General features: G+C 30.6%; 8 protein-coding genes across 10 annotated transcripts in view; 4 read left to right on the forward strand and 4 right to left on the reverse strand.

Moving 5' to 3' along the window:
• Positions 1 to 10,118: 10,118 nt before the first annotated feature.
• On the reverse strand, positions 10,119 to 18,918 carry LOC136988426 (MFS-type transporter SLC18B1-like). 2 transcript variants are annotated; one of them, XM_067286270.1, is made up of 14 exons: positions 18,859 to 18,918; positions 16,856 to 17,050; positions 16,685 to 16,780; positions 15,859 to 15,932; positions 15,637 to 15,784; positions 15,501 to 15,569; positions 15,346 to 15,433; positions 12,884 to 13,023; positions 12,712 to 12,810; positions 12,540 to 12,637; positions 12,246 to 12,341; positions 10,909 to 10,983; positions 10,727 to 10,820; positions 10,119 to 10,343 (listed from the first exon to the last, which is right to left on the reverse strand). In XM_067286270.1, exons 2-14 carry the CDS (start codon positions 17,045 to 17,047, stop codon positions 10,266 to 10,268), a joined length of 1,347 nt encoding a protein of 448 aa, XP_067142371.1. In that variant the 5' UTR covers positions 17,048 to 17,050; positions 18,859 to 18,918; the 3' UTR covers positions 10,119 to 10,265. The 2 variants fall into 2 exon arrangements, with proteins under 2 accessions (XP_067142371.1, XP_067142370.1); XM_067286269.1 differs by lacking the exon at positions 18,859 to 18,918 and adding an exon at positions 17,121 to 17,226.
• Positions 18,919 to 23,171: 4,253 nt separating this feature from the next.
• On the forward strand, positions 23,172 to 23,540 carry LOC136988531 (tigger transposable element-derived protein 1-like). Its single transcript, XM_067286401.1, has one exon. The coding sequence runs from the start codon at positions 23,172 to 23,174 to the stop codon at positions 23,538 to 23,540; it is 369 nt and encodes a 122-aa protein (XP_067142502.1).
• Positions 23,541 to 31,901: 8,361 nt separating this feature from the next.
• lt (vacuolar protein sorting-associated protein light) lies at positions 31,902 to 40,796 on the reverse strand. The gene is made up of 2 exons (XM_067286486.1): positions 40,701 to 40,796; positions 31,902 to 34,601 (listed from the first exon to the last, which is right to left on the reverse strand). The coding sequence occupies exon 2, from the start codon at positions 34,579 to 34,581 to the stop codon at positions 32,032 to 32,034; it is 2,550 nt and encodes an 849-aa protein (XP_067142587.1). The 5' UTR covers positions 34,582 to 34,601; positions 40,701 to 40,796; the 3' UTR covers positions 31,902 to 32,031.
• A 2,898-nt stretch (positions 40,797 to 43,694) lies between these two features.
• Positions 43,695 to 78,293, forward strand: LOC136988532 (TBC1 domain family member 19). The gene is made up of 18 exons (XM_067286402.1): positions 43,695 to 43,814; positions 44,498 to 44,589; positions 44,665 to 44,737; positions 52,868 to 52,980; positions 56,933 to 57,007; positions 57,979 to 58,042; positions 66,159 to 66,258; positions 69,577 to 69,631; positions 69,862 to 69,982; positions 70,164 to 70,276; positions 70,369 to 70,443; positions 70,527 to 70,589; positions 71,971 to 72,133; positions 77,086 to 77,195; positions 77,269 to 77,360; positions 77,443 to 77,558; positions 77,632 to 77,702; positions 77,789 to 78,293. Exons 2-18 carry the CDS (start codon positions 44,500 to 44,502, stop codon positions 77,864 to 77,866), a joined length of 1,572 nt encoding a protein of 523 aa, XP_067142503.1. The 5' UTR covers positions 43,695 to 43,814; positions 44,498 to 44,499; the 3' UTR covers positions 77,867 to 78,293.
• Positions 78,294 to 79,823: 1,530 nt separating this feature from the next.
• Positions 79,824 to 101,578, forward strand: LOC136988495 (uncharacterized). 2 transcript variants are annotated; one of them, XM_067286366.1, is made up of 4 exons: positions 79,824 to 80,010; positions 95,314 to 95,558; positions 97,225 to 97,284; positions 98,826 to 101,578. In XM_067286366.1, the coding sequence occupies exon 4, from the start codon at positions 98,880 to 98,882 to the stop codon at positions 100,824 to 100,826; it is 1,947 nt and encodes a 648-aa protein (XP_067142467.1). In that variant the 5' UTR covers positions 79,824 to 80,010; positions 95,314 to 95,558; positions 97,225 to 97,284; positions 98,826 to 98,879; the 3' UTR covers positions 100,827 to 101,578. The 2 variants fall into 2 exon arrangements, with proteins under 2 accessions (XP_067142467.1, XP_067142468.1); XM_067286367.1 differs by lacking the exon at positions 79,824 to 80,010 and adding an exon at positions 92,435 to 92,456.
• Positions 101,579 to 106,387: 4,809 nt separating this feature from the next.
• On the forward strand, positions 106,388 to 113,396 carry LOC136988494 (tripartite motif-containing protein 3-like). Its single transcript, XM_067286365.1, has 5 exons — positions 106,388 to 106,668; positions 110,513 to 110,668; positions 110,741 to 112,660; positions 112,734 to 112,890; positions 112,967 to 113,396. Exons 1-4 carry the CDS (start codon positions 106,645 to 106,647, stop codon positions 112,884 to 112,886), a joined length of 2,253 nt encoding a protein of 750 aa, XP_067142466.1. The 5' UTR covers positions 106,388 to 106,644; the 3' UTR covers positions 112,887 to 112,890; positions 112,967 to 113,396.
• A 10,438-nt stretch (positions 113,397 to 123,834) lies between these two features.
• The window catches only part of LOC136988533 (uncharacterized), a 20,428-nt gene continuing 83 nt past the window's right edge, over positions 123,835 to 144,179 (reverse strand). The window contains exons 1-22 of the mRNA XM_067286403.1: positions 144,138 to 144,179; positions 143,999 to 144,074; positions 143,784 to 143,920; positions 143,243 to 143,342; positions 142,793 to 142,894; positions 134,132 to 134,236; positions 133,920 to 134,033; positions 133,747 to 133,840; positions 133,468 to 133,670; positions 133,305 to 133,389; positions 132,619 to 132,796; positions 127,998 to 128,126; positions 127,835 to 127,907; positions 127,621 to 127,757; positions 127,399 to 127,501; positions 127,220 to 127,322; positions 127,035 to 127,138; positions 124,740 to 124,853; positions 124,550 to 124,643; positions 124,259 to 124,461; positions 124,104 to 124,188; positions 123,835 to 124,034 (exon numbers count right to left, since the gene is read on the reverse strand). The exon at positions 144,138 to 144,179 is cut by the window's right edge and continues 83 nt beyond it. Coding sequence (XP_067142504.1) covers positions 123,850 to 124,034; positions 124,104 to 124,188; positions 124,259 to 124,461; positions 124,550 to 124,643; positions 124,740 to 124,853; positions 127,035 to 127,138; positions 127,220 to 127,322; positions 127,399 to 127,501; positions 127,621 to 127,757; positions 127,835 to 127,907; positions 127,998 to 128,126; positions 132,619 to 132,796; positions 133,305 to 133,389; positions 133,468 to 133,670; positions 133,747 to 133,840; positions 133,920 to 134,033; positions 134,132 to 134,236; positions 142,793 to 142,894; positions 143,243 to 143,342; positions 143,784 to 143,920; positions 143,999 to 144,074; positions 144,138 to 144,179 — 2,566 coding nt within the window. The 3' untranslated portion in view covers positions 123,835 to 123,849. The remainder of the gene's footprint in view (positions 124,035 to 124,103; positions 124,189 to 124,258; positions 124,462 to 124,549; positions 124,644 to 124,739; positions 124,854 to 127,034; positions 127,139 to 127,219; positions 127,323 to 127,398; positions 127,502 to 127,620; positions 127,758 to 127,834; positions 127,908 to 127,997; positions 128,127 to 132,618; positions 132,797 to 133,304; positions 133,390 to 133,467; positions 133,671 to 133,746; positions 133,841 to 133,919; positions 134,034 to 134,131; positions 134,237 to 142,792; positions 142,895 to 143,242; positions 143,343 to 143,783; positions 143,921 to 143,998; positions 144,075 to 144,137) is intronic.
• LOC136988431 (carboxypeptidase A2-like) lies at positions 141,447 to 142,165 on the reverse strand. Its single transcript, XM_067286275.1, has 3 exons — positions 141,946 to 142,165; positions 141,776 to 141,860; positions 141,447 to 141,691 (listed from the first exon to the last, which is right to left on the reverse strand). The coding sequence occupies exons 1-3, from the start codon at positions 142,135 to 142,137 to the stop codon at positions 141,510 to 141,512; spliced, it is 459 nt and encodes a 152-aa protein (XP_067142376.1). The 5' UTR covers positions 142,138 to 142,165; the 3' UTR covers positions 141,447 to 141,509.

Genomic DNA, 144,179 nt, shown 5'->3' on the forward strand with positions numbered 1-144,179 from the left:
TAAAGGCTGAGTGGGTCCCAGAGCAGCAATTATATATTTTGTTGCTTATTCTGGCAAATTGAACCCGACTATCTGATTCAGAAGTCAGTGCATCGGTCAGTACTTCAGTTACACTCATACCAGTATGATGCCTTATAATTTTTTATTTAAAATAATGTTATGATAAAATATCAAAAATGAACAGAGATAAATTTTTATGAAATTTTATTAACAATTTGTTTTTAATATTTATACATTGTTTAAATCATGTGTAAATATGAATTTTTACGTTTAATCTTACAAATAAAATATATGTCGACACTATTTTTAGTAGTACAATAGAAAATTATACATTACTGCCATCTGTTATCAGATTTCAAATCCATTTCAGTTAAAATTTATTAAACGCTCTGTTTACATACATTATTCATTATTCAATTTTTATAGTCACTTGCTTCAACGTCATTCTGACGTAACCACAAGATCGTAATAAATAGAAAAACTGATTGGTTGAAATTTATAGAATTAAGAAAATGAATTCTAATTTTATTAATTTATTCGTTTTCGAATATAAACAAAAAATATTTAAATTTGAAACCAATGTTTAAACAAAAGAAAATTTTTTATAAATGATTTAGAAAAATACAGCCTACACATAATAATAAGAACAATAAACTTTTATATATTTGCAATTAGAATATTTAGGCTTTTATTCTTTAGATGATAAAATTTCGCAATTCAAATCGGCTTGAATGGAGTGACGAATTTATTTGATCTTCTGGTTAATTAATGTAAGGGGTCAGAATATTTAGGCATATTATATTCATTACAAATGGGTTTGTCCTGAATAGGATTAGCATTTGCAATTTGTTTTATGATACTCATCCCTACCCTCAAAATTAAGCTTTTGCCATTTTATAATAATTAATAATATAAAAAGTTTTTATAACAAAATCTCATAATAGATGGCACTACACGCAATTTTCTTTATTATAATTAAAAATGTAAAAGTTATTTTTTAAATAAAATCTCATACAGCTAGAATGTTACACAACTCCTTACTGAATTTTTTTTTATTTGGTGGGTCAAGTCAACTAAGAAACTGGCCCTTATTTCGGTATTAAACTGGGTACTGAGTACCCACTTGAGTGATTTTACCGCGCCAAACTAGCATATAATCAGGTGATTTCACGCCATACGCACCGCTGATATCCAGCAATCTTCAATTATATTCGTATTCTAGTGGAAGAGCAGAAAAATCAAATGAGTAACATTGAATTAATTGTCTTAGCGAACAATGTCGTGTAGTCAGTAAAATTCTTCAAACTCCGTCGACTCCGACGTCGAATTTTGCTATTGGTAAAACGTGAAGTACAAAAACTACTTTTTGATTAGTATTGAAAGATATTTCTTAGAAAACGGACTCTTCGATAAATTTAGATATCAAAATAACATTCATCTATAAAGGCCATTTCACACCAAAATTTTATGCGTATCGCACGCAACTTGCTCTATACGTTCAGAAAATAGCTCTTATTAATTTGACGTATAAATATTCCTATAAAATAGCCGTTAAATTATTCTCGCGATAAAATATCGTCAAACGTGCGAAATAAAGATTTTTTTTTTTTCTTTTTGGATTATACTGTTGAAATTAGATGATAAAAGTAGCGTGTAACAAACCATATAAATTGGGTTCAACGATGGATAATTTAACATATAATTGAACGTTAGCGTTGAAAAATCTGTTAGATCGACACGGTTGCTCATTTCCACAGTTGTTTGATCGAAAGTTATCAAACATTAATTCTAAAAGTGTGTTGTGAACACAGAGCACAAAAAGATTGTGGTCCTTGTTGAAAAAAAACAAGTGTTTACAATTATATCGTATTTTTAAAACGACTTTTGTGTGTGAAGATTACTTCTTTATGGGCATAAATTATCATATAAAACAATTTATTCTGCAACCGAGATGTGGTCAAAATTATATTTAGATGAATAATAGTAGGCTAATAATAGACCCCGAGTGAATTTGCAGTAACTGTAGTATGCAAGCGTATGAAAATTGGGCATATGTATTCTTATATTGTATCTAATCCGAAGCAAGTAGGAAAAAGTATTCGACAAGATTAAAATCCTAAAAAATATAATTAATATATTGCGATTTTTAAAAAATGATTATTATTATATATTTTATTTTGTGTTATCCTACGTGAATTGATTGTAGTAGCTCGTGTCTGTGAGGACGAGTAAAAAGCTCGTGCAATGATCTGTCGCAATTCCACTCTTTACAGACAGAGATGACGAAATTCACCCCAAAATCAATGTTTTAACATTAAATTGAGTCGCTAAGCAACAGTCTTTTCATTTATTTTGGGGGAGCCGATTCAGTTAATTTTCCAATGGAATTGTTAAAGCGAACTGAAAATTAATAAATAGCCAACTTTAAATCTCTTATTTCCCGCTACAGTTTATATATTCCATACGAACATACGTATGGAATATATAAATATATATTAATATTCCGTCTGAATCTTAATTAATTAAAATAATTCGAGTTCATTCGTCGTCTATTTTCACAAATATTTTGTGTTACTGCAATCAACAGAAGAGTACAACTTTTTAATAAACTAATTTCTCTATCGAACATTGAAAATCGTCGAAAAGATTAAAATTATTATATATAAGAAATAGAAAATTCATTATAACATTCTTTTCTAAAAGGAATGGAAATAATCACTTTAGTATTAGAAATTTACAGTTCAGCTTAGAATAGGAATATCTCTTAATTAATGCAAGTTTCGTTTTCACAACATTCGCTCATTTTTTTTTTTTTTGCAGAATGGATAATTTCAAAGAATTGAAGAAGTGGCACAACCAGGGCTATGCCGAGCCCGAGGATGGCGCCTCGTCTTCTCCACGTATGATACGGGTGCTTCCGAAAGATGTGAAGGAGGAGTCGCATACACTCGACGTCAAACGGTTAGTGATCATAACTCCGGACGACAGCGCCTCGTCTCTCGTCCATTATCTAGAGCGGTGATACCCCGAATTTCCGGAATGGACGGTGGAGACACGGTCACGTGAGACGGGACTCGACAGAAAGGAGTCCGAAGAAATGGTGGAAAAATCCGTCGAGCGTAAAAGGCCTTGGTGGAAAAGGTTGTTTTTCTGCTTGAAAACATAACCCTTTTTCTGCCGAGGCCTTCTTGCACGGATTTCGACTTTCCACCTAATGTGACACAGCTACCCGAAAGTGACCTTTTACCCGAATATGACACTTTCACCCGGCTACGACTTGATCAACTTGACTTCCCCATTCCAATTTACGGAGGTTACTCCGACAGCATTCGAGACTGGTTCTTCCATTTCTATTAAAGTGTATAGAACAACGACTGGGACGTCTACTGTGGCAAAGTGACAACGAAACATTAAGCAGTGTTCTCGTGTTTAATTAAGAACTGTGTTTAAACGACTATAACTGGTCGACGCAACTTATAATAGGCCTATACAGACTGTATTTCAACCGATGTTCTGTTAGATGTTCTATTAGTACCGATGTTCACTACAAAATAGCATATACTGGTCACTAGAATGCACTAAACGTTGAACGTTGAATTTTAACCAAAAAAACACATTGCAGTCGATATAATATGTGCAAAGCAGAATTATAATTACTTCAACAATTTAATTTGTACTTGGAATTTTCACGATTGTACATAAATTTTCGCATTTAATTTTAAAGATTCGATATTTATCGAAAGTTGAGCATTTTTAGATAAATTTTTAATTGTGTCTAGGCACATTACTCGTAATGTGCTTAAAAATGTGAAACTCCCGAAAGGCATTGCCTTATTCCGTCAGTTCAGTCTTGATTAATAATGAATTAAATTATCTTTACAGTTTTGTCTCGAGAACTGTAACATTTATTTATTAGATAAACCAGCAACGAGTTGCTCAACTTTCCCAGTAACATTTACAATTTTGGTGATGCCATCTGTTATCATATTTTATTTTTAAAATTTTATATTTTTTATTATTATAAAGTGGCAAAAAGTTTAATTTTGAGGGTATGGATGTGTTTCATAAAAAATTGTAAATGCTAATAACGAGTAAAATCTTCATTATGTCCGACCCTACTGGAGACACACACAATCCTCATTATCTCCTCATCCCTTCGACCTTAATTCAACAAAATTTAATAGCATCGATCCCCCCTAATAAACAAACCTCCCTGTAAAATTTCAGAAATATTCGACAAAAACACGGGGGTTATTAAGCATCAAAAAAAGGATGAACAAAATTGTGCCCCTCCCCCACACACATACAAATTACACATTAACATCCATACATACAAAAAAAATACAAGGAACTTTTTTGCATTTCCCCACGTTTCAAGGTCCACCGAATCCAAAAATGTAAGAATCTGGGAGTCCTTTTATAGCCCATCACCATACTTTCTCTCTGTTATATATAACAGCTAGGAATTTTTATTTATTTATTTTCTTACTTTTTCTGCCTGTAGGCACTAAAAAGGCCATTAAAAGTTCGTTCAGTCCCACAGTGAGACGGCCAATATGCGAGGACGGGGAACGACATATCCAGAATGACCACACCCGAAAATTTCCTGATGTTTGTCCACAATCCGGATTCGATTTCGGGGCAACCTGAGCGGCGAGCATCCATGTTAACAGCTCTGCCATTCGGCCATCAGTTTTACAACTGTTGTAACGAGCTTGTGAGGTTGCCCATTTGCGCTAAAATGTCAGAATAATGGAATAGTTCCGGATCGTATGTGAGAACAAATTATTCAGAGACAAAGTCCACAGTTACATAATAATGATCTCGATATATTGTTACAAAAGAATGCTACAACACAACGACAAAGGTAAATATTTCGTTGTTGGGTGAAATTAAATTTCCTGGATCTTCTCCTTTCTATGGAAAATGCTAGTCCCGCAGGTGATAACCTCCTGAAGTCTGTTGGGAGGTAGATTGCCCGGGGCGTAGTTGAGAGTTAAATACGAGAACTACTCTATTTTTTTCTCGTTAGATCAAACATTTCTTTATATGGACACGAAATGTAAACGTCTTTACGACGTATACCAACGATACGTAATCATTTTATAAAATTCCTTTATAACTTCGTTGTTCCGAGTGTTTTCGGGTCCTCACAAGGATATGCATGTAAACTTTAAAAACAGCTTATAATTGAGAGTAGATTTATGCCATACGTCTTGTATTAGGCCTGGCCCAGGATTTCTATATGTTTTACGCAAAAAATTGAGACTAATGGAAATAAAAATTCAGATACATTTCAGATTACTCAAAGACAGAGAACGATAAATTTTTTATTCCATCAAAAATATATCCGATATTTTTTATTCATCTAAAACAACAATTAAATTGTTGTATTTTCAATGTTTTAATGTCCAATTTATCAGTTTAATATATCGCCTTGACGACAATACGTCTGACACAAACCCGATACCGATTAACAATAAATACTAATCGCTATTAATTTATCCGTGTCATCTAAACTTATACTGTATAAATAAAATAAAATATTTTATTTTTAAAATATCTAAATTTTGTAGTAATTATATTATTGTGTCCACCTTGTTCAACTTAGCAAACCCGTTGAAACAAGCAAACAGTATTGTAGCTTCTGGTGAAAGAAGCTTCAGTAAACTAAAATTATAGAAGACATGTTTAAGATCATCAGTTGCTCAGGAAAAATTGTCAAATGTGGTAATTGATAAAATAATTGATATGTTTGCTTTACTAGAAGCAGGAAAAACAACACTTTAAGATTTTATATTGGGCATTGAGTATTATTAGTGTGGAGAGCGGAATTCCATGAAGCGCCATCTGCCGGCGTGTTCAAGACAAGAGATGGGAAAAAGAACGAGACGAGACAAGACGCGACTTTGGGGTACTAGCCAGACGATGATTCCAAGAAAAGGCGGGAAAAAAGACTAAAGACAGGTCCAGATGGGACCTTTCCAAGACGAAGCGTTTCGGAACGATTCAGGTTTAATGTTTAGTGTTTATGTCGTTAATTGTAACGTATATTGTCATAATTAAATGTTAGTATAGTAAGCAATTGAGTGTCTTCATTGGACTAAGCACGAGTGAAGTTACAAAAGTACGAGACAAGAGAAAATAAATCCTACATTAGTATATTATTTTGTCTTTATTACTCGTATTAAGTTAAATTACTGAAAAATTGCTAATATTCTCATTCATCTCATGTGAAATACTTATTTTGCTTTTCTTTTGTTAAGTTAAGGTTGTGATTTTATTTGTAATATGTGTAACTTTATGTTCCTTCTACTATTGTACTATTACTGTATTCTGTGACTTACTTTTCCAGAGTTATGTGTACGTAAGATGAGTGCGGGAATTGTGTCAAATTTGACCCTTCGAGTTTTTTGCAAATCTCCACGTTTTGAGAACTTATGAATCCAAAAAAGTCAAAATTTCTCTCTCTCTCTCTCGTGTGTGTGTGTGTGTGTGTGTGTGTTGACGTCTACTTCGATTCATATTTCAGGACGGGGTAAAGATTAATAAACGAAATTTGACATGGTAGCTTGTATATAAGGGGATTGATGCTATTAAATTTTGGTTGTGAAAGGTCAAAGGGGTGGCGAGATAGAGGGTGGTCGCGTGTTTTATCTCGCGAGGGGTCAGATTTAATAGTGATTTTATTTGTTGTTAGCATTTACAGTGTTCGATAAAAATCCATCTCTACCCTCAAAATTAAATCCTTCGCTATTTTGTTATAAATAAAAAATATATAAAATTTTTATAATAAAATCTCATAACGGATGACGCCACATACAATTTTAGTTATTTATTTTGATTAACAATAGAAATGTTATTTTTAAAATAAAATTTCATAAAAGTCGGGAAAGTTACGCACTCGTTGCTAGATTTTTTTTATATAATACTTAATAAGTTTGTTTTTTTCCAAAAATCATTTATTTATTTATTTTTATTTAATATTCATTATTACGATTTTTGGATTACAGAGACTAAAATCGTAATAATATCAACATATACAGCAAAACATTTATATATTAATATTTATTACTAAATAAAAAAAACTATATACACAGGAGAGAAAATTTATCTACCTGCCTCAAGTGAAAATACCTCTCAGCTCGGCTTTGCCGTCACATCCACAAGCGAATCTCCACCCCAGTTCCGTCCTGACTTGGGGTTTACAATGCAGCAACCTCACATCACTTACCTTTATTCGGACTTTTAACAGTATAGGCAGGGTCTTTTTATTCTAGATAAAAAGACCCTGCCTATACAGGAAAGACCCTGGTATAGGTCTTTCCTATTATTCTAAAGAGTAACTGGAGCGCTATTAGGAACTAATTTTTTTGTGTTCTATGTTTCAAGTAATATTCTTCTTGATAAACATACTTATTAAAGATAGTACCTTGAGAATTTCCTGTTGAAAAACTGCTCTGTCCACACAAGAATCTAATTGCATTTCATATGTATGCTATATACGTTTCGTTTACTTATCGCACGTGATCATCGTTCCGATTACCACGTGCGTTAAGTAAACTTTTCTCATCATCACTCTCTACCTGCCGTTAGGACCGTAACGAAAGTAAAAAAGAACACGGAAACTTTAGGTGTAAAGCTAATATCACTTTGCGATCAATTAAAAAAAGAAAATATTTGCACCGACATCGCAAATTTCAATTTTTTCTTTGAGATAATGTTTTTTACCTAAATGATACCCGTTTTGTATAATTATATCGTTCTTAAAAAACGACTAAAGGCTAGTAGATACTGATAAACCGCATCTTTATTCCGTCTTCTCGACCGATTGGTTCCTGAAGGTGACTTCCTGTGTTCAATAGGATAGCGTTAAAGTTCATACTGTGACTTCCACTTAGGGCCAGAGCGCCGAATATTGCCGCCATTTTTGCTGTTGCTGGGATGATATAGGCAAAGAAAAGTCAATAACAGTTTTTTATAAATACGTGGCAATAGAAATAAATTAAAGTTTTGCGTAATATTTTATGTGCGATTATTTATTATAGACGGAAAATGGAAACTATTCTGACATAAATACAAATACGAATTAAATGCAATTTTAAAGAGCGAAAAATTACGTAAATCGACTTCTAATATCGTCGAACTTTTCTATTCAGCCATAATACAGCTAGTTATGTCGACCTTTCCTGTGCCATTGTTGACCGTAAATAATTTTTAATGTATTTTAATTTTGAGAAAGATCGTTCTCTACACGGGGAGGATTAAAAGAATTTTCAATAATATAAAAACATCTGGGAAATTTTTAATTAAATTATTTTTGTCAATATAATTTAAAACTTTTGTTGATGACATTGACTTTTAAAAATATTTTAAACAATTGAATGAATAAATTGAATGGCTCTATATCAGAATTGTTATCAACTGTCAATCTCGTATGTAAGTCTTGACAATTTTTAAAAAATAACTTCTAAATTTTTTTTTTTTTTTTTTTTTTGAAAATTTAAATTTAGATATTTTAAATGCTGCGATTTACTTTTGGTTTTAGTATTTCTATCTCTCTGTTCATCAAAATAAATTTCTATTAGTGCCATCATATTCTAAATAATATTCTTTATATCTCAATAGTTTTAATGCATCGATGAAACTTTCCCATTTCGTATCACTTACTCATTTTCAAGCTATTTTTTTAAAAATGCATTATCTATTAGTGAAACTGGAAAAAAAAATATAAACAATTCTTGCACCGGTGAAACAATATTAATGATTTTTCCATAAGCTGTTGCTGCAGCACTGACAACAAAGATGAAAGAATGGCACGAGCGGGGAACAAAAAAAGCTCCGGGATTTTGATTTAAAATTCGCCTTTGGAAATCGGAATGCCATGTTTACTTCACATTTATTATATAATAAGTCTCAAAGGCAGTTTTTATTTAAAAACAATAAATAAAAATAAATTTTTCCTTTTCATTACCCCATTCTAGAGACATTGCTGCTTCTAGAAGCATCTATTTAGAAATCTTCGAAATATAATACCAAATTCGTGCTTCAAGTATAAAAAAATAATAATAATAAATGAAGATATTCGAACTTTTTTATATAAAAATCTAATGATTAAAATGTTTTAAAAAAGACATTAACTCGCAGAAACAATAACTAAGGTTTTGTATAAATAAATAATTATAAAAAATCGAGGTTTAACCGCCTTTATTTAATATTATTTTAGTTACATAACGCACAACCCGTGGTGGACACGAAAGTTCCATCCGATTATTTTCATATTTATGTTAACTGAGAAATCTAAAATTATAAGAAGAAAGGAATCAAAATATAGAAAAAGAAAATTCTAAATTAATCAAATGGCTACCATTATGAAAAATGGAGGAAGAGTCGTTTGTAAGAACAAATACATTGTAAAATGGTAATATTTATTTTCTTATTCTCTTCCCCTGAAAACATTAAGATGATCTTTATTCTTGGTTACATCATGGATGCGGTCAAGTCCAAGGAATGAGGAACGGTTTGTAAACATATGAAAATTTATGAGAATTCCACTAAACTCGAACCCTGGATCCCTTGGAGTGAAGTTTTACTGCCTAAGTCATTCTGAAGGCAGTAAAACTCATTATAATAATCTCTAGTTAGAAATAAATTTAGAAATTTTTACGCTTAATTCTGTTCTTGTTTACAGTTTAAATGAAACGAAAAGAGAAAGAGAGAATCGAAAAGGGAAATCAAAGACTATTACTTCGAATATCTCATCATTTGTCGTATAACAAAGTTTTTCAACAACTTCAGAAAGTATAATAATTTACTCCTTTTTTAAAATAATAAATTAAAATGATTTAAACTTTTATTATTAAAAAATCAAAATGATTTTCTTATACTTTACAGACACTTATAAAAAGTAATTCGAGCGATATCAAGTCTCAAAAATCTCAGGAGGAAAATTAAAGAATGTACTACTTACATTCAGTATTTCTCTACTTGAACTTTTTAGTTGCACTTATAGTGCATTAAATTATACTGCTTAGGTCATTCGAAAATTTTCTCTATGGTAATCTATTGTTTTTTTTTTAAAATTTGGAGCTAATTTACTCAGATTTTGATAATAAGTCATTTCTCTTCGAAGTTTATACATTATAGTATACGTATACATATATATACAGGGTGATCGTAAAGTTCAGGTTTAGCACTAGATCGTCAATGGCGTTAAGATGAAGTATGTGAAACACTCCATACTAATATGTGGTATATTACATTCATTAATTTATTAGAAGAGCCTCTTCATCCGTTCTTCGCCGAAATTTAAACCATATCGCGAAAGTTCCAACAATTATTCCCTAAAAATTAATTATATTTATCATTTGAAAAAAACAATCGATGTAACTCCTAAATTTGTAGCCAAACTTCGATTTAGCGGTAGCACTTGTTCGTTAATGGCGTTAAGATGAAGTGTGTCAAACTAAATAATCAGAGCAGTGTTAACACACTTTTGAGGTTCATTAATTTCTTTAGAGACATTTTACAGATACAAAAGAAATTATTAGTAGTGATCAGTGCGGTGAAGTTTCTAAGAAGGTGAGACTTTCCGCCATAGCCGGATATACCCATGCATTCATAAGGCCGTGAAAGTAACGAAGTCTATACACAAGTTTGAGATTGAGGGAGAGCGCTATATCGAAGTTTGCATTTAATTTTTTTATATAAATAATAGTAAACTTACAGTTATAAATTCTGCACTCGCCACATATAATGTACCTTGTTTATAACCAACGTGATCTAATAAGAACCCACCTAAAGATGGGCCGATGAAAGAACTATAATAATAACAACAATAAAGAATTAATTAGTAAGTGAGAATGTCACAATAAATTTGTTTATCTTAACAAATTTAAAATAGTTTACCCGAGTGAACAAGCGGATATGATTGTTCCAAAAACTATGCCATAAGTAGATGCATCATCTGGCAATCCTATACGGCTGCATAAATAATATTGCAAAAATTAAAATGCAATTGTTAATTATTTGTAACATTTACATTTTATTGTCATTTTATAGTCAATAAATTCAATTGCGAATAAACGAAATCAATTAAAATAGAATGGCTAAACAAGAGATGGCATTCCACCCCTTTACGTTGCACCACCATGGATCTAGCCGAGAATCTAATATGGCGGTATAACGAGGATATTTCAAACATACTCACACTGGTGTAACGTATATTATTAATAAAATGTATCTGTTTCAAACCGGTTTTAACTGTTTTTAAAGTAATACAAATATATTTCAGTTTACCAACTTTCGAGTCACCTTACGTATTGTTCCTTTGATAATAGGAACAATATAATAGCAAAACATCGATATTCTAATATAATATAGATTGGTATATAGGTACACGAAAAATTCTAAAAATAATACAGAAAACATTACAGAATTAGCTGAGGAGAGAGAATGTGTGAAAAATAAATAGAAAATTTACTAAATTTAGAATATTTTCTGCTTATTTTTTACATAAACATGTTAAAATATGTTAGACTGTATTTTTTAAATTTCAAGCTAGCAACGCAATACGCAGTAGATCCCGTTTCTACGACATAACTGATTCCACAAAAAATGTCGTAAATCGGGTTATAGAGTTTACTCATTCTGCGTATTAAAATATTTAAGTAAACGTTTAAGATTAAACGAAATTATTGTTTCGTCGTTTTGCATTGATGATCAAAAAACGCCCACAGATTTCAAACTTTTTTGCAAATACCAGGCAATTTTAGTAAATAAGGTTTGTAGCGCTGTTAACGAAAAATAATGTAACGTACAAGGTTGACAGTAAAAATACTGAAAGACTATACAGTAATGCAGCCGTGTGCCAACAATCGTCTTTGCCAGGTAACATTTGAGTTCACTACGTAAACAGCGTGGTAGACTCAAAATGACGTCGCCCATATCCAACTGTACCAGAGTCGAACAGCATGCTGCTATTTTATTTTTTACACCTGAAGGTACTATTGAGATCCATCGCAGGATGTATGTACAATATGGAAAATCATGCAAGTCATTATAAAAAGCTTGTTTTCAAAAGTCTACGGGCTCACGTCAAAAGTTAAAATATTTCATAGAAGTAAAATATTAAAAATCGTCCGTAAATAAAATAAAAATTGCAATTCTTAATAAAGCGAGCATAGATAAGAAGTATAATTTTCTTTAAAAAATATAATTTATATTTAATAATTGTAATAACTTACATTGCTTCTGCCATAGCATCAATAAAAGAACAGATTAATTTTCCTCCCATTCCTAGTCCCACAAACGCTTGAGCAACGATGACGAGCCATAATGTCCTATAAATAATTGAATTTTACACCATATTTGATATGGGTGGCCCAAAAATCAGTTAATTATTACAAAATCCTGCAATTCGTAAAAGACACGCTTTGACAAATTGCAGAATTTCATGCAAAAACACTGCTAAATGACTTTTGGGTCACGCTTAAACAATTATTTTCTCCATTAAATAACGTTTTAAAATTAAAACTTACGTCGGTATTGGTATGAATGGAACCGGTCCGACGAACAAGAATCCTATCAGGGAGAAAAATATACCAACTGTGCATAAAATCTGCGTGTATCTACCATGCTGAAATTATTTTATTTTTATGTTATATATCTTCATGTATATTTTAAGTAAAATAAATTATAAGTGCAATTTACCAATTTATCGCATAAGAAACCCCAAATTGGCGATCCAAGAGCGTAGATCGCTCCTATAACAATAAAAATCGTTCCTAATAATACCGGCGATAAACCAAACTGAAATACATTATTTATTTAAATATTACACTTAAAAAAAAACTAAATTTATGTGAATTTATTTAAAACACACTTCTCTTAGATGAGGTTCTAACGTTGCATCGTTAAATCCGAGAGCAAAAAAACAGCTGACACAACACGCTAAATCAATTATATATGCTGGACTTTTTAGAAGTTTCTTGATATTTCCTGGATTTTCGGGTGGCAATGCATCTTATTTAAAATAAATTCAATTTATAATTAAATTAATAAGGTACTTTTATTTTAGAAACTTATGGTTGAATAACCATTACTTTTTAAAATAAAACAAAAAATAAAATAAAATAAAAAGTTTCTAAAATAAAATAAATTAATATTCATATTATACTAAACAAATTCAGATAGAAGAGATCACGCTACGCAAAATTTTACCATAAAAATTAATTCTGAAAGAAGCCATTTTGAAAATTGCGGATGTCGGATAGAAAAAAGCTCTTTTCTAACTCTTTTTATCTTGGCTTTTAGATGCCAATTAAAGTAGGAGTCTGGCATCTAAAAGCCAAGATAAAATGAGTTAGAAAATTCTCAAAAACGATCGTCAAACTTGGCAATGTTCTTCGTAAGTAACTCTTAACAGGAATAAAACATAATATATGAAATTTCGTTTTCTTATCCATGGGCCATATTGTTGTGAAACATTTAATAGCTACTTGTATGATTTCCTTTATGAGATGTTTGATAGGACAAAGCAGCACAATATGATCTTCCAAGATCTGCCAAGGAGTGTCTCCTAGAACTTTCTGTGGGAATCTTACTTCTACTTAAGTTGTTAGACACGTAAAGTAAAAAACCCCAGAAAACCACACCGCCCGTTCATTGGTCAAAAGCGAATCCAAGATCAAATATCAATGATCAGAGGGCACTGGTGAGTTTTGCAATTTTATCTTAGGTAGAGATTTTTAAAGAGAAATTTAAAAGCCAAAAACAGAATATTATGGAAATAAGAAAACGACAAAATTTAACGTAAGAGAATTAGAAATAGAAATAGCAAACAAAAAGTATTTATTGAATGGATACCCAAGAAAATTGTTAAAAGAGTGGTACGATGATTTTATTTTGAATGAATTTGAAGTTAAGAAAAAACAGGAAGTTAAAAAGTACGTATCATTTCCGTATATCAAAGGAATATATGAAAAATATCAAAAAGTTTTTTTTATAAAAAAAACAATAAATTTGGCCTCCGCCCAAAAAAATAGATTGTCAGAACTAACCAAAATAAACAATATTAATAAAAAAAGATCAGTTAGAAGAAGAGGGAATGGTGTACAAACTGCAATGCACGTGTATAAATCCAAGTTTCAACGTGGGAGAAACAAAACGAAAGTTGAAAGTTCAACTATCTGAACATCTGGCTGCAATAAAACTCAAGGTTAACACTTCACCGGTATTTTTACATTGTAACGCTAATAATTGTAATATTGATACTAATAATGTTAAAATAGTATATAAAGAAAAAAAAAAATGTGTAAAAAGAAAATTTAAAGAACATTTTACAATCGTCACGCAAAATAATACTGTCAATTTGCTAGCGGAATGCTGGGTAAATCTTGTAGTGTACAAAGACTGTAAACAACCAGTAGAAGATGGAAACTGAACTTGATGATTGTGCATCCTTTGTGTGGTTTTGTACTTAAGAAAGCCCTACTGAAGAGGCTGATGAGAAGGCGAAATGCATTTAGGGAAACATTGAGTAATTAAAAAACATTTTCTCTCTATATACTTGTTTGGTTTTTTGATCTTTTTGAGAGAAGTCTACTTCATTTTTTACAAATGTTTTAGAGTTGTTTTAATTTTTAGTTCTCTTAAAAGTCAGAAAAGGAAGAAAATTCTCGAAATTTTCGTTCACTTTTTTAAAGTACAATACACAAGATTTAGAGATTTCCAATTTTGATAATTGGAATCTTTTAAATGAATAAGTCACAAGACATAAAATACTTTATAAATTTAGGAGGGATTTGCTAGGACATACTTGAGATGCATAAACGCATACAAAGTTATAATGAATAAATTGTGGCCCGTGGAAAATGAAATTGAAAAATAAAATTATACATGAAAGAATTTTCTTGGAAAGAAATTTTTGAAGTCAAACACAAGCTCCTGAAATGGTCCAGCTTATAAGCAATTCGAATTTTTCTGATTTTATTGAAAAAATATTAATAATCAAATGGTCGAGCCAGATTAATTATTGGGCTAAAACCTGGCTCATTAATTAATTTGGACTAAAGAGATGCCATTAATCTGCCATCTTGTAATAAATTTAATAATTAGAAATAAATTAACTAATTTAGACTATTCTGAAAGAGCAGATAGATCTTGAGAGGCACTCGAGCTGCAACGCATCTGCACAGTAAACAGAAGTTTAAAACTATACAAAAAAAAAAAAATGCCAAGAATGAACTTTTATAAAAGCTATTTATAGATTTTAAATTAAAATTTTTAAATAAAAAGTTTTTAATTAAAAAATTAAATTTACAATTTAACTTTGTTTTAACTTACCGCTCGAAGGGATGATTAAAAAAGACACGAAAGAGCCTATTAAAAGTAAACATCCTGAAGTCATAAAGGGCGTAGCGTATCCGCCAATCTAGAATTAAAGAAATTTTTAAAACAACCGGTTTTTTTGTCATTATGCAAATTTATTAATGATTTACCTGGTACAAAGCACCTCCAATAGTGGGACCAACGATCATACCAAAACCAAATATTGTTTCTAGAAGAGACTAAAAATCGAAACAAATCTTACTTTTAAAGATGGCGTTTAAGACGAATAATAGATTAAATATTTACCAAAATGGTGGCTCTTTTATCTGAGAAATTCATAGCAACAATTGTATAACTGGCAGTAAAATATAAACTCCATCCCAGGGCATCAAACATTCGGATGAGGAATGCTAAGGTTATAAATGTTTTACCGGGAGGCGACCACTCCAGAACTCTATGTAAAATATGCATCATTTGATTATTTTACACAGTAGAAATTACATTACAGTAAAATTATTAAATACGTACCCAAACAAAACATTAGCATAACCAGATAAGAATATCCCTCCATAAGCTAATAAATTAGGTGTTATGTGTGAAGTCTGAAATAAAATATATTGTAATTCGTAAATATATTTTTGATATATTCCATCTTATATGACTCTCTTATTGATTCTATTTGTGTATTATATTCCTTATATCCAATAATACATAGAAATAAATCTTTAAATCAAGATCGAGTTTCTTATCACGATACGAATAAAGTCAACACTTTGTTACTTTAGAAAAAAGAATATACTAGTTTTTAAAAGAAACCAAATGAATAAAACAATAATTTTAGACAATTTTAAAATATGATTAATATTTTAATTTTTATTAAACAATTTGTATTTTTTTCTCTCGATGTGATTATACTGTATGAGGCCACTGGGGATCCTTCGCCAGTATTGGTTTTTGCAGTATTGGACAACCAAGTATTCCCAATACTGGATCAAGATAAAGTATTTAAAAGTATATAAATATAAGTTTTGTTGAGTTCAAACCTATTTATTTATGTCTGAACTCTAACAGAACAATGCCGTATATAAAAACTTAAAATTCCAATATGTAAAACTGTCCCTGCAGTTTAATAATAATATTTTTATTAATATAATAAAAATAATATGAGGTTGATCATGTAGACTAGTAGAGATTTCCAAGTGATTTACTGAAATAATAGGATAAAAAAATTAATAATATCCTTTTAATGGGACTGATAATCAAATTAATTTTACTTAATTTTTATAGGTTAAGAGAATTTTTAAAATTTTCTATATTATCATTAACTGTATTACATTAAAAAAAATATTTTTACCATTTTTCCACAAATCGGCGAAACGATAAATACAATAACTTGATAAAAACCCATGATCAGCCCGTAAATAGTAGGGGATGCGCCTTTATTCTCAGCCTGAAAATAGTACAGTTGTAATTTCTGTTATGTAGAACAATTCGTCAGAATGATGAAAATTAAATAAATACTTACTTCTTTGGGAAAGAAAGGAGCTAGTAAAGCGTAACAAGCCCCCATGATAAAATTGCAATATCCAAATGCAATTAACAAAAACAATTGTTTGCGTGAGGTCTCCTTAATTATATCACATATACCTTTCTTCGGTGGCTGTTCGTACAGTGGATTTTCATCACTTGTGATACTTACGCTCGCTTGCTCACTCATTTTCTTAAAGGCAAACAGTAAAATTTTATTATTTACAGACAGTTTTTTTTCAGTAAAAAACACAATAAAATACGTTCGAATAAACTATGATTTAACTCACAAGGAAAGGCTCAGAAAAGTGTTTTATGGATTTCGATGAGAAGTTGTGTTCGCGCTCACCGAAAGATTTTGTTTTATTTCGTTTGTAATTCTATTGTTTTCCATTTCTCATTATAAACTATGATGATTTTCGAATTAATATGTGATTAGAAAGATATCGAATTATTATATACAGTTCTCATTTTCCGAAATTTTCTCTGGCAAAAATTTTACACTGATATATTGATGGATGGTAGTTTTCATAAAAGGATGCAAAACACATTGTTTTCTTACAGCATGTGCACTGAATAAATATAGGAATTATGCTGCAACCGCACTTGTGGCGTTAAATTTCAAAATTCGACAAATCCATCTTCAGACATCTTCAAACAAGTGGGGAAAATTGGAGTATCGTACACTGCTGTATGTCGATGCTACGCGTAGTCAGCCTTGATTTGTAATATCCAACAAATACACGCCTAACGCTCGATTTCGGAATTCCAAATCCGATATTTTTTGTTAGTAATATTTATTTTTTATTTATTATAGATATCCTAAACCAGATTTTGTATTGTTTCGCATGAAACTAGACGAGAGCCTTAAAAGGGCAATGCCTTTTATTCATAAATGAAAGAAGATTTTATATATGTTAATACAAATTATTCTTCCTTTTATCATAGAAAATGTTATATTCAAGTTATTCTGCCTTTGCTAATAATACAGAACACACAAAGAATCTATGTTTAATTTTATTAACTAAATTTATTTATTAACTAAACCATATTTAAAAAACTATGGAAAATTATACAGTGATTTGCCTGATTGTCACAAATTGAGATTTAAACCAACAAGTAGAAAATTTTTAAAAATAAATTAATTTAATCCCAATAAGTAAATTGGTAATATGTATACGTATGGCAAAAGACGTTTCAATACATCAGTTTACAGTTGTGATCTACAGCAGCTATTTTACTATATTTTTTTATGTCTAGGCGCTACACTTGTGTGTATTATATTACGACTATGTGACAATAAAGTTTATTATTATTATTTCCAGTAAACAGAAGCATTGTTTTAATAATAATAAAATTTATTAAATATCTGTATGTTTTCAAATAACTGTTTAATTAATTTTCATTTTGTTTAGATAATGTTGATCTTTACTGCTTGTGGAGTATTTAAAATAAGTTCTATTTGTTTACCGTTTTAAATAAAGATTAACAAAATGTCTTTTCTTCTTAATTTATATCAGTAATTATCTAAGAATAAAAAAGCTAAATTTACAAAAATAATTTTTTTTTCCAATACATAGAACATTTTTAAGCCATAAGCCAAACATGTAATCACAAATACAGTATAAGAATAAACAATTTCAAATAGAAACCGTTTTAAAATGAATTATATTCGTATGGAGATGTATTATATTCGTAGAATAAATAGAAATAAAATATGTTAAATGGCCATGTTAAATTTATTTTTAATTTTACTTAAAATGTATTATTGTGATTGTGGCTAGGACACCAGATGACGCTTTTATCATACTTTACATATTTTACTACGGAGGCAGTAGCCTACAAGGAAAGGTCGTCTCCGTGAGTTTTGTGATTTTATGAACTGCGGATGGTGCAAACAACGGAATGAAGGACTGAAGCAAAGTTTAATCTTTGTTAAAAGTTGTAATTATATTTATTATATTATTAAACAGAAATAAAATATTTAAATAAGTTTCGTACCTCTGTTGGAGAAAATCCGAAACTGAACGCAAGCACTGTAGACGATAAACGCCAAGGCAGATGCACAGGCCTGTTGTATAACGCAGGCCATGCTAAAGTAGAGTTAATATGTCAAGTTGCCGATAGCTAGCGCTAGAGTCGCTTTGCGGCGAGAAGTTTGTTTATCTATTTGGTTAGTAGATAGTTTTACCATTTTCAAGCAATTTTGTAACTTTTTTATACTGTTCTGTCAAAAAAATCTTATTCATAATTACATTTTTAAATTTTATATCATGCATAAAGAAAGAAAAAGTATATTTGGTTTATAAAAAATTAAATAAGATGATAATTTGAAATTACAGATAAGGATGTAAATAAACAGGTTAATTTATCCAGGTTTTAAATAAATATTTGTTTAAAACTGTCATATTGCTACATATTGTAAATGAAAGTTTTGTACATAATGTTTTATGTACAATATATCTGTTTAATAAACAGGTAACGGTAAAATAAGTAAATAAATTTGCTTTTTGCTGTTTTATTTTATTACGTATGTATGACAATATAATTAGGAAAACCATATGATCCATTGATACATTTAAATAGCCATAGAAATTTAATCCGGATAAAGAGAAACTATTTTTTAAAAATAATTTATTAACTTTAACACAACATAAAGTGTGCTATACAATTTTACTTGATTCGGTATATTGAGAAATAGTATTTGGGATTAAATAGTTTTGTATTTTTGACATGCGAAATTACATTCCTTCTGACACTCACATTGGCTCTACATATTTTGGTAATTTATATAATATTCTGCACTACCAAAAGTAAAATATGAATGAATGCCTACTACACCTGTTCTTTGTTTGTACAGGCCTAAAACATCAGTAACATGTCTTTCTTTTAGACTCAATGTCATGACTAATTATTATCATTGTCAATCTTATAATATAATCGAGATGGGCTGATAATAATAATAATAAGATGAAGAATAAGCGCAGAGCCCTAACGGTTAGGAGTTAAAAGTTGAAATTTGGTACACTAAGAAAGGATTATTCGAAATCCCTTCATGTGGAAGAGGGAAAGGATTAAGGCTTATCCTAATGAACTCAGCTTCTGCTTTACTATTTTAGATGCAACTTTTTTTATTTTTAACTGTGTTTTTTTATTCCTATACAAGGAGATGGTAACTATGTGGATGTGGGGATGAAAAAAGTGTATTCCTTAACAATGGAAGTGTTAAGAGATAGCGACGTGCAAGATTTACAGGCGCTGGACAAAAAAAGAAAATAAGAGAATCATGGGAATGCACACTAAGAAGAGATTTTTGGATAGTTCCTCCAGCGGACGACCCCCTGGAGAACCCTCCAGGGGGTCCTCCGCTGGCGAAAGGTAGAGGGTTAATCTTCGCTATCGTTACTTTTTGCCTGAGCAACGCCGGGCTTATCTGCTAGTATCTAATAATACTGTCTAAACTCTTGCCATCCTTCGTCTATCTATTTTATTTTTCAACTTCTAGCTCATCATCCTCTACTTACCTCTAAGTCATTATGTGCCTGTAAATATGTTGAATATGTTGTCTAAATAGTTAAAATTTCCACTTTTATAACTCATCCTGAAGTCTAATTCCCTCTTTTTTCTCTAACAGTCCATATCTGAAATACAAGAACTAAATCTACTGACTTTTAATTTCCATCTCTAACGTGTTCCTAACTTTTTTTGGCTGAACTTTAATCTCTCTCTATCTCATTTATAAACATAATATTAATTGTGAATAGAATATATCATAGCTCTTTCCTCACTGCAAACTACAATAATTTACCTAATATTAATAAATAAATAAAAAGATATTGGCTTAACCTTGATAAACTCCAAAGCCACCCTAAATCCTAAATCTCCTTTTCTGAAACACTTTAAATCTATCCTATCTTAACACATAATTTAACATTTCTTCCCGTATTAATAAAGTTTATACATGCTTAACTATAAATTTTTACTACCTTTTCTTATCCTTAACGAAAACTCCACAAAATATTTAAAATTGACCACAAACTGTAAGCAAAAAACAAATAGTTTAACGTCTGAAATCGTGAAAGTGACAGTTAATAGAAATATAAATATTAACGACATTTACGCTCAAAACCGAATTAAAATAGTATTTATAAGCAGTCTTTTAAAAAAGACAAAAGCAATATCTGAGTTAAAAACGAAAAAATTTTACATATTAAAAGAATTTTAAATGTTTATAGCTGACTTTTTTCTGCTCCGGCCAAATTTGCGCCGCAAAGCGATTGCAGCGCTTGCAGTAACAGAAATATTTATTACGCCACTTTCTCAGACCAGTATATTTTTAGACTCTGGCCTACATGTTGTTATTTCAATATCTATCGATTTCCGGGTCCAAAAGTGATCCGTCATCCTTTCTTAAAATCGTGATTTTCTTGGGAAAAAACGCAAAAGTGGAACCTACGGCTTTTAAGGGATACCTTTCAGTGTCCCAGAATAACCATGCGAAAGTTCATCGAACTCCGTGAAATACAATTCTAAGCCTCTCGTCATTCCTTTGGAGGTTCACTATATAAAAAGTCCATTGTATTGTATAAACGGGGTGCCTTACTTTCCATAAGAGAAAGTGGAACCTCACATTTTCCAATTTTAAATAATTGTGTTCAATTATAGAAGACAAATAAGAATGATTTTTCAGTCAACGTAATAGAATAAAATCATATACAATGAACTCGATATAGTGAATGATTTAATTCAGCCTTATCAAAGTTCATTATATCGAGACACACAACTCTAGCTTCGGACCATTTATATAGGATCAATGACCGATGAACTTATTATACAGTGGATTATTGATATAGTAAACGATTTAGCTCAGTCCTTTGAACGTTCACTATATCGAGAGTCCACTGTATTAAATAAATGTGGACCTTACCTTCCATCGGAGAAGGCAGGGCCCTACATTTATTCAAGATTTCATCTTACCTCTCTCAGGCTCCACTAGCGAAGAAAAAAATTTATTTAAATAGTATAAAATATAATAATAAAATGATTCCATTAATACTCCTATAACAATAAATTAGTAAAAGGATATAAAGCATCGTTCAAAAACTAATTAAATTAATTAACTTAAATTTAAAAATATATATATTTTTATATTAAAAATTGATAGTAGTTAGTTTTTTTATAGGCTTTACAGATATACTATATAATTATGTAATTGAATTAATTAAAACTAATTTAAAAATACCCCAAACTATAAGGCAATTTACCTTTAAACATACATCTAAAACCTAATAATTTATCCATAAGAGATATGTTACATACCTATTTATTATTCCAGAACAAACATTAGCATCTTCTCTATTAATATAAATTAGTTAGTTCAAACGTCACGGTGATGATGAAGATGATAAGAGATATAATTACGTTATCTTGATTATTGCGCCGTTAAGATTAAATTGTTAATACTTTATATCAGTAAATCTATTTATCAGTTGATGTAACTGATACAAATAAAACTACATATTATTATATAAAAACAATGCTATATTTTCTATTATTTTTTTTTAAACTTTCCGCCCTGTGGGCACTAAGAGGGCCTCTTTTTGCAAGCCCATTACGGGTGCGGCCAGGCCCACAATGGGGCGGGTGGTGAGGGACGATGCCCGACATATTCGGACGAACCACCATCTGAAAAATTCCTGGGGATTTTTCGACCCGTCGGGATTTAAACCCGGATCCCCCAGAGCGGTGGGCTGCCACCTTGGCCGCTCGGCCATCCGGCCTCATTTTCTATTATTATTGACATATTTAAGTGCTGCACTCTCAATTACAGCCAAATTTCGGTGTACAGTAAGACCCCGCTTAACGCTGCCCCGCTTAACGCTGTTTCGGTATTACGCGGTAGTATTGGAATTCCCCGAGATCGCACGCAGCGTTAGGATTCCCCGAACGCATATTTGCTGCATCACAGTTGATTTATGATCGGTCATCAACTTTATTGTGTGTATAAAGATATAAACATATTATTTTATTTTATTGTGATAAATACGGCAGTTTTTAGTTTTTACAATCGGTGATTGCAAAGGAAAAGAAAGTAAAGCGACAAGAAAAAGCATTTCTCTGGAAACTAAAATGCAGGTGCTCAGACGATTAGATGCAGGTGAACGGCAATCTGATATCGGCACTGCATTAAATTTGTCAACTTCAACAATACGGACAATTTTAAGAAATAAAGAAAAGATCGTATCATCAGCAACTACAACCATAACAACTTCGGCAACAAAAATTACCCGTACCAGAAGCAATGTGTTTAAGAAATGGAAAAACGACTTTCCATCTGGATTGACGATGAAGTTGAACGCAATATGCCATTAAGTCAAGCAATTATAATGGAAAAAGCGAGAAAAATTTTTAACCATATTCAGAATGAAAAAAGCGACACGAGTGAAAATTTCGTAGCTAGTCGTGGGTGGGTTAATCGATTTAAAAATAGAAACAATCTTCATAACATACAAGTTACCGGAGAAGCGGCAAGTGGAGATAGAAAAGCAGCTGCATCATTTCCAACAACATTAAAAGCAATCATTGAACGGGGGAATTATCCTCCTGAATTAGTTTTCAATGTTGATAAAACGGGCTTTTTCTGGAAGAGAATGCCAAAACAAACATACATTTTTATCCCGTGAAGAAAAGCGAACATCAGGATTTAAAGCTACAAAAGATCGTTTAACACTTCTACTGAGTGGTAACGCTAATGGAGACTTTAAATTAAAACCACTGCTTGTTTATCATTCCAAAACCCCAAGAGTAGACGGCCGGATGGCCGAGCGGTAAAGGTGGCAGCCTACCGCTCTGGGGGACCTGGGATCGAATCCGAACGGGTCGAATAATCCCCAGGAATTTTTCGGGGGGGTGGTCCGTTCGGATATGTCGGGCCTCGTCCCTCACCACCCGGTCGCCCCATTGTGGGCCTGGCCGAACCCATAATGGGCCCTTTTAGTGCCCACAGGGCGGAAAGAGTTAAAAAAAAAGTACTTGTATAAGTACTTCACACTTTTTACTGATGAACAAATCTCCACAATTATGTAACAATTATATGTTAGTAATAGTGTGGATTGTAAGGAACAACCCAGCTATTATCTATCAACTTCCGATTCACCTCAACAGATCCTTGATTCCGTCGTCTATAATATGGATATCCATCCACATTTCAAAGGGACTTTGGGATGTACTGTACATATATCACAGGACTTTGGAACTTCTTCGTGCAATCATTGTCAACCATGCAGGGACTTGAAGGGTCTCTCTTCCCACATGGTCCATGGATCGTATGTTTTGCGACTATTTCAAAGAGTCATGGTGAAGCCTCCTTTATCTGGAATCTCTGCCTTCACGATTTAATCAATATCTTTAGGAGTGGTAATTTTTTCGTCCTTGTCTAAGATGATTAGAATGTGTGCATGTGGAAGACCTCTCTTCTGGAGCTCAATCACATGCACATGCGCAACAACCTTCCTAATGACTTACGCTTATTCGTAATGTCATCAAGAAGTTGTGTAAGTTTCAAGTTAAATACTCGGACGACGAAGTCAGGTCTGAATTCAGCTTTTCCCCAAGGTTTGAGGTTTTCAGTTATTTTTTTCCATTTTGGGTTGAAAGTCATTGTTACAAATAAATCAGGTTTTCCATACTTTGTGACAATGGCCATAGCATCTTGGTAATACTGATGCATGTTTCGCGGTCCACCCTGAAAACTTGAAGGCAGTATAACTGCTTTTCCAATCAGGTTAGTACTCCCATCAACTACCTCATCCTGTTCTATCACATCCATTAAACCATTATATTTCTCTGATCTCAATGTTAACTGATTATTTTTCACCCAGTTCAAGTCATTCGCCTCAGCTCTCACATAAATATCCACCATGTATTGTTGTGTCAATTTTCCCGCACTCAATATCGGATTAAATTCATCATGTCCAGGAGACAATCTGCAAGAGAAATATTCCTTCATACTTAATAAATGAAAGTTTAATACGCTTAATTTTTAAAAGTTTGATGCACCTAATATATATATATATATATATATATATATAACGTGTACGTCGGACGTTCAGCGCCGCTTTCCTGTAAGCCTAGAAGTTTGACAATGGCGTTTTGAATGTCGAGCACGATTCCACTGACTTTCCAAACGCCATTGCCAAACTTCTAGGCTTACAGGAAAGCGGCGCTGAACGTCCGAATTACACGTTTTCGCGTTTAAAACTTCGGCCTCAACCTCGCTAGTATACTTCAAAAATCTAGTTTCCTTACGTCTTTTTCTGCCCCTCCCCCTTTGCCACGTGGTAAGTCCGACTCGGTGGAGAGGAGGTGTGTATCAGGTTAGGGACGTTAGTGGATACCGTTACAGACACGACATGACACGACACGACACGACAATGGCTTATATATATAGAACTTCTGGTGATGTTCAGCCGGTTCGCACAGGTTCGCTGTTAAAATTTTCAGTTTTCCGAACCTTGTTAAACACACGGAACATTTCTTGGTGGTTTTGTTGTTTTTTTTTTAAATATATTAAAATATACGTATTATACTCTGTGATACTACTATAACAAATCAGTTATATAAGACAAAGAATAAAAGAATTCAGCAAAGCTGAATTGTCGCGTGACCAAGGGCGCAAAGCCTGCTAAAAGGTGAACAATAAATTGAAATAAACGCTCTTTACAAGGGCTCAAAGCCTGCTAGCAAACGCGTACATTATATACATAAGGGAGACGCGACCAAGGGTACAAGCCAGCCAAGTAGATATTTACAATTGAAATTAATTGCGTGTTTCTGGGATTTGGTTTTCACGCTGTTGACGTCTCGGGTTGTAGTTGTTAGGTTGTCTGCGTTGCCAGTTGTTACCTTCTTGATTTCCGTTGAGATGTTGGATGTATATTTCACGACTCGCTCTGATTGTGTCGCTCACCATTAACCTTTTCATAGTCGTCGCATACCGTCTTGAAATGGCCAGTCTTCTAAGGATCGACTCGTTGGCAGGGTCCCACCCTCCTAGGGCTCCCACAATGAAGGCATCTACGTAGGTGTTGTATCCTTTACCTCAGAGGAAGTTGGCGAGAGATCTATACTTCGTTATTTTTGCTTCTCTTGCAATCTGAAAGGCGTCAGACCCGTTTTCAAATGGAATGGTCACATCAATAATAATTGCCTCCATGTAAGTTCGCCGAAATGGGGGGAGTTTTTATTCCCAACCGTCGGGATGGCTAAGGGCTATTCGCATGTGGGTGGCGGTTTTGAGGAGGCAGAAAAACGAGCGTTTCACATAGAAACCGTTTATTTTAGTCGAAAATGCTTACATAAATTTAGCAATGGTCCTTGAGTTCAGAGCTTTAGGTTGTTTTCGGTTTCGGTCTGATCCTACGCTGGAGGGGCCCCGTAGCAACGTCGAGTTAAAAGTTCGAAATTCTGAAGAGACGGTGCACAAAAGATGAACGGAAACACCACTATTGGAGGTGAACGAACACGACAGGTAGTCTAGAGGAAGCTCCTCTGTCCTTGACATCGGAGGCTTTATAATTTTCTCGGGATCGAATCATTGCTAATTGGTTAACTCTTCTCCTCCTCGCTTCCCAATTGGTTTCCCACTTGTCTCCAGGTGTAAATGGAGCTTCGTTAGGTCGCAGGAAAGGTCGACAAGAGAAGGTTTATCCGACACCGTCTTTTAGACTATGATCGCGTTTAATTGTTGACTACGACACCAACGCTCATTTTGATATATATATATATTTTTTTCTTTCAGGTTTCGTTTTGCTTTCTAAACTGCGTCTTAATTTTTGAGATTTTTCTTTCTAAATTTTCTTTACCTAAAATTTTGTTTTTCCCGTTACTCGTTATGAGCGTCGACATCAAAGTCCGGTGTCGCCGACTCGCCACTTATAAAAGTTATCATTTCGCGGTTTGACTTAACAAACTTGTACATATCCCTTTTGGGGGTTTATTTCCAGGCCTCACACTCCATTTTTGTATCGTTTATAAAGGTTAAGTCAGGACGGCAGTTTTCCGAAAAATCAGGAATCCTTTGGTTGACATAAAGATTTCCACCAACTAAACTAGAGCCTTATACCCCGTTCGCACCGAGCATTTCAATCTAGATTGCGAGCGAGGTCGGGGACTATGTCTCGGCGCGATCTCTCTCGACCGTTTCAATCTCGACCGAAACGAGGTTTAATCGCGATCGATTCGAGAGAGTTCTCGAAACTAGATCCAGTCATAAGACAGAGATCCCACAATCTCACTCGCGCGAGATAATACAAGATGGCCGTGGAACACGTGTCGGGCTTTTTTTTTTTTTTTTTTTTTAACTCTTTCCGCCCTGTGGGCACTAAGAGGGCCTCTTTTAGTAGGCCCATTATGGGTTCGGCCAGGTCCACAATGGGGCGACCGGGTGGTGAGGGACGGGGCCCGACATATCCGAACGGACCACCCCCCGAAAAATTCCTGGGGATTATTCGACCCGTTCGGATTCGATCCCGGGTCCCCCAGAGCGGTAGGCTGCCACCTTTACCGCTCGGGCTATGGACAGCGAAATAAAGAGGATATTGTATTTCGAGAGACGATGAAATCTGTCTATTCGGGGTGAAAAATTTCTCTGCCTAAAAAAAAAAAAAAAAAAAAAAAAAAAGAAGGACGACAACACTAATATACTATTGTTACCCGGTCTTCGCCCAGGGCTCGTTACGTTCCAAAGACGCCACTGATTATTAGATATATCGCAAGGTATTGTATTCATTTCTAGTCAAAACTTCCATTTCGTTTGTCGGTGATTGTCAGAGAAAAATTTTCTGCTAGCGAACCCTTTGTTAACTATTTCGAATATCACCACTGTATAGAAGTATTATTTTATGCAATCAACATACACTTGAAATGTGTCAGACATGCCAGTAATATTAATGAAAATTTGTTACATAGAATTATTTAACGCTCCGGGAGATGACCGTAGTCCGACGTCACGGTTTGCAGACTTTACCGCAAGATGGCAATACTAGCAACTATGGTGCCGTCTGCATGAGAGCATTAAAAAAGTATGGTAACTTAAAAAGTGTGATAACTTTTTTATTTTTCGTCTCCGGTCCAAAAATAGGGTACCGTTGAACTCGTCTCGATCCCGAGTTCAAATATATAATCAATGTTCTGAAATTCCATAGGGAGTAATCTATAGTACACCCTTTTTGTATTTATTAGCTCATTTTGTTCTTATTGTTACAATTAATATATTTATTGATAACATAAATAACATAATTCAATCTTTTATATACAAAACTAAATATATTTATAATAAAATTTATGGGTGTACTATAGATTACTCCCTATGGAATTTCAGGACTCTGATTATATATTTGAACTCAGGGGACCGAGACGAGTTCAACGATACCCTACTTTTGGACCGGAGACGAAAAATAAAAAAGTTATCATACTTTTTTCGGCGATCGCGCGATGACAGGGAGTCGCGTCGCTCTCCGCTAAGTCGGCCTCGCTATCGCGATCGGGAGTCCCGTCGCTTGCCGTTAAAATTGCCTTTAGTAGACGTTTTCCCCCTTTTTTTACTTCGTTCAAGAACTACTGTGAATCGATCACTAGTTTAGCACATGGCGGCGTGTGGTGGCGCCCATACGAGAGGTCAGTCGGGCCGCCATGTTCGCTGCCATAACCGAAATGGCGATCGCGCGATGATCGGAAGTCGCGTCACTCTCTCCGCTCTCGTATCGCGTGTTTAACCCTCCGGGAGATGACCGTAGTCCGACGTCACGGTTTGCAGACTTTACCACAAGATGGCAGTACTAGCAACTATGGTGCCGTCTTCATGAGTGTATTAAAAAAGTTTGGTAAGTGAAAAAGTATGATAACTTTTTTATTTTTCGTCTCCGGTCCAAAAGTAGGGTATCGTTGAACTCGTCTCGATCCCCTGAGTTCAAATATATAATCAAAGTTCTGAAATTCCATAGGGAGTAATCTATAGTACACCCAAATTTATAATACTAATGTAACTATTCAAAAAAATTTAAAAACCAATGGGATCGGTAAAATTTCAATTCTAAAAAACCTTTAAATTAAAATCCAAGTAAAAAGCTACTCTTTAAAATCCGACTTCGATGAGTTAAGAAGACAAAAAAAAAAAAAAAAAGGACGAAAAGATGCTATACTTTCATAATTTTATTAGTTCTATTTCCCAAATGCATTTCGCAACGCCTCATCAGTGGGATGACCCATTGATGAGGCGTTTTGAAAATAACAAATTTTGTTAATTTATTATGCTATCTTTTTAAAATCATTTAATGTTTAAGTATAGCATAGGTTATCTGATTTTCAATATTTTTGTCTTGATAAAAAAAAAAAAGAAAAATAGAATTTGTAGTAGATATACAATTGTTACTTGAAAATTATTTAGGTTTCTTTGACTTTATTCTGGTTTTTAAGAAATAGATTTGGAAGTTACATTGCAAAAAGAGAAGAAAAATATAACTGTATCAAATATGTTCTTATTTTCAATTCAAATCAATATTGCTGCTTTCAGAATTTATATATTTGAATGATCCTGAAAGTCATCAATTTACTTTATTTTAAATAATTTACAAAAATGTCACAGTGTGTTCATTTTCTAAAACTTGTCTAGTTCTATTTTCTAAACACAAAAAAGAAAATGGAACTGCAATTTACAGTATTTAAGATGTAGCATAGGAGAAGAGCACAGAAGATCAATAACTGCATGTCTCGGGTAAGTCAAATGTCTTCCATAGAAAGGATTTGTTTGATGGTGATCACATATTTGTTTTCTGGATATAAATGATTACTGAATATTTATTATTATTTTTTTTTAATATAAATCATTCTTTCAAAATCTATGACAAAAATATAACATTTTATTTTTGAAATTAATTAATGAAAAAAAAAAGATTGTTTGTAATCATAGGTATAAGCAGAAATAAGTAAAATGAAAATATTAAAATTACACATTTTTTTCCTTCTTAAAATGATCATACTTATTCATCAGTAGAACTTGTTTTCCTACATTAATTTTCTTAATAGGGTCAATATTTAATTTCTATTTTGTTCACTAATCAAAATTACACACAAAATTATCTTATGTTACATATATACATCAAGTGTTTCTCTCCAACAGCATATGAATAGCTGAGCTAACCATTCTGACATGTAGTTATTGATCTTCCAGACATTGTAGGAATACTATAGTGTTCTTACAGTGTATTCCTATAGAACAGTGGTAGCAAACTTATGACCCACAGGTCAGACACCGACCCACACAGGCTTTTTAAATGACTCGCGCATTTATTTTTATAAACTTATATTTTATATCATAAAAGAGAGAACAGACAATCAAAATATTTTAAAAAGGCTGTTGTATAAATTACTCTCTATGGAATTTTGGAATGAGTTCAATGATAACTTTCTTTTCATCTCTGGTCCAAAAGTAGGGTATCATATTTACGATTTCTTTCCTTTCACAATACATTCTATGTCATTTTAGAGTTTTCCACTAGGTGGCATTCGAATGTTCGTGCTCCCAACAGACTCCTCCCGGAGGGGAGCCACTGGCAGGCTTTTACTTGTTCCTGCAAACGTTCAATACTTTTTTTTTTTGAAGCAAAACACCATGTCTAAAGGTAATGATAGTAATTATTAGGGATGAAACAACAAAAAACGCTGGGATAGTCTAGCAACATTGACCTTCAGAAATTAATAGTTTTCTTATTTAATTAATAAACTTATCTAGGGTCTTCATATCTACCCAACACTTCCAGATAGTGGGATTTGGACAATGTCAAGTAAAGGATTGCAGAATGGAGTGAAGTATAATAGGGACAGTTCATACTTACTCGTTAGTGCCGATATGATAGTCATGAAGGCTCATTAAAAATCCGAAAACAGCAGCCAAAGTTGAACAGGACTTAAGATCACAGGCCTACCACGAAACTAAGTTGCTCATCGACTAACCAACTTTATCTACTCGTAACTCCCAAGGTTCTTCAAACCGATTGTCTCTGGATGATAACTCAAGGACGAAGGATTATGAATAGATTATTAATAGTATCAATCCTTAAAGAAATTCATCACAAAGGCCTACAATATCTGGATAGCCAAAACAGTTAAGGTGTTAGTCTATTGCTCTGGAGCCCAGGAATCAAATCCGAGAAAGCAACTTCCACAAACTTTTCCATAGGTGATCTGATCTGGATATCTTGGGCCCACCCCCTCACTGCTTGGCTGTCCCATTTTGGGTCTGGCCGAATCTGGGATGAATGATTTAAAAGTCCTCTTAATGCCACTGGGCAGAAAAAAAAATTATAAAATATTTAAATTTTAACAATAATCAGAGAAGTAATCATTGTATTATCCCTTTTTGTTATTTCCAGCCATAAATTTCACTACATTTTGGCAAAAATTTGTTTACAAGTGTGTATCCTTGTGTATAGCTGATTTATTTAATAATTATGATTTTGTAACAATTTAAAGGATTGAATGAAAAATTTGACTTCACTCAATATTTTGAGATCACCAGATAAAATTGCATTAACACATTAAATCATTACAGCATTTCATTGTGTCTTCTCATCTACTTCCATTTAATGATATCCAAAGAAGAGAAATAAGAGTGAGTAAAATGTAATGAAAGAATGGAGCACTTTGAAATGAAGATTCTATCTTAGTTTGTTATATATATATAAAAAAAATTTGGTGCATGTTAGAAGCAATATATGCATATTAATTAAATCTGTAAATATTGAATTAATAAAACTAAATGTTTATTAAATTCCTATATTTTTTAAACAGATTACTCATGGTAGTATTCATATACAATTTCATATTGGAATAATTAATTTATTACTATTGAAATTTGAGTCTGAAGAGATGGGAAAAAAGGCACATTTGTATATCTTGTGTATTCCAGAAAAGTTTCATTACAAGCAGCAACTTAAAATCTAATATGAAGATGCCATAAACAAGTTATATTAAATAAAACAGATTCATTTAAGAACAAATACATAAATAATAAATTTAAAGTTTTATTCTTGATATATTTAGTCATTGTTTTTAATGATTTAACATTTATTCAGATTAACAAATTATTATTTTTTTCATAAATATATTAAAAAACTGTCACTTATTAAATTGTTTTTGAGCATTACATATGCTGCAAATTTTCATCCCATCTGAAGAAAGACACCCTTTATGAAAAGCATGTTTACAATAAAAAATAAGAATATCTTCAGCATATTGTGTGTGAGTAATTAGTAATCTATGATGGCAAGCCTGACATATTTGATCTTCATCAATTCGAATACCCCTCTTCTGCTGTAGGTTCAGTTTTTCTAGTAAGCTGTAACAGTCAGAGACAAGAATTTTATTACATCCTTCTCTAAGTGAAACTTGTAGATGATAATCCTGTAAAATTTTTACTAATGAATCTTGTAAACCTTCAATTTGTAAATCACTTTCAATTTCTTTTATTAGCATAATTGGATCAACATGTGTTCCAATATTCTCTAATAAATATTTAATAAACTGTGGTTTGTCCAAAGAATACTTAATAAGATCTTCCCACAGTTCTTTGTCATCATGATCTTTACAGAATTCTACAGCTTTCTTTATATCTCTCAATTCTTGTGTTATTTGTTTGAGTGCCTCTTTAGTATTGCCCATACGACCTAATAAAAATATCTCCTCTTCAATAAATTTACGTTGCTGACAGATTTCTAGAGCTTCTTCAAGTGGATAATTATTTGAACTCTTTAAAAATGTTAACAGACGATCTTGATCGTGTTCTGCATATAATTTTACTAATAATCCATGATGTTTTTCTCCAAATTCTTTATTTTTAACAAAAAGTTTATCTAGATATTTGTATAGAAATAAACTTTGATCTTTCAGTTTGGACACAACAACATCAATGGGAATTTTATCCATATTATCTAACAGCAGCTGGGTTGCTTTTTCACAGTTCAATTTTAATAACTGTTCTAATTTATCAAGTATAGCACTAAACATATTAAAATCTCTAATCACTTCAAATACTCTATCTTCACCTATTGTCAAATAAATGGCAAGTGCTTTATCATATTTTTTCTCATAAATGTATAATTCACTTAAACTTCGAAGGAGATTGTTATTATGCGGATCAGATTCCAATTTATAATGAACTGCATAAATGATGTTTTTTATTTCATACAAAGTATAAGGCCATGTTTTTATCAATTTAAGAAAACCTGCAGAATCATAAGTAATAAACTCATCCAAAACTAATTCATATACACTAGCCTTCAGATGATTTTTCTCATCAGTAGGAAGATAAGGAGCAATAGCTCTACACTGATTTATAACTTTAAATTTATGGACTTCTTCCTCCCAAGCTTCTTTATTATTTCCAAGAATAGTTGGACACAAAGCAGCAGCGTCAGCATATAACTGCTGCTTAAAGAGATGATTTAAACATCTCCTTCCAACGTCTAATACTGTAAATCTACCAACTGTTTTACTCTCAGTAACAACTTTTAAAGCCTCTTCAAATTTTTCCTGTTTCAGTAACCATTCAATATGGTCACTTTCATCTCGAGGTTTGGCTATAACAATATCCTTGGGACTTCCAATAATATACCTCTTTTCTTCTGGTAAACCATCTAGAAAGTAGTCATTACATCTATATTCTGTATATAGTTGAATAGGCATTAGTATATCAATTGAAACTTCACTACAGCTTTCTCTATGTGGTTCTAAAACTTGTAATTTCGGTTTATCGGCAAAACCTGTGCCTTTGTTATTTTTTGGAACAGTTAACACAACAATATTGTTTTCATCATCTTCATTGAAGGGAGCAATTCCACAAATTTGATAATTTATAGTGAATATTGAAATTATTTCAACTATGTGATTGGGAAGTGATTGATTTGAAACAGTCCCTAATTCAACTCGTTGCCTAATAACACACAATTTTACATAATCACCCCAACCAACAAGAAGAGTCAAATTATCTTTCCAGAATAAATTACATCTGCATGGCTTATCCCAAAGTACGGAATCTTGATCTCTTTTAATTAAAGCAATAATTTTAAATGCAACAATATCATATATTCTCAAATGCTTATCTGTAGCCCATGCTAAAAATTGTCCTTTCCATTTTATATTTTGGACTATACTTTCACTTTGATGTAATACTGTACTTTTATACTGTCCAAATAATCCTTTCTCATATAGTAGGACTTTATTATTTCCTGTAATGAAACGCTTTTTAGATCCAGGTTTGGCAAAATTTGGATCGATTGCAATAGAAAGCACTGGTTGATTGAATGACAACATTAAATTATTTTCTGAAGAATATAAACCCTGAATTACAATTCTTTCATCATTAGAACAAGTAGCAATAAAATCACCATTTATATCAATGCTAATCTGGTTGACTGTTTTTGTATGCAAAGCTAATTCTTTACTGCGAATATTGTTTCCATGATGATCCAAGATGTAAACAAATCCATTAAATGTACCTAATGCCATAAATTTTGTGTGAACAGCTATGCAACTTGCTCCATCTTTCTCTAATATTTTAGCTAAATCATTCTGCAAAGGTTCATATCTCAATTTTGGTTCAACCTCTTCTTCCTTTTCTTCGTAACTACATACTTTCAATTCCTCACTTGCTTCACCACCTTCAGCCATTTTTCTTAATTTTTTTAAATCTGAAAATATAGATTTGTATTGAAACTTATCAAAAATATATGCAAGTTTTGATACCATTTTGTACATTATAAGAAAAAAGTACATTTATTTAACAAAACCAAAATATAACCAATGTAAAAACATTTTTGGACCAACTTCAGCTCACAATACAATTTGCATGTATCCTGTGTTTGTTTCAAATGTTATTATGAGCTGAAGTTGATCCAAATAAAATCCAAAACAATTTCTCCATTAATTAAACTTTGGTTTCTTTAAATAAACTAAGGAAATAAAGTTAAACACATTTTAATAGCTTTATTTTCTTTTTATAACATATTAAAAGTTATTAATAAACCAATTGATTCTATAGATTTTTTAATACCACAGTAAATCCTACAAATATGCACAGTAAAGTGTATATTTGTAGATACACAACTGTGATACTTGGCATCTAAGCATCACTTTGAACATACATACATAAATCTTTAAGGAAATAAAAGTTCTCTCTTCACAGTAGATGCTGTTTAGCTTTAACTATCCTTTGAAATGAACACATATAATGCTTACATACTATATATTAAAGCATTATTTGACTTAATGGAGTTTCTTAACTGATATTTAAACCTTTACATTAAATTAATTACATAAGTCAAAGACTTAGGAGGCTAGTATGTGCATGGAGACAGATGACAAAAACTAAAATGATTTCATTTTTATTGTCGAAACTGACAAAAAGTCAATGAAATACAAAGTTGAAAATTTTCAGTTTCTACCATTGCATAAGCATAATGATAAAAATTACACCAGTAGAAAAGCTGTTTATCAATGGCATCATAAAAGAGGATGAACTATGCCAATCAGCTATGCCATTTGAACTATGCCAATCAGCTTACCTAGAAAGTGTAGTTTATTCTATTTATTATCCAAATTAAACATTAACTAATCAAATTGGTACATTTGCAGCAAGAAGTACTTGTAATCATGCAATTATAATTCAGATTCAAATGTACCAATAAGTATTTGATATCTGTGACTTTGCTCTATTTCAAAATATTTTTCTCACATAAATTTGTCTTTTTGATGTTTATTAATACAAAAACAGAAGAAAATTCAATTGGCATAACATAGCAATATTCTCAAGTGCCATTTTTTTATCAGATGGTATATATTTCAACTTTCCATTTCCTGTATGTACTATACATTTGATGTAGAAAGACAACAGAATAACAATTTTTAGCTTATATTTCTGTTCATGTTTTCTGTCATCCATTTTAACATTTTGGAACTATAATACGCAGTAAAGCCTACTGCATATTACATTTCCAAAAGAAATAAAATAAACAAAACCATGTTTTAAAAATAGAACTTCCAATTGATACATTGTAAAGATAATTTATTTATTTTGTGCTAAATATTTGTGCATATTACCTGATAATTTTATTTTCTTATGCCTTTAAGATATTCCTTCCCATCATTGCAAAGAAGGAATTGGATATTTTGCAATTCTTTGAAAATTAATTTCATTAGTAGTTCTTAATGAAATATTAAAATAAAAATAAAAAATTAGACAAAATGTTGACAATCAATGCTTCTGATATAGAAGTTTCATTGATTCTCAATTAACAGATGGAAATTTTTTTTTTATAAAGAAACAGTTTATTGATAACAAATAAGTCAACAGTAGTAATCACTTTATACAAAAATTGTTCTTAATTTTATTTCATTGTTATTTCAATTGTTAGAATATGAAATAATTTCTTTACATATCATTCCATACTCTAATATTTAATCCATATTTATTTAATAATTATGTTGATGTAAACTAAATTTACACAAACACCTTAGTTGTAATTTCATTTCTGTTTATTTGTTAGTAATTGATAACATTATTTAGTAGTTAAAATTCTTATCAGAGTTCTTTTAAAATATACAAATGTATTATGATGCTTGCCATTTCATTATAAAAGGCAACCCTTTGAATACAAGTAATTGAACTATGAGAGAGTTTATAAGTTGTTCTAATAACTAATGGTTTATTAATTATATTGTAAGTAAGCAATAAAGTAGACTAATTTTAATATTACTGTTAAGAAGAAAGAAAACATATTAAAATTAAATCATTCCAACTGTAGCAACTATTACAAAAGTAATGATATATGTATTTCATATCCGTATTTCACATATTTCATTTAGTATAATAGATGCCCTTTATGGGCATCTATTATACTAAATGTCATGCTGTGAAAATAAAATTAGATAACAAAAAGATCTACAATATTCATGATGATTGATAGGTTCTTCAAGAAGTCAAGGTCAGGTACATGTATACTATAATTTCATTTAATATTTTACATTCTTAGTAAAAGTTAATAAAATTAGGAATTAGCATACAGTATAGTATAGAAATTAAAGTTAAATGATTAATAAAAACAGACATGAACTGTTCTTGCTTTAAGTTAGGCAATTACCTTAATTTCCTTGTCTAAACTTAATTTAGAAGATTTTCATCAACAATTATTATTATTACTGATGTTTTTCTAAACATGTTAAAAATGAAGTAGATTATGTAAGTAACATATATATAATTTGGCTTGATTTTGATTTATGAAGAATTAATTTGTATACATATTTTGACTCAAACAGCTCTAATTTTGTTTCTGATGCTTCCTATTTCAACTACAAATGCTGAATGAACATTTTCAAAATTAAAATTAGTTAAAACTACATAAAAACTCGATGAAAGAAACACATTATCTAATTTAGCGATTTTAGAAATAGAAATCGAGGGGTTATAAATTAAGTTTAAAAGAGAAAATTAAGGAATTGCCTAACTTAAAGCAAGAACAATATCATTTGGAACTAATAAAAATTAAGAAACACTAGTAAATTTTCCAATAATATTTTCTTAATTAAAATTCATTTATTTTTATTTATATTGTGTCATGTGTTCTACTTCTGTATTACTTTTGAATTATCAGTAACATAACATGGAAATTTTATTAAGTTTACATTAAAAATTTTTATCTGTTCAACTCTGCTCCACCTAGACTAAATCTTCAGTGTACCACTGACTACAGGAGATAGAAAAAAACCATTAACAAGAATCATTCAATAGTTCAGGGTTCCATTAATTCGGTTTAAAGTCATGCTGTGAAAATAAAATTAGATAACAAAAAGATCTACAATGTTCATGATGATTGATAGGTTCTTCAAGAAGTCAAGGTCAATACTAAGATTAATGTACCAAAACTTGCACTGAGTACTGAAAAATTTTTAAATACAGAATGCTCAAACAATTTGAATTATTTTAAGAAAGCATAATTTCAACTGAAGGATCACTTGGAAAAAGCCCTTTGTTAGCAAGATTGAATTAGACAAAATCATGTTTCAAACAATTATGATTACCGGAAAATGTCATTTTTCTGATGAAACTAGATTTAACTTATTTGGATATGATTGAAAATAGTGTTATGTTGAAAGACAAAGAATAAAGTTTATTAATTTGGAAACAAGTCTAGAGATGCATGTTGACAATAGCAGTAGAACTTTGGAATATATTGATGGTAAAATAAACTATAAAATATATATAAATAAAGTAAGACCCCGCTTAATGCTGATTCAATATAACGCAGTCTGCTCAAAGCCTAAAAAAAAGCTCAAAATTTACCCTGATTCAAATTATTGTGGCATTTCACTGATTCGTATATAATACAATTATTCCTAAACACAAACCAATCAGCAAAAGGTGGCAATTCATTGAAGTGCTGTACTTTCCTTAAATCTGTTTGTTTGGTACAATTTTGGAAAAAATATAACATCATGGATGCCATAGACAATATCGACTTCGCTTGGCAAGACTTAACTGACAAATGCATGAATAAAGTGTGGAAGAAGTTATGGCTGAAGGTAACCAAGAATTCTCAACAAGAAGAGCTTATCACTGTATCATTAGGTTGATAATTTGATCAACCTAATCAATACAGAGCAACTAGGAAATGTAGACGAGCCGGATATTGAGGAGTTACTGCAGGTTTCTAGTGAGAGCCTTACCAACAACAACTTTCAAGAACTCACAGAACAAGAAATTCATGTAGAACTGGGAAATACAGATTCTGAAAATGAAGAACCCAAAAAATTTCTCTACAGATTTCGTTAGTAAAAGTTCGATAACGATAACTGAAATCATTGATCAAACTGTAGCGAATGATCCAGATTTTTAAAGGAGTGCAAAAGCAAAATGAGGCATTTTGGATGCGATCTTCTGCTACCAACATTTGCTCCGGGAAAGAAAAAAGTGACAAATGAAATTAGGCGACTTTATTGCAAAAAACAATTTCAGAAGAGCCAAGACCATCACAAAAAATGCACTTTACATTTACGCACATGTTTGTATGTTATTTAACATATATTATTATGCAAATTAATATAAAAATAACTTGGAATTAAAGTAAAATCTGTTTATTTTTGGTCGCATGTTCCCATTTCCCTATTTACTCTGTGTTAAAATGACCTGGTTTAGCACTTAGTCATTTGGGAACATATCCCCTGCATTAAGCAGGGTCTTACTGTATATTAAAAATAAATTCAAAGCTTGGAATTTTAAATATTTTCAAGACATTTATCCTAAGCATAAAGCTTACAATATATTAAGTGATTTTTATTTAATCGTCCAAGAGTCTCTTCTTCGAAACATCAGCACAGTCAAAAAACTCGAATGTAATCAAGAGTTTGTGTTGTGATTTAGAGCAATTAAAAATTATATTTCTAACAACGACGATGATTTAAAAAAGACTTTCATGAATGAATGAAAAAATATCACCCTTACATGTGAAAAGGATACCCTAAGAATTATTTTAAAATGTAATATAAAAACTTTAACTTTGTATAAACAATGAAAGGTGTATGAATTTTACTTTGACATTATTTCTTCTCACTGAAAAAGAAAAAGGTTTTTATTTATAACTAATAGAAAAACAAAGATATTTATTTTTTAACTGCACAAGAGAATTGCCCGTAATTTTAAAATTGTTAAACGAAAATGTTTACTATATTTTAAAATTTTTGCATAACACTTTTTCGAAGCCTACCGTATGACTTTCACGTCAAATCACTGTATATACAATTACGTAAAAAACATTCATACACCCGAGGTCTTTGCAGAAAAGTAAGTTTACACGTCAAATATATTACTGATTTTCATATTTACTTTTTTGTTATTCTTTTATGAAAACATTTTATTAGCTAAGACAAAAATTATAAAAACACTACACGAACCATACAAAAAATTGGAACGAGTGAACATTTTGTCCCACAAAATGTATTCAATATACAGTGGACCCCGATAATATAACATGCATGTCAGGCGGGAAACAGCACCTGCATTATAAGGTGAACAGTGTTATACCGAGCGGCGCAGTGTAACGCGGTTCACCTCTTTACTTTAGTAATAATGTCAAGCTTTTCTTTTACTCATCATGCATACAATAATTAAACACTATTCAAAATACATTCAGGAACTCAATACATACACAATTACTCAATACACAGTAACAATAAAATGTGCTACTCACTAATGCCACATGGACCTGTATAAATGTGTTTGAGCTTATCGTGTCGCAAACATCGCCTGTGCTAGAGTGCACAGTATAGTGAGCAGTGCTATAACGAAGGTCCACTGTATGTACTTTTCTTTTATTATAATTATAACAAAAGTGAACATTAATATTTCGTTGTATAAAAGGTAACCCTTCCTTTTAGTCTGTAAAATATGAATGCAATGCAACAATTGAGTATGAATACTTTTGGTGCATGCATATTGGACCAAATATTGTTTGTTTTGTTATCCTGGAAATGTGTAATAGTAAATTTTAATAACAATTGCAACTCAGAACGTTCCATTGTGAAGTATAGATAATCAAAATTACTTTGCAAACATAGAAGTTATTGCAAAAATGTATACTTTTTACACTCACGTGGACATGGAAATTGATTAATAAATACTAATCAATTTCCATAAAGTTGATCAGAATATATTAAATACAAAACCAAATTATTATATAAACCGAATCACTTTATATTTAACTTAATACATAAAGTTATTACTATCAAATAATTCTTACCTATAAAAAACGGGAGAAAAACGAAAGTCTAATACGAAAATATTACATCTACGTAAACAGGCCTCACGCCTTCCATTATCATATGATAACTGTCATAGATATCATGTCATGTTAGCTAATTTTTTAAAAAATAATTTATGTTTAATTGATAATTGAAAATGTTCAATTATTAATTAATTTTAATATAAAAAAATATTTATAAAGTAATAATAAGGCTTTTTTTCAATAATTAAACTAGCAGATAAACCCGGCGTTACTCAGGCAAAAAGTAACGAAAGCGAATATTATTAATCTTACACGTTTTCACCGGGTGCAAGAATTAGGTCTCTCCCTCTTCCCAGACTTAGAGAATTTTTAGATGGGTCTAAAAATATGTTCGATTTTCCGCAAAAATGCGAAAAACCTCATCTAAAATAGTACAGTAGAAGCCGAGTTCTTCAGGGTAATCTTTAACCCTCTTTTCCTCCCCGCGTGGATTTCCAAAAATTCCTTCTTGGTGTGCATTCTCATGACGTACCCTAACTGTGTACCAAATTTCAACTTTCAACTCCTAACCGCTTGGGCTCTGAGCTTATTATTGTTATTATTATTATCAATCCATCGCGATTATATATATAGATAAGTAAACGTCAGAATTACGGAACACATTGGTTGCGTTCGGCAGACTCAAATGTGTTTCGGAACAGTTGAGTATTTTTCTCCTGAATATTCTTTGTAGTAGCTGTACTTCCGAACGTGTGTTTTCATATCGCGATTAGTACCGAAATTCATTTATGGTACTTTAGGATACATTTGAGATCTGTCCGGAACGTTTGCGAACTTTTCAAATAGAAGTTGTTTACCTAGAAGCTAATCAGTTTTGTTGCCTTTGAAGTAGTCCCCTCCTGAGTTTATGTACCGAATTCAGCATTTCTGCCATGAAAGGAACGCTTCCCGAAACATTTCTTTTGGAATGATGAGCAGCTCCGCTAGCGAATTTTCCTTAATGGCGTCAATGTTCCTTATTTACTGTCTTACCTTTTGGAAGAAATTCCTGTTGAATGACACCATCAGAATCGAACAAAATAATGAGCAAAACCTTCACATTCGACTGAACTTATCGCGCCTTTTTGGTTCGCAGTAAAGATTTTCCTACTCAGATCACTGACGTTTTGTTTCCATGTCGTATCCATAGACCAACGTTTCATTCCCAGTGATGATGTTTTTCATGAAATTTCTATCAGACCTAACCCGTTCGAGAACTCTTCACTCAATTGCACTTACGGAAAAAACTCGCAACACGTAATCAACATGTGTTTACACAAATGAATGTAACGTAACAAAAAATGAAGATAGAACAAATGCTCGGCAGATACTCGTAGTAAAAACAAAACTTGCCGGTAGAACTGTGCAAGCTGCATTCAGATTCAATTCTCGGTTGATGTGTAATTTTAAAAGTTCGAGGTCTGTTCGGAAAGTTTAAAAGAACTTTCCGAACAGACCTCGTATAACTGATCAGAGATGGTCGCGCCCACATAGCAAGTGAATAAGTTATATGATGGCAACAAATCATTTATAATCAACAAATATCAATAAATCTGACTAAAATAATCACATTAATCGATATTTTTATAACAGAGATTATTCGCTGAGGTCGATTATGTTCCTTTCGAAATCGAGCTACGATTATGACTTTTCGTGACGTTTTTGTGTATGAAGCATACCGATGCGTCCGTAGTCATGTCGCGGTAGTATACACACGACTAGATACATCAGTATGCTTCATATACGAAGCATCATAGGCTCTATGTACTTTTTCACGTACTTTTAAAATGCAGTTTTATTTTAATAATTATAATTTAAAAACTCATTGTTGTAAGTTTGGCGTTGCCTCTTAAAACACGCGAACGGTCGCATTCGCGGACTTCCGGACCCGGAATGGAGGCGGATGGAAACGACCGGAAGAAGTACACTTCACAAATTAACATTTAACAAAAATACCCGTTTATTGATAGATATTATTTACAAGTTCTACGATAATTTACGAGATATTGTTTACAAGTTTTACGATCATTTCAGAAGCTTAGCACAATGGCTAAAGAGTATTTTAAATGCTTAGCACAATTTTTAATGGGAGAGGGATATAAAGGGATAAACCTAACGCGACCCTGACCAAGAGAGAGAGCTCACAGTAAGTTCTCGAGATGATAAATATCTTAAAACACTCGTGGGTCCTAGACGTATCAATGCGCAAATCGATGAAAGGTCGGCAACTTAGTTCGGAGGGTAATCCTTTTTTTTCCGTCTTCTCCGGCGGCGGCGAGTGGCGGCGTCTGAAACGGCGGTTCGAAACACACACTTTAGGAAAAAAAAGTTGATGACTGCTCCGGATTGTCATCACCCCCTTCTTTTTATTAGGGGGGGGGCTCCTTCTGGGTTTTTCCTATGACTTCGTTAGGAGATTTCGTACATCGGGGCCAATGGCCAAATTTTCACTCGTTGATTCCCGGTGACACATTCGATGTGTCATCTTCAACAAGGAAATAAGCTCGTGGGAACAGTTTAATTATCTCTCGGATGATTTTTCTCTCGAAAAAAATTTTCGAGAGAATTTTCGAATAAATTTTTTTGTCAGGCCCAGGTTCACATTATTCAATCTGTCATTGGAAGCGGGTTCGAACGCAGGGCAGAAACATAAAAATTTTCAGGAGTGATTGGATTTCATTCCTCGCCACTGGGCCACTGTAGGTCTGTCCAAATCCGTGATAGACATATTAAAAAGATCTCTTTATGTCGACAGAAAAGATCACGTGTATAAAATCTTTGGTTCAGCGTGAAAGTTTAAAAAAAATGCAAAAATTATTATTTTAATTACTTTAAATTGAAACAAATTTTTAGTATTAATACATATTAATTTTCAATTAAACAAATTAATTAATTATTTAGAAATTAAAATTGGTTTAATAAAAAAATTTATATTCTAATTTTTATATAAATTGTCATTTTTGTCCGCAGTAGGCGTACTGGTTTTGTTTACATCTGGCAGTCGTTAGTCACGTGGCAGTTTGTTGTAATCTATATCTTTAATTAAATAGAAGGATTATTTGTTAATAACTTTTGCTATTAATTCCTAAAGTGAGCAGATTTGTTTTTAAAATCATAATATATGAATGTAGATTTTATTTTAAAAAATTTTGTGTGTTTAATATGTAAAGAAAAGGAGGGAAAAAGGTTATTTCCAAATATAGCGTATATGTAATAAAATCTTTTATGCAGCATTTGGTACATATATTTCTATTAAAATGTGCAGTACAATTTAATTTTATAATTTTGTCTTGTTTTTAAAAAGTAATTTGTTTTTGATTAGAACATTTAGTGAAAAAATGAATAAAATTGGTTCAGACTAAGTGGAATTCGGATTAATTAATGTTTAGACTAATGAGAGTGCATTATGTATTAATAAAAATTAATTTAAAGTGTGTTAAAGTAAACAAAAATTAACTATGTATTAATTTAATTATATCTTATAGTGCTGAAGAGAAAACATAATAAATTTTTATATTTTATTACCTAATTTGCTGACATTAAAAAATATTATATATGAATTTTAGAATATATAAAAAATTATTAATTCCCTCATAGAATTCATAATAATATATTTTATATATTTATTCTTCTTTTCTGACGCGTTAAATATTACACATATAAGAAAATAATGACAATAGTCTTTAAAATAATAATTAATTATTTTATAAAATCAATTAAATCTAATATATATTATTAATATTTTAATGTATTTTATTGTATCATAATTACAGAGATGAATAACTGGTCACCATCTGTTTTAAAAGCAGTTATGAATGATTTAGAAAACTCAGAAGTTTATTTTGAATTGGTTACAAAACTTCAGGTAAATTTTTATAATATTTATAGAAACATATAATTATTTTCAAGTTAATTAAATATAAAAGTCTTAATATTTTAGGATTTAATAATAGATCCTAATGTCACAGCAGAGAGTTTGGAGGCAAATATGAGACAAGTTGTAGAAGAATCAGGTACACTTTTACAAAATATTGAATAATTAATTAATTTTTTTTTGTGCTTTTGAATATTTTAAGAAAATAATTATTTGAGAAACTATAGAGAAATTAAAAGCAGAGATTTTACTTTATTATAGATAAAATGTATTTATATGTATTTTGGAAAAAAATCTAATTCTGAAACTTTGTCTTTATTATTTTTAGAATTTGTAAACAGTAAAAATATAAATTTTTGAAATTAATTATTTTTATTTCAAAATATTTTTTATTTGTTTACAATTTTCTAGATATAATTTATAAAATTTAGTATTGTTTTGTTTCTGAAAAAATTTAAGTTTAGCATTTATTTAACTTTTAGAGTAATTTAATAACTTCCATCATTTTTTAAAATATGACTGTGGGGCTATTCACTATAATCTTTTACATTTTTTGAGCACTTTTTGCTGTTTCATATCTATTGCATACAGTAATATTTGGCAAATTACCTCCCCTTTAATTATGTGTACAATAATTCATGAATCCCACCTGACATTGAAGAAATGAATTTAAAAAGTTTTGCTAATATTTATAACTGAGTTTATTTATGTGACTACTGTAAGAAAAAATTTGTGTGCCACTAATACCAAAAAAACGTCCATATAGTCAATACCTTGATCCCTCCTCCATTGAACTGTACACACAATTAATAGACACCCTCTACATAAAATGACTTATACAATACATTTAATCCCACAATTTAATACAATATTAATTGTCACCAGAGCCACATTCAGTACTGCTGCTTTCTTGTAAATCAAAAACAAATATTTCATTTAAATTTTTAGGTTTTCTTGCTTACATCCTCTTAGCTATCAAATTCATTATGACAGAATCACGTCATGTTACAATCTCTGTTATAATGGAAGTAATTTTTTTACAATAGAGGATGAGCTGGAGGGTTTAAATAAAACATTTCATTTTTGATCTCCAAGAAAGCAGAGGACTGTATGTGTTAAGGACATTGGAGAAATGTATTGTCGTCAGAGTGAAAAATTTTTAATGTTCTAGGCTCTCTAGTAAAAGAGAATATAATAAAAATATTTGGATCTCAATTCAAAAATTTAGGTTTTTTTGTTTCTAAACTTATTACATTCACATAAATATATCCAAAGTGCTATTTAAATAAATAAATCTAGTTTTTGGGCTGCAAATTTTTATTGGTATACATCTATCTGTCTATCTGTCTTCCTTAATCTTGAGAACAAAGCTATATAGATGAAAGTCAATACCAGATATGGAAAGCTTAGGAGATAGAGGCCTCAATTTACTATATATGAACTTCTGGTTTGAACCAGAAGTAACATTATTTCAATTCAAAAATTTTTCCAGAATTGAGTTAGCCGGATGACTTTATTGCTAACAGGAAAAGTATAATGTGCAGGGGTAAGACACTATCTGTTGCCGCCTCGAGCGCCACCGTATTTTTTGTGAGAAGAAAAAATGATAATTAAAAAACGTTTGGAGACGAGAGTTTTTAGTAACGGCCAAGTAACGGCCAAGGGCGTCAGCCATATTGTTTTTTTTTCTTGTTCTTGTGTAACGACCCGCAAACCGCATTAAACTTTTATCAAACCGCAAGTGTTTTCTTTCATATTTATACAGTCCATTAAAGATCGACAAACATCTGGTCCGTCGAGGCGGATGAGAAGAAAAGAGACAATTTCGCAAGCAAATAAGATTGAGTTCAAACTTCATTAAGTCGCCTATCCAAGGTAGGAAGAATTTATTTGTCCGTTACACGTGGTAGAGAGTTTAAAATGGATCAGCTCGAGAAATTAAGGAAAAAACGCGCTTCGATAAGAGCTAGTGTGACGAGATTAATTAGTAAAGTCGATAGTCTAGTTGAAAGCGACGATAGAGAGACAGGAACCTTTCTAGAAATACTGGATCAGTTTAGTCGAAAGGAAGAGTCGTTGAGAACGTTAAACGGGGAGATTGAGGGCCTCATTACTAGCCCAACTGACTATGACACTGAGATAGTCAATAGTGAAGAATATGAGGACAAAATTATAAGTTGTAAATTTAAGATCCAGTCTCGTATTAAACGATTAGAAGCGGATTCGTCCGTCGTTATGGTGAGTCAGGCCCCCGTAGGTCGAAATAACTCCGCTAATATTAAATTGCCAGAGATTCCTCTACCGAAATTCTCTGGAAGATATGAAGAATGGAGTAACTTTAAAATGCAATTTGATAATATCATTTCGTCAAGCGAGCAACTATCGGCTGAACAGAAACTACATTATTTGAAAGCTGCTCTCATAGGGGAAGCTAAGAGTTTAGAAACGTTAAATGATTCATTTGCTTCATTGTTTCAAGCGTTACAAGAGAGGTACGAAAACAAGAAATTAATAGTAGAAACCCATGTTAATGCGATTCTGGACTCTGTAAAACTAGCTTATGAGTCAGCAAAGGGTTTGAGGAACTTAATTGATCTTGTGAATCGGAATATGCGAGCTCTAAAGGTCCTGGGATATGAAAGGAATGAGCTCTCCGATATCTTAATTCTAAACATTGTACTTCAGAAACTGGATAAGGAGACACTAAAACAGTACGAGTTCAGTATTAGTTCGAATGACGTTCCTAAGCTAGATAATTTGATTTCATTTTTGGAAAAGCGTTCTCAGATTTTAGAAAATATTAATAAGGCCACGTTCGTGAAGCCAAGGTGTAATCAAGATAGAGTTAAACCGAGAAACTTATTTGTGAAATGTAACAATTCTATGTCTCGTTGCATTTTATGTAAGCAGAATCATCCTGTTTACAATTGTGATTCTTTTCTACAGTTGGAAGTCTCCCAAAGAAACGATGTTGTGGCCAAAAACAACCTCTGCTTCAATTGCTTAAGTGATCGGCATAAGTTATCACATTGTAACTCCAAAAGCTGCTGTAAGATATGCCGAAAGCGACATAATACATTACTGCACCAAGAGAAACAAGCTATAATTGGTTCAAATGCACCAGTGATCGACAGCAAACCGATTTCAACCAAGCAGGATCTTAATCCCGACGCAATAGAGTTTCGTGAGAGTATACCTCACTCACTATCATGTATTGACAAGGGAAATAAGACAGTAATTCTCTCGACAGCCATGGTTTGGGTTTTAAATCATACTACCGGAGCCAGCATTCAAGCGCGCGCAGTATTGGACTCGGGCAGTATGTCAAATATCGTAACTAGAGATTTCGCAAGTCGTCTGGGCACACCGCAAGAAAGAATCGACCTCACAGTCTCTAGTATAAGCGGAAATAAAACCTCGGTCAAGTTTAAGCTGCCTGCTACAATAATAAACGGTAATGGATCCTTTTCTAAGACGCTAGAGTTCTTAGTGGTGCCAAGGATCACGGATTTACTTCCGGTTTCCTCTCTACACGTCAGCAAAACAGAAATACCCCGTCAGTTAGCTGATCCAAGATTTGCTACACCAGGCAAGATTGACATGCTTATTGGAGCTGAAGCATTTTTTGAAATAGTCAAGAACGATCAAATTCGTCTATCGTGCAACAATAACCTAACATTTCGCAACACAGTTTTTGGATACATCGCTACTGGGTCCACAGACTCTAATGATCAAGATAAATATTGTGGACTAATATCAGAGTCTGAATCAATCGATAAATGTTTACAAAGGTTCTGGCAAATAGAAACTCTTACAGAGGCTCCAAGTTTGATGAGTAAAGAAGAAGAGTATTGCGAAGATCATTATCAAAGAACTCACAGACGTAATGAAGATGGGAGATACATTGTGCAGATGGCAACCAAGGAAATACAAAACTTGGGAGAGTCAAGGAAGTTAGCATTGAAGAGATTGAATCAATTGTGGAAGAGACTATCAAGGGACAAACAATTAAAGGAGTTATATCAGAACTTCATGAAGGAGTATTTGGACTTGGGCCACATGGAAAGGGTGCAGGAACCTCCCGCTGATCAGACAGCATACAATATATGTTACTACCTTCCGCATCACGGTGTGTTTAGACCAGACAAAACCACTACAAGGTTAAGGGTAGTCTTCAACGCATCTGCTCCCACAACTTCTGGGCTGAGTCTAAATGATCATCTCTTGAAAGGTGAAGTAAAGGAAGATGTTTTCGAGATCATGACAAGATTTCGAAAATACAAGTACGCTTTTACAGCAGATATCCAGAAAATGTTTCGTCAAATTCTAATTGAGCCCTCGCAACGAGATCTCTTAAGAATTGTTTGGAAGAACGAGGAAGAAGAGATGCCAGTCACCTACAGACTGAAAACTGTGACTTATGGAACCGCCAGTGCTCCCTTTCTGGCAGTGAGAACCCTTAAGCAGTTGGCTTACGATGAAGCAGCAAGATATCCTCTGGCCTCTAAAACCATATTACGAGATGTCTACATGGATGACATTGTGTCAGGTGAGCAAGATTTCGATGCTGCCCTCGAACTACAATCTCAGTTGTGCAACATGTTGAGCACATGTGGAATGACACTACACAAATGGAACTCTAATTCAATGAAATTGATGAACAGTAGTTCACCAGAAAATAAGGAACATTGCTTTTCCTCAAGTGCGGAACCAACAGTAAAAACCTTAGGCATTATTTGGAAGCCGGTTGAAGATCAGTTCATATTCAGGGTATCGATTCCAGAAAAATTGCTTTATACAAAACGAGAAGTATTGAGTGTCATCGCCAGACTTTATGACCCCTTGGGTCTTCTGGGACCAGTTATAACTCGAGCAAAGATCTTTCTACAAAAGCTGTGGCTCAGTAAGCTCGACTGGGAGGATACTCTACCAGAAAACCTTAACTATGATTGGGTGAACTTTGTGTCGTCCTTGAAAGCCCTGGACGATCTTAAGATCACTAGATATATTTTAACAGATCCACTTCAAAGGGCTGTCTTGCTAGGATATGCAGATGCCTCGGAGTCAGCTCATGGAGCAGTAGTTTACATGCATTGCATAAAGGAAGATGGAACTGGCAAGACACGACTTATTGCTAGTAAATCTCGTGTCGCTCCTCTTAAGGTTATGACAATCCCTCGATTAGAGCTATCAGCTTGTCTAGTACTGTCTCAACTTGTCAAAAAAGTACGCTCATGTCTGCAAATGGATATAGCTGAAGTGATCCTACACACAGATTCAACTATTGCCATCGCTTGGATCAACACTCCCGCATATCGCCTGAAGACCTTTATTGCGAATCGTGTGGAAAAGATCCAATCTATTACTGAAGGCTGCCACTGGAAACATATAACTTCCCACTCCAATCCTGCAGATGTAGTTTCTCGGGGTTTAAATCCGCAAGATCTACTATCCATGGAATTATGGTGGAGTGGAGTGCAGTCTCAAGTAGCACCAACCGTTCAACGTCAGGATGAATATGCCATCGACACTTCCTCCGATGAAAAATATCTATCTGAGCTTAAAAAACAATCGCATGTTAATTTGGTGTCAGTGTCAAGCTCTGACCTTGACAATACCCTGTTTGAACTTAGTAATAATTACATCAAATTAATTCGCATACTTAGTTATATTTTCCGGTTTCTACATAACATAAAACACGTAACTCGTCGATTTGGCCCTTTATCAAGGAAAGAACTCCAAGAGTCCAAAATTTATTTGATCGGCAAAGTACAAGGAATGGCCTTTGCTGAGGAAATAAAAACATTGCAAATGGGAAGGAATCTAACGAAGGGTCAATTAAGCAGATTACATCCCTTTCTAGATAAACAGGGTCTAATGAGAGTCGGCGGTAGATTGAGCAATTCAAATTTATCATTTGATAAAAAGTTTCCAATTCTGCTACCTAAAAATCACAAGTTAACCCACTTGATTATGAGATATTATCATCTGAAAAATTTGCATGTTGGTGCACAGACTTTACTTTACCTCGTCAGACAAGAATTCTGGCCTTTAAGTGGAAGAAACCTGGCCAGAAGGGTGGTACATGAGTGCCTCGTTTGCTTTAGAAATAAACCCAAAGTCATGGAACAAATCCTAGGAAATCTTCCTTCGGAGCGAATGACTCCAAGTCCCCCCTTTAAACATGTAGGGATTGATTTTTGTGGTCCCTTTCTTATTAAATATAAGGGACAAAGAAAGGGCACCTATCAGAAGTGCTACGTCGCAATCTTCGTTTGCCTTGTGACTAGGGCAATTCACCTTGAAGTAGTTACCGACCTAACAACCGAGGCAATGATAGCAACCTTGAAAAGATTTTTTAGCAGAAGGGGTAAAAGTGCGTCAATTTGGACAGATAATGCCACAAATTTTGTGGGTGCCAGTGCGGAGTTGAAACGCCTACATAACTACGTAAAAACACCTCCTGACAGTTTAGCTGATTATCTCGCCAGCGAGGAGGTCACTTGGAAGTTCATACCGCCCAGATCACCAAATTTCGGTGGCCTTTGGGAAGCAGGAGTGAAGTCCTTTAAACATCACCTAAAAAGAACCGTAGGTAACTCGCATCTAACTATAGAGCAGTTTATAACTATCACCACGCAGATAGAAGGAATTTTGAATAGCCGACCGCTCACTCCTATGTCCTCTGATCCAAGCGACTTCCAAGTTCTAACTCCAGGACACTTTCTTATCGGAAGACCTCTGACTAGACTACCGGAGTCAGATCTCACCAGTAAACCAGATAACTATTTGTCTCAATGGCAAATGTTAACTAAATTTGTTCAAGTTATATGGCGTAAATGGAAATTGGACTACCTAAACAATCTACAGGCCCGACATAAGTGGCAATTTGAGAAGGACAATATAACACCAGACTCAATGGTCGTCTTAAAAGATGAAAACCTCCGACCCGGAAGTTGGTCGCTGGGCCGTGTACAGGAAGTTATCAAAGGACCCGATGGGAAGGTGAGAGTTGTTCTGGTGAAAACCCCTCAAGGTGTTTTTAAGAGAAGCATAACAAAATTGTGCCTGTTACCATCCATCTAGAAAGAAAATGTGATTCTCCTTGGTGACCTACACGTGTCATTTCTGTTGTAATTGTTAAATTTAAATTTAATGTTTAACATTGTTTATTGAAGTATTACTTCAACGCGGGCCGGGATGTTGCCGCCTCGAGCGCCACCGTATTTTTTGTGAGAAGAAAAAATGATAATTAAAAAACGTTTGGAGACGAGAGTTTTTAGTAACGGCCAAGTAACGGCCAAGGGCGTCAGCCATATTGTTTTTTTTTCTTGTTCTTGTGTAACGACCCGCAAACCGCATTAAACTTTTATCAAACCGCAAGTGTTTTCTTTCATATTTATACAGTCCATTAAAGATCGACAAACACTATCAATTTGAGGTGGAGAGCATATATTTTAAATTAAATAAATTAAAAATATGATTAAAAATTGCAGCCTGGTATTGTGACAATGTCACAATAAATAATTGCTCGTTAATATTTTAATACGTTTTATTGTCATTCTAATATATTTATGAAATGAATTAAATGCATGTTTTGATTGGAAAGGTCCTTTTTCATGGGGCTGAACATATGGAAATCACAAGATACAAGATGTGGACTAAAAAGAGGATGTCCCATACAGTCCATTTGAATTTTTCCAGTAGGGCCTTTGTGATGTTTGCTGAATGAGGTGTGGCATTGTGATGCAAAAGCTTTCTCACCATACACTCTGCTCAACTGGCATTGACTTTGATTCAGGCTATACACTTTTGTTCATAAGGAACAAGTTTCTGCATAAACTTTCAATTTGGACACTACATCCAAGTGATGCAACATCTTTCATGACTAAAAACTGATTAACCTCTGCAGCCAAGTCAAAAAATCTGCTACACCTTGTAGCCAGAACTATTTCCAATGTTGCCACCAGATTTCATCTAGCTATCATTTATCAACAAAAATTTCTTGCCAATTGCAACTTACTTTTTGACTCTTTCTTGTAACATATATTCAGACCAATAAGATGAAATCATGTCAATTTTAATTGTATTAATTATTAATTAGCATTTTTAATAAACTTATGATTATTCTTCATTTGTAACAATATTTTGTATTTATTATAAAGCAATTATAAAATAAATTTGAAAATTTTTTGTTGTGTTTTGAGTTTTAAAAATGAATTTGAAATGAGATTAATAAATATATGTACTATACTGATTGTTATTGCAGGTTACAAGCAAAAGATACAAAATCTAGTATATCGTTATCTTATGAGGCATCCAAATCTAAATGAAACACTTCCAAATGCAAAAGATCCTCTAGACTTTATATTAAAAGCACAAGTAAGTTGCTTTTTAAGAATTTTATATGTTAAAATATTAAAATTTATATTAATTTTATTATAAGTTTTTTAGTCTTTTGTATAACAGAAATTTATTATAAAATTTTAGAAAAATTTGAAATATATACATTATCAGTTATACTTTAATTTAATTAAGAACAATGCCACATTTCTTTTGTCATAATGATTTTTTTCCTCATCTTCATAACACAGTCTCCATTAAAATGATAGTGGCCACATCCATGTTTGTAATATGAATTGAATTCTTGATTTGAGTTGAAGACAATAGTTTAATAAATTCTGCTAAATTGGCAGAACTTATTATTGAATATTCTATTGTAAATATTGTTAAATCATTATTACATTCATCTTATTTAGTGTGAAGCAATAACTTGTTTATTATTTCTAACAAAGATTTATTTATTTATTTATTTATAATATGTTTAACCATATAGAGGGCATTTTTGCAAATCTGAAGTCTGCTTAACTCAATTTTTTACATGTTTTCTCTAAATATTTTAGTTGAAAGCAAAAAGAAATCATAAATTATTTTTAAAATTAATATATACTAACATTTTAGCTTAAGTATATGTACTCTACAGTACAACTACAGGATGAAAAGGTTTTTTAAGTATATGTATTTGACTGTTGCTTTTTTTTGACTTCCTATTCTTTACATGTAACCTCATTAATCCAAACATGTTTTACAGTAATTAGCTTGGATTATCAAGAATAGATAATAATAAAGTTCAATCAGTTTATATAGAAGAAACCAAAAGGAAATTAAAAACAAGGATTAAAGAACAAATAAGTGATTTAAAATATAATAGAGGGATATCAGCCTTCCTTGAGCAATGCACTTTAAATAATTGTAATATAATAATAAAACAATCAAAATATTAGATCACAAAAAAATGCTTTCTGGCAAAAATTTAAAGAAAGTTATTACATAAAAAAAAACAAAAATTTATATTAAATAAAATTATTGGATCATCCTGTTGATGCTGAGATGGTTTATTGTAGGGAAAATTTAAAAAGCAGCTTTCATATGACAAAAAAATATTTTTGAATACATGATACAATCAATTTGATAGAATACTTTTTTTATTTCTACAATAATGATTGTAGGATATTTATTCGACTTCAAATTTATTTTTATAGAAAGTACAAGATTATTCTTTTTATTCCATTCTCTAAATTTTTGTATATGAACAACTTTTCACTTTATATTTTTAATGTTTTTTTTCTTGTACATAGTTGTCAAATCCATGTTAATATGGTGTGTTTGTAAATTATTTCTTTGTGTTATTATTGTTTACTTTCTATCAGTTATTCTGTTCATTTTATTTCTTGACATAATATTCAATATACTTTACTTATACATAGTGGTGTACAGTAATTGATCAAATTGTAATTGATCAGGTGTCGGTTGATCAAAAACTTACAAATATTTTTTATTTTATTTATTGAATCAACAATAATTACATATAGTATAGTTTGAAAAAATATTTGGAGACTTGATAAATATACATATGTGTATATTTAGTATTCATCATACACTGATGTCCAAAATTAAGATAACAAACACTAGTTGTGGGATATCTTGGAAAAAAGAACTTGGTGAATTGGGATGAAATTTGATATACAGATACCTTATGCCATGAAGGATCAATTACTCATATAAAATGAAAATAAAAAATCAATTTCTGCAGCTACACACTTTTTCCGACCATACTCAAACATTAGGTAGCAGATTCTGAGAAAAAAGAGGCTAATACAGTGTGTGACTACTGCTGACAGCCAATACAGCTCCTACAACAAGCTGTTATGTTGTTTATGAAGTTCTGGAGAAGACTTTGGAGTAATAAATAATAAACTTCACTCCCCACAAGAGCTAATAGCTCAAGGTGGGTTCTGGAAAGGGGCTAATGTGCTGCAGTAATTTCTCTTCAGAGAGCTACTACAGCACATTCTTAATCTCACATCCCACATGCTCAATCAGGATTAGGTCCTGAGGTCTAGCAGATCACACCATCTTCAAATATTCTCTTCTTTAAGGAAATCTGTAACCAGCTAAAAGCCTCAAATAGTGCTTAGACAGTCAAAGCATCTTTTTCCAAAACATGTAGAAGTATGTAGTTATCCAACATGTTTTTCACACTAGAACACTGTCTCAGCTCAGCACTGAATCAGCAGTTGTTTTCCCTGATGTTAGAGGGTTGATAGAGTGTCCCATACTATTTCCAGATCAAGAATCAGTTTGAAAACTGTATTTAAACTTATTAGAGAACATAACAAGTGTCCACCAGTCTTGTGTCTAGAGGTGGTGCTCAAGGCATCAAGAAAGACAGATTTTTCTGTGGGAAGGTTGAGGGGAATACAAACCACTGGTTGTCAAGCATAAGCATATTTTTCTGCTAATTGTCCAGTTGGCCAGTATACCAATGTTCCAGTGGCTGCAAGTTCTTGAAAGACTGTATGGCTGTCATCTGTCTTTGGCACTGGACATTAAAACCAGTTGACTGTCATTATGAGTGGATTTGTTGATCTAGGTTGACTAGTCCTGCTTTTCTGGTGATGGTTCCTGTTTCTTGGAAATGTTTCTCTCCATTCCAATACGTCATTTAAATGATCATATGATGTATTGTAATGGAGAGCATTTTTTTAAACATTTTATCAAAATTTGATTGGTCTGACAAATGGTGTAGCTCCATATTCAGTGCCCTGGAGCAAGTAGAATCACTGCATCCCCTTGTTCCTCAGAAGAGGTCTTGCAAAATTTATTTTGAACATTTAATTTAAAACCTTACTTAATAATGATTTATTTGAGATTTGAAGCATTTCAACAATAAGATATTCATTTTCATAAATACAAAAATAATAATGAAATAGAATGTAATTTTTTAAGTACAGAGTACCTAATAATATTTACTACATATTATATAAACTGTATTGACAAAATGTATGCAAATTTAGTTTTGTAACAAATACATAATAATACATAAAAATCTTCAATATTGTTGTTTTCTCGCTTTTTTGCTTGCAAATCAGTCAATCACTGTCTCCAGATCAAGTTGACAAGCTATTGTTTTTTCAATTTATATAGTAGTCAAAGCTAAGACAATGTTGCAACATGCTGCTTCTTAAATAAGTTTTGATTAATTTTAGTTTTGAAAATCTTTGTTCTGCTGTCATGATCATTGCTGGTAGAGTTTAAAAAATATTTACAAATGGTAATAATCATACCGTAATAATCGTCATGCACTTTTCTGTCTCATGCCAATCTATTAAATGTTGTTCGCAGGTAAATTGAGGTATGTTTTACCAGTCGCGAAATAATTTTATGTTTGGTTTATAGTTAAAATTGTAATTTCTTATGTTGCTTTATGCCTTCCTTTTTTATGTTTAGTTAGCTGAAGAGGGGCGAAGGCCCGAAACGCACATGTAAAATAGCGTACTAACTAAATAAAGATGGAAAACTTGCCCAGTGTTGATTAAGCGCCACTTCATTGTGCCAGTATACCAAATATAAATAACAACATGGTTTCGATTGTACCAAATTAAATAATGATGTCAACAATAACTTTTACTTATATGAAAATACATAGCTAAATTTTATATTTTTAAATCATTAATAATAATTAGTATGTTAAGAATGTTGATTGCATGGTTGAGTGGTTAAGGTGGAAACCTACCACTTCTAGATCTGGGATTGAATCTGATGAGTTGTTACATCGTAGGAATTTTTCAGGGGATGATGTTTGTGATATATTGAATATCTCCAATCCAGCCAGCCAATTGTGGGCCTGGCTGAACCCATAGTGAGTTTGTTAAAAAAAATCCTCTTGTTCTCACAGGGTGGAAAGAGTTTTAAAAGAAGTATTTTAAGAATAGAATGATTTGACATTATAGGCCTAACATTGAATTCATTTTATAAATATTTAATCTTTCAGAGTAATTGGGAAAGACGAATGTATAAAAGTCTCAATAACATGTGCAATGAATTAGGAATTGCATTATCAAGAAAGGTAAGTTAAAATTTTCAATATTTCTGTTTTTGTACTTTATCTTTAATCTGATTTATTTTTGATAAAGTTTTATTTAAATATAACACACAACAAGTGAAATTTTAATATAATGAATCTGTAATAATGAATCATTTTCTTGTATTTATTAATAACAAATTGTGTAAAAAAAATCTCATTTTATCAGTCATCATTGACTGATAATATTTGTCATATTAGAATGATCTAATATGACAAATATTATTTTATTGCCGTGTTTAAAACTTCTTTATTGTACGTAGGTAGAGATCAGTTACATTGTCATTAAATGAACAAAAAAACATTAAGATATAATATTGATTGATGTTTAAAGAAAAAATTGAATAATTTTAAAAAGTAGACACTGGAAAGATGAAAACAATTGTGCAAGAAAATTTTGATATTGCCCTTTGACATTATCTACAACTTTAAATTGGACTGTCGTTAGCTGATGATAAAATTTTATTTCTAGCAGCTTTGAACCTGAGAAAAATTTGTGCATATTTATGACCCTGAAAATACTTTTTCAATGATTTAATACTGTTGAAAGCTTTATTTTTAATAATGCTATTAAAAATATGACAGACAAAAATACTACACTCCTACCCAGTAAATAAACTTTTATAATGATTAGTAGCATTTGTATGATTATTTTCAAATAAGAAATGCTTATAACTTTTTCTTGTATCTGTTATAACAAAATAAGTTGTGTGCTCCTAAAGATTTGTTATAATGAGATTTAATCTGTATAATTATAATTATTTGTTAATATACAGACCATGATATATACATAACAATTTATGTTATAGAAGACATAATTATCTTTGTTTTGATTCAAAGTAAATAAAATTGTTTTCTTATTTTTAATTAGAATAATTTTAGTTCTATAATTTAGAAATTAATGTTTTCTTTAACAAAATTATCTTTATCTTTATAAAGTTAATGATATATTTTAGAGGCCAGTTTCTGAACAAAAAGAATTAGAGGCAAAATGGACCGAGTTAGGAACTGAAGATATGGGTATTTCTAAAATTATTTTTGTATTTTGTTAAATTTAGTTTGTTATAATGATGCATTTTGGAATATTATCAAAAAGTATTTTAAATTCTGTTTAATTTGTAATTTAATGTTAACTGCAAATTAACTAGATTTTGTGGGAAATTGTGTTTATTATATTGAAATATTTTTCTGATAATATTTTGTGCTTCAATTAGCTGGCTACCCATAATAGGGTCTTTTGCAGAATGCTTTTGTAGGGCCTGAACTAGCTATTGGTATAAATTAATACTTTTTTAGAGTAATGGAGATTAACTCTTGGTTTAAAACATAGCAACACTCTTTTGCCTAAGCTACTCTCTGGATTTCCTGTCTTTTGAAGGGATCATGTTTGTTTTTTGACATGGTGGCTAGTTTGGTCACTTTTATAAACATCTGTGCTGACTGAAACTCTTCTCAACCCTCCACAAAAGCCACTTTTGTAGACTGCAGAGACTTCTTTGCATTGTGTTTGTGAAGGTACGGATCTCTGCTTAAGTAGACTTGTTCATCTGGGTTATACCTTGTTGAGTTCTGGTAAAGTCTGTCAGTTTCTTTCAGAAGTATGCTGTTTTTTTTTTTTTTTTTTAAAGAGATCAAACTTCTGTCTGAAATAATCTTTCATGAATGTATAATGATCTTTTTAGGTCAAAGTGCTCTTAGCTTATTGCCCCTCAGTTATATAATCTACAATCATCTTATTAATCTCATGTGATTAAATAAATATAGTTATGCTATGTACAATTATTAATAATAACATGTATATTCAATGCTGTTTTTCACTTAGAATGATCTGTTATGCCATACCAGCTTATAGTATAAAAAGTATTGATAACTGTTATATAGTACTGGCAGTTACTTAGTAAAAAAATTCTATGTATTCAGTCACCATATATGCATACTGGCTGTAATTCTTTTAGAAAAAGAGTACTGTGTATATTAGATATAATTATTAAATTCTAATTAAAGATTTCAGATTGACTATCAGAAATTTTACACAATTCATACTAATTTATTATACAGGGTGAACCAAAAGTAGGTGGACAGTAGGTAAAATAGGGTTTGTGTTTGGGTTATACTATAACAATGGTGTATATTTAATTTGGTTATGGTTATGGTTGGAAAGTTATATCAGAGATGAATTTCAAGAAATTAATATACAAAGATACTTGTGCAAAAATATTTGTCGAAGCACGAACTGGTGAAATGTACACTTCAAAGCTGTGTGATGAACAGCAGTTTGAGCACCTGTGTTGAAGTAGTGTATTGTATTGTATTAGTAATTATAATTGTATATGTAATCTCAATAAATGTTATCATTTACTGTCATTTACAGTATCATGTAAATGATAACTGTATATGTCATCATTTACATGACTGAATTGGTTTACCCATTATATTTAAAGATACTATCAAATTGTTTATTAAGCTTAGAATTGTACAGTTTATATTTATTTACAGTTTACTTGAAATTTATTTAAAATGGATATGTATAATTCAAAGGATGAAAGAGATACAGCGGAACCTCGCTTAACAAGCAATGTTTTGCATAATGAGTGACGAGGAGAGGGGAAGTCCCGAATTGTGCGTATCAGTCTGTGTTTAGCACTCGTTCCGCTAGCAACTTAGTGACGCTCGTGATCACATATTTTTCTGAACTTGTGTTCACACATATTACTTATAAACATCAACAACCATAGCCCATTATATAATAAACACGCCAAACGATATGCCAAATTCTTGGGCTATGTAAAGGCTATAATTAAATATTAGTATATTTATAGTATATTAAATATTAGTATATATAGTTATTATTATAGAGGTAGGCAGTTATGTTTCCATCTCGTATTAAATTTAATAATTATAAATAGTTAATTTTTAATTCAGACATTTCTAAAATTTAATTTGGAATTGGTCATTAAATTTAATATGAGATGGCAGCATAATTGTTTACCTCTAGTCTAATTTGACTAATTAAATATATAATTAAATATTAATTTCTAATATTTAATTATAGCCTTTACATAGCTCAAGAATTTAGCATATCATTTGCAGTTTTTTTGAAACATATTATCTGTGATTGTTTTTGTTTTCTGTAAATTGAATTCTCATTCCAGGTTGATTCATTCTGTGCTAGAAGAAAAGCTGAAGATACAATAAAGAGAAAATATATTTTTTGTTAAGGTTAATCATATTAGTCATTGTAAACCGCGCTTTAGTCAGTCGCTATCCGCTTATTTTGTGTGTCCGACCGTCAAAGAACCACTCGGGATCGAGTTACGTATATACAAGCTAAGTTTTTGTTTATTGTCTGGTCAATGTACACTTCCGTTTGTCAATTGTTCACGATAGGAGGCGTCCTTTTCGTGTAAGATCCAAGTCGGATGTATGTGAGTTAATAAATGTTCTTGTTGCCTTTGCCTCGCCCTGTTTTTGATTCGTTCGCGGTTATAGGAAATCACCACAGGTTATGGGCCCAGGTCCCGTGAACGAATCTCAACAGTCGAATTTGTCTGAAAGAAAGGAAATTGCATAAATTGAGAACCGCAAGTTGCGTCGAGACACGTGTCAGCCACATCTTCGTTCATCGTCCGCAATCGCCATCTTTGACGAGCTTCATTCGTCGGTCAACCTCGTCAGTGCTCTCTGTCAATATGGATATCGTGAAATCTCAAATGGAAACTTTGTCAGAAGACTCGCAGGGAAATATTAATTATATCTCATGGAAGTTTAAGCTAAATGTTACGTTGAGATCGAAGGACTTGTACGACGTTGCGAACGGAATCATTCTTAAACTTGAAGATGCGAATAATGCGACAGATGTCGCAGCATGGATTAAAAAGGATTTAGACGCTCAAACTTGTATAGGTTTAAATGTGAGCAGTAATATCGCAAAGAAAATTGCAAATTGCACCTCTGCGTATAGTATGATACACAAATTAGAAACTTTGTATGGTAAAAGGTCCGATCTCACAATTGAAGGACTACAGAGAAATTTTTTTAATTATAAGTATGATTCAAGTAAGTCTGTAGTGGAGAATTGCTTATCAGTTCAACAATATGCAGAAGACTTAAAAGCTGAAGGAGAAACAATTAAGGAAAGCTGGATTATAACAAGAATGCTCGGAATACTGCCGCCGAAACTACATCACTTCAGGACGTCATGGGATAACGCTAATCCAACAGACAAGAACATCGACACTTTAATTGAGCGACTTCGACTGGAAGAAGACAGACTGAAGGAAGACGACAAGAAGGAACCAATCGCACAGAATGCCCTCATTTCAAAACAGAAAACGCAAGGTAACAAGGACAGAAGTCAGCAGAAAAACTCAGGAGTCGAATGTTTTAGATGTGGACAAAAGGGACATATAAAGAAATATTGCAAGAATAAGTCGTGTCAGAAATATCTTGAATACTGCAGGAAAACCTACAATTGTAACAACTGCAATCAAAAGGGCCATTTTGCAAGGGAATGTAAAAATGAGAAGTCAGACGAATCAGACAAAGGAGATAAGACCAAAGGACAACGACGAGCTCTTGTCACTGTAGGATTGACGTCTACGAAAATAAATGACAAGAACTCAAGACGAAACCGACAGGATATTTGGTATCAAGATAGTGCTGCCACACAGCACATGACCTTCAGGAAGGAATGGCTGACAAATTACAAAGCACTGGAGGAGCATACGAAAGTGATACTCGGGAACAACACAGAAATCAATGGAATCGGAGTAGGTGACGTCGAACTCGAGGCCTTTAATGGAAGGGAATGGTATCCAGCAACCGTGAAAGACGTTTTATATGTTCCTAATATATCATTCAATCTATTTTCGGTTACCCAAATGTTGGATAAAGGGTTTATTCAGACTGCCAATGCCAACACATCAGTTATCAAAACGGCCGATGGAAAGGAGCAAATAGCAGTAGCACAACGACTCGAAGGATTATATCAAATGATGTTCCGCAGAGAGGTCACAGGAATGTGTATGGTGGCCAACTCAATCAAAGTCTGGCACGAAAGACTGGCACATCAGAATGTGAAGTATTGCAAGAGTATTTTGGACAGAAACAATATAAGATATATTGATGACTGGGACAACAACGTTTGTATTGGCTGTGTCTACGGCAAACAACATCACATCTCTCACCCAAGAAATAACAAGGTAGCGAAGGAAGTATTGGATCTGATACATGTTGACTTAGGTGAAATGGATACCTTATCTCTGGGAAAGGCAAGATATTTTCTCTTATTCAAGGACGACTTTTCTCATTTTAGAACTGTTTATTTTTTACGAACCAAGGACGAAGCCCCTGCAGCATTGGATAAATACATGAAACTAGTTGAAAATCAATTTGGAAGAAAAGTGAAAAGCCTAAGGTCTGACAACGGGACAGAAATCAAAAATTCGACTACCAGAGAGTTATTGGAGGAGCTTGGAGTTTTACATACCAGAACAAACACATATACACCGCAGCAGAATGGACGAATAGAAAGGGAGATGCGCACCATAGTAGAGTCAGCTCGATCTGTTTTACATGCCAGAAATTTAAGCGAGAATCTTTGGGCTGAAGCTATTAACTACGCTGTATTCACCATTAATCAAACAGGAAAGAGCTCTGTAGATGACAAAAGTCCTGCCGAACTTTGGTTTGGACGTATGGTAAACATCTCAAAATTAAAAAGCTTTGGCTGTGAATGTTATGTGTTGATTGAAGATCATAAAAGGAGAAAGATGGAGAGAAAGTCTATGAAAGGAATCTTCGTCGGATATGATCTCGATTCACCCTGTTATAGAATCTACTTACCAGATGAAAAGGAGGTCGTCTGCTCTGACAATGTGATTTTCAATGAAAAGTCTGAAACTAAAGGAAGCACTGCCGAAGTCGAGACCTGCATGAAAGAAAAAGGAACAGGAGAGAAGATAGAAGAGCCTGAAACTGAGGACGAAACCGTGGAGGATTCGGATGATAGATGTTCACAGAATCATTCACGATACATCACTCTAGAAGAAACCGATGAAAGACCACAACCGCCAGAGGAAACTCAACGAAGTTTACGAGATCGCCGAAAACTAAAGGCTCCAACCAGATTCAACGATTATGAGATGGGACTTATTCACAACTATGCCATGATAGGAGAAACCGAGGATATTTCAGTTAAGGAGGCTTTGAAGGACAGAGAATGGTATAAGGCTATGCAGAATGAGTACGACAGCCTGATCAAACTGAAGACTTGGAGCTTGGTGGAACCTCCAAAATATGCAAAACCTCTTACATGCAGATGGGTGTTACGTCGTAAGCAGGACGGCAGGATGAAAGCCAGACTTGTTGTGAGAGGATTCGAACAAAGACAAGGCATCGATTATTCAGACACCTTCAGTCCCGTAGCCAGACATGCATCTATCAGACTCGTGCTCAGTCACGCAGCATCCAGTAAAATGAAAGTAACAGTTTTTGATGTCAAGACAGCTTACCTACATGCCAATCTCAAAGAAGAGATATATATGAACCAGCCGGAAGGATTCTCTGATGGGACAGAAAAAGTTTGCAAGCTTGAAAAGAGTCTGTACGGTTTAAAGCAAGCCGCCAAAGATTGGAACGACGAAATCTCTGACTTTTTTCTCACGATAGGATTCGCTAATACCGACGACGATCCGTGCGTTTATTATAACAACGACAGAAGTGTGATAATAATATTAGTTGTAGACGACGGGTTCATTGCCGCCCAAAATGAGAAGGACATTTTCAAGATTCTGAAGTTACTGAATGACAAGTTTGAAATTACTTATAAAAGGACTTTACAATCACACATGACATACTTAGGTATGAAGATCAAAGTGTCGTCTGAGGGAATTTTTGTGAGTCAACCTGATTACACAGAACGAATATTAAAACGATTTGGGTATGATCAAGTGAACGCCGTGAATACACCGATAGAGCCAGGAATGAAAACGAATTCTGAAAATCTTGTCAATGACCAGACACTAGAAAAACAAAATCGTTACCTCGAAGCCGTCGGAAGCTTACTTTATTTAGCAACAATTTCCCGCCCAGATATAAGCTACGCCGTCAATTATCTGAGCAGATTCAGTAATCGACCCATGAAAAGTCACTGGAAGATGATTAAAAGAATTTTTCAGTATTTAAGAGGAACTACACATTTTGGAATATTTTTTAACCGAGATCCGAAATTGATAGCATATACAGATGCGGATTACGGAGGAGACGCCAATAGTCTACATTCCACAAGTGGAGTTCTTATCATGAGAGGAGGTCCAATTGTATGGTATTCAAGAAAGCAGCGTCTCGTGGCGAACTCAACAGCTGAAGCCGAGTACCGTGCAGCAGTTTCATCTATCGACGATATCTGCTGGGTACGAAGAATAGGAATTGAACTGAGATTATTAAAGAATGATAAACCCACCCCGTTATTTGTCGACAATCAGTCGGCAATTCACATGCTTAAAAACGCTCACCAAGGAAAGATAACTAAGGGTAAAAAGCATATTGAGATTCAGAGAAAATTTATTCAGCAGCATATTGGCACGACCGTTGAACTGCAACATATTAAAAGCGTCGATCAGCTTGCTGACATATTAACAAAACCTTTGAATCGTGTAATATTTGAAAAGTTACGCTGTAATATGATTAAGGAGGAGTGTTAAGGTTAATCATATTAGTCATTGTAAACCGCGCTTTAGTCAGTCGCTATCCGCTTATTTTGTGTGTCCGACCGTCAAAGAACCACTCGGGATCGAGTTATGTATATACAAGCTAAGTTTTTGTTTATTGTCTGGTCAATGTACACTTCCGTTTGTCAATTGTTCACGATAGGAGGCGTCCTTTTCGTGTAAGATCCAAGTCGGATGTATGTGAGTTAATAAATGTTCTTGTTGCCTTTGCCTCGCCCTGTTTTTGATTCGTTCGCGGTTATAAGAAATCACCACATTTTTCTTTACCGACAATACATACATAATTTGTCTTTAAACTATATATCCTTTCTCACGCAGATGTGGGATAAGACAATTCCATGGTGGAGTCAACCTTTTATTTGAGGTTTCTCATCCACCTACAAATGTAAAACAGTCCAAAACTTCCCTTAGCGGTGACAGCATAATTAAAAAATAATTTACAATTTTAAACATTTTTAAAATTGTAAATTATTTTTGTAGGTGGACTGTTTCACATTTGTAGGTGGACAATAAGCCACAAATAAAAGGTCGACTCCGCCGTGGAATTGTCTTATTCCTCATCTGCGTGAGAAAGGACGTATAGTTTAAAAACACATTATGTATTTATTGGCTGCAAAGAGAAATATATGTTTTCTTTATTGTATTATATTGTCCTGGCCCATTTTTAAAAGCTGAAGATGATTAACGCTTCTTAACAATGTATATTGTATAATTTTCTTTGAATAAATGTTATACATAAAATATTTGATTATTTTTTCGGCGTGGAATTTTACCTTAATTTCTATAAGAAAAATTGTTTCACTTAACGTGTGTTTTGCATTACGAGTACAATTCTTGAACGAATTATGCTCGTTAAGCAAGGTTCCACTGTATTATCAATGTAATTCAAAATATTTATAGTTTTATTTATAAAGAAAAAGTTACAATGCAGTTAAACATTAAAGTTGTCATTGATAATTATACAACAGTAATTATAACCTTTACTATAGGCCCTATAGTATTTAATTTGTCGTAATTACAAATACATGAAATTTATTTTATTTGATTTTTAATACTTCTCTTTTGGTTTTCTTATAACTGTATGTTCCTGATATCCAATTCTAACAAAATGTAAATAAATGTAATTTGAAAGAATATTTTAATTTTATTTTCAAAATTTAATCCCCTGTTTTTAATCTTTTTACTTATCTAAAAATATTAAAGTACAAGCAAAATTAATGAATAATTTTAATATTATTTTTATTTCATTTAATTATTTGATCAAAATAATAAAAATTTGAAACTTTTTCAAGTTAAGATAGATTTGTTCTATACTATATTATTTTATATCACTAAATATGGTTATTTAAATATTAATTTTCAAAAATTTATATTAGTGTTTTTAAGAGTATTATTATATATTGCAGATTTAACAAGATTTCGGCCAGTATATTCTCCTAAAGACTTTTTGGAAGTTTTGGTAAATATTCGGAGCAGCAATACATTACAAGCAAATATAAATCAAAGGTTAGCATTTTAAAATTTAATTTCTTTACTTATTGTTTTATCTTTTATTAAACATATATTATATATTTTATAAAAATGAAACAATTGATGAGTTTTAACATTATATTTATCAAAAAATTAAAAATTAATAAAAGTACAACTTAATAAGTTCAGTATTATTAGGTAAAACCATATTAAAAATTTAAAAAACAGAATATTTAAAGTAGAACTTTTACAGTTTATAAAATTTATATAGACTAAAATCTATAAATTTTTGCATAGATTATAATTAGTTTTTCTCAGACTTTAAATCTTTTAAATTTATTAATTACACGAATTTGATGACACGATATAATCTATTGTAAAATCAAGGTAAATCTTACTATGCTTAAAACTAAAATATAATAATAGACATTCAACAATTTGTTTAATAACTAATGTTTTTGATTGCTTTTAGCAGTCATCTATAGAAACATCAGTTCCAATCAAAGATTTGTTTGATTTCTTTAAATTTAGAAAAATGTGTAACCTGATGACGATTGAAAATGTTAGTTATTAAATGAGTTGCTGGAAGATAGCTGATTATTGTAGTTAATAGTTGAATTTATGCATAAAACATAAAAATAGTATTATGTAATTTATGAATATTATGGTTTTTTTACATGATTCTTTATTGAATGAATTATTTTTAAGATTGAAAACATTGATAAATATTGAGTACGGTGACAAAACTGACACATCATCCATAAATTATGTAATGCTATTTTTATACTTTTAAACTATCCTACCCAACCTGTAATGCTTAATGATGCTGCCCCAAAATTAGGTAATGCATATCCTTGATTGACCCCCTCAACTGAACTAAGGAATAATACAGTTAGGTTTCTAAAGAAGTTTTAATTTTTAATACTAATAAAAGTAAGCTAATTATCATTTATCTGATGAAAATGAAATGGTTTCATTAAAATTTATATTTTGATGAAGTTATATACTAGAAATAACTTGTTATTGATTTATATACTAAACATGCTGTGAAGTTTGTGCTTGGATTTTGCATCATAACTTAATAAGAAGTTTTATTTTATAATTAGTTGGTATTTCTAAGAATATGATATTTCTGATTATAGTTATTACATGATGATATGTTTCCTTAGCAATGTTTAATAATTGTATGTAATATTGTGGAGCAAAAATGCTAAATATGTGTAATGACAATATGATACATCTAAAAGCAGAATGTGTTTCAGAAATTCTAGATAATTGACAACTTACAAATCAATTAAATCTATTAAGAAGAAATATAACCTAATAAGATTGTTAAATAAAATACTTGCCTGTAAGTTTAAATGCCAGATTTTTCTTAGATAATACAGAATTCCAGAATTAAAATAAACTATTTAATGATATTTATTATTTACATGAAGAAATATAATAATAAAATTACACTAATTTAAATTAGTTCAAAAATTATATTAAATAAAATGGCAATTATATTTTTAGGAAAATAGTTATTCTCTTGTTAATTTATAAATTTGTCATGAAATACACATGTTACTGATTTCTCTTACTGCTATTCTGCTATTATATATATATATAGCATCAATTATACAAATAACGATCAACCAAAATATCGGTTTACCAAAAGCATTCCAGTCGGCAAATTTAAAATTTCTGCTAATGCAGCACTCTCCCCCTCCCTGCCAACCTAAACTGTAGGCCTACTTTAATGTACTATTTTATGTAAGATACGTATTTGTAAGACATGTGATACAAAATATCTACAGTACAGTTTTGTGTTTAATATATTTTTTCGTAAATGATCAGTTATCCAAACAACCCTAGTTCCGAATTGTTTTGGATAATTGATGCTTTCCATATATATACTGTATGTATATATATGTATGTATATATACATACATATATATACTATATACTGTATATATATATATCCAAAAGAATATAGTATGTATATCTTAGATCATTTATCTGTCTAGTATGTATATTGTTTTATTATATTTATATATTTATTAATTTATTTATTATATATTAGTTTAGACAGATAAATGATCTAAGATATACATACTATATTCTGTTTTAAACTGAATTTCTTTTATATTTTTTAACATCACATTTTATAGTAATAAAAGTACAAGTATCCTTTGCTTAACACAGGATTTGATTAATGTGCAAAATTAATTGCAGCAATCCCTTTATATACATGGCAGAAGTTTTAATTAAGGCGGCTTTACCAGTTGTCTTTACTTATAATAGATACCGTATTTGATCATTTTGATTTTGATATATGCAGTAGCATTCAGGAATTAATTAACCATGTTAATCAAGGGACACCTGTATAGTATATTTTGAAGAAACAATCTTTTGATAGTAACAAATATCAAGATAGTTCCTATATCTAATGAATGCTACAATAATACAAAAATGTTTCATAATGGTACAATAATATTTGTGAGAAATGAATGAACTGAGGATGAAAAAGCAGAGTATATATAAGTTAGATTTATTCAAAATTTTTTCTGGAATTTTATTAAGTTTTACAACAATTTTTGTCTTAAAAGGATGGTTTTTGAACACTTTTTCTTATCCAGTATATTTATGAACTGTGAAAAAGTAAAATTTAGAACAAACTCTATTTTTAAAAAAAATATGAAGTATGAATATGAGATATTTTGAAATGATTCTTACAATATGATTAAAAGAATTGAAAATAGAGTAATTTAATTTTGAATTATTTTTATTTATGCATTACAGTAGAGAGTCGTAAATCCGAATCAATTGGGGACTGGGGTTGTTTGGATTAGTGATTTGTTCGAATAACCGATTATGTACGAAAAAATATATTAACCTGTCTGATGTTCAAATTTTTCTCTGTTGCGTGTCGCTTCGTGTTGAATTTTTCTACGTTGCGTGTCGCTTTGTGTTGAATTTTCGTCGATTTTAAGCCTAACGAAAATTTTTATAATAATAATCGAGGCTATCGTATCGTTAAAAATTATTTCTTTATTTTGTACAAACAAAATAAATATATTGAAGAATATAAAAACATGAAAATTATACTTTAGAAGTAAATCTTGTATCCAAAACATTCGATTCGGCACGACACAGTCCGACTGAAAATCATTCAGATAACCGGCGATTCAGATAACCGGGGTTCGGATTAATGACTCTCTACTGTATAGTATGATAAGAAAATTATACAGAGTTTTATATAAAATGTGAATATATAGCTTTTAAAATATTGCATGATTTTTTTATCTATATACTTAAATTCTTATGTAATATTTTGTTGCTCAAAATTTAAGTTTTTATCTGTTTTTATAGTGTAGCATTATGGGGCCAAATAAAAGTATCATTGAAAGTTAAAGATTACAAGAATTGGTAAGTTTAAAAATAAAAAATGAAGATTAAACTTGAGTATTTAACAAATATATTGATCAATTAAATTTGAAATTTATATGTCAAACATTAAACTAAAACACTACTGGATTTAATTAAATTTCATAAATAACTCAACTAAAATTACAACATTATATTATTTTGAGAAAATCTGAAAGTATTTAGCTGATCTATTTGAATGTTTTAATTTATAATTTATTTTCATTTTAGAGAAATGAATATGAAGAACTGTCAACTAATGTAAGTCACTTAGGTGTCGATGACTGCCCGGTTTTGAATACGGATACATCAAATAGTTTTCTCCATGAAAGAGTTACATTAGGAAAGAAAGGTATAACATTATTTTTCAAATTTATATTAGATTATATTCTAGAATTTATTTCAGAGTATACTCTTATAATTTAAAATTTATATATTTTTTTCTAACATATACTTCAGATTCATTTGTTGTTAGTTTTTTTTGTCATAAAATTATTTATTTATTTTTGTGATCAAAATTTTTATTATCACAGTTCTGCAAGCTGGAGATGCATTATTAGCTCGAGAATTTTCAAAAAGAGGTTGTCCGTCTTCACTTAGAGGTGAATTGTGGCGGTTAATTTTGTGTGTAGAAACAACAGATGCAGTATGTAAAGTTTTATTAATTTATTGCAAAACTAATCAGTGAATTCTAATTAATGAAAATTTTAAATTGTAGTGTTTTTTTTTGTATTTCAGGAATGCTTGAAGTTTCAACATTTAAAATCCTGTGTATTTCAGCATGATCTTATGATTGATAAATTAATTTTTAAAGTAACATTTTAAATGATGTATAGTATTTAAAGTAATTTAATCAGTTATATTCTGTTTTATTTATGTGTATTTTTTTCTGATAGGATGTCCATTTAACTGCTTCCAATGATGACCAGTATTTTGTTTTTGAAGATTTACTTTATCAGGTATTGTGAATATTTTATAGTATACATATGAATATATATATTTGTCGAACATGTAGTATTATTCAGTTATAACTTTATTCAAAAAATATTTATTTATTTATTTTAAACAGGCAATGTCACTAAAATGATAAGACACATTATTGTCTTAGTCCCTGATACCCCTGATGCAATGAACAATAAATGAATCCCATTAAAATATATACCATACTAAAATACAAAATATTAAAAGATCTAGATTTGAATTTTATCCAGACCATTATGATTTTTTACATGTTGTACAAATTAATATCATTTCGTATTCTTTATCTATGCTGGTATACGTCATTCAAGATCAGGTCCAATTGCCAGAATTAGCATAAGTGAGGTCAACTGAATAATTTATAGCAGGGATGGCCAACACGTAGACTGCAGTCGACCGGTCGATCGCAAAGGTTTTGAAAGTAGCCCACAAAGCTAAAGTTGAACAATTTGCTTTCACTTAAATTAATGTTTAAAAATCTTAATTCGATAATTTATTCTTACAATAATAGACTGTCTGTGCAACGTACCCATACTGTTTGTATTTATCTCAATGAACAATGCAAATAAATGTTAACTTTTAAATTAATTGTAGTCACAATGCATGCACATAAAAATGGCAATCGCATAAAATGGTGCAAAATCATGTGTCAGACAGTAATGTGACAGCTCCTGGCTTCAATCCACTTGTTACTCCTTGTTTGTGCACTTGTATTTACTTTCAATTTTAGTTTTTTTTATTTATTCATACAGCGAACAGAAGCAGGTACATTAGTTTATTAATTATTATTTTAAATGTCATTAATATTTAACCCTATTATTTCAGAATGAATAAACCAAGTACAGGCCAGAAAAAAATAAAAACTTATGATTATTAATTATTTATTAAAATATCTATGAAAAATGTAAAAAATCCTAAAAGTGTTTGCCCATATTCATAGTTGCCCGCAGATTATATTTTACTGAAAAAGTAGCCCCTAAGGGATAAAAGTTTGGCCACACCTGACCTATAGTGTTTGGGTATCTCCCAATAATAAAGTAATTAATGAATTTAACAAATTTTAAATGTTGAAATTTAGATTTTATAGTTAAAATATTGGGTAACTAATTATATTGAAGGTTATCATCAAATAAAATAATATACATAAAAATTTGTCTTAATAATTTATGTATGTATAGTTTATACTTTAATTATGTTATACAACATTATAAATTATCATTAGAATGAAACTTTCTTTAAAAATAAAAGAAAGGTTTTTGTTAGGATTATTTAAAAATATTTAAATATGTTAAAATTTTGCTATATTATTCTAATAATTATATAAATTTCAGATTATTTAAAGTATTGTTTGATTATTTCTAGATATTATTGGTTTTCTCTCGTGACACATACGTATTAGATCATTTTGAATATAGCAGTGCGTCTCCTCCAAAAGCTCCACTTCGAGGAAAAACAGGGCAAGAAGAAGATATGGTTGTTTATCCACCAAATGGAGTAATTCCTTTTCATGGCTTTTCAATGTATGGTAAGTGTAAAATTATGTTAATTATCAAAACAACAATGTTAATTCAATATTGACAGTTCAGTAATATATTACAATAATATTGCAATTCTTTTTGTTGTGTCATGTCCTTACAGAACATTGGCCATCAATGAGATTTGTATTCAATCTGTAAGTTTCTTGAATAAAGATCTTCAGCAGGTTTGCTCATCAAACTTACCATTCTATAATCATTACATCTTTTAGCATTAGATTTCATAGGGATTGTAACAAATTCTGATTCCAGTCAGTCTACAGAGATATTAACAGTATATTATATTAAAAAAACTGTTAATTTTCTTAATGTTTCTTCTTCCGTCATTATAAATTTGTAGATTTCAGAAGGTATTTCATCTAGTCCAGTTGCCTTCCCACTTTTTGCTAGTTTAGTGGCATACTATACTTCTTCACACATAATTATGATGGACCTTGGAAGTCTCCCTCTCTGTGGGTACACTACTCTAAAGTCATAAAAACAACTTGTAATATAATGTTGTCATTCTTTCAATTTTTCTTTTTTATCTATTATGATCTCTCCTTGTATATTATGTAAATTTCCTGTCTTAGGTTTATCATATATACCTGTTGCTTCTTTAATGTTTTATGCATATTAAACAAATCATGTTTCTTTTCAAGTCTTTTATTTCTAGACATTTTTCTGTTAAATACAGTGTTTTTGATTCTGTAATTTTTCTACAAATTATCCTTCATAGATTTTTATATAGTTTTTAATTTCTATTTTTTTGCTGTCAATGTGGTTCGTTAAATTTAAAATCATTTATCATCCAGGAGTTCTTTTTATAATGGGATATTACCTTGAAATACTCATCACATATCTTCAATAGGAGTTCCTTAATCTCTCTCCAGATGTCTTCAAATGTTTTGTTAGTCAGAGTTATATTCGGTATACAGGTATACCTCGTCTTATGTCGGTAATTGGTTCCAGGAGAGGCAACGTAAGTCGAAAAATGACGTAAGTCGAATTTACTTGTGTAGTTACGACATAAGTCGTAGTTTCAACTTACGTCATAACTAAACGCCAATAATGAGCACTTAAAGACCGCTAAATAAGACGACAACACAGGAACACAGATGTTTTCATGTTTCGTTCTCTAGGATTTATGATGATTATATTAACATTTACTGTAAATATACATGTTTTAATATGATTTTATGTGCTTTTAACGCTTTTCTAGTGATATTACGACTTCAATGTTTGTGGCGGACGGATTTAAAGTTGAATAAACTGACTTAAACTTGATTTTTATTTTTCCATATACTTTTTTGACAAACAATGTATAATCGGGAACGACGTAACTCTAGAGCGACGTAACTCGAGGTATACCTGTATTTTTATTTACTTCTTCACTAATCTTTCATTTAATAGTGTTATATCTTAATAATGTTTGATCCAACTTTTTAAGTTTTTGTTCTTTGCTAATTTTTTCTTAGCTTTTCATATACCATTGCCACTACTGGATTATGATCTTATGTAATATTTACACAGGGTATGTTTAATATGTTTTGACAGATTTCACTTAATTCTTAAAATTTGTTCTGATAAGTATGAAGTCAGTCTGATTTTTAATGGTACTCTTGTCTGAATCTGCATTTGATTTCCGTGTATACAATCCCCTTAGAGGCATAAAATAAGACTCACTTCAACCAATAACCATTATGAATTATGATTAACTCTTGAATAACAAACATTTTCGTAATCCCTTTTGGGTTCTTCTTCAGGCTTTCTTTAATTCTGATTAAGTTGGACCTTCCAAAATTAATCATGAATATAAAATTCAAACATAAAATTGAATGTTAAGACAAAGATTTTGAATAACGAGACCTTATGCGCAAGCATTCCCATTAAATAAGATTGAACGTTAAATATTGTTGTCAAGTAAAGCCTACCATGTCATTGAAAGACACATCTCCCTAAAATTAATGCACAAGGATCTGCAGCAAGCCTTAAAAATCTCGAGTTAATCATAATTCACACTGGTTATTGGTTGAAGTGAATCTTATTTTATATTCATCCTGGTGTTATGTGCAGATATGTTTTCTTGGAGGCAGTTTATGAAATGTATTTGTACAATAAAATCTTCTTCCTAACAAAACTATATGAATCTATCTTCCTTTCATTTCTTCTGCCTAAATCATAATCTCCTACAATTCTATTGTATCGGTCTTTCCCAATTTTTAACATTGAATTCTCCCATAACTATGGTGTTATTGGATAACCTAGTGATATTCAATGCCTGTTTCTAGGTCTTGTAGAATTCTTCCACCTTTCTTCACTGCAATTAGAAGTAAGAGTATAAACTTGTATATTTGTGTTAGATGGTCTGAAGTTGAACTGCATCAGAAGTTTGACAAGTTTGTGAAACTTCTAATCAAACTTTTAATATATTCTCTATTATTATAGCTATACCATTATAGTGTGTTAATTTGTCACCAGCATAAAATATTGCTTGTTTTCCAACAGTACATTGTCCTGGGCCAAACAGATTTCACTAATATGAAGCATGTCTGCTTCCATTTTCTTTATCTCTTTGGAGGCATTATGGATCTTACTTGCATCATACATACTTTTAGCATTCCAGATTACTCAATATATTTTCTTTCAACTGTATAAAAATAGTCAATAAGAAAAACACACCTTTAAAAATCCAGCAAAAAAATTTTTACTAATAAAAACGTTTTTGAACGGGTTTTACCGATCTTCATCAGTTAAGATGGCGCAGATTTTGAAAATATAACGCAAATTTAAAAATAAACATTAAGCAGAATTCTAAAATAAATATATAGGTACATAACTGAAATTACAGACAATCGTATGTGATAAATAGATATTGGAAATGCTCCATTGAGGCGGCATTGAGTTAGAAAATCTAATTTAGCTCTTGCTTTATGTATTTTAAGGACCAGTTTCCTATATTATTTGGCCAGTGTAGCCAATAGTGATTGCCTGTAGGATGTAATTTCAGTTATGTATCTATATATTTATTTTAGAATTCTGCTTAACGTTTATTTTTAAATTTGCATTCTATTTTCACAATCTGCGTCATCTTAACTGATGAAGTTCGGTAAAACTGTTTGAAAACGTTTTTATTAGTAAAAATTTTTTTACTGGATTTTTAAAGGTGTTTTTCTTATTCCAGATTGCTACTTTCATTTTCATAGACTCAGAGATTCTCAAAGAGTACTAACTCTTTGGCCATTTAAGGCATGATGGTGACTAGAAGCCATTATATTAGTTGTCTCAGTCTTTACGGTGGTTTTTCTTGGGAATATATAATTGGGGTGGTTTTGTGTTGTCTTTCCCAATGTTCTATTTATGGTCTATGAGCAAATAGAAACTTTAATTTGTATTGTTGTTGAATTTGAAAGTACTACAGTATATACTGCAATAATACATTCTCTGATTCTTGCAGAAGTAAATGAAATATAAAAAGTAATGTTGAACAAATATATTGTTTAATCAAACTAAAAGCTTAAAAGTACTTTTGCTTATTTATTTAGACTTTGTCAGTTAATTATGTGACCAAAGAGTTGGAGTCAGGACTGACACCACTGTGTCTTATGGACAGACACAGAAACCTTGATTACCACTAAGTTCGTTTTTATGCACGAGAGGTTGTGTGTGTAGATCTCAGATTCGGGTTGGAGGAGACTGTGAGACTGCACATCCAGAAGTGCACGTTACAGCTCTAATGCCAAAAATAATACCTGTTTATTTACATATTAAATCATACATAGGGTTGAATATATAGTAATCAAATAGCATCTCAATTAAACCATATTGGATTCTAACCGAGAAAGAGTTTAAACTTATGTGTCCGATGATAAATACCTGTAGTCAGTTATATGCTTGATAAGCTGGTAGCACTTGATAGACTGGTTCCTTGATTATGTATATGGCCTGTAGATTTCTCTGGATGTTAGATAGTTCAATAGTTTGATGTAAGATGCTCTGAGAGCATGTAGGTAGATGGCAGGTTGGCATAGACAGTAACCGGTGGCACATTTTCCTTGGATGCATATCCAAGGAAAATATGCACTCATAATCAACGCTTGATGATGGACGAACCCTGTCATCATTGATTCTTCTTCTTATTTGGAGGTCTTTCCTTTTTCTCTCAATGCTCTTTTTAGGCAATGTTGACTAGTTAGACCAATAACGATTTTTTGTGTTATGTTCCTGATATAGTCAGTCAGGAGATGTGTCATCTCTGGACAAGAAAGCAATTCAGTGGGAAAATAGGATCATTTCCCGCTCTCATGAGAGAGAAAATTGTAGCAGAGATTTCTTTTGTAAATTAAGCAGTTTTCTTTTCATCTAGCCCGAGTTCTCACAATTATAATATTATTGAATATTATAAAATAATATTTTAATTCAATTAAACTTTATATTTGTTTGATATTGCTTTTTGTATTGTGTAAGCTATACTTCTGAACAGAAAGCAGAATATTTTTACATTAATTCTTGCTGTTCTAAGATTATAACATAAATAATATAGATATCTGTGTTTTAAATTTTAAATCAAAAAAGTATTCAGAAAGTGTTATTAAAATACCGAATAATAATAATACAATTTTGATAAATGTAATAATTAATTAATAAAACTGAATAATACATAATTATCATCATCTTCTAACTAAATTATTTTGTCAGATTTATCTGTTATTTAAATTTCATTTAAAATTTTTATATTTTAGATTATTTTAATTCATAAAAAAACTTTCTTAAAAATATCTTGCAAATGTTTAAATTTATAGATCTGTGAATAAAAGAATTATTATTCATTGTAATACGAAAATTTATGTTTGAAAAAATTAATTGAGATATTTAAGAAAATTATATTTTATTACAAAATCATATTTATAAGTCATATAACTTCTTGTTCTATAATCTGAATAATAAATTTATTAATTAACAGTTGCACCATTGTGTTATCTGTACGAAGATCCTGTAACTTTGTATTTGGTATATCGAGAACTTTACTGTCGATTTTTTTTCCGTCTCCACACAGTTTCTTCTCATACTCAGGTATTTTTATAATTTCATTAGTTCATACTTAAATAATTTATGAAATAAATTAATAGAATTTATAATTATTTAGGGTGCATTGGCTTTGTGTCTTTTGTTTGAACTACTACTGCAAGAAACCGAACCCGAACTTTGTCATCATTTAGCTTCTCACGATATTCAGCCGTGAGTAAAAATTACTTGAATTAATCAGAAAAATTCAATAGATAACAGCTTTTAATATTCAAGATTTAATGTAATTTATCAGGTTAAAAGTTGTGATAAAGTGGATAATGAGAGCATATTCAGGTTATTTAGCTGCTGATCAAATTCTTCTACTGTGGGATCAGGTTCTAGCATATAATTCATTAGAAATTTTGGGAGGTTTGTTTTATTTGAATCACATAGCTTTTATATATTTAAATTTTATTTCAACTAAATATATAATATTTTCTAGTCTTGGCAGCTGCTATTTTTTCATTCAGAAAACCAATTCTACTGCAAGCAGAAAATCAAGCAACATTTGGAGTAAGTCTAGTAATGAAAATTTAGAATTTAAAAATAAAAATAAATAAATAAAATAATTTTGTATTATTTTAAATATTCTATTGTAGGGTATGTTAGTCGACGTATCTTCCCTTAGAATTATTCCACTTCTTCAAGGATTCCTTGGGACTTCTTCATTAATATAAATTTATTTCATATATTTTATGTAGTATTAGTTAATATATTTTTATATATTATACAATATATTAGAAGAGTAGCACAAGTTTTTATCTGTGATATTTTAATTAATTACTTTTTTTACTGTGATATTTTAATTTTTAGTTTTAAAACTAGTCTCTATTTATATTAGCACCGTAAAATAATATATTGTATGAAAAGAAATATTAGATAATTATTTAAAAATAACAAATTAAAATTGCAACAGAAAATTTATTGTAAGGCTTTAAATATAACATACATTAATTTTAGAACAGTTTCCAGCTTCAAGGACATCATCCACTTGAAAAATAATTATCACTTTGTAAAACCACCACATACTTATAAGAAAAATTTATATTATTTATTTTTTATTAGAATAGTTGTAATATAAATATAAATCAATAAATTAAAATACTTAAAAAAAACTGTAGTGATAAATCTTATTATGTTATTTATTAATTTAATTTTACTTGCAACTTCAATTACTCAGCTGAATGTAGCATAATAAACACTGCACAATCTTTCCTGTCAGATGCAGTAAACTAACATTGATTTTGATACTGTTTGAATTTGTAAAGTATAAAAGTTCCTGTCTATTTCCTTGTATTGCTCTAATAGTCTAATTAGAGAGGAGAGTTCTTGTTCTATGTAAGTAGGGCATTTAAGCTTTTTAATTCATTTAAAACGTTACAATTAATTTATTCTATTAATGATAAATTAAAATTTTATTAACTACTTATACCAATATGTGTCCAAAATAAAATATTTATTTTTTTTTTTTAAGTTACAGTGTCTAAATTATTGAGAAATTATACTTGTACATGTAAAAACTTTAATTATTTTAAATTAATAATGATTTTTAAACACTATTCAAGTGTATTTATTAAAAAGTTTAATGTTATTTTTGAATATACTTTATTATAACTGTATTATGAACATTAATTTTGTAGCTATAGAAAGAGAACGTATTACATTAAGTACATAGAAATTTTTTTGTAAAATTGTTTAATTGAGAATATATAATTTTTAAAAATTGCTAATAGTTTAATATTTTCTTAAACACGTAATTGTTTGTTCTGAATCTTGGTATAAAATTTACGCAATGAGATAAACACAATTATTTATTTAATTTATTAATAAAATAATATCGTTTGAAATATAATTAAAACCAGATTTAAATTTTTATTTCCTATTTATTTTTGTAGAATTGGATTCAAATAAAATTCCAGAGATTGGAGATCCTAATTACTATAATAGCATTGCAAGCCTTGATTTTATATTCATTTTAATATTTTACTAAAATAAAATATTAAATTTAAATAACACTGTTAAATTAACTTTTATAATTTGAGAGTTTTACAAAATTTTCTTCTTTTTGGCAGAATTCAAAGATATAATTTAATATCTTAACGGAATCTGGATCTACTGATTGGAAGTTTTGCTATTATTAATCAGTTTTATGTAGTTTATTGGAAGCTTTAGGTGAAAGAAACTAGACAAGCATGACCTGCAAGATTCCTTTAGTAAAATTCATATAATATAAAACCCTTATCACATGCTTTCTGATATTTAACCAATCGATTTTAACATTGTTTACATGCCACAGACATAATTAATTATACGAAAAACACGAATATCTAATTTATATTCTATAATTTTTTATAAATTTCTGTTTTAAGAATCTTAATATTCCATTAAATAAAATGTTTTTTCAATTTATTTATACCAAAATATTTTATTGCACATTAAAAAATACTTTATTTATTATTAAATGCGAAAGATATTTTGAAAATAATTACTGCTTATAATATGTATATAAAGTAGTATTATTGCAAATTTTTATAACTTAATACATTAAAATATTTTTATTACTTTCCCAGATTTTAATTATTATTTTGCCATTTGATTATAATAAAAGATGATTGTAATGATTGTGATTAATATTATTTTTAGTTTCTTTAACGCTCCATGAATTATTTGATTTTCTTAATAGTCATAAGGGTTATTGTATGTCAGACCTTGATTTATATATATATACAATTTAACTAATTTGGAAGTACGTGTGTGTGTTTAAGTCTAGTTATTACTGTTTTTGCCACGATTAAACAACGATTAAACGGAAATAGTCTTGGTATGTAATGTTTTTATATCTATTTAATTAAACAACTTTTTTCTGAATCATCTAATAATAAAAATAGAATTTATCAGTTTTTTTCCCCTTTTATCCAAGATGCATTTAATTTAGCATATAGCCAGTGTTGAACTAAGAATATTTTTGGCCTTAGGCAAAGCTTGTGATCAAGGTCCCAAGAAAAAAAAAAAAAACGTTTTGTTTTTATTTATCTCCAGCCTTTTAGAGTAGGTGTGAATGTTACTACATTCACATTATTTACTATACATTTAAAATTTTATTCATTTAAGAATTTATTCTAAAATCAGAATCTAAATTATTTAATGCTTGCTATTAGTTATATTGTGAATATCTTAGCATTTATAAATTACATCATGTTCTATTCAAATTTTTTAGGGGCAAAGTTGCTCTGACCACTTCATTGTTTACTTAAGTTACAAAATAATAATTTTACACATCACAGATTGAATATTATCATAAATACACTAATATTGTAATCTTACCTATTGAATAAAATCAATTTACCTCATATTTGATTCTATTTAATATAAATAGAATCAAATATTCTGTATAAATTCTATTTAAAATAAAACTGATTTTTTAATTTTAAGTGCTATGCAAACCAATCAGCATAAACATAGCATTTACACATCTTCCTGCCAACACCCATACTATTCCATTGAACTATTAGCAATACCTAGATTGGAACATCGTAGTCCTTTCACTGTTTGATTAATTACATAACCCTTACTGTACTTTGATATTAAACATTCTGAAAATAACTAATTTATTTTAGCATATTTTTTTATATTAAGATAAAACTGATTCTTAAAAATAGGAAAGGAAAAGAATGAGTAAGTAAAATTCGAATTGAAATATTAATATTGAGAAATAACATAAATATAAACGTATATAATTGTTTTTTTAAGAATTTTTAAATAAAAATTTACAGTTTTGACGAATTAGTTTATTTTAATATCAAAAATAATAAATCGCAACAGAGCATTTAGTTTGTAGGCTACTGTATGCTATTATAGGCTATAGCAGGAGCGGGGATTTTTATCTTCCCTGTAATTAGACTTCCGCATGTTATTTGATTAGTAGTTGCTGTTTTTTCGTTATTTATTTCGTTAAAAACCTGCACAAATGTATTTATAAAATCGTTAGAATTTTGTAATTTGACAAAATGTTAGTAAAAAATTGCCTTGATTGTATAGTTTACTAGAGATATTCAATCTTCGTGTTTTGTAGTGTGTATTCATGACAATTAATTAAGCCTACAATACTACATTACTTTATTATGCTCGATTATTAACGTTGTTTAGGCTCATCAGTGACCATTTTCTGCATGCAAATATCTAAAATTTAATTTGAACTGTTGAAACTTAAATTTTATATTGTTACAAAGGGGTGTTCAAATAAATAGTCAAATGAATATTTTAAATAAATTATTTTATTTCTTTATATTAATATTCGCATTAACGTACTTGTATTTAAATATTTTCTAATTTTTTTGCATTAATTTAGTTATTTATAATTAAATGTATTAATATGGAGTTGCTGGAGTAGCGTGGTGGTCAGACTCTTTCCCACCATCACAGGCTTCCAAATTTTGCATTTCTATCAATATGCAAACAATTTTTATTATTATTTGCATAAATATTTATTGAAATAAAAAGTATTTTTATTTCAATAGATATTTGCCCATTGTCCATTACAGGAAAACGTCGTGGACGTTGCACTTGTGACAATCGCTTACTGTGGAAAGCGTGGCTTCACTTGCAGCTGTGAATCTTATTTTATGTTTGTGTCAATATGTTTTTAGTAGTTTCATATATAAATTCAATTAATTTTTCGATTTTCGATCGAAATGTGAAGTTATTTGAAACATTGTGAAATCACACGAGTGCAGCGCGACACAATAGTAATTTACAACACCATTCCTTATATTTTGCATCTGTTTCTCTGTTACTTCTTCATCGCTACACAATAAAAACGCAAAGCGACAATGCGTGCCGAGTTTTAAGTAATTTTTTAAATGGGAGCAGCCGTGTTGCGTGCGACAACGCGACGTGACAAAAATTAAAAAAGAAAAAAAAATTAATTTTGATAATGCAAACAGTTAAAATCGTAAAATTTTTGTTATTTTGCAACACTGTTAGTTACACATCGCGTCAGATGCATTTGTTTGATACAGTTTTAATCCTTTCTGTAATGTTTCAAGCGATATTGATTTTTCAATTAAGATAATTAATCGACGTTTTATAATGGCGTGACCATATCGCATAAAATATTTAAATATAACAGTCATTTTTGCCAGAAATGATTATTTTTATGTTAAAGACGAGCAGTTATTTATTGTGGCATTGTCACAGTGCCGGGTTTAAATACAAAATGCTCTCAATTTTAGTAGTGTTTTGCCTCCGTACATCATACTTTTGCTGTTAGCAATGGAGTCGTGCCGATCATCTCCGTTCAGGAGAAAATTTTTGAATTGAAATAATGTGACTTCCGATTCAAACTAGAAGTTCGTATATAGTTAATCGGGGCCTCCTGCCCCTAGTCTTTTTATATTTGGTCTCTATTTTCATCTATCTATCTTCATTTACGAGTTTAAGGCAGGACAGACAGACAGTGGGAATTTAGATTCACAATTTTTTCAAATTGCAGCCCTAAAAAAAGATGATTGTGGATAAAAGAAAAGAAAGTTGTTGTCATTTGAAGCATTTAATCTTCCTTTAAAGAAATGGAGGGTTTTTTCCTTAATCATAAAGACAACATATCTAGTTCCAATTACAAATTTGATCTCTGTCCACGAAACCTGAGGCATTTACAGCTAAATGAAATTTGAAACGTTTATATTTTTACTTTTTCGGATCAAATTACAGAAAACAAGTATTTTACAACATTAGAAACAAGACAAACTGTGGAAATAAAAGATACGATCGTAGTTTCTGACGTCCATAATTGTACAATTTCAGAATAAATAATGGGGTTTGAGAGATCCGCGCGAGTTAACGCGGTGGACAACTCAAGAAATTTAATTGCTACAGTCACCAGGAATACATCGAGGAATAGAGGAGAAAACAAAATTTTGACTTGTATTTTTCCGTTTTCCATTCAGCACTAGGCCCATTAGCTACAGTCCTACTGTAAAAACAGGAACTGTCGCCTAAGTTTATGCGAGAAAAATGAAATTATATACTGCATAGGACTGTTGACTAAGCTGAGGGGACTTAGTAGCTACGACTCTAGGTTACAAGCAATTGCAACAGGCTACTCTATGCATCTGTCAACTAACATGATGATACAATGTTCGTTGATGTAATTATAATGTAATGGAACACTTACGCGATTCAACAAGACGATGTAGACCGGGCCTAATAAGGCCCGTCGCAATTATGTGTATAAGGTCGGGTTTATCTACAATAGGATCAACTAGAATGGGAGAACATCGGAAACGTCTATATTTTACTATACGAAGTAATTATTTGCTTTATCGAATTCTATTGTTTTAATATTTGTATATTCTATTTCGGTTTCGTGTATTGAAAACAAGATAAACTTCTTCTTCAGAAACATTTTGAATATCTAAAAAATCTGGAAACAATAGTGTATAGAACACTTTTATGATGATATAGGAATGTTTAAAATAGTGAAAAATAACAGGGATATTGAAGAACTTTTAAAAAAAATCAAATAATAATAATATGATTTTAAGAGTTTCTAGTGTTTACGTAATCCAAAACTATACAAAGCAGGTATAAATGATAAGACATTCCGCGTCGTCTAAGAAGGAAGTGAACATTATACATTAATTACTACGTAAGTGGCGATTAATAATTACAGACCGTACGCATTATCTGCTTATCAACAAATAATCGCTGGTGATGGAAACTTTTTCTTTTTTCTTCATTCATTTATAAAATATAAATCTAAAATAAACAGGACGTTAACTATTATAACGTTAAGAATTTATAGAAAACTTGGGATATATTGATAAATGTGTATCTACACTTTAGAAAGTATAATTTTATGTATGATTTGTATACATTATTCCAATAAATGGTTCGTATCTTTTATGCTGAAAAACAAGTTTAATATTCTATAGGAAAAAAACGTGTTTTTTTAAAATTGACTTTATAGACTAATTGTTTTTATATGTTTAAATAATTTGAAGTTGTTATTTTCGTTAGATCAATTATTACATTTATCAATGACGGTTATAATTTTCGTTACGCATTAATATTTAAAGACATGCTAAAACTATAGAGTAGTCAATAAATAGATCATTCCTTTTAGGGATAATATATACTGTATATATATATGCTCACTATTTATATACGTATTGATTATATTATTATGTTTCCGAGAGCAATATCCGCACGCTATAAAATGACCTATTATTAATAAATCGATATACGGTATATAAATTAATATGTAATATGAAATATAGATGTCTGTTTCACAAAAGAATTTAGTAAGAATTTAATAAAGAGTAATGAAGTTTACACCCAAGTTTCAAAGTCTGAAAGCCATGTAGATCAGTGGTGCCCGAACTTTTTAATTGGTGGATCCCACAAATATTATTTTACAAAAATTAGGCCTATTTCTATCATGTAAGTGATATGTCAAATACGTTAGTGTGACAGTCTTTTGTAGTGGATTTGGCTCGGGACACCACTGATCTAGATGAATGTAAATGTACAGTACATCGCTGTACTCGATCTGTCTAGGTCAGAGGTGGGTAACCTTTTACAATCGCAAGGCCTTATGTCTTATTTTAGAGGCACCTTATAAGGCCACACGTATAGCAGGATCTGTACAGAAAATATACATAAATTGTATTTACATATATATCTTTATTGAAAAAGAACCAGGCAACCTACGTGGAGTAATGAAGACAGGCTTATGACACCAGGCACTAAACGAGGCCTTGGAAGTTACAGATTTTTCAGTTACCCTCTAGGCAATTTGATTAAATGTTGTGTGGCCTTTAATATAACGTAATTTTTCTTTTATCCTGGTTAATCTGATATAAATGCTGCTCTAAGTTCGATAGTTAGATAACCGTAAAATTAAAATTACAGTTGTATTCGTTAAATGTGATTTATAATATTTAAATGAATATTTTTAAACGTACTGTTCATTATTTAAAAATAAGCAGATATTTATAAAATTCCAGTGATCAACCATCCTGTTTTTTTAGCCTCTGGAACTTGGACTACTCGATTTTATGTAAACTCGAGTGTTTGTATTTGCAATCTTTAATTATTTAATGTAACCGTTGAATCCTATTATTCGATAGAGTTTCTATTAATTTTCCTATCTGCCTGATAAAGTTTTATGTCCGAATCCGGGTGTCATACCTCGGTTATCCGGCTGGTGTAATTTACAATATATTAAATCTAATGTTTTTCATGTTTAAAATCGAGAAATTATCTCGCCATTCTATTGATACATTCCAAGAGTTCTTTTTATTTTGTATTTAAGTAAGTTAATTGATTTCGAAACCATTTTGTAATGTTCTGTTATTTAAATATCTTAAACTATATTACTTATCTTCAAGTAAACATATATTATTTTAATATAATTAATAGTATATTATCAAATATCTTTATACGATAAATTGACAAGATTTTGAGATAAGGTCTAATGACTTGGCATCTGTACTATGATGTGGAAACACGTATATACTGTAAATGCCGGTTTTGAATATTTATGGATAAAACAGGCGAGTTTTGAGTATTTGGACCTACTAATTTTTCAATATATATATTTATTGTTCCACTCACTCACCATCACAAAAATGTCTATGTGATTTTGTTTTGTTTGGCAATGAATGTAATGTCTGGTATGCTGTGATATATTGTTTTGCCTGTGATTATAGCTCAGTCGTAGTATAATTTGTTTGTTGTTTTCTATGACTGAGGTGTGTAGTTGTAGTATGATTGCTGGTTGTGTAGTAGTTTGTGTTTGCCTGCAAGCTTTTGATGTATTATACTTGCTATTTGATAGTGTCGATGTAAATGCAGTATTTACATCGATAACCAAAAAAAAAGTGCATTTAAAAATCGGTGAAACCGGTAATATGAGAATTTTTTTTGTTAATTTACCAGAAATTGACAATATCGGTATTTTACACACCATAATCTGTACCTATTTAACAGAGATTTAGCGAAGAAGCTGGGTAGAAAATAGTATATCTCACTAGGGATTAACCCATTGATATCTGATATAATGTCAGATTTTTATTTATAAGTACTATTTACAATACCTCTGTTTTTGGTATGGGGTTATTGTAAATGCCAAATTTTGCAATTTTACGGTACAGCTAAAATAGGAAGATAAAAATCCTAATAATTAATACAAAAATATGGCACAAAATCTCAGCAATGATGGCAGCACGTTCTTTTGTAGATGATATTTCAAAACTGAAACAAAAACAAGAAAAAATTTATAATAATAACAACAACAAAAGGATTTTAAATACAAGAATAAGGCCATAATAAAAGACTTCATAGAGAAATCACCTTATGTATTTTTAAAGACTCTACCTCAGATTTTCAAATTATATTGTACAATAACAGTGGCAAAATTTACAATTACCCCATGCAACCTCACAGCAGGTTGCATAAGTATATATGCATCAAAATATATATATATATAAATGGTGTTTAAATAGATGTCTTTATTGAAAAAAGAACAGGAAAAATACTTTCATAACTCCAAATTAATTTTTTTTTCTTTTTCTTTTATAAGGCCACACTGGAAGTCACAAAGGTTGCATAGGGCCTGAAGGCTGCGGGTTCACCATTTATGATCTAGGAAAATGCTAAAAAAATAAATGAAGATATATTAAACTCACTTAATTTTAGATATTTTTCTTTATCAAATGTCGTAGCTTTTAATTACGTCAATTTGTAGTTTTTTAACATAAATAGTGGCATTAAATATTTATAAATAAGATTTAACTATTTTGTAAATAATTTAATATATTTCTATAAATAGAATACATTTGTTTCATTAATTTAAAAATATCATATCGATTTTTCTTCTTATAGAAACTGTTTACATATGGAAACATCTTGAAAAATGATAAAAATAAATTAATGGTATATTAATTTACATCAGAAAATACTTCAATTGCTATTAAATCAAGATGTTCCTAATATTTTTTAACTTTATATTATCAAAAATATTAAATAATATCAAAGTTGCATTATCCTGATTGTTCAGTTAAGTGATTAATTAACTTTGGTTCGTCGTCGCGAACGTTCTTCAGGTTTCAGTTCACAATACGTAAAGCTATTGTAAATAAAACGGCTAGATGGACGAGCCTGTAAATGGATGAGCCTACCCGATGGTGAAGTGATATCACTGTGGGGGACCGGATTCGAATCCAGTCTGCAGTCTCAAGTATTTTTAGGGTGATCTCTGGTCTATATTGAATGTATCGAGTAGTCTTTCTCATTACCCAGACGTCTGGCCTAATTTATGATATAGAAAAAAGACCTTAATGGTCACAGCGCGAAAGTTGAAGTTTACACATGTACAGAACTAAAATGTTCAGCTAATAACTGCTAAACAGAAAAAAGTAATTGGAAATATTTAAATTGAAACTCTGTTTATATATAATATTTCTCATAAAAACACTTGAAACTCTTTGGTAATAATTTAAATGTATACCTTATGTATACAAAATGTTTCTATATTTCTGTGTCACGTCTGTATGTAAAACAACGCTGTAATAAAAGTATATTTAAGAAAAACAAAATAATTAATATTTAAATAAAATTTAAAATTATATTAAAAATTTATGAGTACAGTAGAGCGTCGAAAAGTGGAACCAATTGGGGACTGGGGTCCTTCCAGTTAATGATTTGTTCCAGTTTCCGACTTTGTACGAAAAAATACATTAACCTGTCCGATGTTCAAATTTTTCTCCGTTGCGTATCGCTTCCTGTTGAATTTTTCTCCGTTGCGTGTCGCTTCGTGTTGAATTTTCGTCGATTTTAAGCCTAACGAAAATTTTTATAATAATCATCGAGGCTATCGTATCGTTAAAAATTATTTATGCATTTTGTACAAACAAAATAAATATATTAAAGAATATAAAAAACATGAAAATTATACTTTAGAAGTAAATTTAGTATCAAAAACATTCGATTCAGCACGACACAGTCCGACTGAAAATCGTTCCACTTTCCGGCCATTCCACTTACCGACGTTCCACTTATCGACGCTCTACTGTAATTTTAAATAAAATATAGTAGACTGCTTCACGACTAATAAAACATCTGGCTTGCATAATACTAAACAGAGATATGTAAAAACCTATTGTGGTTTCTATATTGTTGCTATGAAGTATTATGTGCGATAAAATTGCTTTTCCGTGGAAATAATGTTAATTTATCACACAGTTTATGAATAAAAAACGGCTTGCTTAACGTCGATAGGTCGTAAAGCGAGTCTAGTGTACTGTACACGAACAATACACGAATTAAAGCAAACTTCGATACGAATTAACGATATTGCAAATGTCTAATAAGTTAATTATTATTCAAATGTATCTAATTTAGACGAATATAGATAATTTACATGGTAAATTCTCTGGAGTTCTTGAGGTCCAGAAAGAAAGTTATATAAAAAGAAAGGAATTGTCACACGCTTTTTAAAATTAATCATATTTTTACCTTTTATTACTTGCTATTATTTTCTTATGGTTATGTGTAAGTCAAACACAATAGAATAGTAGTAGAAATATTCAAAACATTTATACTAATCAATAAATTAAATAACTTACACATCTCGGAAAATAATAATACGTGAACTTAGTTTACCCGATTTTTATAAAAGAATCTATATTACAAATATTATAATGGTTTCATTTTCTCAAACTTTATCAATCTCAGAATTCATAACCACAACAGATCAAGAAAACATCAACTGTATTATAGATTAAATCTGGATTCTTCTGTAAGATCGCCACCTCTGTCCATCTCGTTGAGGAATGTCTTCATTTAAGCATAACCAATTTTAAATCACACTTTGCAATTTTATTTTATGTATCAATATTACTTCTATTGTTATAAAACGATTGTATATTTTTATTTCTTATGTAATGTTTATCCTTTTTTCTTGTTTATTTTGATTCGGGGTTGTTATTTATTGTTCGTTCGAGAGCGCATCGCCTTTATATGGTTTGTTATTTATTTACAAAAGGCTTTGCTTTGTAAATAAATAAAATAACAAATCCTGTCAGATATTTATGGCTGGAACAAAAAAGTGTTTCTATAATAAACATCTGACGGGATGCTAATCAAGGGCCCGGTTGTTTTTTCCTGCTACACTAAGTACATAGTATCACGAAATTTTCAGTTTACCCTTTTTAATTTATTTAATTTAAAATATAGGCCTATTCTCTCCAAATTAGTAGTGGCTTGCTCCTGTACGTCATATTTTTCCTGTTATCAAGATCTTGCACATCATACTTTTCCTGTTAGCAATTGAGTCATCTACCTAACTCCTTTCAGGGGAAAAATTTCGAATTGAAATAACGTGACTTCCGGTTTTCATCGGAACTTATTATATAATTAATTGGTGCTTTCTACCCCCTAAGCCTTGCATATCTTGTTTCGTCTCTCATCTGTTCAACCCTGTTCTCGTGATTAAGGAAGGACAGACAAACAAACGACAGTAGGCATTTATAGGTCTACAATTTTTCAAATTGCAGCCAAATATACAGGCTAAAGGATCCCTCTAAAGGCTTAATTTTATCACGAATTTACCAATGTTTATCCTAATTCTTTTATACCGTTGTCTATAAATTATATAGAATGAGCGGATGATACTTCAGGGATTCGAATCCCGATCAGAATCTTTTAAACCCGGTATGTGAAATTTTAAACACGGAAAGATGACGTCATAATTTCGAACAGCCCGAAGTTTAAAATAATAACGGACAAATAGCGGTTTTTTTTGTCCGTTATTTTTTTGTAAAAACCGTTATTTCAAATAATTGATGATAGAAGGCGCTTCTTCGTGTATTATAAATTCATCATCATTGGTTCCCGTCATTCTATTATTAACCATCGAATTTCAATTGGTGAGCACGACGATTAATGTCTTGTGGTTTGTAATTTTTGTAAATGTAAATTGATTCTATCTTAAAATAGGTTTAATGTAACTTAAAATGGTTTCATCTTAATTTAAGGTTATAGTTCTGGGCAATCGTTAAGGCAAACATCTATTAGGAAATGATTATTTAATTTTTTAAATATTGCAATAGTGAAATAAGATGAATATATGGCCCATTAAATTAAGAGAAATCATGAAAAATTATATTTAAATTTGCTTATTATAGTTCTTACATTGGAATAAAGGATGTTTGGTAACTGTAAAAGCCTTACTGTCCTTAAATTCTATTATTATTGTTAATTGTCTACTTGGACTTTACTTATTAATAGGACTTTATACTGGTGTTTAAAGATTGGCACAGTAATGATAGTTCAGAAAAAAACAAAATTTCTTTATTATATCACCTATAGTAATAATTTCTACTTTCCTTGTAATAATTTCCTTGTAGTAATAAATTTGCTTTCCTGAACTAACTCTTATTACTGTGCCAATCTTTATACTGGTGTTTAAAGTCCTATTAATAAGTAAAGTCCAAGTAGACAATTAACAATAATATTGATGTTTGGTAACGTTTTCAGTTAAATTTGTAGGTCGTTTTGTAACTTCAAGGCAATGTTGATAAAAAATTAAAAACTGTACACACTGCAGTATGGAAAGGTAAGATCGGTTGCCTTTGATAGGTCCAAATATGTGAGAATTACTGTAATAAAAATACTTTAAAAGATAAGAGTTTTTACGAAATAATTTTTTATCTTAAAACCGATGGAGTCAGATAATCGGTCTTTTCCTGTTTGTACTATTTAATAATACACGGAAAAATTAATTTCCCAATCTTTTCTGACGTACGGAGGCTGAGAACTCACAAAACTCTAATCTATTTACTTAAAATTGAACTAGAGCTAGGACTAAAAAAATTAAAGACAACAGGTTAACTTTGAGAGAGAAGTTTTTTTTATTTAGTTTACGTTACCCCAAATGCATTTCGTCGTTATCGGCCTCTTCAGTAGGGATTTTCACAAAAGGGTCTTGGTACAAATTAGTCATTAGTAATAGAAACATCACCCATACGGTGAACATCACGTTTACATTTGTTATATCCGATCAAGCTATCCCAGCATTCCGCTGGTATTACACCAGTATTCAAATTCATTACACTAGTTTGCATAATGATTGTATAATGTTCTTTAAATTTTCGTTTAACCACATTTTTTTCCCGATGTAATAAACGTCAGAAAAGATAGGAAAATTAATTTTTCCGTGTATTATTAAATAGTACAAACAAGAAAAGAGAATTACTGTATTTCATAAAAGGCGTCCGAATGACAGGCAGTAAGACTTCGACTTACCATTCTGGGTACACAGAATAGAATTCTGGAAGTAACATCACAAATTTTTATGGATGATCTGATCCGAATTTATTAGGTCTCCATCTTCCAGTCTTACTCTCCATTATAGGTATGGTCGAACTTAAGATGAACGTGAAAACGGTCTTAAGGCATGCCGCTTTAAAGAAATGTATGGTGTAAGATTACGGACATTTATAGCGTCAAGATTCCGGCGTTAGTCAGAATCTATGACCTATGACCTCACCAGAATCAACCTATGACCGCAATGGACACGAGAAAAAGTCCTACTAATATCCTCAGAGCGAAAACAGATAAAATTAATTTAAAAAAATATATATAATAGTGTACTTTCTGATGTATCTAATTCCATCAATTAATATTGGCAATATAAACTCACATCTTGTTCTAATATAAAAGCAAAACCTAAACTTATTTTATACGTCTCTAGAAATTTTTGTACAGATTTAAAAAGGCAAAAGCATACTCGATGCCATTCGAATTCGAAAAATGCAAAGTATTTGTTAACATTTTCTAAATGATAACAAGCATTTTTTCCGTTATGAAAATAGTATATTTTTTCAAGATTTGTAATGATTTACATTTTTGATAAGTGAAAATAATAGAATGACAAATACTAATCTTTTCAGTATGAATCAGCGATGAGACACGGCTAAACACATTCAGATTATACGCAAGTATTTTTTTAAACAGTTTATTGTTACAAGAGTTTATCAAAATATTTTTATAGGTACATAAATATACTGGAAATTTCTTACTGTTTTTATTACTGTGTTTTGTTTGAATCGGTATAATAAACTTGCTTCATAATAACGTCTTAATTTACTGTTTACAAGTTAGTATTGATATAAGATTTCTATGTAATACGTGTATACATATACAGATTTGTTCAGTAAGAAAGAATAAATGATTTATCACGAAATTTATTTATGGAGAAGTGCGGTATGTATATTACATTCCTTTCAAAAATAATTCTCGTCTTTTTTATTTTTGTAGTAATAAAAATAACTTAGAAACATTCCACTAAAAGTATTTCTGTTGCATTGATAGCATTGTATCATAGGATCGTATATATTGTTTGAAATGTAAACTCTACACCTTTATAATTCTAAATTATATAGTCATATCTGGATACTTTTGTCTGTCAAATCAGAATTTCTGATTGTTGTCGTGATTTTCTAACTAATTTTTGGATTCAAACCAGATTCGGCCGGTTTTTACAGAAAAAAGTGAGCTAGTAGATTTTTCCAAATTAATTCAAGTGTTTTGCATTCGAATCAAATCGCAATTATTTACAAGAACAGCAGGATGATGGAGATAAACAAATGATTTATTATCTTCTCGCAATGAATTGAATTGCCAATCACAAATTTGATCTTGAATTTCTAGTTACTGTAAGAAGAAATCCCAGTTCGAATTCAATATGGAATTAAATGTAGGGTAATTTGTACAATTTATGCACAATAGATTTGTTATACACTTAGAAATTTGTGATCAGATTTCACGTTTCATTATCATTCCTTATTGTGAACCTGATCTTGGCCCTGTTTAAAAGGCCCTTTTATTATTGGAAGAGCGGAAAGAATCTAAAAATGAGATGAAAAAAGGCCCTAATAAAGGGACAGTGTCGTTATTTCACTCCAATCTCGTATTAACGGAAACCTCATCTGTTACATATTCCTTTGCTTTTCTTGTAGACTTTTTTATTATTTAAAAGCATAAGTTAATACAATTTTTTTAAAAATATATACTGAAGAACTTAATGTGCTAAATGGCTCTCGCCTCTCTACATTCGAGAGGTCTGGCATGTATAGTAACGTGAATAACAGTTTGTCGTGACCTACTAAACTATTGTTTTACTTTTTTCTTTGTTTTAAGATTCGCGCGTAGTCAAGATGGCTACGAGCCAACGGATTCCGGATTTTACAAGCTTAAATTATCATTGAAGTTAATCAATTTAGATTTTAATAATTTAAAAAATATCATTTTTAAATGACGTGCGAATAGTTTAGATCTATATAGAGATAATTTACTTAACGGATAATTAAAACGTGTAACATATTTTATAATAATAAAACAAAGTTTTGTACTGTAAATAAAAGCTATACGATGCTAATTTTACATATAATCAGTTCTATATATTGCAGTGTATTTACAGTAAAAACCGTTAATCGAACGTTTGATAATCCGAAATGTCTGGTATTTACCCAATCGGAAGTTATTTAGACACTACGCTGAAGTTTGGGCAGAAATACAGTAGATGCCTAGAAAATAAATATTATAAGCACACAAATTATCGTAAATATTGTGTTCATTAACGTTTCAGCAGGTTTTTAAATCAATTTTAACACGCATTGTATCATATTCGGATTAAAGAGCGTACGTAAACAAATCGGAAGCATACGGCAGCGTGCACTGGTAAGAAAATTAAGGCAATGTCCACCCACTTATGGAAATTTACATAATTAGAAAAACATCCGGAAACCCAGCATCACTCAGATTTCGTTGGTGTCGGATTAACGAACTTCTACCGTAATTTATAATTGTTTTGTGTTTTATCTTCTTAGAAAACAGTTAAAACATTACAAAAGCGGCCAACGAAAACATAATTTACATACCAAAACACTTAAATTTTGTAACTCGAGCATTCTAAAGTCCAAAAGTCACGCTGAATATAACGCAACCTTAAAATTTCCAAGAAAGTTTTGAAGTATTAACTAGTTAATACGAAAAGGGCAATCAGTAATGAAGTACTTCTTCAATTTCCTTGTATTTTTTATTGTGATAATGAACAAGGAAACTCTAAATTAAAAAAAGGATGTGTTTTTTCAGTTTTACATTATGTAACCCAAACCCTAACTCGAAATGTGTCGAGGAGGACGAAAAAAATGAAATTTCGGTAATAATAATAATATTTTAATTAGATTAATATTTATATTCTTATAAGATGCACCGCTTTTCATGATCAGAAATCACAGAAAACTGGGAGATTCGTGTATAATGATATCGATTGTACATTGTTTATGACGTACTTCAAAAACAAGGAAGTGTAAACAGTGTCAAATTTTAACTTCGTATCGATTCTATACAGTCTTAAATACAAATTATGTCTATATAAATTATTATATATTAAAAATCCTTAAGGATAATGTATTCATTTATACTTAAGTAATGTATAATAGATTCTATGTTAGGTATCTCGAGGGCATTGTTAAAAAATATATACATATATATATATATAATTTTTAAATTCATCAAAGCTTATGGCAGGTGTCATTGCTTCTTGCCAAAATTGGTCCTCAAGTTATTTATAATTCGCTCTAAATTTAAACGTTTTCGTTGCAACATAATAGAAGACAAGTCGGCGCAAAGGGTGAGAACGTACTCCTTGTTATTAAATATCAAAGATTAACATTATGTTTGATCTTTGCAACTTTTAATTAGAATTAAATGTAGCTTGGATAAGTATTTCATTTAATGCTAACTTTTTTTTTAAAATTATGCAAACGTTTCGTGTTAATATTTAAGTCGAAAAATTTAATTCTGTGATAAGAAATCCGTGTAATAAATCATTCTGAGGATGAATTAAATATAAAATTCGAAATTATTTCAGTGTTTTATCCTTATTTAACTTTAATGTTACTCGCTAGATGGCAATAGGAGGTATTTTTACGTTAAAAAAATATGCATATTTAACGCATTCTCTAACAATAAATGAAGCGTGTTTAACAATTAAATTGCATTTTATTCTTAGTGTAAGTTACGGTTCAAATTGATTTAATTATTATTATAATGAAAGGTTAAGAAGATGAAATAAGGAAGATGCGGTTGACTTAAAAAACCATACTAGGGATGAATGATACCTCAAGATCAGCATGAACTGCTTTAATGTCAAGCCGCTTAGAGGACACGTCTTCAGAAATGATCGCAGTAGAAACGTACAGTTGCTGTAGCAACCGCAGGGAGGGCCGGAAAGGGGTGGAACTGTTCTTATCGATTGTTCTGCACAGCCATGTCCACTATCCATACTTCAGAACAATGGAGGTGAGTGAGATTTTCACTGGTTAGTAAGCAATATAAGTAACGTTTAATTCCTCTAATAACTATTTAGCTTAGACATATACAAGATTTAGTAAATATTAAGCAATTGGCTCGAACCCGCAGCTCTTTTTACATTCGTCTACGTTACCGTTTAATCTTTCGATAGTTTATTGATTATTTTTCATCATATTTACGTATTAGTTTAACCCCCAGTCTTTAAATTTAAATAAATTTTAAGTGCTTTATTATTTAATTTCTAAGGAAACACTATTGTATTTTCTATTCAATATAATTTCATTTCCCGTAAACATTTATAATAATATCGCAGGATGCTTAAAAATGTGCTATTTTCTTCTCACATCCGATTTTAAATGTGCACGATCGTATGTCTGTCCGAATCGAAAATAACTATTTAAATTATGTAATTATAAAATATTTACTCGGAAATTGAATATATGGAAATGTAATTTCGTTATTAATTTATATACAATATGTAAATATAAAATAATAATGAAGTTTATTACTTTGTAAAAGTACATGAATGTCTTTTTTCCCCCTGTAATTTTATCAATAAAACGATAATTTAAATCATTTTAACAGAAGAAAAAATAGGTTTATATTATTTTAATATAGAAATTTCAATATACATTTTTTAAGAGTGATTTAATTATGTACAAAATGGAATTAATTTATAATGCATTTTTATCCTAAGATGATTTCTTTTACATAAATGAAAATACAGTATCAACTAGAAACAAAAACAAAACAGCTATACGTTCAGTATTTCAGTGTTGTTATAAGCAATTATTTAATTACTTTCAAGTAAATAATTACTGTAGTTTATTAATGCATTTAAAAAAAAGGGGTCCTTAACCATTAATTTTTAAATTTTGAATTTGTTCATACGCTGAAAATAGCAATAAAATTGGTATTATTATTATATAATTTCTGTTACGTGTCTTTATTTTTCTCGCGTGTTGTTGAAGCATTTCAACACGGTAACAAACTGAAAAACAAATGACATAATTAATAACACATATTTTTACTTTTGTATTTAATAATTAATTTTAGTATTACATGTTATAAGAATAAAATTTATATAACAATTTCGAATTACAATATTCGGAAACATCATGAAATTGCCATTTTTAGCTTAGGAAATTCATTAGTCAAGAGAGAATCGATCGATATTTCAGCAATCCTTGTACGTTGACACTTACCCCCGAGATGTATGCACTCCTTCAAGGCCACAAAATATTAAGGAGAAAATCTCATCATTCCTTCCTATACAATTATAGAATTTTCTTTTAAATATTTCTCGAATTTTTCTGTAAATATAATGATTTAAACAAATATAAATATTGTATTTTAACTTATTTCTTTTACTGGGTATCAGGTGAATTTCACTCATTTAAAGCCATAAAATATTAAAGAGAAAAGTCTCTCTGTACATTTACAAAATCATTACTTTAATTCTTGCTGATTTGTCTGATTTTTCTTGTAAAAATAACGATTTAAATATAAATTAATTTCTACTCTAATTGATTTCTCTCTGTTCTCAAGTGAATTAACGTCTTTACATATTGCATTAAACATTAAATACGCTATAAATATATATTATATCTCTGTAATTTATACTTATATTTAATACGTAATTTATTTTTGTCAGTATTTTATATGTGAAGATTATGGGTCTAGATAGATTTATGCTACAGTTAATACTTGATAGGTAAGTAACACCTTGTAATTCTCTTATATCTTTTAATTAATAATTTGAAAAAAAGTAGTAACGTATATTATTTATTTACGTATAAATTATTTTTTTAATTAAAGAAATATATTTAAAATTCGCTAAATTATACATTCTTCACATCTTGAATCATAGTTTTCGTAAGTAATACATTTAATTATACATGGAAAAAATTAAAACAAATTTAAGTCTCATACATATTCATTATATGTAGAATTTTTATATGCATATAGATTAAGTTAACTTAAAATATGCTTAAAATATTCGAATTCTTTGTATGTATAAACTAATTTAATTCTCCTTTATCTCTAATTTAAAGTCTTCACAACATTACGGTCCTCGAAATGCATCTACAGTAACAAATCTCTTACAAACTCAATTCGAAATAATCAATAATTTTGAACACAACACCCAACTTACCTCGAGGGATCTTTTCTACATTTTATAGAGTATAGAGTTACTCTACATTCACTGAAATATAAAACCTACTCCCATGATATTAAATTAATTGATTATTATCCGTATACAAATAGACGTAAATATGTTTAAAATTGTTATTAATAAAAATTTTCCGTACTAAACTTTATCTATTCGCCATAAGTATATACACCGAAACTATCAATGATTTAGGCATTATATTTGACAATAAACTACCATTCAAACCATATATAAATTAGTAAAATGTTATCAGTCAGAAGAGGAGATTTATTATGGAGATTTTTTGCTTAATTTCTGTAAAAATTAGTAATTAAGTTACTTTATTACACTAATTTTTAGGCTTTAATAAACTGTTAGATCCTCTACCTGTTAAACCAAACTCAGCAGACTATTTACCAAAATTTCAAGATCCTATTGCCACTTAATAGATTATATGTAGTTATATATGATGTTTTAAATAAATAATATATATATATATATATATATATATATATGTATATAATATTAATTTATAACATTAAAAAATTTGTTTAAAGTGTAGTAAATTGCATAGGTAAGTATAAATTTTAAAATAATCTCTTATTAAAAGTTTCGTATCGAGTTTCCTATAGTAATGACGAGCAATTGCTATTAAATAATAGTGCATTAATGTATTGTTTTTATGAATTAAGGAGAATTAAATAGTGATAAATATATTGATTGGTTAAAGCATCAACCAACGGACCGCTACAACGTTGAAATTTCATCAGTTATAAGTTTATGAAATGATATTTTTAGCAAAATAGGTGTTTATCCGTTATATACATTACCTTAGCAATGTAATAACAGATCTCATATAAATATGTGAAGCTAACCATCTGCTTTGCTGTGTAAGATCATTTGATTTCTGCGTACAGTTTCGTGATATAATTCCGTGAGACGAGTCTGTAAAGGAAGGCAAAACAGAACGTGACAATAATTTATCATTTGCTTTAATTAAATCCAAACGGAAGCTTTTAATGAAAGAAATATTATACTTTTTCGTCTATCTTTTAATGTATAGAGTTACAAATTAATTATTGAATGTTTTATTTTATTTCTAGATCGATCTTAATGATTGAGGACTACGATGTCCTTGAAGAAATCATAAGGACAAAATGAAGAAAACTTTTCTAATTATAGCAACTTTTGGTTTGGCCGCATTTTTGCTTTATTTTACTTACTCCCAAGATCTGTTCATGAGACAGCCGGTGATCGATGTTAGGCATAGTTTTGACAAGGATGGCTTTTTGATAGATACCAGAGGCTGCCGAATTCCAAAGTGGGATCCATTCGAAGCCAGTGTTAAAAAGTTCTTCCAGAAACACGAGGAACCGTTTTTCTGCCCTGGCAGACCGTCGTTTTTATCAATTCGTCCAAATGCTGTGATTAAAATTAACGAAAGAATTCTTTTAGAGCATTACGGATTGTTTCCGAGTAATATCACTTGTCATTTCAGGACAATTACGAGAAATCCTGGTACTCCCGAAGAACCTACCGACGATAAGTACAAAATTGGTGATTCTTGCCAATTATTATTTGACCAGCCGGTTAAATCAGAATTTATCTTAGTCAGTTGTGCTACCGAAGAGAGAGAGTTTTATACAGAATATATCCCTTTGACTCCCCTCAAAGAAGAACTGGAAGAAGAGAGAAGTAAATTAGAGAAGGACTCACCCATTCCCTCGCCCAATAAGTTTAACATAATACTTTTGGGTATCGATTCCATATCCAAACTTAATTTTTATCGACATCTTCCCCGGACTTTAAAATATTTACGTGAAACACTAGGCGCAATCGAACTTCACGGATATAACAAAGTAGGAGATAATACATTTCCCAATATAGTTCCACTTTTATCTGGTCACTTCATATCTCACTATTGGAACGAAAGTAGAAGGAAGGATTTCTTAGATCACGTCGATTTGATATGGAAACTCTATGCCAAACATGGATATCGCACCTTGATGGCTGAAGATGCACCAAACATAGCTACTTTTAATTACGTTAAAAGAGGATTCCGCAATCCACCAGCTGATTATTATTTGCGACCATTTTCTGTAGCGGTAGAAAGATCTGAAATGAGGAAAAAATCTAAAGCTCATTGTTTTCAATCAAAAATGGAGATGAAAGTAATGTTTGACTATTTAAAAACCTTTGTAGAAACTATGGCTGAACGGCCGTACTTTGCATTTACGTTCGTAGCTAGATTGACTCACGATCAGTTGAATCTTGCAGGTTATGCTGATCTACCATCTAAAGAATTATTAACTCACTTTCACGAAAATGGAGTCTTCAATAATACTTTCGTGTTATTTTTCAGTGATCACGGTATCCGATTCGGTAATATTCGAAAAACCTACATTGGAAAATTTGAAGAGAGGATGCCATTTGTGTTTTTAATATTCCCTAAATGGTTCTACGAAAAATATCCAGAATACGCTAAAAATTTGCATATAAACGAACGTCGCTTAACTACACCATTCGATTTACACGCCACGATCACACATTTACTTTATTTACCAAATGATCTTCCTGAAAACGCTACAACGTACGGGATCAGTTTACTCAAGGAAGTTCCTTCGAAAAGAAGTTGCGAGGATGCTGCTATCAAGCCACATTGGTGTACATGCCAAATCCACATTCCCATTCCAGTGAATGACGTCGGTGTTATCAGTGCAGCTAATGCTTTAGTGGACACCCTCAATGAATGGACTAGTTCCTATAGTGATAAATGTCTCAATTTAACCTTATCTTCTATTGTGGGTGCTCATTTAGGTTCGGCTAATGATCAGGTGTTAAGATTCGATCATCACGAACACGATGTCATCAATAGTCACGTAGTTTACGGTAAAAAAATTGTTGGACCAGTCGACTATTTAATAACTGTTAGCACTTTACCCGGTAATGCATTTTTTGAAGCTACAGTTAGGTACGACATGAACGAGAAGTCGTATAAGGTACTAGACGAAGTCAGTCGTATTAACAAATATGGAAAGCAGTCAGAGTGTATAAAAAGTGCAAAACTCAGGAAATACTGTTATTGTAAAAATTACAAACCTTAATTAAGTTTATGAACCGATACAACGCTCTAAAAATCCGTTCATAAACCGACGAACGTGCATAATTTCAGTTCACCAATTTATGAACCACGAATGGATCATATCAGTTGATGAACTGATGAAATGTTTAATAAAAAACCAAAATGTGTTTGTGGCGTTGATTAAAAAGAATATATATATATAATTTATGCTTCGAACACCTCTAAAATTACGAGTGTAAACTGTGGCATAATCGAGATATTTCATTTCTCGCAAAGTCAAGATCAGTTATGGTTTTTAAACAGTTTAAATATATTGTTAATGATTTCCATTAAAAATATTTTTTTAATTTTACAGAAAATTTTTATTTTACACACTTTTCTCTTTCTTTTCTTTCCTCGAAAGGTCAGTTTTATCGATAATCTCTGCACGTAGCTGTTTGAAGATGAATTTGGACCATATCCATCGATCCATTAGTCAAAACCTGCAACACCAACAGCAAAATTTCTTATCGATTTTCTTCTACAAATGGAAATTACTCACTTAAAATTGATAAAAGAAAGGGGGAAAGTTTGGCATCTGAAATTGTCAAAAGGTTATACAAGGAAGGGGATTAATATAACGAAATTGTTATCCAGAAGTAGCTCCAGATGCCTATTTTTCATATTGTAAAACTAAATCTTCCATTTAAAATGTCTACCATGTCAGTTATTCTTAGAAAGAAAAAAGAAATGTATTATTGTTAATCTTTTTAAATGGATGTTTTGGATCATTAATCTGTTATTTTTTATTCGTATTTGGTCGGATACGCACAATAAAAGGTGGGTTGAGGGTGATAATAGTATTCATTCATAAAGTAAAAATTATTTGTGTGTTTTTTTTTTTTATTTTAAATTAACCAATTAGCACATTTCTTTTAAATTTAAAATTTGTACGTGCAGCCATCTGGCGTCGAAAATAACAATTATCGATTTAAATAATTAAATTTAATATATATAATTTAAAATTATTACAATTAATTTATGAGAAAAATATATTTTAATAATCAAATTTTAAAATATATTAAAAGAATTTAAATTGTTTATGAAGTGGATAATCATGATGATAAATTAAATTTCATCCTAATAAATAAATTAATATAAAGATTGTTATTCGAATTATTAATAAAATTCGAGGGAATTTTATAAACTAAAGATCATTTCTGTATTGTAAATTAATTGAATTTATCTGGAAAAAATACACACAAAATAAATATTAAAAAATCTTATTAAATTCTCAAATACTTCATTGAATTTTCATTAAATTGTTTTCTTTCATCCATTTTCTATGAATTGAAAGTCATTTTATGCTCTAATTTTTTTTTCAAATTATAAAATTTCAATGCTTTTCTTAAAGACAGATTAAAAGTCTGATAAAATATTTAAAAATTTAATTATATTTTATCCTTTTTTTCAAATATAAAATAATGTCAGCCTTCTTGCTATTTGTTTGCATTGAACTAGAAACTAGAGTTTATAAACGATAGGACCTTCAAATTTTCAGGACATTTTGGGTTAGTTCACTTAATACTTGTAGAATTTCGTTTCGAAATAATTGATGTTCATACTTTTTTTTTTACATTTCATAAGGATTTCGTTAAATGAAGTTTCATCGAGATATTCGCGTTAATTATAGGATTTTAATTTCTTTAAAAATTTTCTAATGATTAGCTGCATCAGCTCCACAATTACACGTCAGTTGTACTGTACAGACCTCATACTTGTAGTACAGCATAGGTGTTTGTATCTTATTCGTCGTTAATTTATCTTTATATTTATTTAACTTTTCATCGACGTCGGTGCAATTTAACTCGATAGATTCTGCTTAAGATCAATAACTAATTAACTTATTAAGTTAATTAGTTACTGTTTTAGGAAGAAGAACGTAAGGAAAGAGAATCTGAGATTCCAGGAAGAAATCTTTCCATTTTTTTCTTACAAGAAGGGGAAAAAAATGATTTTGCAAAGAATTTTATAATTCTAGAAAAGGAATCTCCATTTTCTCTAAGAAAAGATGATGTTTCCTTTCTAGAATTAGCAATAGTAGCCTTACATTTTGATACATACCACGGAATTATATTATAAATGCTTTGTTACATTATAATCAAATCAAACAACACTTATACTTTTGTATATAATTTCTACGAATTGCGATGGAATTTATTGTTGAGTGCATATTTTATAAATAATTAACGCTAGATCTAAAAAATGTTTTAAGTAAATTAATATATTCATTATCTACATACGTTACTAAGCACCACTAAAAACACAAACCTATTACTTTTTTTCCTGGATGTTTTTTCAGTATTAAATTTCTGTGTGTGTGTTTATTCGGGTGACCTTTGTTAATCGTATAATCGTTAAACAATGCTTAATCTATAAAGAATAATCAAATTGATAGTCTAAATTATATTTTTATTTAATCTAAGTGAATTGGAAACTTTTTAAATGGGTTCAAAGTTAATTTCTAAGCTATCTTTTCTTCTTTTTATAGCGATGAAACATGCTTTATATTCGCTTCGTCCGTCCGCGTGTCTACACAATCTCTCAGAATTGAGTTGATAGAATTTATGGTTGATGTTTTTACCTCTAAAATTATTTTACTCATAAAAAAAAAACTCGCTTCGAGTTATTATTACACAATTCAGCACCCCTTTTCATTCTCTAAATAAAACATAACCTAAATTTGGATTAAATTCACTCTTTTTATAATAAAAAATCTATTATTGATATAAATACTTGATTAAAGAGTGGTTTTTATTAAGTATTTAGGATCTAAAAACATACTCGTGTCACGATTTTTGTGGTATTAGTTTTTAGTGAAAATCTATACACGTTACAGAATATGAATCATTCTGATAAATTGGATTTCAATTTTGTTATGTTTATAATATAGAGAGATACAGAAATCGGTTTATTGATTAATCTGTGGTATTCTTTATTCTGTTGCATATAATCCAGCTTTATAATTTATTAATAGTTACACAAATCTTACCTTCACATATTTGATATCGTTTAATAAATAGAAATTTCGTTTATTTTCTAGAAAAAGTAGGGATTTAATTCTATCGAGTCCCTTTACTAGCCTTTTTTTATGTTATTAAAGTATTCCCAACAGTAATATTAGGGTCAATAAGAATGTCAGATTCATCGAAAGTGGGACAACCCAATTTAAACCTTTCTCGTGATATAAAAAATTGAACCGAGATGGGTGTGTTTCTGTATATATCAACCGAGAATAGAATATATATAATTATTAATAAATCATCCATTTTATATAAAGATTCTATCCAATTTATTTAATTACTTGATATTTTAAACAGGCTCCATACTATAAAGTCTACAAGATGGAGAGGTTTGGAAGATTATATACGAGTCTAACGATTTATTTAAGTTGTTTTTGTTGATTATTTCTAATTGTTTATAGTCTAAAGGCGTATATTAAAAGAAAATTAACATTGGACCTTCAAAGGAAGAAACAGGCGTTTGGCCTGGATATTGATTGTCAGGTCATGACTCTCCTAGACTCATTTGTATGTAATCAGCATTGGTCCTACACCTCTTAAATTAACATAATAAAGTATCGAAATAGTTTAAATTATTTCAATACTTATTTTAGGTACACTCTGACTTAGGTACGTTAACGTTATTGAGTTGTATTTTTAATTATATGCTATAATGTTGGATTTAAACCGATTAGTATCATACTAAAACGCGTATGGCACTATTAAAATCCCAAAGGTACCTATTACACGTTATTAATGTCCGTGTAAATACATCTGTACGCAAACCACGTACGTTTTTATCTCTAGAAGAATTTCCATTCAGGAATATTCTAGTCACGAATATTTATCCATTGTTCTCGTAGTTCTTTCAAAATACTGAAACCAGTTTTCTGATTTCTGACAGGAAAGAAACTACGCTTTTCATTCGAGTAAAAAAATAATCTAAGAAAATGACGTAATGACTTTACTTAGAGTCTACGCAGTAGAGTCACGGAGTGCGAAATCTATCCTTAAATTAATGTATCAGTATATCGGTTATTGTAATTTAAATACGTTATATTTTATGGTATTTACAATAAAACTTCGCGAGACGTGCTTCTATCATTAGACTTAGTTACACAATTTTTATGTTTGGGACCTTGTTTGGATGTGTTTTCAGACGTTCAGACAAACGCACCTGTCCTAATGTCGGGCGTATCGGGAGCTGATGCACTTTGTGACCTAATATCCACCCCTTCTGTCCCACCTTCTGACATCCAGGGAAATTTTCTGAAGGTTCATGATCGTCTCCCATGCGAAAAGGTGTAATATGTAGCAACCTTGACCTATTGGTGTAGACCAAAACTCAAATAACCTATTTTCTGGTTATTAATTTTATTATCTAACCAATAATTACCAATCGATTAATTTAAGTCAATGATAAATTTAATAATTAAATTTATAAAAACTCAAAAAAAATTAATCTTACGTTATCGATAATCACGATTATTTTATAATTTCGTTTCGGTAATCGTTAAGAAAAATAAACAAATAAAATATATATATTTTATTATTTATTCAAATTCTCCTTATTTCAACAGAGGATTTATATATTTTGAAAAAGATTTTGTAAGTTGTTTATCTTGGACTTATTATTTTCTCTTTCACAAGTTACAACGTTCCTACTCAAAGTAAACGAATATACATCAATGTACGTAAAAAAATTGATAGGGAGGAAGGTGTAAATTCCGAAATGATACGGAAATCATTAAAATTCAACGATAGTTACTCTTTTGCAAATTGGATTTTAACCTGTTTGGATAGTTTTTCTACTTACCTGTATTGCGTTACCTAAACCAGTGTAATATTAATCGGTGATAAGTTTTAAACGAACCAGACACTCCTCCATTCATCAAAATTTGACATTTGATTACAGCAGGATTTATGCTTAAGTAGATCCAGCCTGATGTATACATATAATATTTTACTTTCCCTCAACTCCCGCTGTTGTGTTCAGCTTGTAATTTCCTACCCTGCTGGAAACCATTTAAATATTCAATTCTACATTTATCCAAACTTATTGAATTTTCGTGTAATTAGTATCGATTACGACGAGTAAAAAAACTTTAAAAATTAACAATAATAATTCTCTTTAATTTATACCAAGTCTAGAAAATAAATTTTTCATAAAGTAGTCTTTTCTGAATTTAAATATATCAAAAACTGGTTCCTTTTTTTAAATATTCTACGAGTGTTTTATTCATTCAAGAACATAATTTATCCACCTACATCGTTGTATCTTTGATAAATCTTTGGCTTCTTGACAAAATCACCTAGTAACTTCATTTTCTATCCTCAAGATGACATTGTATGTCCTACTCTAATTTGTAACCCTATATCTTATAGAAGGTCACTAGATGAACAGATTCTTATTAAACAATTACAACTTGTTGCCACTAATTATTATACGAGTTAGCAATTTAATACGAAATATCACGAGTTTCTAAGAATAAATTTAATCCAGAAATCTCAAGTATAAAGGTGTAACCCAGTATTTAATACTTGAAATTTTCATCGAGAAAGTGTTTCACAATCAAATTTTAAAACAAAGAATAAGGGAAAAAACTGAATTTATTTTTATAAAAATTCAAATTTTATTGGATTAATATCATTGGAGCTTCGATAAGTGTCGTCATTCAGGTACGAGTGCAATCAGCGAGCTTGAATGAAACTCAAACCACGTGACTGGAAGAATGGAACCTACACATTCATAATGCTCTATATAATAGCTGCTGAAGGATAGCCTGACATACACCGAAAATGCTGGCCATTTATTTTAAGGAGGTAAAGATATTTTTAATTTTATACACATATATATATACTTAAGTTTATTATTTGGTTTATGTTTAAAATATATAAACTTAAAACTTCCTATGTTTAAAATATATAATTTTTAGGAAGTTTTAAGTTTATATATGTTAAATAAGGTTTATTTATTTAATATTTGTACAAGATTTAATATAAATATACAGATTTTATTATATAGAAAGATATAAGTTATGTATAAGTTATAGGGATGAGAACAGTTCAAGGTAAACTTGTATCAGTTTTGTATGGAATATGCTTTTATTCTTATATTCAAGAATTAATAATTATAATTTAAATTTATATATATATATAAATTTTATTATATAATATATAAATTTCTTAAAAAATATGAGAGTTTTTTTATGAAAATATTTATATAAAATAAAAATATATAAAAATACATATAAAAAATTTGTAAAATGACGATATATATCCATTAAATTTAAAGAATAAATAAGGAAAAAGTTTATATATTTATTTTAAACTTTTAAAAATTAATCGTAAATTTAAGCGAATATAATGAATTTAATTTCATATATAAAAAAAGTTAATAATATATTTTAAAAAGATATTAATTTACGACTTAAGTGCATTCGATATATTTTTTTAACTTTCTATTCTATTTTTCCTTTTAAAATCGACAATAAATAATTTATATTTTGTGTTTTGTAATACGGTTTCATTCTGTAGAATAGTAAAAAAGTGTATTGAGGCTGTTCTCTCGGGTCAAGATAAGGAAGCAATACTTTCGTCCTTAAAATTAAAGATTTAATCGAATTTAGGTCGCAACTAAGGCGTTTGTATTATTCAATTATTCTTTATATTCTAATGAAAATGTTGAAATTTTATTCTTTTATTACAATTATATGGTCTGAAAGTAATTAATTCACAGGAAATGTTCTTAAAAATTTATATTCTTAATTACAAAATGCTTGATATGCTTTTTATACGAATGCACTAAAAAAATTGGAGATTAATTAATAAAAATTTGCAAAATATATTTTTGAAATTGAAGTAAAATAATATAAAATATTAATTTTTAAAATTTATTATTTAAATTTATAACTAGTTTAAAATGAAGGGAATTTTTGTTTATTATTAGATGATAAGTAGATGATAAATGATAGAAAAGAAGAAAAAAATAGAGGGAATCACAAATTATGACATTGGACATACAGAATCAGGCCATCAAGTTTCCCTTGACCATTTATATATTTTATAATCTACAATTATATATATGACCCAGTCTGAAACACCGAATGAATAAATATAATACTGTATATATAAATATTGCTGTGGTTTAACCACTTTCGTTAAAGGATGACAAAATACATATTTAATATTTCGAGATAGATTGATCAACGTTTGATTGATGGCAAGTCGAGTACGATTACGAAATTATTCGAGCGAGTATAATTAACGCGGTGACTGAGGAATATTAATGAATATTTCATAACTCAATTAAAATATTATCTAGTTTAGGTGTTAGATGTGCTTTTCTTTCACAAATCTGCTAACAGACATCGCCCAAATATATGCTATAATTAAGGGGATATCATCCGACGCCCTGAGGTGGTAGGTGTTGAATCAACGAGATTGTCAATCGTCAGGTTGCTTTGTGTGGACGACCTCTTCATGGGTTTGTATCTGGTTAAGAACCTCGGATTCTCAGAAGAGACAACGAACTTAGCATTTCCTACAACTGGAATTTTGTTTCTTTCATTATTAAACCTATACTAACCCCTACTTATAGAACAATCCCACATCATGGGTTTAACATTGTAATATTTGGATGTCATTACAAGTACCTATTTTCTGGGTTTCTATTACGGAGCAAGTGTCAAGAATTATATGTGGGTAGTTTCCTCGATTACAAAATCTTCTTGTCATGGTTAAACCATTGCATCAATTTTCGTATCGATGATTGATGGTTATTATTGAGTATATTTAAATATCGAATGGTGGAATAAAACTATATATTATGCTTCTCCGTAAATATCTGGCTATAGCACGCGTGGGAGTTATCATTTCTGACTGCTTGCGGTGGGTGGACAGGAATCCACAGCAGGATCTAACAGCAATTATTCCGAAGTAAATAAAATAATTAAAGACATTTTTAATTCATCTTCCAGATTTTACAACCATCCATCATGACACTTCTACTTCTTTACGTTCAGAAAACAGTTCTAGATAAGTATTATCTGATATGTAACCCTATACGAAGACAAATTATAGGGTCTAATATTTAAAACTTGAGTGTTATATTCTTGTGGAGTTTTTCATACGGAATAAATCATCTTTGCATGTATATGTTGCTTATGAATATCACATTAAAATGAATTAAGCGACGATGTAGAGATGGATGATTTAGCAACTTAGCTTTAGAATTTACTATATTGGGATTATTTAGTTATACGTCACAATAATGAAGTCCCTAATAAATATTTTACATATAGAAACATAAATTATCTCTGATAATAATCAAAATATTTTAATTACGCTGTAATAATTTCAAAATTAATTAATGTATTTATGTAAAATGTGTTAAACAATTTAAATCGCTCTTCTGGACGTCACACCAAATGCATTATTACATGATTGACGACGCGAGATTAAGTCGTGTGGCAACTCTCATAAACAAAAGCGGTAATAAGAGGCTGTGACCACATTAAGCTGGTGAATAACTTGAAAATATCACGACCGTCGTAGCATTATTATTGACCAATGTTATTCAAACGACGCCTGCGAGGGTTGCCATTTGAATAATCCTTGCCTAAGGTAAAATTGCTAAACCTTTTAAGTTGCCGTACGAGTGGTTGTCACATAAAAACTTGCCTGTACTTACAATAGAAATGACATGGTTTCTATAGTAAACAACAATTGATGACGGGTCTATGAAATAGTGTTTGAAGTTTTTCAAAGCGCTCGTCTGTCATCTGTTTACATTAATTGAGACCGTAACGTGCATAATATTTTTATTTAAAGAAAATTGTGTAAAATTCCTATAAAATTATATTAAACATCGCAATCAGAATATAAAAAGTTATTAAAATTTGCCTGCTAAGAACTTGCAATACTCGAACGAGTTCTATTGAAATAATTTATGCGTAGTGGTGTATAATTAATTTAATGCCTGTCATAATATTCAAGAATTAATGATAAATTTAGTACCAAATTTAAATTTTGTTATAATTAAAATCTCTTTTTTACATCTAAATTCTAATTCCCATAGCATTAGAGATACTTTAATCCGATAAATGTTTTAATCCGGAACAACGTGTGGGTGATACTACCTTATGAATTCGAAAGTATTTACGTTATTATAAACATAAATAAACTTCGGAGTAATGTTTTCTGTAGTATACATTACTATTTCACTTCTGAAATGTCGAGAAAAATATTTCAAGTTAGCACAAAATCTTGAATTAAAAAAATAGTATTTAGCTTGAAAAATTTGAAAATAAAACAAAATTTAAATTAATTTTAAAAATTATTAAAAATCAGAATTTAAAAAGTCACAATTTAATGTATTTTCGCTTTCAATTAGCAAATGTCACATTTAACCTTTATTCCAACTTTTGGGTGGATCTGACACATTTCACTTTATTCTTGATATTTCTATTATACTTTTGCTAATAATAAATCACAGGAAATTACTACAAAAGAAACAAAATTGTCATGCAAATTAATCGGTTTTCTTTTTTTTAAATAATTTTTTTCTTGCAATATTTTCAGAATTGCATATGTTATACTTCGCTTGGAAAATACATAATTCATAATTTAAAATCTTTAAAAAAGTCATTTTACTATTAATTAACAGTTCCACGATCATTTCGGCGCAAAAACCGATGATCCAAGATATCGTCCACCAGATCCATGGTTTACTGACAGTGGTAGCAGCGCTAGTTCGACTCCCACTGATGATGGTCCCTTTCTACAGTGCGCTTTGTGCCACGATCGCTATAATAAACCTAAGGTTTGTGATTAAAGATAAATGCAATACACGATTTTTTACTAAAATAAAAATATAAATAATTATATTTTCTAGGTTTTGCCATGTCTCCACACTTTCTGTCAAGGTTGTCTATTGCAACAAACACCTAAAGATAGTTTAACACTAACTTGTCCCATATGTCGTCATCAGTCTATTCTTCCACGCAATGGAGTATTTGGCTTACAGGATAATGTTATTGTATCCAATTTTGTTAATTTATTAGAGATGCCGAAAACGGAAGAACTTCACCCAATAGTTCGAGTTAAAAATTATTCTGAAAAGAAAACCATTGAATTACCCCCTATCGAAGAGAGCGCGGTGGAACAGAAAAGTCATCTTAAAAATCTTCTAACGAAGGTCTGTTCGCGAATTCCAATCCTAAAAGAGGATATTCAGAATATTTCGTTAGTTGTAAGTCAGTTAAAAGAGAATCATCTTGAAACTAAGTCTAAAATGTTGCATTGTCTGGAAGATTTAGAAAATACTCTAAAAGAAAGAAAAATTGAATTGGTCGAAGAATTGGATCGTGTTCATCAAGAAAAGTTTGAAGTTCTACAAGAACAAAAACATGTTTTAGAAATGTGCCTTTTAAATCTCGAAGACCATTGTCAGTATACCGAAGATGTCTTGAACAGAGGGAGCGATGAAGAATTAAATATTCTCTACTACGATTTGGCAGAAAAATTAGAAGATTTCGTAGCTACGAATTTACAAAATGGACCCAAGGAAAATGTCTTTTTGGTTTGCGATAATAATGGCATCGAAGAGGTAGAAAATAAATTGAAAAGCTTGGAAGTAGTGAAAACATGTAAAGCCTCACCTAGTGAGTCATCTCTAAAAGCTGAGCAACCCATGGAATGCAAAATGGGAGATTCTCTATCGTGGACTTTAATCATAAGAGATGGAGATGGTTCACCGATGACAGTCGAAGATTCAGCTAAAAAAATTGTCTTGACTAATTCTGATCAAGAAGAATTTGAAGTGAAAATTATAGAAAATGAAAATAAAAGTTATACCATCAATTGGACTGCAATCCCAAAAGGGTCCTACACATTAACTACTAAACTCTATGGTCAGCATGTTACAGGCAGTCCACAGTTAATTACGTGTAAAGGAATAGAAAAAAAACCACAAGATGATACAAAAAGAGAAAAATGCAAGATAATGACGGAGAAAGATGCCAATCTTTATGACCATCGTGTCGTAGAAAGTCCACAATTGATCCCTGTTTCAGATATAAAAGAAGAACAACAAAACTACGATGAAGTTAGTTCATGTGAGCATTTTGATGGTCAGGTAGATAATGATCTCTTAATGAAAATTGGAAGAAGAGGGCGGTCCAAAGGGGAGTTTACTAATCTGCAAGGTGTTTGTTGCACCAAAGAGGGAAGGATCATTGCTTCCGATAGCAATAATCAATGCGTCCAGGTATTTGATAAAAATGGTAAATTTCTAATCAGATTTGGCGGGAGAGGTCGTGGTCCAGGTCAAATGCAAAGACCAACTGGAATTGCCATTTCTCCAAATGGAAATTATTTAGTTGCTGATTATGAACTTAGAGTCGTTAACGTTTTCAAACCGGAAGGACAATATTGCAGACGTTTCGGAAGTGGAAAACTATTGGGTCCTAGAGGGTTGCTCTTTACTAAAGATGGGAAACTACTCGTAGTAGACAGTAAAGCTAATTGTATTTATGTTATGCAAGATAGTAAGATTTTAGGAAAAATTGGGTCACCCGGCAGCGGTAAAGGCAGATTTTCCGGTCCTCATTATGTTGCATTAGATAGTCTCAATCGCGTGATTGTTACCGATTTCCATAATCATAGCGTTCATATATATACATTGGACGGAAATCACGTGACAACTTTCGGTTCAAAAGGAGAAGGAAATGGCCAGTTTAACGCTCCAACAGGAATTGCTGTAGATTCTCAAGATAATATTATAGTTGCAGATTGGGGAAACAATAGAGTACAGGTAAGAATCACAAGTTATTTATATAGATTTAAACAGGAATGCTGCACTGTATTTTGTACATTTTTCTTTACAGATTTTCGACAGCAATGGATCGTTTCTCTCGTTCATTAATACCAGCACCGATCCATTGTATGGTCCTCAAGATTTAGCATTGACTCCTGAAGGGTATATCATAGTAGCTGATTCTGGTAGCTACTGTTTAAAAATCTACAAATATCTTCAATAAAATGGTATCGTTAAATAAATTTAAATTAAACAATCTCATAAAAATGATATCTAATAAAAATTCGATTTTCTTTTTTATAGTCTTGAAGATTTTCAGTGAGATTTTCGCCCGCTTTTGCCAGAAATTTCATTCCTTCTAAACAGATCCTAATCTAGCACAAAGCTTTAATGTGATCTCAGAATCTCATTTATCATTGAAAAAGCCAAGATCTCCTATTTATTATACACGCATAATTATAAAATTGAAGTTTCCTTTTCATTTCTAGTCTTTATTTTCTGTCTGTAGTCATCGTAGTCTTTATACTATGACATTAATAACTTTTATAATTAACATCGATTAGCAAGGAGATATTCAAAAATTAACTTGAATATAACCATATTAATACAAAAATTCTAATTGGATGTTTAATATAATCAACAAAAAATTTAAAATTGAAGTAATTCGACCTTCTTAAGGTCTTTATACGAAAATCATTAAGGAAATTCTTAATAATTTTAGAAAAAATGACAGGGGTATTGTTACAACTGTGCTTTCTAAGAGAAAAAATGAATGAAGAGTAATGTTAACAGCTAATATATTGTTATAAAAAGTATACCAATTTTATACAAGAGTTAAGATGATAACAATTATATAATGAAGTTTCTTCTTCAGAGAAACGTTTCAGTAGTTCATCCAAAATTGGAATTATAAGATAACTATTTGTTCAATTGAATAAATTAAAATCCTAACACGCGTAATGATAAAATTACTACTAACTTTCGCAGCTATGTAATCAATTCTATTAATTGTAACTTGAACGATGACGTATATTTCTACGAAATCACTATTTATAGCAGTTAAGTTTAATAGTATTTTTCCTATTAATTCACGTTTCCCTCCTATTACAAGGCGTTGTAGAAAATCGCCCTCAGATAACGGCTCGATTAATATACAGTTCCGGCAGTAGACATGACACCCAACATCGAATAAACATCCTCTATATTGTGAACAATACGCGTAATTCATATTGTTCTCTTCTGATTTATCAGTTTAGATCATATATAACATTACTAAATTTCGTGCAATGATTTCGTGTGTATAAAAATATCTAACTGTGCGTGACATGTGTGGGTGTCAATCGTCATATATACGTGAAATCAACCCTGTCATAAATAGACCTTTTTTTTATTTTATTTTGGCTCCTCCCGTGCTTTTCTCGTGTTGCATATGAGAAATACATCAGTATTAATCTTTTATATATACTAAATTTTCATAAAACTGAAGCCACTTTTATCATTAAGAGAGTATCGTATAGAAATGAAAATTATTCATAATTTAATAAGTTATTTTTGAGATATCTCCTTATAATCTTTAGATTTTAACAACAATTTTTATATTATATTAAAGAAATATATCGTGAAATTATGAATAAATGTATATTTGGAACCATTTACAATGTCATTAATTTTGTATGACTTCTTATAACATCGATTAATACAATTGGATATTGTGGAATAAACGACTTTCTAATAAAATAATATATTAACTGAAATTAAATAAAATGTACTCGGAAACAAATTGTATAATAAAAATATTTAAAGTATAAATTGCCTCTATAATTTTTTAATAATAAAGTATTTAGGACAATCTGGATTGACATAATCAAAAAATGGTCTGAGAGAACCCTCAACCTGCTGATTAGATACAACGACAGAGAACCTAGCATAACTATGTTAAAACAATTACGTGTGCCTCAATGGTCCTCAGAGGGATTAAGGGGGAGAAGAGGAAAAAATACAATAATAAAACATAAAATTATACAGTATAATAAATACAGTATAACCCCCGAATAGCGGACACCGTCGGAAAAGAGAAGTTTGTCCGCTATTTAGAGGTAAATATAATGGATGTCGTATTTGAAGGGTCGGGGGTTTGTAAAAGTGTCCGTTAATGGAGGTTTCATTGTATATTTCTTATTTTTTATAATAAGTTAAAAAGTAATTCTGCCTTGATGTTCTGTACAGAAGTGCGGAGAATTATAAAGAAGCAATTTTTAATTAATGAACTATTCAAATTCTCTTTATTTTATAAAATATAGACTACAGAATACATTAACACACCAGCATGACTGTGGTTATAGCTTTCTAGGGCCTCGTATCACTACTCAATATTACCATTTTTGTACTATATCTGTATCTGTATAATATCTCTGAAGAAATTGGATAGGATCAGTGCTTAAAATGTCCTTGCAAGTAGAAATATTAAAATCGTAGTATAAATGTAGTAGCTCCCTTTATTCGCGGGGACACGTTCCAAGACATCAGTGAACACTTGAAACTATGGATACATTATATTTTCCTATAGATACATGCTTTATAAATTAAGCACAGTAGGAGCAAACAACAACAACAAACTAACACATACAAGGGCAAACAACAATAACTAATAATAAAATAGAACAATTATAACAATAGAGTGTACTGTAATAAAAGTAATACGAACGTATCCTCGGCATACAAAGTTTTTACGTTTTTAAGTCAAGAACTTTGATCTTTTTCTTAAAGGAAGCTTCCCTTTACGGCTTCCATTTGGCATATCCGAATTGCCCACATTACTATTCTTGCGCTTTGGAGCTATTATTAAGTAAAGGGTTACTTGAAGATAAGTACTCAGATACCGCGACAGTCGATCTGATAACTAAGACGGCTACTAAATGACTAATGGGCGGGTTGCGTATACAGCGTGAATGCTCTGGTCAAAGGGATGAGTCACGTCACGGGCGGGACGGAGCGAAATGGCGCGAGATTTCATCATGCTAGTCAGAACGGCGCGTAATTTAAAACTTATGAATTGCTTATTTCTTCAATTTTCCTTTTAATGTTTTCGAATCGCGAGTAACTGCACATAAGGGCGTCTACTCCGGGTGCATGCATGCAAGTGAACTTCGTAGGCTTCCGACAGGCTACATACATTTTTTCTTATAAAGGTTGCAGGTTTAAAGCCTGCCGAGTACCAACATACTCCATACACGTCGCACTAGATTCTAAAATAATATGTACAAACTAATTTATTCTCATTTTTCACTGGTCAACTTTGTTTGTTATGTTCTTCGTCACGAATATCAGCTTAATTAGGGTTGAATAATAGGACGAGAAAGAGAGCTAATTTACAATTACGTTGCCAAAGCCTTGAGGCCGCATGCGGCCCTCAAGGCTTTGGCAACGAAATTGTAAATAAGTCATAAACTATCGAATATTAGCTAGTTATATTCAGTGATGGTGTAGGTTATGCGAGGCCCTAGTAAAGCCCATGGCTTCGCACAACGCACAATACACGTATCGTACGTATAATACGGTTTACCTATTAAAATATGCTTTATAATGTAAAACCCGTATTACGCATTATAGAAGTGTATGTAAATACAATGTAAATCTCGTAATCCCCGACATTTGATATTATACAAGGTAGCTAATGCTAGACCATGATCGAGTATCGACAAATATATTCTAATTTGCATGTAACTGAGGCTCCTAAACGTGTGAGGCCTCGGTGTTAGATGCCTACTTCTAGAACACCACTGCTTGAATCTTATGTGTTTCTAAAACTGTAACTAAATTCTCATACCTGCGATGAAAAAGTTCTAAATTTAAATTAAACATGACATTAAAAATGATGTCATGCATCAAAAATATATGGATTGATACTTAAGTAAAATGGGAAATTTGACATGTACTCAATTCTTGATAATTTATAAGTGTCTTAAAAAAGTATTTGTATTGAGAATTTTTAAACTCAATGACTTTAAACTTAGTAGACAGCTTATTTCTAGATTGATAACTGTAACATGAATAATTTGATTATATATTTTTTATACTGTACTTTAATTTTAGGTATGTATGTATAAATATTTCAATATATTTCTCCTGGTTAATCGTGATAATATATTTAGCTCTTATTGCGAAAAATATTTCTTAGTTTAAAACTTATTCCTATGTAACTAACATTTTTCATGAATACTTTTTAATATATATTGAATATCTAAATAGTAGATCCTATATGACTTTTTACAGAGTATGTATTACCGTAAACCCTCTCTTGCTTTTATATTATTATTTTATATTAAAAAATACTACAGGTGGTAAAAAATTCTCTCCGAAAATCATAAAGTTTATGAATTTTCGGAGAGAAACAAAGCCACTGGCCAGGCTCCATCTGACCTTACCACCTTTTTCAAATTCAGTTGTCAACATAAAAATGCTTCCATTTCTCTTATCATCTCATAATAACAAAGAACTGTACTGTATATTTTCAAATATGGTGGCGCCATCTAGGAGTTACTTTAATTATGAATCTTTAAATTTTTATTTTTATTTATTTTTTTTGCGTAGCCCTGTTACGAAAGATTTGAAATTCAAAATTTAATTACGTTTACTTTTATATTATTTTAAATTCTAGTGCATAATAAAATAATAAAAATTCTTTTTCAATAAGAAACTATATACCGGAATTTGAATTATTTACACGCACTGAGTTAAATACACACAGTAAAATGCGTTTATATATTATAAAATACTTATTTGTAAGGTAGTTTGTATTAATTGTAAGACATAAATTTTTATATCTATTTTTATATCTATATCTTATTATATCTATCTATCATATCTATTTATGTATAATAAATATATTTTTTCATTATAATGCTGTTTGTTGTTCTTATTATTATTTTCTTTTTTTGTTTTTGTTATAATTCTCTTTCCATTATATATATATATATAATGCTCTCGATATAATGAACTCTCAAAAAACTGAGCTAAATCATCCACTATATCGAGAGAGCCTACTACTGTACATACGTAGTAATGAATAATAATATTATTCACTATATCTGGTGGTTTCTATGTCAAGAATTTATAGGGAAAATTCTATTTTAAATCAAATATTTAGGCCTATAAAATATTCCCTCACAATTTTCTTATTTGAATGGTGTTGATAGTGAATTTGATGACTGGTTTCGGTTTTTATTTTAATTTTACTTTTGATTTACGATAATTAATTAATGTTTTTCCACGTCATTATTGCAAAATAGTGATTTCTAGCCTTTATCGAAGCACCATAACTATCTTACTTTGCTCTACTTGATACTTATTTGAAAGTTATTAAATTACGATAAAATTCAATTAATTTCGTTCTACTTTTATTTTTCCTAAAAGAATAATCATGCCCATCGACATTGATAATTTTATTATAAGAATTATTATTATTATTATAAAAATTAGAAAGAAGATACAGTATTTTGTCTATGAAATACATGGCAGTGGCAATCCATTCTCTTGCGCGTATTCCTTCCTCAATCCATATTACTATTGTTTTCTCGCAGTCAGTATAGAATTTAACTCGTTAAAAAGAATATTTAAAGGATAATAACTGTAACAATTTACTTCGAAAGGTAAATTGAAAGAAATTAAAATAATATATATATTATTTTACTACACATGTAATATTATTTTATTTGTAAGGTTTGGAAGTTTTCTATTTATCTAATAAAACTTAAAACATTTCATTTAACAATTCTGTGTTTTTGCAATTTATGTTTTTATGTAATTACGAATTTAACTGAAAATATTTAAAAGATTTTCGACAGGCAACAGAAGAGTTTAGGTTTTACTCAAATTCAATATTTAAGGTTCCAGTACGACATATTGTATAGTAAATTCCAACAAATGGCATTATTTTTATTATTCCATTCTTTTAAAGTACATTGTTAAATTTAAATTTATGTGAATATCGAGATAATTTAAATCTAAGAAATTTGTTAAACCAGTTTTGCCATGCTCTTTAATCAGGCTTTTTAATCTAAAGATGATACAATACACGACTATACTGTGTTACGATTGTCTAGAACTCGAAGACGTTAATGAACACGTTATTGCACAAAATCAACACTTACAATAATTCGTGTGCACAAAACACAGATGGAAGCTCTTGAAGCACATGTGTTTCAACAAATTCCAGGCTCGCCAGTGGTCAAGTGGACAAGACCACCGAACACTGGTTATTGGTCGTGAGTTTGACCACGTAGAGTTTTGCGGGTTTTCTTCGTGTGTCTAACACCTAAATAGGGCTAGTTTTCTATTGAAAGTCCTCTCGGGATGCACCCCTTCTTAGCAGATAGCCCGTGCGTTGCATTGCCATATCCTAACAAACCAAACCAACAAATTCCGATTGGGGAAATTCTAGGATTATTATCGAATTTATTAACAATCTTCTATACAGGATGTCCCAAAAGTTTCCATACATACAAAGGTGAAATGTAACTTTATTCACAAAACATTAAAATATTATAATGTCAGCATTAAGATTTGTGTCAGTGGATTGACGGAGTAAGGCAACGGAACACATGGGTGATCTGCCAATGGGATAGCTTCTAGCAGGACTTTCTATGTGGAAACTGGATTCTGTTTAGGTGTTAGAAACATGAAGAAAATCCAGAACACTGCATGGTGGCTAGCCCATTGGTCAAGCACGAACCAATAACCAACTATCAGTGTTCAATTGTTCTATTTATTCGGCCACTGGTGGGCTTGATTTGTGTTAATGTATGGAGACTTTTGGGAAACCCTGTATATCAAAAAAATATATTCTTGTAATTTTCTTTCTAATATTAAGAAATCTGTTAGATATGGTACACTTCTACTGATAAACCTGTGCTTTCATAACGAATCCAATTTTAAATAACAAAGATTCTATTATTATTAAGTAAATTTATTAAAATTAATAGTACAGAAAAATAACTGAACTTTTTTCTATGTTTCTTCTCTTAAAAGAATAATCTATTTTTTTAGATAAAAGAAAGCTTTCTTAGCCTTTACTTCTGAGTTTGGATGCAAAAGAATATGTTATACCAAGTTCTCCATAGGCCCAATCAATTGGAGTACCTAATGCATAATCTGCGAAGAAAATACAATAAAAGTTTTACGAATATTAAATATTTTTCAACAGAATAAAAATTAAATTTAGAAAATTACTAATTCGTGATAGTGCTTAATTTCTTTCTCGTCATAGCCCCGAGGGAACATTATGTATTGTCCATACGAATGTTCGTCAATAAACAATCTTATTCTGTTTCTTATTTTCGATAAACTTGAAACCATTGCCCGTGTTTCCTTTTCTGACATACAGTATGGGCCCATATAATCAAATAAAAATTTGTAGCGTAAAAACTTTGATGCTAATGGTAAAAATTTTCTTTTACATATTATTTATAAAGATTAAAAGTGTGCCTTTCTAATTTAATTAATAATAAAATAACAATGATTTACCCAGTGTAGTATTCCATCCTTAGAAAAATTCCTGCTCAAATCAACCCCTTCGTCGTGTATTAAACTTTTAGAACGATTCTTTCTCCAATAACACTAAAACAATAAATTTAAAATCAATACAATTGTAAAAATTTCATTACATTACTTCTAAAATGTAATTTTAATACTTGCATTGTTTGTAAATGTATAATGATATTCATCAGGATTAACAAGGGGCATAATATACTAATCACACGCATCCAGCATATCTATGTCAGTTTTGTACTGCGTTAAAATCTGTGGAATAATACAACCTTATTAAAATTTAAGCTTTATGAATTGTAAAAATGAATATGTCAGGAAAATTTAATAAAATATTTATTGATATTCATCTTATAGCCAACGTATCAGTCATAATAGCCTCTCGTTTATCCGGAATGAATGGGGAAAATGACATTTCGGTTAATTCGGCACCATATAAAACCTGTATTCAGTAAATGAAACAGTTAAATTTTCAAAGAATTAAAGAGAAGAACGCAAACTTGAGCACAAGCAAAGTGCATCATTCTCCTTCCCTTCCTTCTGTTCAATGACCTCTGAAGCTAATAAGCCATAAAGTGATTTGTTATGAATGAATGACTCATCCATGAACATTTGTGGAATCCCTGTTAATCTGATACAGGTTAATAAATCCTGCATAATCGAGAGTCTACTGCACAAAACAAAGTGTTCGGAACTGTATTCAACATGTAATTCTAGTGGAGTAATGTTGATTCACTAAAAACTTCAAATTTATTGGGTCAGTTTCTTTACTACTTAAAGGAATCGGTGAATAAAAGATAAAATATTTATTCAGAGACAAGGTTTTGTCTTTCCTTTTTTCCGGTAGAACACACTAAAAAAAAAAAAAAAAAAAAAAAAATGAAATCTGAAATAGAAATTGGACTCTACTGTTGTTAATCCACTTCAATCTGGCAATTGAGAATGAATTCGAAATTTTACGTAAGTATAATTACTAAATATATATATTTTTATATATTTTTTATATTTTTATTCTATAAATGTGTTGTATACATTTCATGCCTTATAAATAAAATATACAGCAGTGACTGGCGTTATCCATTCTCTTGCATGAACCCCTGCTTGTATCCAAATAATTGGCTTCGTTACTCCTAATTAAATCGTATCTAAAATAAAATAAAATTGTATATAAATTATTATATTATACAAAGGACTCAAATAAATATTCAAAAATTTACTTCTTTATCTATATATATAAAAACGAATGTATGTCTGGGTGTGTGTGGTGTGTGTGTGTGTGTGTGTTTGTCCTTCGTGCATTACCACACCATTTATCCGATTGCCATGAAACTTTGGGAAGTTGTTTAATACATTCCCGCGAAGGTTTGTCGCATATGTGAAGATCACCATTTCCCCCTTTCAAAAATATATTTATATATGGATTAAGGCTTTTATGTCCAACAGATGGCGCTAACTTCAGACGACCTAAGTTTGCTTTTCTGTGAAGCATTATGCTTTTCTGTGAGAATGGACCTAAGCAGATCATTTTCTACCTACCTATATAAATAAAATACAACGTTCGTTTGTTCCTACCGATTCCTTTGAAATTTTGACACAACGTTGCATTCGAATATGCACGTGTTTTTATATAATAAACATGTCGAAATACGCCCTACGGGGGGGAGATGGACGGGATTAAGCCTTACCGTGAAGAACTCGGCTTCTATTTATACTATTTTACATGCGGTTTTTTGCGTTTTTAATTGCGTTTTAATAGGTGACGTCAACAGAATATACACTAAAAAGGGATTTTTCGATATTCCCCAGCGGGGAAAGGGACAGGATTAAGGCTTACCGTGAAGAACTCGGCTTCTATTTATACTATTTTACATGCGGTTTTTTGCGTTTTTAATTGCGTTTTAATAGGTGACGTCAACAGAATATACACTAAAAAGGGATTTTTCGATATTCCCCAGCGGGGAAAGGGACAGGATTAAGGCTTACCGTGAAGAACTCGGCTTCTATTTATACTATTTTACATGCGGTTTTTTGCGTTTTTAATTGCGTTTTAATAGGTGACGTCAACAGAATATACACTACAAAGGGATTTTTTGAAATTCCCTTCACGGGGAAAGTGTTACACATTTATAATAGATACATTTTGAGCCACAACAACGCGTGGCCGGGTCAGCTAGTCTTTCATAAATAAATTCCAGTTTTTCTTTCGAGTTAGGAATGATACGAATAATAGAATATATAATTTTTTAAAGTATGTTGTGAGAAATAAAATGCTTTCAGAAGTAAAAATTTAATTAAACAGCGTCGTACCCTTTATAACTCATCCTGGAATCATCACTATTAACAACTTCATCGAAATTCACGATATAAAGAATATATTGATAATAAGAAATGTACAATTTGGAGCCATCATAAATTTCAGTATTTAAACAATAATGCCATCTAAATAATGACTATATTTAAGATATTATTGTAACTTTACTATTCTTCTTACAAATAAAAGAATTTGTGGCTGACTACACCTATAACACTACTTGTGGAAATCAAAATCGTGAATAAACACGGTGTTTGTGGCACCCGTGCCATAAAATTTTTATGGCACGGCTTTATGGCGAGGGTGCCACAAACACTGTGATTACGATTTTAATTTCCACGAGTATACTGTTATAGGTGTAGTCAAACCACAAAATACCGTATGATAGACAATTCGTTTATAATTAACGATTACGGCATTCATGGAAATTGGTCAACTCTCTCCGCTCGTGTGCCAAACTTCCATTCATACCATAATCGCCCATATTATAAAGTAATTGCATAATATACTATTGCGAAAGTTAAATAACCAGAAAGACGCAGAAAAATATGGTAATACACAGATGATAAAGTTCCTTTATTTAAGATAAAATAATTGATAAAAATTTCGAAATTTTTACATATATTATTTAAATTTCTGACAAATTTGTGTAAAGTTTAACTTTTACGTATATTTAGATAAATGCTTTTTAACTTTTCCGCAGCTCGCACTCCTTGAATTTCTAAAATGCTCTCTCGCATCCCCCATAAAAATTCGCTGTTACGTTAAACATGTTGACAGAGCTTCGTTGCAAATGGTAAATTGCCAAACTTAGATTCGTCATGGTAGAAAAATTAAATGATCAAATGGTTAATGAAGGTTATTATTGTCTATTTTTCTGAATTTTGCATATATAATACAGAAAATCGAATACCTCTAAAATAAGGGAATTTCAATCATTGAGATAATTTTGATCAGCCCATATCTAAAATGATGGCAACTCGCTCATTATTCGTTTTATGCTCGTCTGTATTAACACTTACAAAAAGCTAGAACTTCGTAGGAGAATATCACATACAAAACGTAAGTATTTCGACTCTATTGATTGTGTTATTGGACAAGATACTCTGTTTTTTGTCTCTATATGAGATGCCCTCTAGATTTATAATGATAAACAGTAGAAGCTACTGCTTACCATAAATTAACATTTCTTTGATCAAAATTAAAATCATTTTTAGTTTTATTTCTCACCTATCTTTACGTCTATTGTTATCTAATGTCTTCATAATTTTTACTCTTGAATAATTAAAACGATATATTTATTTACACATCATTTTTATTTTTTATAAATTTTTTACTCTTGCAAAATATCATAAGCGAGAGATTGAACACCTTTCCAGGTTTCTTCTCCAACAGGTATAATATATTTCTTGTTTAATTGAAATCCACGTTTTCCTTTATCTCTCAGTTCGAACACAAAAGAATGTTTAATGCCAAAATGGCCGTATGCCCAATCGATTGAATTTCCGGGAGCAGGATCTGAAAAATAAAAATATATACTCTATAAAATGTAATAAGCTTATTAATAATATTCTAATTAACACTTACACACAATTTTTATTAAACTATTAGTTTTATATTCTGTTCCGTAAAGCTCTTCAATTCCTTCAGCAGCGTGTTCGCCCATATTTTTCTATAATTATATTTAGCATATATATATAAAAAGCGATTATTAGAATTAAATTTAAAAAAAAAATACTTACAAGGCCATCATAATCTTTAATGTTTTCTGTCTTACAACCCCACGGAAAGATAATATATTGCCCATAAGAATGTAAAGACAAGAAGAGTTTCACTCTTGAATTTATGTTTCTTAAACTGTTAAATATAACCTGTGTTTCTATCTCTGACATTGGAAAGGGTCCTATATAATCAAGTGATTTCGGTTTCCGTGCATTCGGCCGTACTAAATTATGGAATTTTTTAAAATAAAATAATTATTTTTATGTATATATTAATCAATCAAATTTATAATGTAAATTTTAATATAATACTTAAGCTATTGTTCCATTCGTATGGAAAGTTTCGATTCAGATCTACTCCTTTCTTATGTAATGGACTTTTAGAACGATTCTTTCGCCAAAATCGCTGAAATAAATATATTAAATTAATATTAACAACAAATTTTTAAACGAGAAATCGTGTGAAGAATGAAATCACACATTAAAAAAGATTAACACTTACCTTCTTTCTAAAGGTGTAATCGTAGCCATCAGGATTGACGAGAGGCATAATATACCAATCATAAGATTTCATTAAATGAGTTATATGTTTATTAGTTCCGTATTCTGTTAAAAGCTATCAAATCATATTCTCTTACTATTATTATTCATATAATTTAAAATTTAACAAAATAATATATTCAATTATAACAATTAAACAGCGTGAAAATTGTCTAATAAACCTAATAAATACAGTACTATAAAAAGGAATTTTCACTAAATTTCACAAAATTTTTGCAGAATTTTATTTAAATCACGGTAAAATTCATGTAATTTAAAACATTATATACAAGTATGTGTCATATCGAAAACTCAACACAATATATTGCTCAAAGTTTTCCAAAGTTCATAAATCAAACTCTTTTACCAATGTAAAAATTATTAATTTTTCATAATATTAAGACACAAAATACATTTGCTATAATAATAACAAACAATACGATGAAAATGTATTTAAAATATTCGTAATTTAAAAGCAAGCACAAAATTTGGAGTCTGAAAGTCGGATGGAAGTCGTATCTTACGACAATGGAAAGTCGTAAAATACGATTTATAATATATTGAAAAATTCACGGTTCGTGTAATTTCCAACAATCTTAATTAACTGTAATAATTGATTTTTATTGTTTGGACGTTCAATAAAGAAATTATTAATATTATAGAAAATATATCTTTATACTTCTACAATAATTTAAAAATATTCTAGTCGATTATCGGATATTAAAGGTAAAACTTTAAATTTTAAAATTTCCGAATAAAGTATTATTGTTTTTAAGATTATCAAACAATTAAAATTAGCCTATTGTTTTCTAAAATTGTTTTAGAATTTGATCAAACTTTCTTCGATGACGATTATTGTAACTCTATTGAATATTCAAACTGCCGCAAACAAAATAATACAAATGTAAGGAAGATCTTTGAGATGTATCCGAAAATTCAGGTTACAAACTAACCGAAGCGGGAACAGAGATGAAAGTATTAAAAATGTTTCGATCTTTCTTCCAGAATAAAATTATAGAAAGTGTTTGGGAATATCTTCATAATATTTGGAGTGCATTCGAATATAAGGTAGACTGAAGAAAATGCGTAGAAGTTCTATTAACCGCGAAGGAAAAATTCATCAAAAAAGTGAATAAAGTGAGATCGACAGTTGATTTCGTCGGAAAATATTTGAAAATAATCTATATATATAATCGAGACGAGTTGATAATAATAATCAGTGCAGAGCCCAAACGGTTAGGAGTTGAAAGTTGAAATTTGGTACGCAGTTAGGGTACCAAATTTAAGTACCAAAGTGTTAAGTAACAATGGAAGTGTCAACAATGGAAGTGTTAAGTAACAATAGAAATGTTAAGTAACAATGGAGAACAAGAGAAAGCGACGTGCAAGATTTACGGGCGCTGGAAAAAAAAAGAAAGAAAGAGAGTAATATATTAGAACATATTCGATTTTCAAATTAAACCTTTCTTTAGAAATACTTAGTTCGTTGATGAAATTACTCTTTTTCTTTTGTGACTATAACGTAATAATCTTAATCTTCGTTATCGTTTTACTTCTGCCCGAGCAACGACGGGCCTACCTGCTAGTTGTTTTATAATAGATAATTTGGTTTATGTACTTTTAAAATTTTATTGCTAATTAAAATTATCATTTAATTTCGTTTTGTTTGAATTATTTCAGTTTGATTTAAATTTTATATGTATTTAATTATTCGTAAAATTCAATTGAAGTCCAGGATCAATTTGTACAGTCACAAAATAAATATAATTTATTTTATTAATTTTGTAATAATAATTATAAAAGTAAATAATCGAAATATAATTTACTATATTTATTTTGTGCGTATTCAGTTTTTCATTAGTCTAATTTATTGTAAAATAAATGTCGGACATAAAAGAGACAAAAATATATAATCTAAAGTAAACTAATAATAAAATTTATTGTTGGGAGGAGTCCAAAACTATTAATACTTTCTCAGCAATAAAACTGAGGTAACGAACTAATTGTGGATTTTAAATTTTTAAGTCATTTCTATCTTTTATGTGCTGCAATTTGTATTTATTTCTATTTGTAAAACTATTCAAAATATATTTTACAAAAGGTATGAATGTTATTTATGTCGTAAAACATAAAATTATCTTCTGTAGCGATTATTTTATAAATGTGTTAAACAATTTGCAAATGAACATATTTATTTGATTTTATATTTTTCAATATTATATTGAAAGTTATAATTAAATTAGTAAAGTTTTTTTACTTTGTAAATAAAGTAGGTAGCAGTCGCAGGTGTTATCCATTCTCGAGCGTGTATACCTCCATCGATCCAAATTATTGGTTTTCTTAATCTAGGCATGGCTTTAACCTAAAATTAAAATTTTAAAATATAATAAAAAGAACGTCATGGTTAGTATTTAAATAACCTGAATATATATAATTTTCTTTCTTGTATCAGTTTTAATGTTCTGTTACGATAAGTAACGCCAACATCGTTTATTTTAATCAGTTCACTATAGCGACTTCTCAATTCATCCAGAAATTCATAAATCTGTCAAATTTAAAATAATTAACGAATTAATTCTTAATATTTATACTTTAACTCTTAATATTTCATCATCATTTACTTGTACCGAAGTTCGATACTTATCAAAGAACGAAATTAAAGATCTTTTTCGACGGGATGAGGTTTCAGAATTGTTTAATTCTTCACGCTCTTTCTCCACCATTCTGAAAAAATATTGAATTTCAAATGTCTTTAACGTATTCAAAATTTACATTTTTATCGTTATTTATTATTAAAGCATAATTTATAAAGAAATATGGCATAAAAACACTATTAAAGTTACCTTTGCACATCGTGGATGAGAATGAAAAATTCGATATTATTTTGAATTAAAGTGTCTTTAATTATTTGTAATTTTTGTGGGGGAACCATCACGTCGACTGACTTATTTATCAATCCAGGTTCTGTCCAAAAATCTAACTGTTAGCACATAAAACAGACAAGTTTAGTGAGGCTTCAACGTAACAAAAAATTGATATAAATACGTTTTGACTTACTTCATCGTCATCAATATCTCGAATTAAATCAAGATTTTGTACTGTCGAAGGTATAATACGAAGGACAGAATATCTAATAATTATACTTTCTAATTTAAAGCAGCTTTTAAGCTTTTAGCTTCTTAGATAATTAAAAAAAAATTACAATAAGAAACTAATTTACCCATTATATCTGTCTGGAAAGCTGTCATCGTCATCCTCATCCTCATCATCGTATAGAGTTTCATCAGCAACAGCAGACAGGAAAAGTATTATTATAAATATATACTTTTGATTCATGATGAAATAGAATCTGTGAAAATAAATTACGATTTTTAGACATATAATAAAATGTATTAAAAATTAATTGACAATTTACTAATTGTGTAATTTATTTCGTAAAAATTAACATCTAAAATGAAAATATCTCCTGTTAAAAATTGCATCTTGCATATTGTCGCATGTATTTATAATTATTTAATGTATTAAGATTTAATTGACTAGCATTTAATGATGTTTTTAAAGGATTTGCTTCCGTTTTGTCCGTAATTTTGAATTTAATTCAAATTGCGCTGCAATTTTAAAAAATTATAGACCTATAAATTCATCCGGCTGTCCATGCCTTCATCGTTTGTCTGTCTTTCCTTAATCTCGAGAAAAAAGTGAGATAGGAAAACATCGAGACAATATCCGAAAAGCCTAGAGTCTGAAGACCCCGATTAACTATATAAGCTCTTTCTATACAAACTGGCAGTTACAGTTTCAATAGGAAACATTCCCCTGAAAGGAGTTAATAGATGACTGGCACGACTTTATCGCTAACAGGAAAAGTATGATGTACAGGGGCAACTAACTACAAATTTGAGATGGAGAGTTTATATTTTAAAAGAAATAAATTAAAAATATGATTAAAAATTGCTCGTTTAATTTATTTTTAAGTTAATTTAAAAGCAAACTTCATTATATTAATTTTCTGTAGGCCTGTATCAGGATTTCCCACGGGTCGATATTGACCCCTTAGAGGCCTGTGAAAGTTTGCGAATGGTCTATAAAACTCTGCAAATATATAAAAAAGGGTCCAACAATGAGTTGCTTATCTTTCCCGGCAGCAGTTTGGGGCTCCTTCTGTTATCATATTTTATTTTAAAACTTTATAATTTTAACTATTATAAAATAGCAAATTTTGAGGATAGGGATAGGTTTTATAAAAAATTGTAAATGCTAATAGCCAGTATAATCTTCATTAATTCCGATCCTACTGGAGATACACACGACCCCCTTTATCTTCCCACCCCTCGACCTTTAATCACCAAAATTTAATAGATCAATCCCCCTAATACACAAATCCCTCCTTGTATAATTTTGGACAAAAAGCATAGGAGTTATTAAGCTTCAAAGAGTGAGTGTGAACAAAATCGTGCTCCCCCCACACACATACATACACACAGAAAAAACCCTGCATTTTTGCATTTTTCGACGTTTCGAGGACCCCTGAATCCAAAAAAAGTAAAAATCTTGGAGAAGGGGTTATTTTTTGACCAATTGCCGTATTCTCCCTCTGTTATATATAACAGCCAGGAAAGTGAAAAATATATTTAAAATTTTACATAATTTTTCGCTTTCAAATAAATTTAGGAAGATGCCTTTTAAAAATTATGTATGAGGACTATTGTCCATATACATAATATATTGTATATTATATAATACATAGTACTGTATAGTAGGTTCAATTTAACCGACTAACTGAAGAAAGGGGTGTCCGCAGTGACCAAAGTTCGTTAAACCGAATGTAACCTATTTTTAAAAAAACATACACTATATCTATGATGAATTTAAAACGTATTAGGACGTATTAAAATGTAATTATAATGTACTAGCAGGTAGGCCCGGCGTTGCTCTGGCAAAAGTAACGGTAGCGAAGATTAAGATTATTACGTTATAGTTAACCTTACCCCTTTTCACAGAACGCAAGAATTGGGTCCCCCTGTTTCTAGACTAATTAGAGAATTGTTAGATGGGTCTAAAAATATGTTCAATTTCCTGCAAAAACGAAAAAAACTGCATCTGCGTCTTGCACGTCGCTTTCTCTTAACAATTTCATTGTTACGTAACACTTCCGTTGTTGACACTTCCATTGTTACTTAACACTTTCATTGTTACTTCACACTTCCATTGTTACTTCACACTTCCATTATTACTTCACACTTCCATTGTTGCTTAACACTTCCATTGTTACTTAACACTTCCATTGTTGATGGAAGTGTTAAGACTTAATCCTGTCCCTGTCCCCCGTGGGGAGGAATTTCGAAAAATCCCTTGTTAGTGTGCGTCCTCGTGACGTACCCTAACTGTGTATCAAATTTCAATTTTCAACTCCTTACCGTTTGGGCTCTGCACTGATTATTATTGTCAGTCGTAGAGAAACCGTGTTGTGCTAGATTGCTTATTCGAATTGTTAAACACAAGATCGTGTTATTAACTCAATCACTTGGCTTTTGACTCCATCTTTATTTAGTTGAAAAAATATGGAACGCTTCACGATTTTGCGTGAAGCGTTCCATATTTTTTCAACTAAATAAAGATGGAGTCAAAAGCCAAGTGATTGAGTTAATAACACGATCTTGTGTTTAACAATTCGAATAAGCTGATTATTATTATCATTATTATCAACTCGTCTCGATTATATATATAGATAAGTATGAATAAAATATTGTTATAATATATGTTTAACAATTTATGTTTATTTACCCATTCTTTTAGCGTTCTGTATTCGCAAATAAAAAACAAAACAGATTATAAATTTTCCCTGTAGGAGGAAATTTTTTGTTCGTAAAATCGAGAGCATATTGTTCATTACATCTTTATTTAATGCTTTAGTGATCTCGTGTAGGGTTGTTTTAGTTAGAACTTTTTAATCGAGTGTATTTAAAGCACTAATCGACATGGCGCATGGTGAATTTGTATTCCAATACCGAATTGTTTGAGTATCGAGATACCGCCGTGTTGTACGAGGGATATCTGTATGTTACATTATATTTCTTCAAAGAAAATTTTGAGATTAAATTAGAATATTTGTTTCTTATTTTTAATAAATTCAATATTAATATTAAAATTACGAATTTATAAAATAATTATTTGTTAAATACTGAAAGTGGTTTTTTGTTATTGTTGTTGTTGTTTAAATCATATTTATTACAAAATATATTTTGAAAATATTTAATAAAATCTATAAAATTATATATAACGCAATATATTTATATAGAAAAGATATACCAAAAAAGTGTACAGAAGAGAAATTATAAACTAGACACTAATAATTAATTAAATGTAAAAACTGTGTAAATAGTTCTATCGTCGATAGAACAATATGCATAGTTTGTTTTAAACTTATTGAAATTACACATGCCAATCAAATGCATATTTAAAAAAATAAACTTAATAAACTTACGTAAACTATTCACAGTGGAGAACTTTACAAACAGACTTTCTTAACTTGGAAATCATTCTAAGAGTAGTTTCTTTGTTCTTTTCAGTTGGCCTGACCATGTGTTACCTCCTGCAGTTGTTTATTTTACTTCTTAACCCGAACCCCCTCGGGAATTACTACTCCGAATAACATTATCTATAAATAGATTCATTTTATCCTTATGTTTATATAAACGACTACGAATACTGAACCATGTCAAAAATTGTATATTTTAATATAATTTTGCACTTGTCCTATTTATTTTTCCTGTCAAAATATGTAGACATCAAAGTAAGATTAAAGAAAAAATCGAAGGTTATACGTAATCAAATACAAATATACAGGTAAATAAAATAAATTAGGTGTTTCAAATATGCGATTCATTTATCATAAAATGGGCCTGTACTACATCTTATTTAAATTTATATTTATTTCTTTATTTATCTATACAAATTGTTGATATAATATGTGTGAGGTCTGATGACATTGTATATAAAATAAATATAAAATCAATCAATCAAAATTGGTAAAATAAATAAGTAAATACCGAAAGAAATAAAAAATTTTTTAATTAATAATAGTTACATTTGATTAATTATAATTTAGTAAATGCGTATACAGAATTAGATCCCAGATAATAAGAGGGCCTTTTCTTAGGCACGTTGTAGGCCAAACCCACAATGCAGGCCAGCTGGTGATGGGGGTGAGTATGCGTAATAGATTATCTCCAAACACTTCCTAGTGTTTTAAATCTGGACTCGAACTCTGTTCTTTCAAAGTTATAAAGTGGCATGTAAATTGCTTTGGCCATCTGAACTTATTGTTCTTCTTCATGTTAATTTTTGAGACGACAAAAAATATTTATTAAACAAATTCTTATTGAACTCACTTGTTAATATGGACACCAGTGGCCGAGTAGATAAAACCTCTGAAGACTGGTAATTGGTCTAGGGTCCGTGCCTAAACGACGGTCGCATAAAATTATCTGGGTTTTCTCAAGTGTCTAATACGTAAAAAGGGACTAGTTTCCCATAGGCAGGCCTCCTAAAAAGCCCCCTCATTGACAGATCGTCCAAGTGTTGCGTTGTTTTATTTCATCAATTCGATTCTTTTTGATTTTCTAGAATGTGATAGTTTTAGTTTGATTTGGTGGACTAAAGCAACCCAACACAAAGTCTATTTGCCAGAGAGTGTTCCCAGTAAGAATTTCTACGGAAAATTGACTCATATTTAGGTGTTAGACAAATGAAGAAAATCCAGAAAAGTAAATTTTATTGCCAACCCGGTGTTCGTTTGTTATCCACTCGCCCATTGGTACACAGAAACATATGACTTTCACGACGAAATATCAGATATTATTGAAAGAATTCCTTCCCATATTTCTTCACCCACAGGAATTATTTGTCTTGTGCTTAACTGAAACCTTTCCATTCCTTTATCTCTCAATTCTATAGCATATGAGTACTTTACACCAAGATCTGCATATGCCCAATCTACAGTATTTCCCGTAGCAGGATCTGAAATAAATTTATTTTATTAAAAATAATTTTACGACTTAATATATAATTTAATGGTTAAAATTACAGTATTTACACAAATAAAAATAAAAAATAGCAAAAATATAATATTTATGATTAATTACATATAAAAATATATAAAAGAGAACTTATCAAATGCAAACCAAATGTGTTACCTAACGAGCTACATAGGGAGGAGGATAAATGTATGTTGAGGGAGTGAGTATAATAGAAAACATAACACGTAAATATATCTATTGCTTGTACCTGTGTTCACTGTACTTGGTTCAGTCATATTTGATTATATAAGAATAATATTGTACAGGCATTCCCCTCTTAACGTCAGTAATGTATTCTTAAAAATCATATGTTCTGCGAGGAAACAATAACCGCGAGCGTATTTGCCGTTATTTTAAATAGGAAATTTACAACATTGATATTAGGCACGTTTTTAAAGCGTTTGACGTTTGGCGACGGAAATTTCCGGATCAAAAACACCAATACTTACACAACAAAGTACTTATGCTACCGGGTTCAAACTCCGTCCCGTACAACTTTTTAATTGCTGCTGCTGCACGTTTTGCGACGGTCATCTTTAAACAAAAAATAAAATATTCACTATAATAATAATAATAATAATAAGAGTTATTAAAAATCTATTAATAACTTACAAGTTCAAAATGATCTTTAGTAACTGTTAATTTATAGCCCCAAGGAAATAGTATATATTGTCCATAAGAATGAAAAGTCATATAAAGTTTTACTCTATTTTTAACTTCTGATAAAGTGTTTACTACAGCTTGAGTTTCTAATTCTGACATTGCACTTGGTCCAATATATGTCTCTGAATTTGGAAGGGTTTCTGATTGTTTGGCTATATACAAATGTTAATCGTATTACTCTTAATATGCTCAATAAATATTTTTAAAAGTGACACAAAACTATCTTACTTAACTTTCCGTTCCATTCGAATGGGAAATTTCGGTTTAGATCAACTCCTCCTGAATGCACCTGGCTCCGAGAACGATTCTTTCTCCATAAACGCTAAAATTTTCCAAAAAAAAGAGTAGATCTTAACGCTGGCAATATACCCAAAATCTTATTTTTTATCGCTAATACTTGCGTTATATTTGAATGTGTAATCATATCCGTCTGGATTAACGAGGGGCATGATATACCAATCGTAAGCATCTAACAACTTTGTTACATCGTCATCTAATCCATATCCACTTAAAATCTAATTTTTAAATGTAGACTATTTACGTTAATTAATTCAAAATATATAAATTTTAGCTAATTACAACTATGTTAAAATTCCATTAAAATTATATATACTTTATGTATAAGAAACATAGCTGTGGATGGTGCAATCCACTCCCTTGCGTGTATACCGGCATCAATCCAAATAATTGGTTTATTGGCACGTGGATCAGACGTTAACTACAATTAGACATTTTGCAAAATATGTTAATTATATAACCACATTATCATCTTTATATTATTGAGCTTTTATAAACGTTAAAAGTAAGTGTAGTAGTCTATCTGATAACTTTACTTTAACCAGTTTCAGTTGCCTTTTGTTGTAAGTTGTTCCCAAAGTTACGACTTCCATTCTTGAATGAAATTCATGCATCAGTGTACTCAAATATTCATACATCTGAAATAAGATTTAAAAAGAAACATAATCAAAAGTTTCATTGTGTACGATTTTGTAGTGTTATTACTTACTTCTTCCGAATTGTGATATTTTCGAAAAAAGTCAAGTAAAGATCTTTTCTGACGTTCTCGTTCAGGACTGTTTAAGAATTCATTCTCTTCGTCGATTAATCTGTAATTAATATATATATATATATACACACACATACGAAGGTCACTTACTAAGTCATGGCAACAATTTTTGTGCAGGCAAATGCATTGTACACAAACATTTCAAAATATACATATGAAAAGACACAATGTACTTTACCAATAATGTCTGTTAGATGGGCTATTCAGAAACTTGTCATATCGTTTATTACATATATCTTATACTATTGATGCACAGTTGCTCGGTCAATACTTGTTTGTGTAGCCAACTCCTGCAGAAACCATCGTCCGTTGTCCTCCAAGCATTGGATGATCACAACAAGAGCAACATTGTACAGTCCTAATGCACAGTACGAGGTATGTCGGCAATTGCTACTCTTTCATGTTCGAAAAATGCTACCCACCTTGCAACAGTTCTGTACGGGAAAGCATGCTCATCAATAGCTTCTACGAGCTGTGCATGGCATTCGCTTGTGTTTTGCATTTCTCTGTTCCAATCGACTCACATCCATACTGAACGACGGTCGAAAACCAAGTGACTTTGCGCTCCGCACCATCTAGCAATGTCAATGTGCAACAATACATCTCAATGTCACAGCTGTACATTGGAAAGTGTGGATCGCGGCATGCGATTCCGCGGAAGAAAATGTTGCCACGATTTAGTAATTGAAACACGTATATATTAAACCAGTATTATCACTGAACATGTCTTTTCATAATTGTTAAATTGATTTTTTTAAATATCATTAATATTATATTAATTACATTATACCTTAAAGTTAAAGCATTCGATTGATAATTAAAATTATTCCTTTCTCACCTCTGTACATCATTAGTAAGCAGAGAAAAATCAACTTTATTTGCAAGGAAACTTTGATTAAACTCTTGAAATTTGTCAGGAGGAATAATTAAATCTACTGGTTTTCGTACCATTCTGGGCTGAGTCCAAAAATCTATCTAAAATTAAAACAGTTTTTATGAAAATTATATTAAAGTTTAAACTACATTAAGTTACTTGAGGAAAAATAATTTTACTTCTTCTTCATTGTAAAGATCTTGAAGGAATCTCAGAGTTTTTTTATTGTATGGTGTGACACGAAGTACAGAATATCTAACAATAAGTTATTAGTTACATTAATATGATATAAAATGAGAAATAAGAAAATATATTATATAATTCACCTATCATATCTTTTCGGAGGACCGTCATCATCGTTATTGCAATCATCGCTGTTAATTCCAACAGCAAAGGAAAAGACTACTATTATTAATACGAGTGTAATCGGTTCCTTCTCCATTATAATATTCTAGATCATAAATTTATAAGTTCGTATTTATATTAAAATACAAAACTTTTGTCATCATGATTATGCAAAATAATATAACGGTTATCGTAACAATATATTCCCGTAATAAATCATTTGATACTTTACTGTTTCAAGTTTACTTTACTGAAATTCGGATTCTTTTAATAAATTTGATGCGTTTATTTTTTATTGATTCCATTTAGTACTGTGCACTGAAGAAAATACTCCGAAATATACAAAGAATTCAAGATAATAAGACAATGAATATTCTGCCGAATCATCCGTACAACAATCTTGTTTTTTGTTTAGATAGACATCAACGTTTGAATTTTTTAAATCATTGTTAACAGGACGATTATAACTGCAATCACCGTCAAGAAATAAAAAAATTAAACCCTTTAGGAAATAAATACAGTCAAATCTTGGGTTTCGAACTTAATTCGTTCCTAAAAGTTGTTCGAAAACCGAAACAAATTTTCCCACAATATAAAATTGATTAATCCTTCCCCGACCCCCGAAACAAAACCTATTTTTTTACCTTTTTAGTTGTATTTCATGCATAAAAATGCCTACAAATGCAATATAATATTATATATATATATATATATACAGGGGTATCCCTCGTATAACACGGTAGTTACATTCCGAAAAAGTGCCGTGTTATGCGAATCCGTGCTATACAAAACAAAGGACAAATGCAAAACATAGGGTTACGTTCCAAAAGTTAGTAAAGTTGTCGGTTTGGAAGCTGCTATTTTTATCACCCTTCGTTTTCGTTCTAGGGACAACTGCTCCCGACAGGGTGGTTTTTCGATAGTCCGAAGGCAATATTGGAGAGAATCGCGTTAGCACGTGTGTATTTTTAAAGTTTTTTGTAGCACACAATTATCGATTTTGTTTCATATCGTTTGTTTTTAAAGAGACGAGGCTAAAATGGTCGGATTTTACAAAGAGACACGTGAATGTAGAATTGGTGGATTTATAGCAAGTGGGATGCAAAAATGTCAGGCACAGAGTTCCTATAACCAGGGCTTTGGAACAACCATTTTTTGAGTTGCTTCGCTCCAGCTCCACTCCGGCATCAAAGTATTTGCTCCAGTTCCGCTCCGTGCTCTGCTCCATGCTCCGGTTAAAATATTCTTACAGGAATTACATTAATTTTTTCTTTGATATATAAGTACATATTAAAAAAACTTTATGTACAACTAGTTTATTTATTATTAAAAAAATTAACATACAACCTAAAATTTATTCGTTGATTTTAATAAATAAAATGGCAGACAGCAAATCGTCCTTCATTGACTGCCTATTATCAGTTAAAATTAATCTTAATCCGGAAAATAGACGCTCAACACTTGCTTAAGAAGTTGGCATGCTTGCATGCTTTTCTAATGTGCTTTGGATAATGGTCAATGGCTTCGAATACATTCACCTTTAATCTCCCCACATCCTCTATTGCATTACAGTCTTTCTCAATATGTTTGTCTATTTCGTTGTTATCTTTATTATGTATAGTGGAAGTTCAATGACTGTTTTCTCTTCTATCCAATTCTTTTTCAAAATCATCGTCTTCCGAATCTATATTATATTACAGACTGGCTGTGACGGCACAACAATTGCTGGCTTTTCAGCCAAATCAATTAGTATTAGCCTTTTGATTCGCAATTGGATGTCTGAAAGACCTTCTCTCACTTTTAATTTTTCTGCTTCGCTTAATAAGTTTCTATACTTAAAATCAACATACACTCCAGCAAGAAAATGTGTGTTTTGAATAAACTTTTCTTTCCGCTTTTTCATGGAAGACAGAATTCCTAATGCAACATATCCTCCAAATTCTTCCATACATTTTTCTAGTTTACACCATTCTTTCATAAACATTCCCGGAGTAAGATCGGCAGTTTGAAGGGCAATTGTCGAAATATTTGCTTTTTCTAAAACAGCTCTGATATCTTTTACTTCGTCCCATTCTGCTTTGCTAAGTTCCAGGTCTTTTGTCCAGGCAGCAGCTACTTGGTCGCAGTAGTCTTTGGAAAAAAAATGATGATCAAGCATGGCATATGTAGAACCTTATCTTGTTACTGTATCTAGGGATTGAGTTTTACCATACATTTTCAGCAAAACATTACGAATTGTTGGCGTTCGTAATTTTACCACAATCTGTCAAATTTTCCCTAATATTTTTATTATTTGTTCATTCTTTAATCCATTCCAAATGGTCAGTTGAAGAGTGTGAATCCCACACCTCATTAGCTGAATTTTCATATTATCATTACACCATTACGGAAGGATCTTTAACCCACTGTTGCGAAATGTATACATTTATTACTTCGATGTCTTCAGTTTTTTCATCATCTTTATCCTGGGAAATATTTTCATGATCGCCAAGTTTATTTACAGCACATATCATGTTTCCTGCATTATCTACACAAATACTTGGTACTTTTTTGACAAATTTGCCACATGTTAAATAATATCAGTGTTGTAAACTTAACAATGCAAAATAACTTTAATTCAATTTAATATTTAATGGTTTGTTAAAATTGTTATTGAAAAATCAAATGTAAGAAATTAGTGCTGCTCCTAGTGTGAATTTCTGAACTAATGACTAAAGCCACTTTCATTCTAAACAAAACAGAACTATGTCAGAGGCAGTGGCGGCAGGGGGTGGCGAGCAGGGGTGGCGAGCAGGGCAATCGCCCGGGGCCTCGCTCTTGCAGGGGCCTCGCGCAACAACTCGAGTAGAAAAAAGTTGGTACTTAAAACTTTTTATTTTATCCTTAGCTATGAGTTATAAGCCGCAAACATCACTTTTAAATCCCAGCGTATATCTTTTAAGGCATTCAAGGACGACGCCAGCCAATGGGTAAGGGGGGCCAAGATGATGTAAATTGATAGAGGATATGAATTGTATGTAGGTAAAATAGAAACGATTCATAAAGTTTTAATCATTTACTATGTACCGGAAAAGAAATATCTCAAATAAAACATTTTCTTTAACTTACAAGAAGCCTAAGAAGATTATTTTAATCAAAACTTAGCATTTAAATAACTTTTTCGAATTTCTAGGGGAGGGCAGCTGCCCCTCTGCCCCTCTGCCCCTCCCCCTGGCGACGCCCTTGAAGACATTTATGTACCTTAGTTTATCATCGTTACTAATTTGTCGTCTTTATGACTGTTAACTTTTATAAATCTTCTGCTATAATATTTTAACACACTAAATTTATTTATTTAAACTTTTGCATTTCTCGTCAATCATCAGAAATATCTATTTTCAATTCACATACTTTGCACAAAAGACAAGGGCCTCACAAAGATCTGCCGCCTGGGGCCTCGCAAAGATCTGCTGCCCGGAGCCTCGCAATCATTAAGGCCGCCGCTGGTCAGAGGATTTCAAACATGGACTTAACTCAATTTTTAAATTTTATGGCTTATGCCACTTCCATTTTCACCGGCTCAAATATTAAAAAGTATGCATATCGGAGCAGCGAAGCACTACAAATTTCTGTGCTCAGGCTCCTCTCCTGATCCAAATAAAAATCCTTTGCTCTACCAGCTCCAGCTCCAGCTCAGCTCAGCTCCAAAGCCCTGCCTATAACAACAAAAATTGTGCGTTTTTACATCACTTGCATACTGCAATTTTTTTGCAGTCTGCAAGTGATGTAAAAATATACAACAGCAAGATGAAGAAACAAGATATTTGACAAGAAAGATGGAGAAATCGGCAAGAAAATTGTCCTCCTTACATTAAATTCGTAATATAATTTTGGATTATTTTACGTAAATATTGCTAATAAACTGAGGTATATGTTATATTTAATTATTTAACTTTTAACACGAACAGTTTTATTTTAAAAAATCATATCTAGCTTTTGCTTTCTTGTCCATTTCTATCAGTTAAAGATATCATTTTTTCTTTAATAATTATTTTCTCCTTTTCTATTTCTATGCCATCAATATTATATTCCAACAATGGAAACATTTATGGAATTTCGGTGTTATAGAGTAAGGTGATAAACTTTTTATAGTGTTTTAACGCAGTGTAATATATAAATAATATATACGAGGGTACTTGTAATTGTGCATGATGGTTTTATTATTTTATACATTCAAATTAAGTCATATTGAATATTAAAATGTTTTTAAAATAAAATTGAAATTAAAAAAAACGTAAATTTTTAAAATACTGTATAATCAGTTTACAATATAACTCAAAGCTTTCATAAACTATTTTATATGAAAATTTCATTCTTATAAATTAATTATACCGGTATTAATTATTATTATTGAATCGAGATTATTTTGTAAGAATTTACGATATTTTTAATGAATTTATTGAGAAATTTTGGAGAAATTTCATAAATTTTTAAGTGGCAAAATAATTCACATTACAGAATAATTTCCAATAATATTATTTTATCACTGATGAACTATTCTATTTAATCGTGTTGTTATGAATTTAATAATTTTTCAATATCACTTATGATACAGAAACATTACCAAGTTTAATTTATGATTTATAAATTTTCGAAAACATTTACGTTTTTTTAATCAAAATATAAATTAAATGCGATTTTTTTCATGCCTGCGAAGTGATTAACAGACTGAAAAGTAATAAAAGAATTAATACCGATTAATTTTATTGCCAAAGTATTGTAAATTCTAAGTAGAAAGATACTATACGTTCTGTACTGTACAGTACATTAGAATGTTTTTGTACACTTACACTAAAAATTTGAATGCCTTAATTTAAACTCCAAGGAAAATTTGTAAATGTGTAAACGTTATCATTGCATTTCGAATGTTTTAATGTAAGCATTAATGTATCTCTTCTACAAGAGGAGCATTAATTAATTAAAGAAAGAAATGTCTTGTTGGTTACTTTCAAAATTAAAAAAAAGCTAAGTAAGATCATTTTAATTCGCATCATCTTAGTTAAGGATTAAAACTCTAACTCTTCCCTTGTTTTGCGCACACCTTTACACAACGAGTTAGAATAATCTTGCTCATTGCCTTTACACGACACAAATAGTACGCCTTTGACTAAAAGGAAAATGGCGGACGTGTATTCAATTTTCTTTAAGCATAGCGTCGCTACAGCCACTATGCAGTATATTCTAGCTCGTTAAACAATATAAACAAGTGGCGACATCTGGTCACGAACATAAACACTAACTGCTCGAGAGATAAATCGAATTTTGAAATAATTCGAGTCAACTTCGATCTATTAACACGAAATAGAAAAAAAGTGCAAAGTGTTCTTTACTGATCTGCAAATTTTCGTTATTTAAGAAGTTTTACTTTGCGAGAAGTTACGTTATAAAGTTTTCAACATTGTAGCTATAGGAGTTTAGCTTTTCCTTAAGAGGCTTAAATCGAACGATGCGTTTGAAATAATACGCGGCAGTAGAAAGAATCGTAAAATTAAAGCCTTTATTTTTATTCGACTTTAGAGTATAGAATAATAAGCTAGCGTAAAATAACGAGATGAATGGGAAACTTAAGTAATTAATTGTATCAATAAATTAAAACATTGAGACAACGGAGAAAAAATAAAATTCATTACATTATAATTAGTTAATTTGTTTTATTTACGAAGACTTTTATTGCGGAATATCAGCAATAATTGAACGAATTCCATTCCAAGTTTCTTCACCCACTGGAATTATATGTCTCGGATCTAATTCAAATTTTTCCCTTCCTTTGTCTCTCAATTCTATAACAAATGAATGCTTTACACCTAACTCTGCGTATGCCCAATCTACAGAATTTCCTGTACAAGGATCTGAAAAAAATGCCAATATTAAAATTTCAAATTAAACATTAAAATCATAAGATTTATATTTGATTGGGATTTATAAATACGTACACATTAATTGAATTATGCTACCGACTCTGTATTCTGTTCCGGAATAGTTTTTAATAACGTCTGCTGCTCGAGTTCCAATTGCTTTCTTAATTAAAAAATAAAAAAAAAATATACTAAATATAACAGAAAAATGCTAAAGAACTTTTATTAAAATGCTATTGTCAGCTTACTAGAGTATAAAATTCGTCGATGTGTCCTAATTTGGAACCCCAAGGAAATGCTATATATTGTCCATACGAGTGTAGTGTTATAAACAATTTTACTCTATGTTTAACTTCAGATAAAGTATTTACTATAGCCTGAGTTTCTACTTCTGACATAGCACTTGGCCCGATATACGCATCCGAAAGTGGATTGTGCATTGAAGGATTTGCTGTATAAAGAATTTAATCGTATTATAATATATATTACACATTATACGAGTCAAAAGAACAATCTAAAATACACTCACTTAATTCGCCATTCCATTCAAATGGGAAGTTTCTATTCAGATCAACTCCGTATTTATGTGCTTGACTCTTGGAACGATTTTTTTTCCATAAACGCTATTCAATTAAACAAAATTTTAATATAAAATACATTTAAAACATAAATTTACAATTAATACTTGCGTCTTGTTTGAATGTAAAATCGTATCCGTCTGGATTAACGAGAGGTATTACATACCAATCATAGGTATCGAGTAACTTTGTTGCAGCATCGTCTGATCCGTATCCACTCAAAATCTAATTTTAAAATTTATTTAATTATTTTATTTAATTAGAAATATATTAAAATATAAATTAAATACGATATAAACTTTATATATGAAATATATAGCTGTGGAAGGTGCAATCCACTCTCTTGCGTGTATTCCAGCATCAATCCAAATAATCGGTTTGTTCGCACATGGATCAGACGTTAACTAGAGGAAAAAGTATTTGATCTTCATTTTTATAAACCGTATTTAATCTTCATATTAAACGTACAGACAATACTTTTCACAAATTTAATTTATAAGACCATTTAATTACTTACTTTAATTAGTTTCAGCTTCTTTTTGCGATAAGTCTTACACGAAGTTTCGACTTGTATTTTTGAATCAAATTCACTTGCAATGTCATGTAAATATTTATAAATCTAAAAACATTAAGCATTTTTATGAAGTAAATATACCCGGTTAATGTTATCTTAGGTAGCCAAGATGGCGGCTCGTCTCTAATTCCAGCAAGGAAACAGTGGGACGTTCTAACCTAACCTATTCTAATAATTTGGTTGCTAATAATTATGGTAGTTTATTAGAATAGGTTAGGTTAGGTAAGGTTAGGTTAGAACGTGTGTCCCACTATTTCCTTGCTGGAATTAGAGACGATCCGCCATCTTGGCTACCTAAGGTAACATTAACCATATACCCTACTCTTACTGAAGTAATCAGATATATTATCAAAATTGAGGAAATGTCTATGATTTTTAACACTCGTTACTTACGTCTTTCGATTTATGATATTTATCAAAAAAAGCAAGTAAGGTCCTTTTCGAACGAAATGGTTCGGGTCTGTTTAAGAATTCATTCTCTTCATCGATCAGTCTATAATTAATACAATTATCAATGTCCTTTTAACGCATATAGATTGTTTATATTTAATGTATTAAGTCTTATAAGTTTCTATTTTATCATTACTTTTCCGGCTTATTTTGTAGCAGAGGAAAAGATCTTTACATTTTTGGACTTTCAGAGGACCTAGAAATATCGAGAAATGCAAAAAGTTGGGATTTTTCTTATATATGAATGATTGTGCACGATTTTTTCACCATCTTTAAAGCTCGATAACTCCTGTGCCATTTGTCGAAAATTTCTTAAATTTTGCAGAGAGGTTCGTATATTAAAGAGAAATATTTCTGAATATTTTCATGAAAATCGGACCATTTGTTTTGGAGATATTAAAGAAGTAAGACCGCAATATATTATATTAGTTTATGTAGATCTTAAAACAGCCTTTATTGTAAATGGAAATAATTTTTTACTCACTTCTGTACGTCGTCAGTAAGCGGATGAAAATCTATATTGTTTGCAATCAAACTCTGATTAAACTGTTGAAATTTATGAGGAGGAATCATTATATCTACTGGTTTTCCTATCATTCTAGGATCAGTCCAAAAGTCGAACTGAAATAAATTGTAAGAGTTTTTTTTTATAGGAATTGTATTAAAATTAATTAAACAATTTGAAAAAAAGAATTTTACTTCTTTTTCATTGTAAAAACCTTCAAGAAACTTTATATGCTCTTCTTTGGATGGTACGATACGAAGTACAGAATATCTGACAAACTTTAATTATATTAACTGAGTTTAATAGGGAAAAAAGCAGATTTATTATACCTACTTGTCATATCTTTTTGGGGGAATATCGATATCATCATCATCA

The sequence above is a fragment of the Centruroides vittatus genome, unplaced genomic scaffold, assembly GCF_030686945.1.
Source record: "Centruroides vittatus isolate TY-2023 unplaced genomic scaffold, ASM3068694v2 scaffold_3315, whole genome shotgun sequence".
NCBI classification, from domain to species: Eukaryota; Metazoa; Arthropoda; class Arachnida; order Scorpiones; family Buthidae; genus Centruroides; species Centruroides vittatus.

Coding starts and splice junctions, on each gene's coding strand:
- LOC136988494 (XM_067286365.1), top strand. CDS start 106,645: ATGCTGGCCATTTATTTTAAGGAG. Junction 106,669..110,512: donor TGGCCATTTATTTTAAGGAG/GTAAAGATATTT, acceptor ATTAATTAACAG/TTCCACGATCATTTCGGCGC. Junction 112,661..112,733: donor GGGGAAACAATAGAGTACAG/GTAAGAATCACA, acceptor TTTTCTTTACAG/ATTTTCGACAGCAATGGATC.
- lt (XM_067286486.1), bottom strand. CDS start 34,581: ATGGCTGAAGGTGGTGAAGCAAGTGAGGAATTGAAAGTATGTAGTTAC.
- LOC136988495 (XM_067286366.1), top strand. CDS start 98,880: ATGAAGAAAACTTTTCTAATTATAGCAACTTTTGGTTTGGCCGCATTT.
- LOC136988531 (XM_067286401.1), top strand. CDS start 23,172: ATGGAAAAACGACTTTCCATCTGGATTGACGATGAAGTTGAACGCAAT.
- LOC136988426 (XM_067286270.1), bottom strand. CDS start 17,047: ATGAGTGAGCAAGCGAGCGTAAGTATCACAAGTGATGAAAATCCACTG. Junction 15,785..15,858: donor TATGCTAATGTTTTGTTTGG/GTACGTATTTAA, acceptor TATTTTACATAG/AGTTCTGGAGTGGTCGCCTC. Junction 15,570..15,636: donor ATAAAAGAGCCACCATTTTG/GTAAATATTTAA, acceptor TTCGATTTTTAG/TCTCTTCTAGAAACAATATT.
- LOC136988431 (XM_067286275.1), bottom strand. CDS start 142,137: ATGCACAATCCACTTTCGGATGCGTATATCGGGCCAAGTGCTATGTCA. Junction 141,861..141,945: donor TCGACGAATTTTATACTCTA/GTAAGCTGACAA, acceptor TTTTTAATTAAG/AAAGCAATTGGAACTCGAGC. Junction 141,692..141,775: donor TAGCATAATTCAATTAATGT/GTACGTATTTAT, acceptor CATTTTTTTCAG/ATCCTTGTACAGGAAATTCT.
- LOC136988532 (XM_067286402.1), top strand. CDS start 44,500: ATGAATAACTGGTCACCATCTGTTTTAAAAGCAGTTATGAATGATTTA. Junction 57,008..57,978: donor GAATTGCATTATCAAGAAAG/GTAAGTTAAAAT, acceptor GATATATTTTAG/AGGCCAGTTTCTGAACAAAA. Junction 70,277..70,368: donor GTGTAGAAACAACAGATGCA/GTATGTAAAGTT, acceptor TTTGTATTTCAG/GAATGCTTGAAGTTTCAACA.